A 131,786-nucleotide genomic window follows, 5' to 3' on the forward strand; every position below is an offset into this window, starting at 1 on the left:
GTGTGAAGAAGATAAATGACCTCATTTCTCAACACATTAGTACTTCAGGCCTCAGACACGGATTATTGTAGTGTACTCCCGGTGAATTTACTTAGAGTATCACTGGATTTCAGATATCATTTCACATGAATAGTGGAGCTATTAGTATAGTTGCAGTTCAAATTTTGTAAAAAAAAAAAAAAAAAAAAATCACAATTGAAAAATATTTTACTTTTAGTAGATTCTGTCTAAAAGATCTGTGCAGGAAGAGCAAATAAAGTTAATACAAACTGTAAATCACTGACACGGAATTCATAAGATGGGTTTGTACTGCACATTTACTTAGAGGAAAATCATAATGACTCATTAAAAATAGAGCATGATTATACACATTTCTGTCAAATCCCTAACGGCACTCAACAAAGCTCTTAGCAAGAGCACGAGAGGGAAAGACCACAGGAAAGAGAGAGATGGAGAGTTAGGGAAAGAGAGAGAGAGTGAGAGAGAGTGAGGAAATAGAGCAGAAGGATATGGAACTGACATAAAGGAATCTAGGATAATTCAGCCTCAAGATGAGTGAGGGCTGCAAAACGGCAGACTAGAGAATCCAGGGGTCGTTTCCATGGAAACCTTTGCCCAGGGAGATTGGCGACCCTCATGTCTATTAATGCTAGCAGATTGTAGGTCACATATGGCACCAACAACCCAATCAGGTCTAATCTGTCTTGACTTGTGGGTCATGAACTGAACCATGAAACTGGTTTTTACTCTGGCTCATATCACTAACTTTTATATATATGCATCACTTTTATTAATACAAGACCCTCAAAGACCAAGGTTAAACCAATAGTGGGAATTTTGATTATACTAAACTGCATGCAGGTGTATTTTTAATAAGAGAACAAAAGGTCCTCATTTAAGCTAACAAAGATAAAGAGAGCAGCGACAACATACAGTTGCACTGTATAATTAAAGTCATAATACTGAAAAATAGCTTATTTTTGTCTTGCATGGTGACTAAAATGTTTCATTCTGCTTAATAATTTGAATGATTTAATCTCACTGGGCTTTCTGGAAATGTTCATTTCAATTTTTTTTTTTTTTGTCACTTGGAAACATGCCTACGGTATCTTCTCTTTACTTCCACTCATCTGTGTCAGTGATGACTGGGTTATTTTGGGAAGTGACCATGTGTCTGTCAGACTCCAGTGTTCAGTCGTAGCATGACAGGAGTAGAGATGAGTCAGTTTACTACTAGCTGAACACTTCCATATTTAAATATATTTTAAACTATTCAAAATGCATATAAAATAAAATCTAGAATTTATATAAATTCATATTCATATATATATATATTCTAAAATATATATAACGAAATATATAAAAATAGTTAAAAATACAAATAAAAATACAAATATATATTAATATAATAATATAAGTATGTAACTATATTTTTATTAAATATTCAGTAATGCATGCACACACACATAAATTTAAAGACTTTAATAAAAATATAATATTTAATTAAAAAAATTATAATACCTTTACAAATGTAAAGTTCTGAATAATAATACAATCACATTACTGTTTATATCAGTGATTCAACACTAAAGTCTGAAACTAAACAAGCTTAAAGAAGGTCAGCGACCCTTAAAGAGGGTCAGTGCGTCTTGTTCCAAACTCTCCCATGAGAGCACAGACCCACAAAATACTCTCTTTTGTGAGTGAAGAAACCAACACGACACCCCACTGTGCCATTTTGATGGCTTCTGATTGTAACGCACTGATAGGAGTCTGGCTTTCTAATCCTGCTGCTCTAAATTGGAAAAATTGACCTTGCTCACAGAGGTGACTCAGATTTGCTCTCTTTGACATTTCCAGGACTTAGCAGAGTTTTCTGTTAGAATCTGAACAAGGCCTGGAGGATGAGCAAAGATTTCATGAGTAATTTCATATCTGGATCATGCACATGGTCTTCTGTGAATTAGGCTCTGAAAATAGTCAGAGGGTATCAGTTGAGAGCACCCCAAGTCTTCAGTATTGGTGAAAGTCTTTAAGGAATGGGCTCAAAGAATGGATAAAAGAAAGAAAGAAAAATAAAGACTATGCAAATGGAGTAATGCAAATAATATAATGGTCTGGGTAGCTAACAGGTAGTGCAAAAACTCTTCCCCCATCACGTGCTGCTACATTTTGGTGTAACATAATTGATTTTGTCAGGTGTAATTAGCAGGTTGACATATGTTTATGTTATTAGATATGGGATTGAGTGGGCACAATAAAACCACCATCAAGCAGTCACAGCTTGTGCAGACAGGTTGATGGTATTGATCTCACTATCCGTTTGGACATGGAGCCCAAGGGCAGGGATCTGAAGAGCAGCTCTCTGCCACGCTTCAAAAATAGGAGGACAAGATCATAAAAGTAGTTCAGTCAAGCAAATGGCTACCAGTCAATAATTCTCTTTTTACGACACTGATATCCACTTCATGCCTGAATCATTATTGAACTGGCTCCCAGGCACACAAGCAATGCTTGATATTGTGTCAACAAGACGGTTAAATTACTTTTATAAAGGCATATGCTAATATATATAATAAATATATAATATTTAATTTATTTTGAATTGATATTATGACTGTTGCCGGTCACTCTCTAATGGGGATTTAGGAGAAAACAAAACAGAAATTAAATAATACAATAGAGTTTGCTGCCCTCTTGTGACAACTGTTGAGGAAAAAAGCAAGATTATCTGCATGTTCGACCATTAAATCATTTTGTGGTTCATGAAACAGAATACAGAAATAATGAAATAATGTAAGAAATAATGTAAGAAATAATGTAATGATATATGAAAAATCTAAAACTACTTTTTCTCAAAATAAGATGAATAAGAGTCTTTTCATTAAGACAAATAGATATTGGTCAAATGGTGTTCTGTGTAATTGGCTAACAGCATTTTACATTAAAATGTGAAATATTTATATAACAATATAATATTAAGAAGTGAAAAAAAACCTAAAAGAATTACAACATTATTATTATATTATATTATATCATTCAATTAATCAATAAATAAATAGCAGAAAGGATTTTTAGGAAAAAAAAAAAATTGTTATGCATGTTGAGTAAAGTTAGTAAATATGATTTACAATCTAACATTAATCATCTGATTTAAAAAACTAAACCAAACTAAATAATAAAATAATTCTGAGATTATGTCATACTGAATAAATAAATAAATTTAAGGATTATTGAGAAGTTTAAATTTAGAAAAGTAATGAGTTAAAATTCTAATATATATATATATATATATATATATATATATATATATATATATATATATATATATATATATATATATATATATATATATATATACATATGAACATAAAAGATAACATTTAAACTGAATGAACAGAATGGATGTGTGAAGATCAGGAGTGAGGCTTTAAAGAAGGATCTCTTCAGATTATGACGTGCAGGCCTGTAGTTGGCCGAGAGGATGCTGAGCAGTCGGTGCATGGGTTATCGTTAAGATTAAAGCATGGCTGGTGAGTGATTGGTAAGCTCTGGTTATGTCTCTATGTTATCAGCTCTAATGGAATTACACTTTTAAGGTGTTTTTAAATTTTTTTTATTAAAGCAATCCTCTGCATGGATAGTCATAACAGTTGTGACAGAATCATACAGAACTCTGATTTTGTCATAAAGGAGTAAACCCTGTGGTAAGACATTTTACAATTTATCCTGAGAATATTACACCATTGTTATGATTCTTGTTAAAGATTAAATATACATTAAGTATGTGCAATATACGTGATGTGGCGAGCCTAAATAATATATAACATTCAGAAAGCGGTCTGTGAAATTGTCCTTTCTAATTAAGCCTGCCAGAAAAGGAGTCCACCAGACTGCAGAGATGAAAGTGAAATGGACAAAGTTAGGAATGGTTTTCTTTCTGCTTCTCTCCTTTGTAATGACGGGCTGTTTCATTTGGCAGTACAGCCTTCCCAAAGCAAAACCAGGTAAAATGATACAAATTAAAAGGGCTGCTGTACTGTAGAAAGATTTGGGAAGTGGCCATCAAACCTCAATGAATGGATGGCAAATTTATACTTAGAATAAAAGATGCGCTTTGCTCTCACAAATAGAAAATCTTGTTCTGGGTCTATTCTTTTATTATTTCTTTTTTAAAATGCCTAGATAACACTTACAGCATTAGGGAACATCCTTACATTTGGCTTTTTCGATCTCCTTGTGCTTAATTTCATCGTTTGTAAGAGATGTCTATAGATTACCCAGAGCGTGACATAGTAGCTTGTAGATTACTGTGCGCTGTAAAGCCTGATTATCACTGCGGGGGAAGGAAAAACAACTTAAATAAAATACATGTTTATGTACAGAACCCCATGCTCCATTACATGTCAAATGCACTATGTTATATAATGATAAATGTCATATGAGTGATTCGGGCATTAACATGTTGTTATTATCTTCAGTCACAATGTTTTGTGCCACCTTTAACTCAAAGTAGTTCATATATTTGTTGTTGTTGTGTCACAAGGACAGTATGTGTTTACACATATGAGTCATATCCTATATGATCTTTTTACTTTACAGTGGATATAAAATTAGCAAAAGAAGTAAAAGTGGAGAAGATGTGCCCACGTTTCCCTGAGCCTGTGCCATTGGAGCACCCGATTCCTGTCCTTATGGAAGCTCTGGACAAGGTCAGACCACTGAATTCAAATGATGAGTAGAAAATAGTAATTTACAAGTTCTTTCTGTTTAGATTCCTTAGACAAAAATATGTTTGACAACTATTACGAATATAATTTACTCTAGGTAGATGTGCTTTTGAGGACCAGCATTGATGCCAAAAAACTGCCAGCCATCTCTGCCATTGTAATATTTAATGATTCTGTATTGTGGAACGGGAACTTTGGCAGAAGGAATGGAAGTGACCCCACGTCTCCCCCAACAAATGAGTACACAGTTTACCGGTGGGTTAGAGTGGCTTTTCAAAGTTATGATTTGATGATTACGCTCTACATTCTTGTGCTTCAGGGCTTAGAGGTGATTCACATCTAATTAAAGCTTAAATTGATCCATCACAAAAACTGCTGTTTTGTTTAAAGGTCTAGAACTGGCAAGGTTTTCTCAATGTTTTTGTAACATTGATAGAATGTTCGTTCAAAGATGCACTGTAAAAAATGAATCACGGGTCTTGTAATTTTCACTAATAAAATTAAGGTGATAATTAAAAATAATGTGTAGATTTCATTAAAGAAATTGTGATTCAATGTTATATAGAAAATATTGAGGACCTTTTACTAATAAAACCAAGAGATAGGTTTTCTTCATTTTTTTTAAAGGACACTTAAGCAGTTTTGGTGCTTTAATTGAAGAACTGATAAAACAAAAAGTCAAACATAAACAGACCTTACTCAGAATCACAGACTTTTGAAAATCAACTTAAAATAAAAGAGCACATTTCACTAATTATACTGAATTCATTATGTCATCGGTTCATTAATTTAGGAGATTTCACATGATTTATTCAGGTAGATTCCATTTAAAAAATCAAGCCCGAAAAACGACTAAAAAATATGATGTGTAATATTGTTACCTTCATTTTTTTAAATTAAATAGCTTGTTCCATTTTTTACAGTGTATTAACTGGTCATTTTCAAAACATTAGCAAACATTATTTAAATCAACATTATTTTTAATCTAAATAGTTGAATGCTCATCTAAATTCTTTAAACGTTAAACTTTAGTTTGTTCGGAGAATATTCAAAAGTATCTTTCTCATAATGTTTGTAAAAGGATAAAAGAAACATGAAAAACTAGACAGTTTGAACTTTTGGTTAACATTCAGAAACAATGTTTTCGAAAAATAATGGAAATGTTAGCAAAACTTTCAAATGTATTTGAATGGTTGGCTAACTGTGCTATAATAGTGCAATGCAAAAATTAATTTCATACTAATAACAATACATTTTAATTTAAAAAGTTGATGCTCACCCCCTTAGAAATTCAAATGTAGTTATACATATTTCCATTATAAATATTAAGCATTATACACTTATGGCCCCTATGTGCTTCTTTTTAAGTGTTTTTTTATTTATTTTTGGATTTACCACTAAAGAATTGCAAGCCTGTCTAAAATCTTCCCCACCTTGATGCTGTACAAACTTTGGGAGGATGGAAAAGTGGATTCCTTGGATGACCCTCTGGGGAAGTATGTTAAGAACTTCACCATAAAAAACCCTCTGGGGAAAAGAATGGATCATGAACTCAAGTCCATCTCTGAAGGCATGAGCATTAGAGAGGCTCAAGTCCACGTCTCCTCAGTTACCCTGAGAAGGATGGCCAGTCAGCTGTCAGGTGAGGACCACAGTATCTGTAACTGACCTTGACGTGGTGTTTAGATCAATAAAAGATTATTAGCATGGGTATAATTAGGACTGTAAACATAAAGATCTATCCATCTATCTATCTATCTATCTGCATTATTCAATACTGGACACATCAACCTATATTTAATATTTAATTTAACATGTTTATTTCCCATTTCATTTTACATTACTTTTGCTGTTCACTTAATCTTTTACAACATTAAGAATTTAATGGCACTTTTAAATGTAATCTTTATCAAATATATCAATATTTCATCATGCACATTATTGTACTGGTGCAGCTCTCAAAATGACAGATTTTTAGTTTTCAGTGTTTTCATTTTTTATTTAACTGAGACAAAATAGAACATATTTTTAATATCTTCCATTTTTTGGTTAGCAGCAGCCATAACATGAAAATAATCAGCTTGAAAATGAATATTAATGCCTCTATCACTTTTACTTTTGAATGGCAAACTTCAGAATATTGAAATATCTTTGATAATGATTTTTTGATAAGGCTGATAAGGTAGCACTATATCAAATAAATAAAAATATGAAGGACTGGATATTTCTAATTCATAGTTCATTAATTATAGGTTTACCCAGGCGGCTCAGGGCGACTACTTTACTGTGGAAAGGCAACACTCAGGCTGCTGTGGATTTATTACAAGATGATGTTCTCGTGGCTGACCCTGGAACAAGGTAAGCTAGCACAAGTATATTTTCCTCTTCAAACTTGTATTGAGAGGATGTTTAATGAATGAAAAGAGGTGTAAATAATTGATGACAGCAGATGCAAGGAATGCATTTGTGGGTTCTCCCTGGAGGAAGTAATTCTAGTCCTCTGCTGTCCTCAGGTGCCACTACAGCAACCTGGCCTTCTCCCTGCTGGCCCACGTGATGGCAGAGAAGGTAGCGGGGATGGATTATCAGCGATGGGTGTCTGAAAATATCCTACAGCCGCTTACAATGGAGGACACTGGATTCGAAATCAACTCTCAAATAGAGAACCAAATGGCAATAGGAGTTTACTCAAGCGGGCGTCCCGCACCCCTCTGTGACCTCGGTTGGTATAGACCATCAGGGCAAATGTACTCCACACCTGCTGACATGGCCAAACTGGTGATGATGCTTCTGGGTGCATACCACCGCCCGGTTCTCCAGCCTGACACCCTCAAAACCATGTTAACTCCTCTGTTTCGCTGTGAAAAAAGTTACTTTGCAGATCAAACTGGCACACCTTGGGAGGTAAAAGAACAGTTGGACTATGACGTAATCCGCAAAGATGGAGATCTAGACGGTTATTCGGCCTCACTCTCCCTTGTTCCTCGCTTGAAGCTGGGGTTGGTCCTCCTAATGGCTGGAACCAAACCTGAAGATGAGGATCTTGTGGCTAAAGTCTACAGTTCACTCATTCCTGCCATGGAAAATGCCTTTAGAGATGCACCTCATGTTCTCATCCCTCCTCCGGACCCTGTTCCCTACATAGGTTACTTTAGTTATAGCAACATAACGTTCTATGAGATCAAAGCAGATGCAGATGGAGTGCTGTCTCTGGAGCAGACCGGACCTCAAGTAGACACCATGGTTCCCATGAAGCACAGAAGTTTGAAACTCAGTTATCTCCAGGATAGGGTCTTCAGGGTGGTGTTTGAGAAGGAATATCCCTGTCAGCTGAAAGTTAACGCTGCTTCTGTTTCGCTTGAATCTCAGGATGGACAGCTTTTTAACTTTTACATCTTTAACAAAAAGGGGCTCTCACCAGGTTTTGATGTCCCAGGGTTAAACACTTATAAAGTCACACGAATTCCCCGCAAACCGATTTTCAGCGGATGAAGAAATCAGTAGATTGAGCTTTTGAGTTGTTACGCTAAAAGGTGCTCTCTTTAAAGAAAGTGTCAAATTCTGAGGAACTTCAACCTCTGCATTTTACTAAACATGTGTCTAAGAGCTGAACGTATATGTAGAATACTTTTTTCCTATTGTTTTCATGGCATATCATTCAGGAATATCATGGCATCGACTGTCCTTTATGTGTGTTTCTAAAATGCTTGAACTGCATGTCTTAATTAAAAGTAAAGTGTGTGCCTTTCCTAAGCATTTGCACCTGTGCATCAGTTTCCAAGTACCCAATTTTGTGTGACCTTGATTTAGCTAGAGCATATTCCAATGTTGGTTTATACATACTATTTTACTTAAAATACAAACCATTGTAAAGGCTTGTTCACACCAAAGATGATTATTATAACAATAATTATAAAGTTTTTAAGCATTCTAATTCTATGAGAAAAGGGAAATCCATAAAACACACACACAAAAGATACGGACACAGAGAAACATTATCACTGGAATCACTTTCAAAACTATTTTCCCCAGCTGGTGAACACTGCAATAGACAACCAATCAGAATCCACCTGACATTTACATTTATCTGACGCTTTTATCCAAAGCGACTTACAATTGCTATATATGTCAGATGTCACACACCTCTGGAGCAACAAGGGGTTAAGTGTCTTGCTCAGGCACACACTGGCGTCTCACAGTAGATTCGAACCCAGGTCTCTTCAGACCAAAGGCATATGTCTTATCCACTGCACCAACACCACCCATTTAAAGGGGCAGATGACAAAACTGCAGCGTGTGATTAATAAAATGTTATTGTGAGTTGATGTGGATGCTAATACAGTTATATTTTTTCTTTATAGTTATCGTTCTTGGTGTGAACAGGCCTAATATTAGCACCTTGATTTTATCAATAATGTAAATGTTGCTTTTTTAAATCTATATACTGTACTCTTACACACTACTGTATATGCACTAAACAAACAAATCAAATAACACTCTAACAACCTAACAAATAACAACCTAAACAAATAAAATACATATACTTAACAATATAAGCTAAATGCATAAATGTTAATGTAATGTAAATATACATACATACATACATACATACATACATACATACATACACACATATATATATATATATATATATATATATATATATATATATATATATATATATATATATATATATATATATATATATATATATATATATATATACACACACTCTAATATACAAATGTGGGACGCTACATGTGTTTTGATTGTACCAGTAAATTTGTATTCTATAAGATCTGAGATGTTAATGTAATAATAACCAAATATATTTTCAAATGCACATTTAAACATTAAGAGAACATTTTTGGGGACATTAACAAAACATTATTATAATATAGAATCATTGTTGCACTCTACACTGTTGGAGAACAGGATATACTGTACTTTAGAAATGAATTGTGACTAACCAACTGAAAATGCATTTAGTTGTGCACACAGTCCTTAACATTTGAGCTAACATATGGTCTTGCTGAGATTAACACTAGCTCTAATCCGCTGTCATTGCTGTGTTGTTTCTTTGAAATCAAGTCTTGAGGATACTGAAAATCAAGCTGTACATAACTGTTGACCTACAAATCTCCAAAAATCTATATGTTAGAGTGAAGTTCTCAGGTAACCATAAATTGAGCAACTGAAAAATATGTGACTTGGAATATTGTATTTTGTCTTTCTGTTATCCAGCAAAATAAAATTGTATAAAATTGTAAATAATCTTACATTTTATTATAACAAAGGATGCAGTTTCACTTTTTAAATCTTTCGAATCAGGGTGAAAATAAAATAAACAAACACTTTAGACTGAGCACAGAAGTCCATTCAATGATTAAAATTTATGTAAACACACACAGACACAGACACAGACACAGACACACACACAGACACACACACACACACACACACACGCACACACACACACACAAACATTGTTACCAGCAATTCCATGTACCATGCAAGATTTGGCAAAAGAAAAGAATAGCTTTAACATTAATACAGTTGTACTAATTAATAGGCTAACTGATTGTGATTGAGCTCAATTTATCTATGGAGTCAAACAGACTATTCCTTTTATGGATACAAAAGTGTCGAAAGTGTGTGTGGCTATAAGAAAGCATTTTTAATTTATAAATTATTACTACATTATGATAATTATCCTGCATATAGAGGCTAGTCCAAAAATAGGTCAGTCTGGAGTTTTTCCCATTTCTCATGAGCTGAACTGTGTGACGCGAGATGTCACTGTAACAGCACAAATCGGGGCTAAACCGCTCCACAAACACCGAAAGGTTTGCATATTTTATATACAGCGGTAGCACTTAACCCGCATTTTTATCTAAACCATTCCTTGGCTGTTACAGCGTTTATTACTATATTCTTGGCTGACATCCAAGTAGGTTATGAATTCCGCACAGTGCATTCCGTACACACTCGTTGCAAATTCCACTCGCCGAAGTGACACGAAAACACCCGAAGTAAAACGAATTCTCGGTCCTGTAGGACTGCCGGAGGCGGCCACAGCGCCATGTTGAACGGAATCATCACACTCCGTGGAAATACTCTCGTCAAAGAGCAGTTGTAAACAAAGTGTTCTTCATTTTCCAAAGGGACATTTTTCAAGATCGCCCTGGCAAGAAGAGGCCAACTAGATCCTCGGAAACCCCGGCAGGGGAGGGGGTACAGCCCCCAACCTTCAGCAATGAAGATAAACCACAATAAGCGCGAACGATAGCTGGCTAACTTTATCAATAACCTGTTAGCTAAAGCTTTTCTATCCGCTCAGACACCGGCAACCTTATCTTAAAAGGCCCGGTGTTGACCTAACTCGGCAGCAATATATATATATATTTTTTACATGCACAGTTTAGCCGCTAGATAATTTATTATTGTAAATATATGTAAAGCCCTGCGTTCGTTTTGTTTTTATTTGCGATGAGTTTGCCGCCGAAAGCGGTGCCGAAACCAGCCTCTGCCTCCGCCGCTGGACCTGGAACGGGACCGTCACCCTCGAGTCAGCTGCGGTCCACCCTGACACCAGGACCGCTAACGTTACCGCCGGGGACACAGGTGCTTCAACAGCCGCCGACACAGTATCCTTCTCTGAAAGCATCTTCTTCCAACACAAACCTTTATCTGTTGTTGTGTTTAAAAACCCATTTTTAAACACCATAGGCATTTCGATTAGGTGTGCATGTGATGCCCGAAACTGCTGTCTAGGCTGGGCGGGCCACTAGGTTTTGACAGCGCTGGAGTGTGTTGGACTGTGTGCCGCATAACTTTATGTTTGATTTGGTTTGGCTCTGGCTTAAGTCTGGTTTTGTCTCTTAACAAGCTATTATTGAAGTAACATTGTTTATGTGGCTGTCAAACAGCAGCCGGTTTGCGTGACAGTGCTAAAGCTAGCTCTCTTTTTCTGTCTTGCTTAAGAAATAAGATAGCGCATTTAAATGATATTTAAATAATTATTTCAAGATTTTCTCACTCTTTATGTTGTTATAAACCAGTGATTGAATATCCGCAGCGAAACACGTGAGAAATGTTAGTCAGGATGACAGCCTCTGTCACCATTCACTTTCATTGCATCGGTTTCAACACACTAATAGTGAATGGTGACTGAAACTGTCATTCTGACTAAAAATCTCACAAGGCTTAGTAAATTATGACATATTTATTAATTTATTATTATTATTTTATGAACTATCCCTTTAATCCAAGACACCACGTGTGAATTGGGTAAACTAATATGACCAAACTTACCTTGTTGATTAATTGCAGTGTATTAAGAAGACACAGTACATGTTTGGTTTTACAGGTTTGTATTATGCAGATGAGGCATTTAATGAAAGCCAAGATCATGTTTCATGTTTCATTTTGTTGTCATATTAAAGAGTGTTTGGGGTATGTCTTATCACTCAGAAAATAAATTAGACGGTCCATGTTATATAAAGGCAGATGATATACAAACTCCTCTGTAAAAACCTTCAGAATATAGATTCTGTAAAATTTGGTGTATGTAGGTGCTCCTGAAGTGTAGATTTGTGGTTCAGGACATTATATTATTTATTTATTTAGTTATGGAGAAAACTGCCTTTAAATATTATTATGCATTTAAATGCATGATATTATGCAAATTTAGTGCAATTTAGATGAAGTGTATACTCAAATGTTTATTTTGGAGGGTGCATTAAAAAAAACATTGGCCTGTAGTGTCTTGCCTTAAAGGGGTTCTTTCACCCAAAACATTTAATTCTGTCCCTCAAGTTGTTCAAATACTATGGAATTCAATGGTCACCACCATCAACCGTTTGGTTACCAACATTTTTCAGCGTGTCGTCTTTTGTGTTCAATAGAAGACAGACACTCATAAATGTTTAGAACAACTTGATGCTGAATAAATTATGACATAATTTTAATTTTTGGGTGAACTAAAACATTTTAAGATTATTTCACATCTTGGTAAGCTGTAAGAATGCAATGCTTCCCACATATACCACTTATTTCTCTTCCTGACAGTAAGGTAGGGTGGACTAAACAGTGTTCAGGTTATGTTTTTCCACAGAGATAAACTGTAATACTTTTGCTTGCCCTTATTGTCTTGTTGATATTTCTTAATGGCATTAAAAAGCTTAACGCCCTTCTGTTGTAACTGTCCGTGCCCCTCTGTCAACATCTCGGTTCCAGGAAAAACAAGTTGCTGTTTGACTGTGTGGGTTTATAGGGTAGTTTTTGCCTATCTGACTTCTAGAACTTCCACTTGTCATCACAAGCAAGTAAACAATTTGACGTGTTGGTCTACTATTTGCAGTGGGTCACTTAAATCCATCTAATTGTTTTTGGGAGTTGAATAACAGGGCTAAAGACTAAATTAGACTGTGTACATGGGAAAATAGTGCTAACAATGCATAATAATACAGTCAGAGACAATAATGGCTCTCTCTAGGTCTTTTTTTTTTTTTTTTTTTAGTTATTTTGTGAGATTCCCCAAACGCATTTACAGTTAATGCTTTTGGTTTCTTTCTTCTTTTTTTTTGACTATGTAAAAAAAATGGACTGGTTTCATTTACTTGTTCATTGACAGGAAACCTACTTGCAAATATTTCCTAGCTGAGAACTATCTGCTACAAACTCTTGCATGAGATCAGCCTAAGCATTCTTATATGCTTCTTATAACAACATGTTAGTTTATATTTGGAGTAATTTTTTTCATGTAGCGCTCTGGTGTATATTTAGACCATGATGCGTTGCATAGCTTTTTAGAGTGTTTTAAGCTATTGAGGATCATTTTGAAGCAGAACACAGAGAAAACAACTGTGACACTGCAAATGTAAATCTTAGTAAATGAGACTGTAGCACTAAAAAAATCATCTGTAACCTATAAGCCAGTTGAAACTGTGACTGTAAAAGGTTGACATGGTTTTAAGCCTGAGATTACTGCAAACGTTTCATGGCAGGGCGCCAAAGGAAAGTTAAATTGAGTAACTAGCTCTTGTTTTACAGTAAGCTGTCCATTATCTCTGTTTGAACTCTCTCTGCTTGTATGTGCCTGTGGTGCAGTGGAGGAGGAAGGGTTTCTCTGCCCTCTTAACTGTATTCTGGTTGTAGATACAGAACTGAGGCGGCACGGCTCTGCTGCTGGGGTGGAGATGGAAGATGCATCTCCATCCTCTGTACTCCAGCAGCATGTTAATACACAATCAGCTTCTCGTGTATGACTACCTTGTTGCAACAGATGATGATTTTCACTGTTACTAGAACATCATTTCTTTGAGGAATGGCACAGCATGGCTCCATCATTCAAAAGACACTGTTTATTCAGTAATGTGAAGTATGGTTGATACATGGAGGAATTTTGAGGACAGTTTTGAGCAGAGTTATGTAAAGTTTGCATGTTTTTTTCCGGTGTGGCTGGAGGTTGTTAACGCTGATGGGAGCTGGCATGTCTTGACAGCAACAGGGAAACACTGCAAAATGAGTTATGGGGTAGAGTTTCTTTCAGAGTGGTCACTTCTTTTTGAAGACACGTGTGGAAAGTTTCACAGGGTCAGTTGATGGCTAGATATTGGGCCCAGAACTGGTTGTCATTACTTTTGTTGATTGTTGTTTATGTTTTTTTAAGTGTTGCAAACCTAGGTGTTTGTACTTCTGTGATGTATTGAATATTGTTGTTTAAGATATTTACACATTTTATTGGTCCATGCTTTCCTAGGGAATCAAACCGGTGACCTCGGTGTGGTTAGCAAAAATGTTTACTGTTTGGGCAACAGGAATGTGTCACTTATACTCATTTAAATATCAAAACATATTTAAATCAGCTAAATTAAATCATGATAAAAATGTATATATTTTTTATTGATAGTATGTGTTAATTAAAATTTTATTTTAAAAGCATATAATCTGCATATTTAAATACAATATCCAAAGTGAAGTTATGTGTTTGTATAAATGGTTTGTGATGTCATTTAGAATGGGTTGAAAGTGAAAAAAGTTATCTTTTTGTAAAGTGTAACTGTATATTTCTAGCTGTTTGTGCTTAAAATTGTTTAAAATTTCTGTAACGTTTTTTTTCTGAAATATATATATATATATATATATATATATATATATATATATATATATATATATATATATATATATATACACGTAGCAGTTCAAATGTTTGGGATCTGTAATTTTTTTAAAGAAGTTAATACTTTTATTCAGTAAGGATGCATTAAATTGATTAAAAGTGACAGTAAAAAATGCAACATTGTTACAAAAAATGTATATATTTTAAATAAATGCTGTTCTTTTGAACTTTTTGTTTGTCAGAGAATCCTGAAAAAATTTATAAATGCATCATGGTTTCCACAAAAATATCAACCAGCAAAACTGTTTTAAACAATGATAATAATATGAAATGTTTTGCACCGAATCAGCATATTAGAATGATTTCCGATACTGATGACTGGAGTAATGATGCTAAAAATTCATCTGGAATACATTTTAAAGTTGTAATAATATTTTTACTAGTAGTAATAGTAATAATAGTTGTTTATTTTTCATGTGGATAAATTTCATCTGCTTGATTCTGTCAGCTCTTTTCATTTTAATGTCACTGCGCTTGAACAGTTTCCTTCATGCATCATGTGTGTTTTCCCACCTTGTTGCTGTGTTGGGTCTTAAATAATTTCTGCCTCAGAGTTTTCCTTAATATCCCCTCTAGGAACCCAAGAGTGCCCCCGGAAGAGCGAATCTTCCCCGTCACTGCTTTTTACAGTGTAAGTTGAACGCTCCGTTATCTTCGCTGACTTTCACATCTAGATATGAATCTGTCATCATGGGGGCTCCACCTGAGGGCTGTCCCTTTTGCTTTAGTTATATTAAAGGGGTTATGACATGTCGGGATCCTTTGGCAGTGTATACAAACATGTTGTTTTTCCACAGCCAGAAACAGCACATCATCTGCCTGCGATCTTATTGTAAACCACTAGCCTAGTCCTTCAGACCCACTCGATGCATGTCTGTGGACACCTGTGGCCGTGACAATGATGCAATGATGCAAAAATATTGTATGATTGCTTTGACTCAAACTTGGGATCAGACCACCCTTCTGTCCCTCAGATGTCTTATAACATTGAATTATCTAACTCCTTACCGCAGTGCATTTGAGTCATCAACATGAGGACCACCAAGTGTATGGGTGGAAGCTGTTTACTGCTGTAGCTGAGTAATGATTCAGGAGAGCAGGATTCATTTTTTCTTTTAAAAAAGTTTACTGGTAGTGTATATTCTGTTACTGGAAGTGAGGAAAAATCATGACATTAGTAATAATAAAAAATAAAATAAAAAAATAAAAAAATTTAATAAAAAAATTCCATGATTTTGAGAGCACTAATAATAAAAACCTCAATAATAAAAACTAATAATAAAAAGTGTATTGTTTATATATATATATATATATATATATATATATATATATATATATATATATATATATATATATATATATATATATATATATATATATATATATATATATATATTACAGACCAAAAGTTTGGACACACCTTCTCATTCAAAGAGTTTTCTTTATTTTCATGACTATGAAAATTGTAGATTCACACTAAAGGCATCAAAACTATGAAATTAACACATCTGGAATTATATACATAACAAAAAAGTGTCAAACAACTGAAAATATGTCATATTGTAGGTTCTTCAAAGTAGCCACCTTTTGCTTTGATTACTGCTTTGCACACTCTTGGCTTCAGCTTCAAGAGGTAGTCACCTGAAATGGTCTTCCAACAGTCTTGAAGGAGTTCCCCGAGAGATGCTTAGCACTTGTTGGCCCTTTTGCCTTCTGTCTGCGGTCCAGCTCACCCCTAAACCATCTCCATTGGGTTCAGGTCTGGTGACTGTGGAGGCCAGGTCATCTGGCGCAGCACCCCATCACTCTCCTTCTTGGTCAAATAGCCCTTGATGCCTTCAGTGTGACTCTACATTTTTATAGTCATGAAAATAAAATAAAACTCTTTAAATGAGCAGGTGTGTCCAAACTTTTGGTCTGTACTGTATATAAAACAAAGTACGTTATATATTTTAGAATTATTGTAAAAATACCACAAAAAGTCAGACATGGATACAAATGGCCAAATTGCAGTTTTCTAAAATAAAATTTCTTTATATATTTGTCACAACTAGAGAGCATGCCAAGTGTTTTATATTTGCCCCAGAAGGCAAATAAATAGATTTCTGACAGCAGGCTGGACTGACATGAGGTTGAGTGAGCAGGACTGATGATGTTTGAACATGTAATGTTGTACTGTAATGAGGGAAGTAGAAGGTTGGGGTGATTTTTTTATTTGTATTTTGAGGAGCTGGTCTTTCTCCTGTGTTGGGTCAGAAAGCCCCTCGTTCTGGGAGCCATAGGGCTGCGTGTTTGATCTCACCCACCCTCTTTTAGCACAGAAGCACCCCACCCTGGAAAAGCCCAGGCTGCTGGGTAAGCTGTGTAATCTCTGCAATAAGTGGGTCATTCTCCACCTGCTGATGTTGCCTGGGAAAGCCAGGAAGCCAGTCCTGAAATTTCAGGTGTTTAGTTCAGACTGAATGATTGTCATTGAATACGGATGCTGTACAACCGTGGCAAAGATGTTTGTTTTACTGTAAGCTTCCAGATGAACACGTCTGGCTCATAGATGACCGTTCTTTAGCCCTCACAGTAGGTAAAAACAGGCCACTCTCTGTTTAAAAACCTTTGATCTGCGAGGAAGACGACGGGATTGCAGGTTTCTTGTTTTCTTTAATGAGTTATGGAATGGCTCGGCCTGCAGTCTCTCGCCGTGCAACCACCAAGTTAATCTCATTTTCAGTTTCTGGCCTGCATTTACAATTTATAATTACAGCAGCAACTTTAAAAATCCAGGGAGAACTGACAATGAAACTGCTCTCTCTCATATGCCTGTATAAGCAACGATAACAGACCATAGATGCTGTTGCTGCTGCTGTAATGAGTATTCAGGAGAGTTTATGCAGTGGCTGAATGCTATCTATGTAAGCAGAGCATGTTTGTTGTAATAGAAAGAACCTGTCTACTAGATGTAGTTTAGAGAACACAGGATGAAGGCTAATTTCTATTGTTTAATACTTATTTCGGCTTTGTTCACAGTCTGACCATGAGGAAAGCTGCCTCAAACTATAGTATTTAAATAAATAAAAAATTTTAATTAATGCATTAGGATTTGCTTTCTTAATGCATGTTTCTGGTATTACTGAGCATGATTCATCAGTTTTTGTCTTTCATGGAAATGTAATATAATCTGAAACGAAGTAAAGCCGCATGATGACATCCTTAGTTGTTTGATGACATCAAGGCTGTGGGTGTGGGAATGTGATCTTAACCAATAGCCAAATAGCTATGTATTTGTTTTGCAGGTAATATACACTACTGCTCAAAAGTTTGGGATCTGTAAGAATATATATATATATATATATATATATTTTTAGAAATTAACACATTAATTTCTTAGAAATATGTTTTTCTTATTATATTGATAATAGCATTATTGTTTTTACTGTATTTTTCATCAAATAAATGCAGCCTTGGTGGGCATAAAAGACTTCTTTCAAAAAAACAACAACAAACTTGGACCGTGGTGTAGCTTCTCTTAAAATCAAATTTAATAAATTGTGGTAAACTTTAATGTACAAAAAGTTATGACAATAACAAATAAAGATATAAAAAAACACACAACAACAAAATATCATTCAAATGTTCAGAGCTAGCCCTCTAAACGTACTTTTTGGTTCCTTCTGGTTTTCCTGGTTCGGTCACTTTCTAATGCCCTCTTCCTTTCATGTTGTTACCAAATAAAACATTATTCAGCATCTTGAGTTACAAAAATAAGGGGGATTGTTAATGTAATTTCATGCTGACTTTAAAAACAGTAATTATTGTTTTGTCCAGCTCTTCAGTGTTGACACCGTTTTCCCTTTGTTTTCTTGGGTGCAGAGACCCCCTGGCCCCCTATATACAGCACATGAAATCAACAAGGGACACCCTAACCTAGCGGCCACTCCGTCGGGTCTTGCCTCCTCCCCTGGACTCTCTCAGGTATCAGCTTCAACAATATCCACTGCGCATCTGTATGGTCCCCCTAAAGGCTGGGAGGCAGGAGGAGGGGTGAGTGCACCCGCACAACTGCCTGAGTCTTTCTGTCTGTCTAAATGTGTCGTTTTATGTGTTTGTATGCCTTGTAGCGCAGGGCAATATATTGAATATTTGTAATATTGTTATAGTATAAATAAAAGTAAGCAACATTGTGACCCCTGCAGACATATTATTGCAATTTTAATTTGACAGTTAAGTTTTTAAAGAGATGAAAATTTTGACATCATTTACTCATCCTCATGTCCTCCCATAAGGGTTTCATTCATCTTCGAAAAACACATTTTTAATGAAACCTAAGAGATTACTATACTTCCATCGAAAATCTATTCCACCAAAAATACTACATAAAAAAAGCTAATGCGTAGCTGTTATGATAATGAATATAGTCAAAAGGCTCAAAATACTGAGAAACAAAATATTACGTTTGGCTATATTGGTCAGCCCTAATGCCTGCCACCATTAATCAGCACATCAGTGTTTGGATCTTGTTTCTCACAGGTACATTACACACAGATAGATGGTCTTTAGAGGTCAGATGGAAAGAATTCCACATAATAGGATGCAGATACCAAATATTTCTTTTGACAAACATGATATAAATAATTGATTTCTGTGGTAAATCATTTTTGATCTCTAGTAACACTGATTTCTTAGACAGGATGTAAAGCCTAGTGTGTTTGCTTGAGTTAAGATGGATTTGATTTTGATATTATTTTTGCACTCAGCAAATATTTGTTTGAGACCTGAGCAGATAGGATTGTAAGTTTACATAATCTTTGGAAACCTGCTGTGCTTGCTATCAAACAGAAAGCAGTGCATCTTACTGTGATGGTAAAATAAAGCTAGCAAACTAAGAAGATGCTTGACGTATACCGTATGTTCCGGACTATAAGTCGCACTTTTTTTCATAGTTTGGCTGGTCCTGCGACTTATAGTCAGGTGCGACTTATTTATAAAAATTATTTTGACATGAACCAAGAGAAAACATTACCGTCTCCAGCCGCTAGAGGGCGCCCTCTAGTGGCTGCAGACGTTAATGTATTCTCTTGGTTCTAAATAAATGCGACTTATAGTCCAGTGCAACTTATATATGTTTTTTTCCTCATCATGACGTATTTTTGGACTGATGCGACTTATACTCAGGTGCGACTTATAGTCCGAAAAATATGGTAGTCGTACCTGTTCGCTAGACTCCTCTCTCTGCTGTGAAGTGCTTTGCAATTGTCTGTATTGGTAATACTGTATTTGATACCGACCTGGCATATCTGGGTATGCCGGAAGTTCTCTATCATAATTAGCCTGCAGGGAAGATTTTACGTGTGTCATTGTGTAAGTATGCCCATCACCAGTGTCCGTGGGTGAATAGAGGTCCGCTGAGCTCATGCCTTGTCACGCAAACACACACACAGCCACTCATGCACACTGTGCCTGGCTGACTCTGCCACAGGAATAGAAAGACTGTGAGGGTGACTCAGCTGTTCTCAAGTTTGTTATCTGTCTGAGATCAGGGCTCACATTCCCACTCTACGCCTGCACCACACTGCCAGCACAACCGCCTATTAATAGGCTAAGAGTGCTCCAAAGGCTAAACCTTATTTTATTACGCATCAACCCTTTCCTCTATCAAAGCCTGTGCATGTGAATGCAGAGGAAGAATCAATGAGGTTTGTGGATGTCAGAGGTGGATCAAGATATATCTGCTGCTGTGAAGTGGTTTGAGGTCTGATTACTGTTAACCGGTTTTGTAACTGGGTATTGCAAAATGAACACAGATGAGGTTTTTTCGTGTGGGTGGCACGGACTCCAGAGAACAAGCATGCAACACTCAAAAGGTGAAATAAAAGACTCTTAGCATTAAAACGTATGATGCAATCAGTGAATCATTTAATATAATGATAATTGTTCTGGCTGCATGCAAAAACAAACTGACAGCGTGATCAGTGTAGTCTGATTTATGAATGAATGACTCTTCTGAGCTGGCTCTTTTCATGAATCGGTTAAAACACTCACAGACTCCCGTGTTGTTGGTTGGTAAATCCATTAAATAATTCAGTGTAATTAAATATTCCAATAAGTACAATTAAAGAAACTTCTAGAGTTATGCATATGCAAAATGGTTAAAAACCTTGAAAAAATATCAGAATCAAATCAGAAATCATTCTTATAGGCTGACTTGGTCACTCTGTCAGTGCGGTGCAGCAGTGCATCAACTGATAAAATGTATAGCTTGAATGCAATGTAAGTCACTTTGGAAAAAACGTCTACCTATGCCTTTTGGCCAATCATTTTTTAATCCTTTCAGGAAAACCAGAAGGTTTTAGGTTTCAACCCCACACTGGACAGCTTTCAAGCCATCACCATTCTTCCCCTTGAGCAAGGTCGACTGATGGTGAATTAAATGTGCTGTAAGTTGCTTTGAATGAAAGCAACTGTTCTGTCTTCCTGTATAGTTCAATATATCCCAAACCCAGTGGCACACAAATGCTCCTTTTGCGCCCGCTCCCGTCTGCTCAGGACTACGCCTCTATTGCTCTCTCCCTCTCTCTGCCTTGAAGGCAGTGTTGAGGAGATGGCAGATTTGTCAGTGTCAGCAGACCGCAGTGTTTGCAGCGGCAGGGAGTGGACACACTCACTCTGTCACCCACACTCACATAGCACACTCTCGCTCAGCTGTAGGGATTTTATCAGAGAGGGTAATACTCACATCCATCCTAATTAGCTGTTTCTCTTTTCTGCCGGTGGTCGTTCCTCCTCGACCTCACTGGGACCCCGTGACTCTGTAGTCTCCGTACACACCAGGGCAGAATGCCGGCACGACCCCTCTGGTCTACTCTACACCAACCCAGCCAATGAACGCACAGCCTCAGAGCCGCCCGGTGAGTGCCTGTAATACCATGTCATCTTTTCAGATCAGACTTCTGTTAGAAATGCTTCCTTTCTGCTGAGCGCTGTGCTGTTGTTTATGGTGTGGTTTGTGGTCATTGGTAGGTGCTGTGTATATATGGTACATATAACCTGCCTTGCGACATTGCTTCCTCTCAGGAAGTGCACTACATATGCCACGCACAGTTTGTGGTTTATGTGTTTGTGGGCGATCATTCTTACCTCTCGCTTCTTTCTCTCTCTCTGATTCTTCCCCTCTGCTATGCCACTCTTTGCCTTCAAGTTTGCCCCTGGGCATCGTCCTACCCATCACCAGGTAATGTACGCAATCGCATGGCCTCCTTTCTCACACCTCATAAGCTTCCTTAGACTAACATGACACATTGATCCTGTTCACTGTAATCACTTGGAGAGATTGTTTACAGCTCCAATACATTTAGGAGTGAGAAACGTTGTCTTTCCAACATCCATCCATCATAAAAAGTGCTCCACACGACTCCGGTGTTAATAAATGCCTTCTGAAGCTAATCAATGTGTTTGTGAAAGAAAAATATCCATATTTATAACTTTATAACCCCTAATCTCTCTATATATAGGGCATAAAGGCGATCTGGTCTGTAGTGGTCCATTGTAAGCTTGACTAGCTACTGTAAATTATCTACTACATTCACGGATCACTCTTTCTGGCTCTTTAAGCTGTTTTGACATGCCTATATGACTAACATATGTATAAATATATATTAGTGGTGGGCATAGATTATTTTTTTTAATCTAGATTAATCTCACTGTGATCTTGAAATTAATCTAGATTAATCTAGATTAGAATGGCTCATTCGAATTCTGCCGAAGGCATTCAGAATATGTGTGTTACCCAAATAAAATTGACAAACAGTAAGTCTTTGAGAAGGGGTTTATCAAGCTAGGTGGTGCATTAGAAAAGGGGCTCATCTCCTGTTTCCAAAATGCATCACAAAGTGCTTGAAAAAGCTGTAAACTAATTCCACATTCCACAAGGTGCAAACAACCTTACGCCTGTTTCACACCAATGTTTAAGTTTTTTTCAAGTTTGTAGGTGTCAAGGTACAGAAACCAAATAATTAAATGTAAAATAGCACCGGATAGTCTTCAATGTAAAAATGAAATATACAATCAAACCTACATTTATTCAGACACCTTCAACATTTTTCACATTATTGCAGTTTTGCTATATATATCAAAAATTATATCTGGTGTCTGAATAATTTTGGGTTTGACTGTTAAAACTACAAAGTAATGCAGTCAAGAGGAGTGAGTGATTTTCATTTTCTTGGATGAACATTACAGCAGCCAGTAGCTAAATTAGGCGCGGTCACTTTAAGAGACGATGAATGCATCCAATATAATTTACATCCAATTTTTTTCCTCAGCTGTTTACTTTCACTTTAAGAAATAAATGATAGTTTTTTCGAACATAATTTCCAAGGTGGATATTTTCACATATTTTGTATGTATTTGTCGGTACAAGAGCATAAATAAGCAAAATTCGACACAAAAAGTTTTTTGAGACGCCTTTCTCTGCATTAGCCCTGAACACCAGAACACTGCGAGTACTGAATTGGGCTCTTTCACATCTTTTTGTTTGTTCAAACTGCGATTTGTATTTGTTCGTTCAGGTGCAGGAGGGACTTCGAGGAGAACTTCGCAGAAGAGAGCTCGGTTCAGTGTCACTGTCCGTGATACGTGCCTCTCTCTCTCTCTCTCTCTCTCTCTGATTGCACCGAACACAGCACGCGAATAACAATCTACTGTGTTCAGCTTTTCTGCGTCTTGTGTTTGGATGCTTTAATGTTTAAATCGACAAGCGGTACGGCTTAAAAACACGTGAAAAAGATAAGCTTTTGTGACGATGCGCAGCAGTGGCCCGTCAACTGTCCTGAGCATCTTTTTAGGCTGGCCTCAGCCAGTCGGTTATATAAAATATCAAGGTGAAAGTCATCATAGCTTGATTAGTATAGACCCAGCTCCCAACTCAACTTTGAGAATAGATTAATGGCGATATTTTTGAGTCTTACGTTAACGCAGCACGTTAACGCCGATAACGGCCCACCACAAATATATATATATATATATATATATTATGACCTAAATTATTTATTTGAAGTACCCGCTGTGGTTCTAAAGAGATAGTTCATCCAAAAATGAATATTCATGTCATTCCAATCCTATATGGCTTGCTTTCTTCCATGAATCTCCTAGAGAGAAATTTTGGAGTATATTCACTGTGATTCCTCCATGCCATTTAGATGCAACCAAAGGCTGTCAAACTCCAAAAACAAAACAAAATCATCACTGAAGTAGTTAATACTACTGTAATTCAGGTCATATAGTAACTTTGTGTGAGGAAATGTAAAACACTGACCAAAAATCCTGCCTTGAAAAATTGTATCAAAAAGAGCAGCTTGGACAGTGCTTGAAATATCTTCTTTTATACTCCTTTATAACAGATGAAAGAATTCCATTTTTGTTTGGATTTTTTCTTAAGTAATACTAACCTAACAAAAAACTAGTTTATTAGCAAAATGCTAATAAACTATGAATTATGTAACATATCGTAAAATATACCTATTGAACCCCCATATTTATTATATGGGGAATTTTATCCTGTGATCCGTCCCACCTACAGTAAGCTTTGAACTTCTGTCTCTTTTTAAATATTTTCACAGGAACTCATTTCTGTTCGAGACTTTTTATCTTCCATCTAATTTTATCAGTTCATTGTGAGCATCTGTGAGATTCGGCGGATTTCAGATCCCATTTCTTGTGTGCCGCCACATAAAGATGATGTAATTTGGCTACCTAAAAAGCAGCGCAAAGTGCCCACTTGTTTTGTAAATGGTTTCCCCTGAAGAAAAGGATCTTTGCATGCCCTGTGCTGCAGATCTCTCCTTAAGTATGTGTGCTAGTCTCTCTCTATCCCTCCATACCAATTAGTGCATTATCCCATTAGCTTCTCTCTCTTTCCCGCTTCAATATTCAAGGGAGGATTCAGAACCATTCAGGTAATTTGCAGTTTTGAGGAAAATGCATGGCATGAAGTCCTCTGTTTCTCTTTCAACATCATCTTCCTGCTTCCCTGCCCAGTCAACAGCACTGCAGCTACCCACCCTAAAGACAGCAGAATCCTCCATTTCAGTTTACCTCTCCTCTGTATATGTTCATGTTGGTCTGATTGGTTTAAAGTGCTTGCTGTATTTGTATATTGTTTTTTGAAGGAAGTCTCTTAAGCTAACCAATGCTGCATTTATTTGATCTAAAATACAGCAATACTGTGAAATATTATTGCAACTTAAAAATAAATGATTGAATATATTTCAAAATGTGAAAGTTGAATTTTCAACAGCCATTAAATTAATCTTCAGTCTCTAAAGATCCTTCATGCTGACACAAAAACCATTTCTTATTATCAATGTCAAAAATAGTTTTGTTAGTGCTGCTTAGTATTTTTGTAGCTTTGCTGTGGTTTTCCTTTGGACTCATGGTTCTGTAGATCCTGAATGTGACACTGTGGTGTGTTTAAATAGGTATTTTTTATGAATCATAAACTGCCGTTACAAGCTGTCACTTATGACCCAAGAAGCAAAGTTTCATTAACCATATTAACATAAAAGGAATGAAATATGAATTAATTTAATAATTTGATGAAAGAGTATTGCATTAATATACTGATTGTTGTCTAAAACTGGACAGCATCATTTGATTGAAACAGCTTTTAGTCTTCTCTTTAAAAAGCATCATTGTCTATGTGTATCATAGACTGTCAGAAGAAGATCTGTCCCACTTTGTCCTTACAATTTATGTAAAAAAATAAATAAAAATAAGCCGCTTAGCAGAGTGATATTAAAATAATCTCAAAACGGTAACACTTTAGAATAAGGTTCCATTAGTTAATGTTAGTTAATGTATTAATTAACATGAACAAACAATGAATAATACATTTATTACTGTATTTATTCATCTTTCTTAATGTTAGTTAATGAAAATACAGTTATTCATTGTTAGTTCACGGTAATTCACAGTGCATTAACTAATGTTAACAAGCACAACTTTTGATTTAAATAATGCATTAGTAAATGTTGAAATTAACATGAACTAAGACTTAGAAATGCTGTAGAAGGATTGTTCTTGCTTAGTTCATGTTAATTAATACATTAACTAACATTAACTAATGGAACCTTATTCTAAAGTGTTACCCTCAAAACTTGTAATGTTAACTTAATAATGTGATGTGGCAATGAGCGATGAAGAACTCATTCTTCCGATTAAAATGGATGAACCACAGAATCATGGACTGCACAACTATTATGTTAAAATTTAGTTTCAGGCCAGGGATGGAAATTTTGTTCAAAAGCAGTCAAAAAGAGGCAGATTATTCCATTCAAACATCAGTTCTTAAATTACAGCTTGTTTTGTCATAGACTTTCATACCATGTTTTGTGTTAAGCATTGTGCTTCAGACTTCTGCTGCTGAGATAGATCAGTGAAGCCCCCCCCCCCCACCCCATTTTCATTGGGAGTGTGCCTGTGCTGCCTTAAAATGCAGCCTCTGTATGTAGAGCTGTTGTTAGGGTAATGATGCATCTGCAGATAGTACAGCTACTGTCTGTGTTCAAAGAACTTGCATGCTGACTGTCTTTAAGGGAACTCGGCTCTATTGGCCTCACCCACAGTCTCCAATGAGTGTGTGCTTTAGTTTACAGTCAGTATCAGAGAGTTCAAGACCGTTTACCTGTGACAGGCTCGTCTAAACCGCTTATTAATTAAAATCCTTTTCTCGTCACCTCAGTTCACTGTACTTACGGACATGCTAGTTCAGACATTGTAAACATTTTTTTTTTTAAAGACTTCTCTTATTCTCACCAAGACTGTTTTTATACAGTAAAAATATTTTGAAAATATAACATATAATGTTTATAATGTTTCTGTGATGGTATAGCTACATTTTCAGCATTATTTCTCCAGTCTTCAGTGTCACACGATCCTTCAGAAATCATTCTTATATGCTGATTTGGTGCTCATTAAACTTTTCATGTTGTTGAAAACAGTTGCTTTCTTAATAAACACTTTTTTCATGATTCTTTGACAAACATAAAGTTCAAAAGAGCTGCATTTATTTGAAACCAAAATCTTTACCGTCACTTTTGATCAATTAATACACTGAATAAAGTTTTTTCTTTCTTTTTTTCTTTTTTTTTTATTGACCCAAAATGTTTAAATAGTAATATGTTATTAATTAAAAATAGCTAAACTTACAATATGGAACAAACAAGCATTTTCAGAAACAATTTCTGCTTTCCATATACACCGTGTCAATTGTTTAAATGTGGCTGTCCCTCCTAAAATGTTACAGTGTGACCTTTGTGTACAAAACATAATTAATCACCCAGAATAGGAGTGACATCCGTATTTATCCGCAGTGGGTACATGGCTTTAATGACTCACACATTTCCGCAACAGTTAATACACTGATTCAGTGGGTAGCCAGTTGTATGGATGAAAAACTAAATTGTTGTCTGGAAATTGGTACACAGTCACAAGAGTGAGATGCTTGTGTCAACAGGTTTATTTGAGGGTGTAACGATTCAAATCTCCATATTCATCGGGAAGAAGGAGGCGGGAACCGGCGCACAATCAAAACTCATTTTAATATCCAAAATAAATACAAAACGGCGCACCAGCCCCTCACGGCCGACTGGTGCGCATAAATAAAAAGCACACACATTAAAATAATGTCCCAGGCCTGGTCCTCTCTCGTCCTTCACGGTCGTCACTCCAGTTTTATATCCTTCCATCTCCTACGTGGGACTCGATACTAGCGGTGGGGCTCAGGTGTAGCTCATCTCCAATCACTACACCTGGCCTCACTCCTCGTTCCCACGCCTCTCGGCCCCGCCCCACTCGCCACATACCCCCATCGCCCCTCGCAGGCCGGGGGGTACTCCCGAGACTGCGCTCTACTCCCCCCCCCCCCCCCCCCTTTCCCTCCGGGGGAGACCGCTCACGGGGACCTGCGGGAACCTGGGGGTAGGACAGACGAGGCGAGAGAAAAGGAGATGGAAGGAGGAGCGACAGGGACGAGAGAGGGGAGAGAGGAAAAAAAATAATAAAAAAAATCCGGTTCCCAGACGCACTGCTGCTCGGCCCTCCACCGGCTGGGTGATCTCCTCCGTGGTGCCCGGCGGTGGCACTGGACGGCCCTCGGCGGACGGCACGACACTCCTCCGCCGCCCGGTGGACGGCGACGGCTCCTCCGATTTTGGGCAGCGGCAGGAGTCCCCCGTTCCCTGCCCCTCCGGATTCCGTCACGGAGGCGGCAGGCTCCGGCCCCCTGGCGAACGGCGCCGACTCCTCCGCTCCCTCACGGACGGCAGCCGCCCCTCCTTGTCGTGGGCGGTCGGCAGCGAGCTCGCCCGTCCCCGGCAACTCGCTCCAGCCCACCGCCTCGAGCGTCCATGGCGGCACATACCTCGCCAGCTCGAGGGCACCGCGGATTCACCACAGCGGCGAGGGATCTTCAGCAGCGCGTCCCTCCTTCTCCCGGGCTTCGGCACCACTATAACGATTCAAATCTCCATATTCATCGGGAAGAAGGAGGCGGGAACCGGCGCACAATCAAAACTCATTTTAATATCCAAAATAAATACAAAACGGCGCACCAGCCCCTCACGGCCGACTGGTGCGCATAAATAAAAAGCACACACATTAAAATAATGTCCCAGGCCTGGTCCTCTCTCGTCCTTCACGGTCGTCACTCCAGTTTTATATCCTTCCATCTCCTACGTGGGACTCGATACTAGCGGTGGGGCTCAGGTGTAGCTCATCTCCAATCACTACACCTGGCCTCACTCCTCGTTCCCACGCCTCTCGGCCCCGCCCCACTCGCCACAGAGGGATTTATAAAAATAAATTTCTCTTTATAGTATAGCAAAAGAAGCTGCTTTATTTTACTGGTGGTGTTCGAAGCTGAAACACCCTGATGTGATCTGTTATGAAACCATTGTAACAGAAGTCTTAGTACCTCTGTATTGTTTTAAATGCATGTTACTTAAGACGATGCGTTCTGTGTCTGTTTCTTGCATGCTTTTACATAAAGTTGTACAAATATGTTTACTTCTTTAGTGGATGTCTTCAGATGCTGTCTTAGATACACAACATGGCTGAAATGTTACACTTAATAGTTTGCCAGCATTCCCAATGGTAAGCCACATAACTGTTCTCTCTCTCTCCTCACAGTTTTTCCAGAGGACGCAGATGCAAACGGCGCGGTCCAATATTCCAAGCAACAACCCTCCTATTCGGCCCACATCTCAGACCCCCACAGCAGCGGTTTACCCCCCCAATCAGCCCATCATGATGACCATGACTCCCATGCCCTTCCATTCCCCACAGACAGCGCAGTACTACATCCCTCAGGTAAGACAGCACAAGACTGCAGACAGGAATCACATTACACTTACTATATCTGGACCATGTGTTCACATCAGGATGTTTTAATGTGTTGTTGATGTACAAATTTGATTACAGAGCTTTGTCCAGTTGATGAGTTGTTTGCATATGTGTTGAATTGTCTCTCATTTGTTTGTCATGTGTGACTCTACAGTACCGTCACAGTGCTCCTCAGTATGTGGGACCTCCTCAACAGTACCCAGTCCAGCCCACTGGACACAGTACCTTCTTTGCTGGACCCAGTCCAGGGGACTTCCCAGCGGCTTATGGTGAGTTTAGCAACCTCCTTCCTGACTTGTCGGCCACCTGTGGATTAATGTTGACTTTCTCATGTAGTTTGCTGACTTGCCTTGTTTCGCTGTTTACTGTTTTAATGTTGTGCAGCAAGTCTACATTTTTAGAATGAAAAACAGAAATGGTTTCACAATGTTGGTAGCTGACAATTAAAATAAAATACAATAAATGTGGCATATGATTGTGAGCAGTTTTAATATAGAATTTTTTCAATTTCCCTTTGCTGCACCAATTATATTAAATATAGTTTTAAAATAAAATGTATAAAAAAAATTGATGGTGATGATTGTAGGCAACAGATTTAATTATCGAATTGCAAATGTTTTTTGGTTTTATAAATTTTGTAATGGGAAGTTATATAATAAATAAAAAAAGTGCACAAAATGTATAGCATAGCCTACATGCATGCATTTATATTTGTATTCATAGCCTTTACTTTTATTGAACATTACGCAGAACATTGAAATTGTGTTTTTCAGCATTTACAGAAAATAAAATTAGGATCGTTATCGGATTAATCAATTAATCAGAAATAATCAACAAAATAATTGATTTTGGTTTGAATGAGTATAAAGAACTCGTTGTCTTGTGCGGTTTGTTAGCAACAGGACCTCCTTACTATTCTGTGCCGTCCATCTACACCCAATCTCCATCCATTATAGTGCCTACACCACAACAACCTCCACCTGCTAAGAGGGAAAAGAAAACCGTGAGTGCCATCATTGCATAAACTGATTTTCTTTATAGCAGTATGCAGACTGAAATGATATATATATATATAATGCGTAATGCTTTGAGAAAATTTGTATTGCAAAATAAAAAAATTATGTAATTATCAAGGCTTGAGAAATGCTGAACAAGAAGTAGATGATGCTTCTGAGGTTTTATCATGTAATTCTCTGACTCTTTATTGTCTAAGATTGTTTAAGTATTGTTGTATTGTTTAAGATCCGTATCCGAGACCCCAACCAGGGTGGCAAGGATGTGACTGAAGAGATATTATCAGGGGTGGGCGGAAGTCGGAACCCAACCCCACCGGTGGGACGGCCCTCCTCCACTCCTACACCTCCACAGGTAAGACGGACAACCACAGAGACCAAATCAAACACAGATTATAGTTGGATACAGATTTAGTTGGATATCACTCCATTTCTAATTTCTGCACCTTGGGAATGAGTTCTTTTGACTTGAGCCAGTAAGCAATCACTCAGAACACTTTAGCAACTGCATAGGAACATGGTAAAATCCAATCTGACCACTATAGCAACCACCTTCTGAATTTGTAGCCACACTTCCTTTATAATAAGGAATTTATCTTCTTATCTAAAGCCACAACTTATGTCCGTGGGTAAGCACCTTTACTTAAGTGTTTGATCTTTTACCCACAAGCCACAAATTTTATGCTATGCATTTTTAAACTCTGAATTGTCTTGAAACTTTTACCCGTAGAAGTAAAAGTCTATTATGTTTGTTTTTAGAATTTAAGAAGTTTCAATGTTGCATATTCTGTGTTGTTGCTCTGCCTCATGATTGTTTGTGTCATCCTGATCCCTGTGTGTTCTCTTTACAGTGACTCTTCATCTACACACTCTAGAATATCTCTCATCTTCACATAATCTAAAGCGGGTTTTCGAACTGGGGTCTATGGGCCACAAGGTGTCCGTGTCAAAAGTAAAATGTAAAAGACAAAATGTATTTTAGGTAGAAAAAAAAAATGCAGGTAGTATTGTAAAAATAAAATCTCTTAGAACTAAAATCTAAAATATATGTATTTTTAATTATATTTAAATTTTTAAAAGAAATTAATATTTTGATTCGGCAAGGATGCATTAAAATTGATCAAAAGACCTAATAAAGACATTTACAAAAAAAAACTTTATTCATCAAAGAATCCTGAAAAAAGAAGCATCAAGGTTTTCACAAAAATTTTGCAGCACAGCTGTTTTTAACATGGATAATAGTGAACAATTAGCACCAAATCAGCATATTAAAATGATTTCTGAGGGATCATGTGACACTAATAACTGAAGTAATGAAGTAATATATATTTTAAAATGTTAAACTAAAAAACAGATATTATTAAAAGAGGTTCCAAGAGGTTCCATAAATGCATTTACACAGTAAAATTGCAAATCCATGAATAATGTTATAAGAATAAATGTTTCACTTTTTTAACATATAAATGCAAAATGTTGGAAAAATTAAATAATACTTTTAAATATGAAACCAAACCACCAGTAGGTGGCGGCAAGTCACTATCTTAAAGGGTTAGTTCTCCCAAAAAACTTATACTCACCCTTGAAGCCTCCTATGTGTATGTGACTTTCTTCTTTCAGAATAATCCAATCAGAGTTGTATTAAAAATTGTCCTTGCTCTTCCAAGCTTTTCAGTAGGGATAAGCCGGGTGTTTGTTGTCAACAGTTCAGAAGACGTGAAATAAAGTGTGCACATCTGTAATAAAACATCCCTCACACAGCTCTGGGGGCTGAGTAAAGGCCCCCTGTTGCGAATCCATGCGTTTTTGTAAGATAAATATCCAGATTTCAACCGTAATAAACACTTTTTTTGTAACATCTGCCGACTGTGGGAACCAGAAGATGCATAGGCGGATGATGGAAGACGGAAGACATTTCCGTCGGGCACGCCTCTGGGAAATGTAGGAGCAAAGGAAACAAAGTTCCCTAACTTTAGCAAAGGAAAACCAGTATCCTCCAGTTCTGTAAAGAAAATTTGTAAAGAAAACGTTTTTTTTGTTGACAACAAGCCCCCACTTACCCCCATTGAAGGCTTGGAAGAGCAAGGACAATATTTAATATAACTCCGATTGGATTATTCTGAAAGAAGAAAGTCACTGTCACGGGGTGCGTACTGGACAGAGGACTCAGATGCAGAGTTAGAAAAGGAGAATCTTTATTCTCGCCACAAAACACAAAATAACACAAACAATAATGAAAAGCTCTCCGAGCTGGCCGGCACACTGCGGACCACTCGCGCTGCCGGATCTCCGAATTACGGATCCTTTGGCACAGAACAGAAGGTGAGACTGATACAGAGAAACAGTGCAAAACATGGGCAAAGACAAAACAATCTACTCATGACCACAGACAGAAAAGCAGAGACATATAAAGGCAAACCCCAGAAAGCGCTGGACCGCTCTACGACAATCTGGGGTGGGCCAATCAGCAACTGCCTTTACCTTGGCGAGATCCATTCGGATACCTTCAGGCGAGAGAATAAAACCCAGGAACGGAACCGACTGTGCGTGAAACTCACACTTCTCCAACTTAACAAATAAACGATTCTCCAGCAGCCGCTGGAGCACTCGCCTGACGTGCTGGACATGAATGCGCTCATTCTGGGAAAAAATAAGGATGTCGTCGATATAAACAAAAACAAACCGATCGACCATGTCTCGGAGCACGTCGTTGACGAGTGCCTGAAAGACCGCCGGGGAGTTGGAAAGCCCAAACAGCATAACTAAGTACTCAAAGTGCCCTGTATGGGTGTTAAAGGCGGTCTTCCATTCGTCCCCCTCCCTAATCCGAACCAAGTGATAAGCACTGCGTAGGTCCAACTTCGTAAAGATGGTTGCCCCCTGAAGGAGCTCGAAGGCCGATGACATCAACAGCAAAGGATAATGATTCTTTACCGTGATGTCATTCATCCCCCGATAGTCAATACAGGAGCGCAGCGAACCATCCTTCTTCTCCACGAAGAACCCCTCCCCGGCTGGAGAGGATGAGGGACGGATAATGCCTGCTATCAGAGAATCATGTATATACCTCTCCATGGCCTCCCGCTCCAGACCAGACAGAGAGTAAAGGTGCCCCCTAGGTGGAGAAGTGCCAGGAAGCAGGTCAATCGCACAGTCGTATGGGCGGTGTGGAGGCAGAGATGTAGCTCGTGACCTACTCAAAACCGCTCTCAAATCATGGTAAGCCTCCGGTACATCCACAAAGTAAGTCAGCTCCTCCTGCAACACAGAATGAGACAAGACAGGGGGAAAAGCAGCACCCAAACACTGAGCTAAACAAAAAGGGCTCCAAGCCAAAATAGAACTACGGGCCCAATCAATATGAGGGTTATGTTTAACCAACCAGGTGTGACCCAACAACACTGGAGCGGTGGGCGAGTGAATGAGGTGAAATCTAATCTCCTCAGCATGATTACCCGACAAGGTTAATGTGACAAACTGAGTGGTGTGAGTGATATTAGTGAGATGGGTGCCACAAAGTGTCCTGGCAGAAAAAGGTTCGGGCCAGTGCAACAGCCAAATTCCCCAGACGAGCTGCCAGTCTTGAATCCATGAAGTCGCCCTCCGCTCCAGAGTCAATCAATGCTGAAACCTGGAAAACAGCTCCCCCAAACTGTACTGAAGCTTGGAACTCTGAACGGCCACAAGGTGGCAGTCGAGTTGTAGTGACGCTCACCATGCGCTCTCCTTTGCGTGAAAAGCGTCGCCCTGCCACAGGGCACGCCGCAACCACGTGACCCGCCTCACCGCAGTACAGACAGAGCTGATTATCCAGGCGACGGCGTCGCTCTCCTATTGTCAGCCGTGCTCTCCCAATCTGCATGGGCTCCTCCTCCAGGAGGATGCGGCGTTGAGACATCGTGTCATGCTGCAGCATACGGAACCCCAGTGACGTGTTCATGGGGAATCCCCTCTCTACGGTGCCGAGAACGGAGAGTAATCCGGTCATCGACCCGAATGGCGAGATCGATAAGCCCATCCAAGCCAGGGGGCAGCTCTAGTGAATAGATCTCGTCCTTCACCTGCCCAGCCAGGCCGTGGAGGAAGTGATCCCAGGGAGCCTTCTCATTCCAGCCGCAGGACGCGGCGAGCGTGCGGAACTGAATAGAGTAACCAGACACCGACTGCTCTCTCTGCTGAAGCAGCGACAATGCTCGTGCTGCCTCAATATCGCGTGCCGAGCGGTCAAACACCTTGCGCAGCTCCCTCGAGAATGCCTCAAATGACGCACAACAGTCATGTTTGCTGTCCCAAATAGCCGTTCCCCACTCTCTCGCTTGACCAACCAGGAGAGTGATGACGAACGCCACCCGGGATTGCTCCGTGGGGAAACAGGAAGGCTGGAGAGTGAAAGTCAGCGAACACTGGGACAGAAATGATCGACATGAGTCGGGCTCACCCGAGTATGGAGCAGGTGGATTGAGTCGCGGTTCCGCGTGGCGAGGAGCAGGTGGGACAGACGGGGCATCCGGAACAGACGGGGCAGCTGAGGGGCTGGCCTGCAGCTGGTCAAGCCATTCGGCTAGCCGGTTGAGCTGGAGAGCAATCTCCGAGTAGGCGCGAGAAGCTGCAATTTCCTCCTGCTGTCGACCCAGAAGAGAGCCCTGCTGCTGAAGAGCTCGGCGCAGCTCCGTTTCCTCTGCTGAATCCATCCCTGGTGAGTAGATTCTGTCACGGGGTGCATACTGGACAGAGGACTCAGATGCAGAGTTAGAAAAGGAGAATCTTTATTCTCGCCACAAAACACAAAATAACACAAACAATACGAAAAGCTCTGGAGCACACAGATCTCCGAGCTGGCCGGCACACTGCGGACCACTCGCGCTGCCGGATCTCCGAATTACAGATCCTTTTGCACAAGAACAGAAGGTGAGACCGATACTGAGAAACAGTGCAAAACATGGGCAAAGACAAAACAATCTACTCACGACCACAGACAGAAAAGCAGAGACATATAAAGGGAGTGGGGGAATGAGCGACAGTTGGGGAAGAATCAGCTTGTGATCTGCACAACCCCGCCATTAATTCGCTGATTGCCCAGACCACAAGCTACTGAACAGACAGGACAACACAGACCACAGGGGAAGCTGAGACGGCACCCTGCACCGTGACAGTCACATACACCCTAGGATGCTTCGAGGGTGAGTAGAAGATGGACGAATTTTCATTCTCGGGTGACCTAACCCTTTAATGAGTGAGTCACTGATTTAACCAATTCATTCAAAAGACTCACTGAATCATTGACTCAACAGATTTTGTCAAAATGCTGAATCATTCAGTGATGAAACACCTCTGTGTGTTATTCGGAGATGCGCAACTGTTCTGTTGTAGCTTTGCTTAGGACTATTTTCATTCGTTTTAAAGTTGCGTTTCATTTTGATTTTTTCACATGCACAATAAATTAGTCTATGTACAAGAAAATATTTAGTTCTTATAATTTTGGACAGGGATCATTTTTGGAAGATTTTGGCATAAATTGGTTTAAAAACCCTTAATTTAAGGCACTGTCCCTGTAGATGGAGTGCTCACTATATTTTGACACTTCCTCTGTCTCCTCTCCCTGAAAGTTAACAGTGTTTGTCTCTCCTCTGCTCTCTTTCCTCCATGTTTCGTCATTTCTCTCCCTCTCTTTCTTTTCCATTCTCTGTTTTTCCCTTTTTTCCTGCTCTGTCTGTGTGCTGCATATGTGCTTGTGCCTTGTGTCTCTCTGTTGCTAGTTTTTATGTCCATACCCTCATTATCTACACTTTTTCTACTTCAAATCCCAGCAGCTGAACTGCCAGGCAGCGAGTCACGTGGACAGCACAAAAATCCTTTCTACACCCATCAACTTGAAAGCAGGTCAGGCTTCACAGCAGTTGCCACCTTCTCCCCGCAGGTTCAGAGCAGTGGTCCTCGACTGGTGGGTCCTGACCGGTCTGAGTGTCATAGGCAGCAGGGAATAAACAATCTTAAATGCAAATAATAAAATGCAACTAAATAGGCATATCAATTCTTAGGATGAGAAAGTACTTCCCATATCTTTTGTTGTTGAAGTCTAAGCTTGTATTGTTTCTCTAATGTGTTTTGCATCTATTCATTGGTAGAAATTAAGCAAATGCCAACCTGCACAAATTTTCATGTCATGCCCTTGTTTTTAAATCCATGAAAGTATAGGTTTTGCATTTCATGTCCAATGTTAAATCTGGGTCCTGAAGCAAAACTACTTTAGAACCACTGATCTGTTCTTCAGCCTTTAAGTGTTTCTGAGGGTAAAAGGTCACATTAAAAGCACAAAGTATACTGCACAAATAAATATGTTTTTATTTATTTATTTTGTAGATAATAAAAATAAATAATTATTTTCATGATTTAATAATTTTATATAGCCAACAAAATTACTGCAGATACTTTATATATTACGTTATTTATCCATGCATTCATTTATTCATTGAGGCATGTATGTATTTATTTATATTTTATTTGAGTAAATGATATAAAATATTATTCAATTTGTTAATTTTCTAATAATATTTTATTAAATTATATTTTATTATTTAATTACTGATAAGGATCCCTGCAAATACACTGTTATTTAATTATTTGTTCATTTATTTATAGTTTAGTATTTAATTAACTAATACATTAAAAGTTTGAGATCAACACTTTGTATGTAATTTTTTTTATTTAGAATATTTAGAATTAATTTATTTATTCATATATTTATATGGGTTTTGTGTATAATCTACTATTTAATTTTTAATTACTTTTTTAACAAGAGTTGCACTTTCATTATATTGCTTACATTATATTGGCAATTAAATCAGTGCAGATATATTGTACTGTATATGTTTTTAATGAATTTAGTTTTTAATATTTAGTCTATATTCACAATAATTTTTAATTATTTATCCATCACATAGGAAAGCCTAACATCACTTTATAACTGTTGCATTATTTTATACTGCCAACAAAAACACTGCAAGCACATTGTAAATGTTTGATATATATCGCTTTGATATTCTTTTTTAAATTATTTTTGTCACTAAAACCATGAGCAAACTGGGAGATGAATTTCTATATTCTCACAATATCATTTCTATATATATCAAAGTATGTGTGTTTGTGTGTGTGTGTGTGTGTATATATATATATATATATATATATATATATATATATATATATATATATACACACACACATATATACACACTATATATATATATGTTTTTTTTTTTTTTTTTTATACATGTTTTTGTTTTATTTACCCTACTCTGATGGTTTATATACCTCTAATGCATTTCCTTGTTTACTTTATGGTTATAGATGACAAGCCAAAACTAGAGTTTGCCTCACAAAGGTCTGCATCTCCAGGATTGCAGCAGCCAGAGACTCCATTGGAAAGAAGAGACCCTAGCAGCCCAGTCCAAGCGCCCTCTCCCCCACAGAAAACTGAGCTTCCCCCCTCCGGCCCAGAATCGGCCTCAAGTGTAGCAACAGCCCCAACTCCTTCCATACCTGCCTCAACAGTGGAGTCCGCTGACGCTCCGAGCCCATCAGCTGAGCCCAGCTCCACTAAAGCTATCACACCAGAACTTGAAAGCTCTGAGCCTGAGAAATCCTCCTCAGAGCAGCCCTCACCTCAGAGCCTGTCTACGTCCCTGACCCAGCCTGAAAGGGTCATCAATGGGCTGAAGGACACCGATGCTGCTCCCTTGAGTGAAGACTTGGAATCCCAACCCAGGGAAGTCTTTCCTTTGCTGCCTACTTCCAGCGTGGCCCAGTGCATCAGCTCGGAGCCTAGGCCCATCACACCGGCGCTGGAGGCCGAGTCTGCAGTGGGAACGGCAGATACTCCCTCACCTCCTAGTGAGGACAACGCTGGATGTCCTGTCATCCCGTCCCTCTCCACCTCCACTATTGCTGCTATCTCCCCCACACCTGCTCCTCCTCCAGGCCTCACACACCCAAGTCAGGTTTCTGGAGGATCAGCCAAGAGACCCTCTACAGGAACAGAGCTCAAAGAAACAGTGAAGGAGACCGAGGCCTTGCCGGACGAGAGAGGCGGCGAGCCCTTCTTGCAGTCCAGAAAAAGCTCAAGTCAAGGTGAGCAGTCGAAGTATACCCCTAAGATGAATTACCATAATGTGGGGGTCATTCAAATGACACCCATTTTTTCTTTGTACAGCTACATCTAGTGCACCAAAGACCTGGAAGAAGCCAAAAGAGGACATGCCTGTAGGGCAAGATCAGTCTCCAGACAAAGAGGTAAAATAATTTTGCATATATGCTTTTTGGGTCCATCGTATTAATACATTTAACTTTTAATATATTTATCTATTATAAATTAATTAATTATAATTAATCACAACAAACGGGTATTTTTCATTGAATTTTCATTCTTTGACGCATTTCTGTTGTTTTAATTATTTTATAGTTATAAATGGATAATGTATGTTTATTTTATATTACTTTGTTATATAAAATTGTAATGTTATACTATTTAATATAACAACATTTATATTACTATATCAACATTATTTCAAACTAGCAAAAATTCATCAATCAGACCAACTTTGTGTGTGTGTGTTTGTTAGGAGGACACGGGTCAGTCCTCTATGGAACCTGCTGCAGAGAGCCCCAGTCCACCTCCTGTGGAGCTGGAGAGGAGGCCATCCGCAGGAGCTGTGCTTGAGGAGAACGGAGAACAGGAAGCAGAGCCTCTTAGAAACGGGGCGGAACACACCTCTGAAACTGAAAGCAGTGACAGCATCCACCCGCCTGCAGTCAAAGAGCCGCTGATCGAAGCAGTGCCCCGTAAGACCATCTCTCTACAGCGTTCTCTCGTTTCCCGTGTGTGCGCGTCAGCCAGGTTTTTACCACTGAAAGCCTTTCTGCTCTTTAGCAGAGCCTGCAGAGAAGAATGGAAAGAAGCAGTACGACAGAGACTTCCTTTTGGGCTTCCAGTTCATGCCTGCATGTGTGCAGAAACCAGAGGGGCTTCCTCCCATTTCTGATGTTGTTCTAGATAAGGTTAGCTAATATTACACAAACAGTTCATTAAACAGCCTTTCTACTTATACTATACTGAATAAACAAATTCAGCTGAAAGCCTTTGTTTGAACATTTATATCATGCTTTTCAATGTAACGTCTATTAAAGTTAATAATTGGAAATTCCCATATAAATTTCTCCTGTACCAGAATTACTTTGCTCCGCACCGTTAAATAGACTACTATGGGAATAAAGGGTTATTGTAAACCTGATTATGGCCTTCTGTTAAATCCTTGTGAAACTCATTACTGCTCTTGTACAGAGTTTAAGTTGTTCTTTAGGTGAAGCCTAATGTGTTTCTGCCTCGCTGAACAGATTAACCAAAATAAGCTGCCCATGCGGCCGGTAGACCCACGTGTGATTTCCAGAGGCCCAGACTTCACGCCAGCGTTTGCAGATTTTGGCAGACAGATTCCAGGAGGCAGGGGAGCACCGGTCCGTCCCAACTTATTCTCACACTCACACAAAAAATAATAATATGGGGTTTTGTCTAAATTACTACAGTAAGTCAATTATTATACTCTTTAGATCCTTTAACTTTAATTTAATTAAAATGTATTACTTCACCCACCAATTAAAGCATTTTCAATTTACGTTCCCTTACAAAAATGTACAAATAGTTATTGTACTCGAATCTATATCCAATATTGTGCGAATAAAAGCAGTTGATATGACTTTAGATACGCTCTTAGAAACTCCTATTATTTTGCCTGTACTACATGATCATTTCTGTTCCCTCAGCTGCTGAATGTTAGCCTGCATCGCCCGCCTGGACGCAAGATCATCACAAGCGTGTCGGTGAATGATGATGTGCAGCTGAGGACAACCGAGAATGCCTGGAAACCTGGCATGAAGCGGGAAAATGTCATTGAAGATCCAGAGACTCTGACAACTCAGGTCTTTATTTCAGATGGCCCTATTTTGCTGTACAAAGAAAGCATGCTTGTGGTATCCAGATGTTCAGCTATAATTAAATAATTTATTACATCATTACTTTCTTTAATATAGAGAGGAAATGGTGCTTGGGATTGATTGTTGCCTTGGAAGACATTCAGTAATATGTTCAATGATATTTTCACAGGAGCTTTTCCGAAAAGTGCGTAGTATTCTCAACAAATTAACGCCGCAGATGTTCAACCAGCTGATGAAGCAGGTGGCTGACCTCACCATCAACACTGAGGAGCGGCTCAAGGGTGTCATAGACCTGGTTTTTGAGAAAGCCATTGATGAACCCAGCTTCTCTGTGGCCTATGGTAATATGTGCAGCTGTCTGGCCATGGTGAGTCACACCACCCGTTAAAACTGGGCATTGGAAACCGATGTTTAGCTTGGAAAACAGCACGGTGAGTGCACATCTAAATCAGTCACGTGCTGTGTTTGTAGTTAAAAGTGCCCATGACGGATAAGCCCAGCAGCACTGTGAATTTCCGGAAGCTGCTTCTGAATCGCTGTCAGAAGGAGTTTGAGAAGGACAAAGTGGATGACGACGTCTTCGAGAAGAAACACAGGGAGCTGGAGGCAGCTACCTCGGTTAGTGCTTCAGCACCAAAATTAGCACTAAAACTTCTTAAATGGATCACAGGCCATTCAGATTGCCTGGAAGTAATTGCCTAGATTAACCAATATTATGAGAAGGTTAAAATGGATTGCAAAATATTTTCAGCAGTTATGCATTTTCTTTTATTTTTTATTAATGATACACTATTCAGTTGTGCCAAATAATCATATAAACAAAGACTGAAAGCTCATTTTATGTTAAGTTACTAAAAGGGCTTCTGAAATATAATCTCCCCTTGTAGTATGGATGTTTCTTTTCTTCATAAGCAAAAAATGCTGATTTTACTGCAGCGAACACACCTCGTGATCATTTCTGACACGTCTTCCTCTCTCTCATTCTTACTCTCAGGCTAGCGAACGGGAGAGGCTGCAGGAGGAACTGGAAGAGGCGAAAGATAAGGCTCGCAGACGCTCCATCGGCAATATAAAGTTCATTGGCGAGCTCTTCAAGCTCCGGATGCTGACAGAGGCAATCATGCATGACTGCGTGGTGAAGTTGCTGAAAAACCACGACGAAGAGTCACTGGAGTGCCTGTGCAGGCTGCTCACAACTATTGGCAAGGACCTGGACTTTGAGAAAGCTAAGGTCAGTGGTTTATCCTAATCTGAAGGATGTTAATTGCTGCTGCAGTCCATATAAATGCACAAAGACGGTTCCTCACTTCAATGCAAATATGCATAGAAATAGAAGTGTTGGCCACTCTTTGCACTGCATTGTGGTGGAGCTCTGAATAAACTAGTATTCTTTGGCCTCAAAAAAGCCTAGTTTATGTCCTCTCTGCGGCTGCCATGTGCTGTTTGGAAACAAATCCTGAATGAGCCATTTTAATGTGCTCTGGTTCCAAAATTCACTTTGGATTCAGCTGAGAACATGACTGAGAGTCTGGTGCCTAGTAATACACTTGAATGGATAGTTCATTCCAAAATAACAATTCTGTCATTATTTATTCAGCCTCAGGTCATTAGTTGAACATTTATTTTTTTTTACTTTAATTAAAGACAAATGTCAGTTCATGTCAGGCAAAAATTAATGTTTCCAGGTTTTTTTGAAGCTTGTGAATCTTGCCGTTGGTTCTTCTTGTTCCTTTTTAGCCACGAATGGATCAGTACTTTAATCAGATGGAGAAGATAGTAAAGGAGAGAAAGACTTCTTCACGCATTCGGTTCATGTTGCAGGACGTCATTGACCGGCGATTGGTGAGTTTTCAGCTTTGATTTGAATCTCAAAAAATATGTGTGATTAAGATCTACTTCTATAAGGGAATGATTTAACTACTTCTCAAAAAACTTAACAAACTCGGACAAATATGTACGTTTTTCAAGGTCATCCTTTTTTCCTTGTATCAAAATAGCTAAATATTGGCTTAAACCATTTTTTTTTATATAATTAAGTATTGTTGTTGTAATATTTTTTTGAACCCTACTGTTGTGTAGTGTGAGGATGTTATTTATATATTAGGGCTGTCAAATGATGAAAATTTTTAATCAAATTAATCTGAATTTTCAGTGGATGAATCAGGATTAATCACTATTTGCAATTACACCTGAATCCTAACCATTTTTTTTGCTGAAATGCATACCAAAAGATAAATAACAGGACACAGATACATAATTTTCATGCATTGATTCATCAATATATGGTTCTTTTTTTCTGAATTTCAAAAGTTTAACATTTACTTAGATCAAATTTACCTGAGCACTATATCAAACCATGCCATCAGATAGTGTAAGAGTTTTAGGTGAACCAGTGGTTAAATATAGCCACATATCTATGAAATTATGCATAGAGAAACTCGAAAAGAATGAACTCAGAAACACAAACATGCGCCACCATCACATAAGCAGTACTCTGGGCACTCTTGTTTTTGGGAGGTGTTCATTTGCTCTGCCACAATACTTTAAGATAGATATTTTCACGTTCTGCAGGCTTCAAGTGCCAGTAAAACCAAGTAAAAATGCATATGCTTTTCCAAACAGCTGTAATTTTCGCTGCATTGCATGTAGGCGTTCTGCGCATGTGCAGTGTGAAACACAGGACGCTATAACAGGAAGAAGCTCCAGCGTATCAACTACCAAAGTCGTCTCTGTTTATCGAGCTTGGCATGAATGTATTTGAGAGTAATTTTTTACTATCTTGAGAATTCATTGATCGACGAGACTTTCCTGACCTGAATAATTTGTCACACTGCGCATGCGTGAAATGCGTTAAAAAATTTGACGTAATTAAACAACTAATTAACGTCGTTAACGCGCTATTTTTGACAGCCCTAATATATATATATATATATATATATATATATATATATATATATATATATATATATAGATAGATAGATAGATAGATAGATAGATATGATTTGGCAGTCATGCTGGTATTTTCAGGTCATATTTTGTGTTCTCCCCTCATCTCAGCACAATTGGGTGTCTCGGAGAGCTGACCTAGGCCCCAAGACCATTGAACAGATCCATAAAGAGGCAAAGTTGGAGGAGCAGGAGGAACAGAGGAAGGTCCACCAGCAACTCTTGTCCAAGGACAACAAGAGGAGACCAGGTCAGAAAGAGGCTTCTGCTATAGGCTACTCCTTTTTACAGTTTCCTCAGTCTTGTGGGCCTCCTTTCATTTTTACACTTTCTGATGAAATATCTGTAGTTTCTCTTCATGTTGCAGTGGTGCAGAGAGAGGAGACCCCTTTCGTTTTTACACTTTCTGATGAAGTATCTGTAGTTTCTCTTCATGTTGCAGTGGTGCAGAGAGAGGAGACCCCTTTCGTTTTTACACTTTCTGATGAAGTATCTGTACTTTCTCTTCATGTTGCAGTGGTGCAGAGAGAGGAGACCCCTTTCGTTTTTACACTTTCTGATGAAGTATCTGTACTTTCTCTTCATGTTGCAGTGGTGCAGAGAGAGGAGACCTGGAGCACTGTGCCTATGACTAAGAACAGCCGAACAATAGACCCCGCTAAGATTCCCAAGATCTCGAAGGTAAAGTCCAGAAGTCAAACTAAAAACACATTTTCTGTCTAGTCTAGTCACGTCTAAAGATAGATAGCATAACTGAGTTTTAGAGAAAGAGATTCTATATCTGCAATTCTGTTTCTTTTTTTTCGTACTCCCCTATGATCTGTTTGGAAGTAAAGAAGCTGCATTTTCATGTAAACAATTGATCTTATCAGCTGAGTCACATTTATGGAGGTTGTGCAAACTAAACCTTGCTACTTGTCATCGATTGTGCTTTGTAGTGTGCTGCTTTAAAGCATTTCACCTTAAAAATATATTTATACAAAAATAATATTATATATTTTTACATTTAACATTTAAGGAATGAATGACAAATGAGTGATCAATTTTCCAGTTTATTTATTAAAAAAAAATATATATATATATATATATATATATATATATATATATAAACTGGAAAATGTATCACTCATATTGTATATATATATATATATATATATATATATATATATATATATATATATATATATATATATATATATATATATATATATATATACATTTATTTTATTTTTTTCTGCATCTGAATGTGCTAAAACAATATATTTTCATATGTTTGAATGACTATTCTACTAATTGGTTTTAACTATAACTGCAAACTGTCTGACGGCTGGAGCACAGAATAAGCACAATTAAAACACTACCTAAAAAAACACTACTAAGATCTGGATGAATTCTCTAGCCCTTTTGGCAAATCTCTTGTTGTAAGCTTAAATATAACAGTATATAGTGAGGATCAGTGGTGTTAAAATATTTTTAACAGGAAAAAAATCAAAATATTAAGAATTGTTATATTTTTTGCAGTGTTTGTAAATATGTTAATTAACTGATTGGCTCAACAGCCCTATCTGATGGTTTTTCTGTTTGCTTGTGTATTAGGATCTTAGTATCTCATTGACTCTTGATTGTTAATCTGGGGATCTGCAAGTGTGGTAAATACGGGAGGCATGCAAAGTGTGCATTGCTGCAGGCCTGCAAGACCAGGATTAAGAACTTCCGATCTATATGAATGTGTGAGATGTAATATGATTCTGTGTGTGTTTTCTTCAGCCAACAGTAGATGAGAAGATTCAGCTGGGACCAAGAGCTCAGCTGAACTGGATGAAGGGCAGCAGTGGAGGGGCTGGAGCCAAGGCCAGTGAGTCAGGTAAAGTAAGACTGAAGCAGTCAGACATGGGCTGCTGGCTCTGTCAATTCAAGCTGTTTTATAGTTTATGCAGGATTTTCTGGTTCTAAACTTTGACTAATGTGAAATTTCATCCCTTTTTTTCCTGTCCTTTGTTTTAGATGTCTCTCGTCCCAGCGCCAGTTTGAACCGTTACTCACCCCTGCAACCCTCAGCGCCCCTGGCCTCCTCTCTACCCTCTACATCCCCAGATTCTGATGCCAGGAGAGTTCTCAGCAGGTACTGTACACATGTATAATATAGTCAATGAGAAAAGGAACATACATTTTCATTCTTACATTTTGTCTGAGATGTTTAGCAATATTTTATATACATCTCAGACTTGCTTCTGTTATTATTACAAATTATAAATATTTATATTTATTTATAATTATAATTTTACTTTATTGTTATTTAATTATATAATTCATTGCAATTATATAATTATTATATAATTATTTTTTTCCTTTTTATTTTCAGGCTATTCAATTTATACTTTGCATTTATATAATAAAATTCATGTTCAAATGATAATTATATTCATACGATTATCTTATTATATAGTACATTGAAATAAACAGATAACAGCTTAAAGATTAATAAACTAATTATATATATATATATATATATATATATATATATATATATATAATTTTACATTTTATTATTATTTTTTCATTTGTAATGAATTGAAGGAAACACTTTTACATTTGTAAATTCAGGAATGTCTGTATCTGTGTGTTTGTGAATTTCTCAGTCGAGGAAGCTCAGGTCGAGAACGTAATGAGAAACCATTGAGTGCGGGTCCCGCTCGGACAGGGCCCATCTCATTGGGCAGCAGCAATAAGGAGGCTCCAGAGGAGTCGGTCCAGGAAGTGTCCCGCAGAGACTCGAATGCCTCAGACTCGCCCAAGCTGCCCGCCAGCACTGCAGACAACAGCAGACTGGAGCGTAGCCAATCCAGGGAGTCTGGTGAGCCGCATCCATACCCTCGCACACATTATAGTGTTGCTGGTTGCATTATGGTGAAATACACGAAAAGAAAATCCAACATTAAGGCTGTCTCTCATTGCAGCTGTTAAACTTGAAGTACTGTCAGGACCCTCTCTGGATAAGCCTACATTAACAGAAGAGGACATGGAGAGGCGGTCCAAGTCCATTATTGATGAGTTTTTGCACATTAATGATTACAAGGTTTGTACCCAACCTTAAATCACCCAATTGCTATTTTATGCACTATATAAAAAATAAATAAAAAATATAACTTATAAGGCTGTATCTCCTGGTCCAGAACAGCAGTAGAGGAATTTCTAAGCGTAGTATACTTGTGCTGCAGGAGGCAGTGCAGTGTGTGGAGGAGCTAGAGCAACCTGCCATGCTCTATGTGTTTGTGCGTGTGGGTGTGGAATCCACGCTGGAGAGGAGTCAGATCACGCGAGACCATATGGGTCGGCTGCTCTACCAGCTCCTGCGGGCTGGAATCCTCCACAAACTTCACTTCTTTAAAGGGTGAGATTGCAGTACTTGCAGAAATTCAGAAGAAAGTTATAATTGCTGCATTAATAATATTATGTGTGCTTTAAATGGGTCTGTGATTTTCTATTTTTTTATTATGCTTCAAAATAATATAATCTTACCAAATCAACTAAAAAAAAAAGATGCATCCGATTCTGGGATTTTTTCAATATATTTGTTTCTTCCCCCAGGTTCTCTGAAACTCTTGAATTAGCGGATGATATGTCCATTGATATTCCTCATATATGGCTGTACCTTGCGGAGCTGGTGACCCCTGTGCTTCGAGAGGGGGGAATCTCTATGAGAGAATTATTTAGGTGAGAGTTGGTGTTGGTGAGGTGTTATTAGATTCATAGAGTTCATCTAAATCAGCTTTAGTAATTGCCTTTACACGCATTTTATTTGTCTTCAGTGAATTTAGCAAACCATTACTCCCTGTGGGAAGAGCTGGGATAATATTTTCTGAAATATTGCACATTCTATGCAAACAAATGGTAAGCTGAAACATTTTGTTTGCATTGCCATATTTGTAACGCTTGTTAGTGTGAGAATGGTGGGAAATTATTGCATTGTGTGTTTGCAGAGCCATAGGAAAGTAGGATCATTATGGAGGGACTCTGGGTTGAGCTGGGCAGATTTTATTCCTGAAACAGAGGATGTGCACAGCTTCATCACAGAACATGTGAGCTTTGATTTTCATTCTCTTAGATATCGAATATATGCTAACTATCAAAACATTCACCGATGAATCAGCTGTCCCATTACATTTATGATTTGATCTTCCAACAGAATCTAGACTTCACACTTTCTGATGGCTCAAACCTGACCGAGGCTGTCTCTAAGAGAACACTCTCGCCTGAGGAACTGAGCAAGCAACTTGAAAAACTACTACTTGAGGACATGGCTGGTGATGAACGAATCTTTGACTGGGTTGAGGTACATTAAACTCCAGCTCCTTAGACTTGTTTTATCAAAAAATGTGAATGATCTTGTCATCGATGTCATTACAGGCCAATCTAGATGAATCAGAAATGAGTTCATCGCCTTTCCTCAGAGCTTTAATGACTGCTGTGTGCAAGGCGGCAGTGAAATGTAAGTGAAAAGCTGTTTTGGGTAGTTGAGATTAAAAGTGTATAATATGTGCATGTAATATAATTTAAAATATATGTTATATTAATGTTATTTTTGTATGCACATCAAATTCTGTGTATTTATACAATAAACATTTTTTTTACATTTAATTCTATCAAATGGAGAAGGAATTGCTTATGAGATCATTCACCCAGCGACAATTGTTTGAGTTTGGATAGTGGTGCATATACAGTTATGCAAATTTAAGCACTTTTGCTGTTGCACAGGAAAGTGTTTTTTTTATGAGGTACAGTTTCAAATGTCAGAATGTGAAATCCTCCAGTCTTGTGTCTTCTGTCTGCAGCCGAGGGCTCCTCATACAAAGTGGACTTGTCCATAATCCAGAGGAGATTGCCTGTATTACACAAGTACCTTAACTCAGACACAGAGAGACAGTTGCAAGCACTTTACGCACTTCAAGCATTGATAGTAAAACTGGACCAGCCTGCTAGTGAGTAAAACCTTTCACATTCCCATTTATAAACTCACACCGCATGTGTTATAAACGCTATTCTACAATGAATGCTATTTTTTTATGTTGATATTTCAAGTAAACACCAAGAGATTCAAATACTTTATTTTTGTAATATTTTTGCAGATTTGCTCCGGATGTTCTTTGACTGTTTGTATGATGAGGATGTGATATCTGAAGACGCTTTCTATAAGTGGGAGGTCAGTAAAGACCCCGCTGAACAGCAAGGCAAAGGTGTGGCCCTGAAGTCAGTCACAGCCTTCTTCACGTGGCTGCGCGAGGCAGAGGAGGAGTCCGAGGACAATTGACGAGGGGGCAAACAGACACATTTGCCAACAAGTTCTGAAGAGACAATAGTCGCTGAAACAATAACTGCATCAAATTAAAATGTGACATAACAAGCAACACATTATGCATCAGGATGGATGGAGCACAGCAAGATTTGGAATGGTACGGGTCATGCAGTGACCCTATGATGACTTGCAATTGCTGGAGCACTAAAAAATGTATTATTTATAGAAATGTTTTTTTTTTACTTTTTAAGAGGACTTTAATAATACAAACATGTAACAATGAAACAAAACATACGTTCAGACTCCTTTTTTTTTTTTTTTAAGAACAGCATACACAAAAGGGTATTTAACATTTGCAGTCACAACGAGCGGTTATTGGTGGATGGAGAAATAATGATAATTTTATTATTAATATAATGACGGTAACTAATTAAACAACTAAAAAAAAAGTTTGGTTAAGCACAGCGAAGACCTGGTCTGCGTTTAGTACATCGGTACTGAAGTTTTAGTACATCTTTAAGGTTATTATCTCAATAACCATACCAAATGTCCCTCTGCTTCAGCTTGCTCTTTGTGAAACATTCAATCTGGCAGAAACTTGCAGGTACTATGCATTCAGGGACTGCTGGGACGACATGACGAGAGCTCAGAATGGATGTCAGTGAGCAGATGGTGACAAAACCACTAAGGAGGTGTTGCTGAATCTAAAGTGCTTGTTATTCTTCATACTGATAGAGCAAATATAAAGCTTGTAAATAAATGAAAGACAAAAAAAGTTTCATAAAAGTACAAAACGTGGTGATGGTGTGCATTTCCTAGTGTTGTCAGTGACGCCCACGCTGGTTTTGTTACAGCAGTCAAATGAATCTTATTCAGTCAACAAATATGTTCAAAATTTTGGGGTTGCTAAGATTTTTTTTGTTTTTGAAAGAAGTCTCTTGTTCTCATTGAGGCTGCATTTATTTGATCATACACAGAGTAACTTAATATTGTGATTGAAAACTTATAGTAATTGTATTATTGTTAATCAATACATTTTGAAATGTTACTTATTCATGTGATGGCAAAGCTTAATTTTAGCAGCCATTACTTGGGTCTTCATTGTCACACGATCCTTCAGAAATCATGCTAATATGCTGATCAAGAAACTTTTTTGTTTTTAGTTGAAAATTGTTGTGCTGCTTAATGTTTTAGCAGAAACCATAATACATTTTTTTTTTCAGAATTCCTTGAATAATAGATAAAGTAAAACCTCTTTGTTAATTTAATGCATCCTTGAGGAATATAAGTACTTATTTTAATAGTAAAAGGAACAGTAAGTGTACAAGTAAATTATTGCATTAAAAAAAGTGGGAGTGGTAATGCATCACAATAAGATTTAGGGTGCTTTCACACTTGGTTCGCTTGCCTGGTCCGAGCTTGAGTTTTGTATTTACGTTTTTGAAACTTTCCTTTAGTTTACAAGGCTTCGGTACATAATGGCACTTGGGTCTGTCTTACGAATGCACTGCAAAATCCTCTGAAGATCGCTGAAGGCGAACAGAAATGAGATATGCAGCTCACTGCTTGCAGCGCTTTTCATGAAAGTGAATGAAACGCACACATTTCCATCAAATAATACGTCATTAATAACGGTTCACTTCGTCGATTTGGTACGATTGCGTTCACGTCAGCAGCGAACCGTACCCCAGACCACCTTTTTAAGCGGACTCGGGTACGGTTCGCGGGTGAGCACGTTCGGAAGACAGCGTTCACATCATCCAGTCGAACCTGGGTGCGCACCAAAAGTGCTAGTGTGAAAGCATCCTTAATTTGTTAACCTTAGGAATGAACTAAGAATTATGAACTTAAACTATTTAACAGCATTTATTTGTCTAGGTTAGTTCTTTATAAAAGTACTATTATTCAGTAATTGAGGTTTAATGTATTATGATCAGTGTTCATTCATAGAACCTTAATTAAACATCAAGGTTATGTTGTTCATTGTTAAAGGAGCATTCCGTAGGTTCTGAAATTTCTAACCGTTACTGACACCATTGGCCGTTAGAGGAACGGCAGCCAGTCTCATGCTCGTTCTCAGTGCGCAGATGAGCACGCTCTTTTTTTTTTTTTACTTCGAGGAGTGTCCATGGGTGTCTGAATGGTGCTGGAGGCTGGTCGCTTCTTTCCATCTGCAGAGTCCATTTGAAAACACTATTGCCGCTGCTTACTATAATGGCTGGCCTGCCGTACTGTTGTAAGCATAGACAGTAAAAGAAATGGACACAGCGACCCCATTGAAACTAAACTGAGACAAGTGAAGCCCATTTTTAGCTATTTTTAGCACTTCCGTTTCTGAAGCGCAGACTCAAACGAAGCTTGACGATATCAGCAACCTGTCTGACAGATGTACATCTTCTAGTAGCTGTGCGTGCAAACTGCCATTGTTAATCTTGCAGAGACGGCGAGCTTGAGGGGGGAGTTCTTTGGCGTGAGTGAGCAGGAGTAAGTATTCTGATTAATTATTTTGTAAAGTATTTTAAAAGTAACGCCAGTACGCCATATTAAGTTAATTGCCTGCAAGCTTCTCCTCCTGTCTGTATGGTAATGCGACAGAGAGTCGCGTGGTTATGACGCAATCGTTAGCCTATTTTTTTACAAAAACTGTTTCTATGGGGCCATAATGTAACATAGAAGGTAATGGAGCCCTTTATACATTGTCGTGTATCTTTAGAAATATATAATGGACAAATGGAGTCTTTAAACGCCTCAGATGTAAAGTTATTCGCTGTCAAAGTGACGCCAAAATGAATGGGAGGTCAATGGGATGCTAACGCAAGTGAAGTTCTGCTACTCCAAACAGTCTGTAGACCCAGAGGGAGTCAGATCTATGTATTGTTGATGTATAAAAGAGTTTGTCAATAGGCTGTGATAAGACAAGTGGAATATAGCTGCTGCCATACATTTTAAGCATGTGAAACAACTCAAATGTAAGTGAAAACAGACCACAAGTCACCACGCCTCACCTGCCGAAAAATTGCAATTGAACAACCTTCATCATTTATCACAGCATCTTTAAAAGGGCTACATTTATTAGTTTGTTGCCAGTTTAATATTTTTTACACTGCAGAATACCGAATATTTACGTTATTTTTTATTTTTATTTTTTTGGACTCACCTGATTGTGCATTCATATGATATGATGATTTTATGATAGTTTTCTTCATTTAATAATGTATAGTGTGGGTGGCCCTTCATTGTATTTTGCCATGTTGAAATAATGGGACCCACGGTGCAAACGTCAACAGAATCCGAACGCTCATTGGCCATCACAGAAAATTAGACAATGGAAACAAATTACCTTGCTTTACCAGCTGAGACAGAGGGCTAATCAAAATAAATAAAATAAAATAGAGCGTTAACATCCATGTGGCGCACACAATGTGGCTGTAATTGGTGAAACCTGGGGGCATCGTTTTGTTGCACAGGTAAGGGGATACTTTTTTTTGTTAACTGCTCTCTAAAACTAGCATCAGTGTATTTAACATAAAGTAATAATTTACAGTTTGTAACCTTGGTTCTCTGAAACAGCGAATGGAGTCAGCAATCCTGAGACCTGCTGTTCTCAGCGGGGCCAGGCCTGCCTCAACACACTGACAAAATTCCTTGAGCTTAAAGCAAGGCCAAAGGGGAGGACTGAATTTGTTCCACACACCTTGGTAGGTGAAGCAAAGGAATTTCCTTTGTGGAGGATAAATACTTTCGTGGAAGAAAGCATCTCTCAGATCGATCAATGTGAACCAATTGTTCTGATTTGGTGAATGTAATAATAATAATTCCTTACATTTGTATAGCGCTTTCCTAGGCACTCAAAGCACTTTACATTGTCAGGGGGTATCTCCTCATCCACCACCAGTGTGCAGCATCCACCTGGATGATGCGACATCAGCCATATTGCGCCCACCACACACCAGCTTACTGGTGGAGAGGAGACAGAGTGATGGAGCCAATCAGCAGATATGGGGATTGTTAGGAGGTCATGATGGTCAGAGTCCAATGATTTCAGCAGGAGTCTTTCAGAATGTAAGCAGAGCTCCGTTGAAATGAGAGCCTCTTTTGCCATACAGAAGTCTGGGCCCCTTCATTATTGTGTGAATCACCCATTTGGGAGCTGACACAGACAGCCAGGCTGTTACATGACTCATGAAAGACCCTACACAAACCAGATAACTGCTTTAAGTTACTAATTCATCAGGTTTGCTCATTTGTGGTACAACGTTTTTATGTTTTGGGCAACACATGGGCTGGAGCCTTTATTAACTTAACTTGAGTGAGATGAGCTAGGGGAGCTGTGTGGTGGCACTGCTTGTCTACTTTTTCTTACTATGTTTCCCTCTGAAATGGGGAAATGCACACTGGGCAACCTGGGGAACAGTACAGCCTCTGCCAAATCCGAATGGGTACCCACTGGCAGTGGACCAAGTCGATAGGATACAGTAACCTCCATTTTTTGAATGTAGGAATAAATGTAGTGTACCCAGTAGTGTTTAGCACATGTCAGGAGAACAGGAATAAGCAGCCTTCTGTGGCTGTGAGAGGGTATGAGGAGTTTTCCATTATACATGTCCCTTTCTTGGTCTGATGCCTGAAGTGCTGGACATTCATTATTGAGGTCACAAAACTCAAGGAGGACCAATAGGAGCAGGGCAGCAGGAGAATTACTTTATGGCTACAGTTCTCTATGAAACTGTTGGCTTCTTGAATGTGTTTAAGACCCATGCAAACAATGGAAAAGGGATGGGGATCCCTAGCAGCTATGACAGCACTGTATACGTCTAGGCAGGCTGGCGACTGGTTGTTCACGGGTGCATCCGGATTCCATTAAAAAAAGCCCAGATAGTACAGAGAGTAGATGGAATAAGGAAAAGGTGAGGTAACAGGCGGCAGCCTAGTAAAAAGCGCGAGCGTGGACATCTTGCAGAATAAACAGCTGACCTGGTAAACATGGTAGGATGCTTCTGCAGAGGCAAGGCATGGATGCCCTTCCCATAGGTGGATCTCGAACACGAGATGATGAAAGAGAACTATAATTCTGACCAACATCGTTAGGTGGCAGTGCAGTGTCTATGGTGCATTCAATTCATGTCAGAAAGAGCAAATTTACAAGTTGAACGCACAGAAACACCGCTAAGATGTTGAATTGGAAAAGGTTCCCGAGTTGTGAGCTTGCCAATTTGTTGAAATGAACAATGTGATGAAAATGTACAATACAATAAAATAAATATACATTCATTTTATAAAAAAAACTTAATTGAATAAAACAATTTTAAAAAAGCCTGAAGAAAATAGCTCTGCCATCTTGATCTAACCAAATGACTTGAATGCACCGGCAATGTAATCATGACTTCCCAACTTGTAAATACGAACTTCCCAAGAGGAGTTAAACACACAATAACACTGTTGGTATCCACACTTAAATTACCTATAGCACAGCACTGCTAACGTGGATAGTCACTTAACTTCTGAATGCAGTTAGGAAAACATCCAGTAATCAGTTTTAACCACTAAACAGTACAGTTGAATAAAAACATTCATCCACTTGCTCTGATATGAGGATCTGTGAGGTTTTGACTCATCGGAAAAGCAATCATCTGACAACTTGAATGTTTTCTGAGTTTTATTTTCAAATATAAAACAGAATCAGAGACTTGCTCTCAATAAATACAGAAATTTGATCAAATGATGAATGCAAAACGAGTTCACACATTAATGGTTGGGATAACAGTGATTTATGAAAAATGATCCCAGTTCATCATATCATACCAAGATGGGTTTTGAACTTAAATGTAGTGATATTACTGACAGTCCTTGAACTTGAATACTGGGAAATGGGTTTTGGAAATGCTGCTTTCACTTGAACTAAAAACATGACAATTGTGTAATCTTTGGGCTATTTAGAACATATTAGGCACATCTTGGAAATTAAAGTTTTAACTCCCGTTATCCCCGTGTCAAAAATGCCACATTTGACTACAAAATCTGATGTGAATTGAGGTGCATCCTGCGAGATGAAGAAACCTGAATAGTTCACTACTTACACATGATGGCACACTGCAAGGCTAAAAGGTACAAAATTTTCCTTAGCTAACCAAACATTACACGTTGCTGTGACAATGACAACCGGAACTACGACAGAAAAATCACAAAGTCCGGTTCAAAACAGTAAAGAAACCGTAAACCTGTTTCCATACTACCATATGATGAACATCTGTTTGCACAAATGGAAAAGTACTTGTGCTTGTCTTCCTGACATGATGGATTGTTTCCCCCTCCCAGGCCTGGTACAGCTGAATACACGAGAAATTCTTAATCAGGTCACATCATCATGATTTAGGGATGAAACCATTTGACTCACGAGAACTATACACAAGTTTGTGGTTTTGAGGAGCAGCCATCCCCAGGATCCAAAGCCAAAATGGGATGAGGAAACCAGTGCAGAGATGTTAGGGTGTCCTTTCCAAGCTATATAAGGCTGTAGGAAAGGCTATGGGTCCTTGAGCATACTGATGCGGGCAAAGATTTTCAGTGCTGGGCCCAGTTTGATGTTCATGGTGCTCATGAGATGATCCTCTTTGAGGAGCATCAAGGCCTGGCCATCGATTTCCTGAGAGCGAAACTCTTCAGCAATCTCCTGGCAGTCTGATGCAAAACAGAGATTTTTAGTCACTTTTTAATTATTTGTTACCCCAAAAAAACAATAGGAACATTATGGTAGCTACCAGGCAGAGAGCAGATGAATTCATAGACATCCTCGACATTCCACTTGGTCGGGTCACTGGCAAGGAAGTGCTGCGTTAGGAGAGGGAGCTCTCTACTGTGATCGAATCTTTCCTCGTTCTGAAGCCGTTGGGCTCCAAAACTGCAGTTGGACAGTGGCGAAATGGGCTCTTCGAAGCTGGACATGTCTGAACACTGGCTGGACTCACCGTGACTTGGATGAGAGGGGTGTGGGGATAACAAAGATGCTCCCATGGTTCTTTGAGTGCTTGGATTCTGTGAGAGAACAAGTTAGCACATTTTTCTGCAAAGACAAACCCAATGGGACACTGCAATGGGACAGGAAGAAACAGTGATTACCCGTTTTCTAACATCCATGCTGCTGTTATGATGATTGGTGTTGGAGGCTTTCTGTTTCTTTGGGTTCTCTGTTGTGGATTTTCCTGGGAAAAGTCCCATTCGTTTTGTGCATCCAACATTATACCTAGTAGAGAAGAAAAAAAGAGAGAAACAAACATATAAGCAAGTGATGATAGAAAGACTTAATGTATATGCTACAGAAGAATCCCCATACCTCTTTGCACACACCGTAGAACAAAACCTCTTCGATCTCTTGAAGTTATATGCAAAGTCTACAATCCCACAGAATTCACAAGACAGCACTGGCTCTGCATTCTGATTATTCATCTCTATGAAAGAATTGACATGGCTGATTGGACAACAGTCGGAGCATCAGTGATCCATCAAATGTGTAACTGAAGGCTGGAACACTACACAACACTACACGATCTGAACAGATTACACTAGACATCATATATTTGATAACTTTGTAAATGGTTACATCGAAAGTAGGCATCAGACACTAAAAGACTGAGGATCACAAAATATAAGACTTTCAAGTCAATCCGAACACAAACTCCCACTGAAACATAAGACACATGACGGATGAAAATAATCACACACTACGTAATTTTCTGTGAAACCTGTCAGCTCATCGGCAGACAAACTCTAACTTTGGGCAAATAAGCTGGATCTCATTCAAACTGTAAATTGTGGCAAAAGTCTCAGCCTTAAAGTGACCTTTACCTTGCTGTGAAAGATCCTCCATCTCAGAGTCTGCATTCTGAAGGGTCTGAGACCGCTTCTCTAGGTCTGAATAAGCCTGATGCTGCTTCTGCTTCTTTAAATTCTCGATCAACAAGGATGGACGTTCAACCTGTTAGATGCAGAAGGTGTTGCATAAAAACATTTTTCATCACACAAGGACATATACTGCTCAAATGTACCCATGCACGGGATATGTGCTTGCTCACTACTTGGAAACTTCAACCAAAGTCTGCAGATGTAATTAATGACAGTGCTATATTGTCCACTAGAGGGAAGTGTGCTTCTTTTAATAAACAAGGACTTAAAATTAATTTTATTTTAAAGCAACAGCTTGCCCAAAACTCATGTGACTATTTTTTTCTGTGGAAGACAGAATATATATTTTTAAGAATATTATTATATGGGGACAAGGGTTGTCAAGCTCCAAAATGACAGAAAAAGTGATATAATTATGTCCATAAAACAGTACATTCCAATTATATTTGCAGTATTATTTGACAAAGTGTTGTGTTTTTATTGAAGCTTGACAACTTAAATCCTCGATTCATTTTAATTAAATGCAAGAGAAACTACCCGCACATTATTCAAAACTTTTCCTCATATTCCACATAAGCCAATGTTTATGTTTAAAGACATGTTTAAAAAACCAAAGATGTACTATTGAAACACTAACTGCTGGAACTTTAATATTTAGGCTTTAGCAGCTGTAACGGTTTCTAACACAAATAAGCATAATAATGAAAACAAACTCTTAAATAGTTACAACACTATAGTTTTATTAAATACATTAAAAACAAAACTGAAAAAAATATCATGAGAGAATCTGAAACAGACAATGGCAAACGTAAACAACCAGACGTGATGGAGTGAAATAAACAGCTACTCACGGGAAACGGCTCGGCTCCCTCCTGAATCACGAATCCCTCGATGACATGCGTGAGAATCTGGGGCTTCACTACTGCCTGTGGCGGCGGTTTACTCTCGCCATTCTGCGGAGCGCTGCCGGTCACCGTGGGCGCATTGTTGCCGCTCCCAGAGGTCATGGCTGGAGGTGAGCCCACACCTGCCTTCACATTCACTCTGCCTGCTGAACACGAGCACAACAGCGTCCATCAGAAATCCCATAATACGGACGGCAAGCCCGACTCATTTCTAAGAATCGGTTCTTTAGAACAGCTCGTTTCAAAGAACCGGTTCAGTGATCAGTGTACGTAATTGCGTCATCGTGCGCCCCGTGACATCTCGCCGTTGCATTTTAACACCGCTTCAAAAGCCGTGTGTAGATATATGTCGCTGTTTAGTTTACTACTTTCTTTTAGGTTTCAATGAAAATGGTGTTGATAGTGATTTCGTGTCCAATTCCAGTTCGTTACTGCGATGACCATTTCGAAAGTAAATATGATAAACAATGGTTGGATGAATTTACATTTATGTACGTTTTTTTATATTAAAATTCTGTTTACTGAAACTAACCCCATTTCGAGTGTGTTCAGAAAACTGTTATACAATCGCGTGATAAACATTTTACGATTACCGTTAACGCACACTGTGATACATATATTAGTCATGACACATTTTTTAACTACTCTCGCATTATTTGCTCACATGCAATTGTGTGATACTGAACTATGTGCGTGAATAAAACACATTCACGCTAACGTTACCTGCAACCACTTGCTGATTTCTCCAGCTTTTTACATCTGATCTGTAACGTCTGCACACAGCAAACTGATTTATGAAGAGCTAGGCGACTATTATTGTAAACCATCTATATAAAAAACAGAACTTTCTTAGCATTACCAGTTTTGAAAAACTGCCAATATGACTCTTGAACTGCAGCAGCTCTATTCCCATGCTTCCTGGAGACGGTTCAAAACACTAAAAAACACGCGTTTAAAAAATCATAACGGGAAAAAACCAATCGCACCCCTCCGTCCCAGAACAAGTGGCGAGCAAATCTGTAACTTTGTAACTTAATATCCCTAACATTTGACAGGGTTTCACACTGCAGACAAACGCTCACGCACAGCCGTCCTGGTGATTGTCAACAGCACACGCCTTTGTTCCGCTCACGCACTCTTTACTTACACTTTCAAGCGCCAAAAGAGGAAAACACTGAAGTGAATTTAGCATTCCAACGACTCCGAGTACACTTCCATAATCCACTGGTGTTATATACAAAGAAGTACAGCAAATGATCCGATTCAAACTTTTTGTGTGCTTGGATTTGTTTGTTCTAACCGATTCCCTCAATGTGAGCAGCGGGGCCGCACTCTCTAATCCTCTTTGTATAGGGGAACTGAATAGGAAACATTGCGCAGCTGCGATTGGTCGCACACGCTTGGAATTCTGTCCAATAGCAGGTCACATTCAACACAGAGCCGTTCGGCGATTGGTTAAAACTTGTGAGCGGCTCCATGACAGAGGCTCACGTAGCAGAAAAAGAGCATCTAACGTAATAGTCCGTGGCTATCTTTGCATACTACTCATACTATTTTGGCAGCATGGAATTGCCACATTGCAGTACGTTGGACTTTCTCATGAATAGATTTATGAGTAAACAGAGAGCAATACCTCAGTATAAACTTTATGTTTCTTGAAACATTACTTGATTGGACTGTCAAAGTTGACATTTTTAAAATAATATTGAAAATGGAAAACAATGTTATTTGTTTCTGAGAGAGAGAGAGAGAGAGAGATGTCCCATGACATGGATTATTTTCTCTCTTTTTATTGCTTTATTTTTAATGTTTCCTGAAGTGTACTTATATTGTTAGTATGATCTTTACATTTAAAATTTAGAAATGGAAGACATTTCTATATCCTGATTTTAGCCCTCTGGCTTAAATGCTCTGTTCGAAGGGGCTGTGAGACTCAGAGTAAACGCCTTTTTGTATATCAGAGTATGATATATCAGCTGCACTGAAAAGAATTGGTGTAGAAACAATTTTCACTCAGTACTCGAGACTCCACAAAACCCCCATTATCTATATCCTGGTATTTGAAATTATTCAAAAGTTTGATTTTCAACTGCTAAAGCTGTTTATACAGTATTGTGGCTTTGGTGTACTATATATATATATATATATATATATATATATATATATATATATATATATATATATATATATATATATATATATATATATATATATTCATCCATTATTCATTCTGATTACATTAAAACAGAGGGAGCCAACTTGGCTTATATATGTATTAATCAAAACATGAACAATGCTTGCAGGGATTGTTCAATAAAAAAGAAAAACATGAAACAGTATACAACCCTTACCCTTAACAAACTAAATAAATGGAAGACGAATATGAAGCAGTGTAATAACAAAAATAATCAGTACCTTCTGTGTCTGTTTCTTGACTTTGTTGAGATTGTTTGACGTGGGTTGGCACATCCATTTGTATGGATAGCACCTGCGGTTCGTGAGGAACAGGGGTATCCTTATCGGACACATCCTGTTTGGCTACTCCCAGCTGGAATTAATGTCAGAACAGGACATGGTCAGAATAGGAGCAAATAAGTGAAACTAAGACAATAAGCATACATACATATCAAGAAACGGACAAATACATGATGTTCAATCCACTTACTTGAGTTTGAACTGGCTGGATCTGGACATTAACTGCAGTAAGCCGTAGAGGTGTTGCTTTGCTCTGGCTCATGGGTGGCTGTCCATTCTGGGCAATTGCCTGCTGACTCACAGTAGCAGAATGGAAGATGGTAGCTTGTTGGCAGGTAACAGGCACTTTGGGTACCAGAGGTATAGGGCACTGTTGAGGCTGAACTGGCAGGGCAGGTTGAATGGTTACAGCTTGCACTGTGTGAGGATGAATGGTGGTGGCCTCTAAGAGCTGCGCTTGACCTCTCTGCAGTATCTGAGGCTGCTGCTGCTGTATCACAAACTGCTGCTGGTGCTGCTGGAGCAGCTGATGAGTCTGAATTTGGGTATATGCTAGAATAAATATAACAAAAAACAATTATATTTAATGTTTAAGTTTCAGAGAAACACGCTGTATGGTAAACCAGCTATACTACAGTAGATAGACTCTTAAAAATAAAGGATTCCAAACGAGGGGTTTCATAGCAATGCAACAAGAGCCATTTTGGATTCTCCAAAGAAAATACATTCAGCAAACAATTCTTAAGACTTTTTGTAAAAAATATATTAATAATCTTAATCCTTTTTCCACTATATATAACTTTTTGTGCAGTGTTAATTGTCCAAGGATGCTAAATGTTCTCAATTGAGTTTATGCCAGTAAAGAACCTTTATTTTTAAGTACATAAAAAAATATGTTCTGCATCAAACTATCCACATAATTGTTATGTTTATTCAAGCTTTCACCATCAACTGTTGGTTGGAATTTCCTCTAAACAATTGAATCTAACAACAGAGATTTCACAACTGGGTTCAAATTCTGACCCAACATACACACTGTGTGTTCATTTATATCACCTACGACCCATAGGACAATCGATTATATATATAACATTTTGCTCGGTTGATTTTATATATAAAATTGCCACGATATAAGTCCCATTATATATAATATATATAGAAAAGTCTCCAAATATACATGAATTCACCCCTATATATATATATATATATATATATATATATATATATATATATATATATATATGAAACTTTGACATCTTGTTTGAGCAACAAAACTAAGTTGAACTAACTACATTTAAACAATGATGGATCATTTTAGAAAAAACATTTTACCTACAGAGAACATTCATTAGGTAAAATAATGTCTCTGATTTAAGCCTATAGCAAAACATCCTAAATGTGATGCCTGTGAGATTCCTGCAGGGGTCTTCAGTGTTCGAGCAGGTTTGACTTGCAGACTTGAGGTTAATGGGTTCATTTGGCTGAATTCAGCTTTCTGATCTGGAATGTCAAATGTAAGGTGTATAAAGCATAGCTCTACTCAATCCACTAGAGAAGCGCCATATGACCTGGATGAATCAGATGGCTCCAAGTAACCTTCAGTTAGACATACTCTGACAGCCTGTGCTGTGGTAACTCAGAGGAATGTCAGCCTAATTTGTGCAGGACCTTAAATGTGCTGTGAGTCATCTTAAAATGTTGAATGTTTTAATATTACTCTGTTTGGCTCATCCAATTGTTGAGCCAAAGGGAGGGATGCTGCTAGAGGGCCATGGCAGCTAATTCAAACAATCTAAAAATTATGAATAGATCTTGAGGAAATCAAATTGGGATTTCTTAACTTATTGGAAAATGTTCATCAGTTATAAAATGTTTATCAGTTATAAAATGAATTTGATTCAGTTGAAGCAGCTCTAGAGAAGGCATAGACTCTTTAGTTAACTTCACGCTGCCAAAGTTGCTTGTCGCGACAAAGGGTAACCGTCAAAGACATCAGTCTACAGCAGGGCTCCTGAAACCAGCCCTGGGTTTAGCTCAAACCCTCATCAAACTCACCTACTTGTAAGTTTTCATTGAAGACTTTTATTGGCTTGCTGAGGTGCTTTTGATAGGGTTGAAGCTGAACTCTGCTGGGCAGTGGCCCACCAGGGCTGGATTTGAGGAATCCTGGTTTAGAGCATGACAATGCATAAACTATTTGAAAACAGCTGATTTCTCTCTCTCTCTCTCTCTCTCTCTCTCTCTCTCTCTCTCACTGACTATTGATTTTAGTCCCATGGTGAAGGCAGAGTTCCTCTGTTCATATACGTTATTGGTCTCTAAAGGAGAAGTTCTCCCAACCATTGTTCATTACAGCTGATTAAAGAATCTGTGGGTCCACAATCTCAACCTTGATCAAAATGCTTCATAGAGACCCAACACTTCAATTCTGGAGTCATAACATAGGTTAACATAGGTCTGGTCTTACATAGGTTTCTCTCAAGTCATGGTCTAAATACTTTCCTGCCAGTTTCATGCTCCTGGCTATATGTTTTTCTAGTTTAATGAATTCCTTATGAAGACAACATGGGCAATGGGAGAGTGAGCCATTCAACACACCATTTACATTTAGCAATTGGTTTTTCCATAGACTTTACCTATCTAAATATAGTATTTCCACCAAGATTTACCATAATGACAGGTTTTCTTTTTAGGAGCGACTAGAACTGTGCACATGTTTAACAAATCACAATATTATATTTGTAGGTACATGAAACTCATTTAAGCAACAAGTATGTAAAGGAAAACATACAGATGGCTGGTGTTGCCAGTAAGTACTGAACCTTCTCATGGCTCCAGTGGTTTCTCTGGGTTTGTCAGCATTTCTGTGTGTATACTGGTGCTTTAATCCTCTCTGTCAAGCTTTTAATGACAGGAAATGGTGAGGACCTTACCACATGCACAGAAACCCACACCCGCAAATACGTAACAAATTAACCCGCTTTTGGTTGCCATTTGTATCGGATTGGAGTGGCCTGAAGGCTTGGTTTGTCCTCAGTGTGGCGTGTTGCTGTTAATACGTATGTGACAGATGATGTGTTATGAGATTAATGGACAAGAAATGCAAGAACAAAAAGTGAAATATCTTCAAATATACTAGTATGTGGGGAAAATTGTGTTGCTCACCAAAAAGGCTATGCATCTGTCTCTGATAAAGGATATCCTTTCAGAGAAGCCGTGCATATCAAATAGAGAATCCCACCAGCCACAAATACACACATAGCAGGTGTGTTATCAAGAAACACTGCCGCCCAGTGTGCTCCTCAAGTCCGCTGGCACAGCAACCCGACACCCCGTTTAATGCTCACGGCCAGATGTCCCTTACACTTGAGTGTTCCTTGTTGCTTTCACTCCTCCATTAGGAAGAAAATTGAGACACTATGCTCTCACTAGATCCGCCCCTGCTGCATGAATGTTAAATGGGTTATATGATGTGATTTCAATTTTTCCTTTCTCTTTGGAGTGTTACAAGCTCTTGGTGCATAAAGAAGATCTGTAGCAAAGAGTAAAGTCTCAAATCCAAAGAGATATTCTTTATAAAAGAGTAAACCACGTTTACCTAAAAGCTTGTTCATGCTCATTCTACATATCAACATCACGATGTGGAAAGATTTGCACAACACGGCACAAATGTTCAGGCAAAGAAAGAATGCATAACTTTTATTCTTGCTCTAAGTACGTTTACATATTTAAAGAATATGCCAATGATGATTCAAACGTGAGTTTTGAGCAGTGTAGAGCAGCGCTTGGTGTTTGTAATTTCTCTATCACAAAACCAGACATGGTTTTATGTTTACGCAGCAGGATACACAACGCGATCCGTAAAAAGACAGTATAAGTCATTATAATGCGCAAATCCATGAATGAATGTCAGGATGTAAAGTAATCTTTAAAAGATGTAGGGAGCAATGAACACAGTGCAGGGATCATATCAATCAGAACGCAGTTCATGCACGTAGCTCTCTTTTAACGATCTGGTTATATGAATCAAGTGTGTTAACTAAGAGAGATGTGCAAAATATGCAGAGCAGGGGGGCGTGAGGACTGGAATTGGGAACGCTGTGGTAAGGGGCTTAACATTTCCTCCACACGCTTGAGGCATTCAGCCTATCACAACACACTGGATACCTGGCCAATCAGTGTACACCACGCTTTTCAGAACGATGAGAAAGGCAGGGCATAGAGGAGAAACATTAATGAACATTATGTGGAAACTTATGTTTTTTTTTAACCTTAAACTGCATAAACACATTGCATTACACCAAATACACTTCTTTTTGGCAACGTCATATGACCACTTTAACACAGCAACCAGGCGTTGATGGCTCACCTGTGTTGATGAGAGGATGGCCCGCCACCGAGGTCAGATTGGGACACACGGTAAGTTCCCTTGTTGTGAGGTTACTGGTTTTTTCATTTTTATCCACAGTATCTGAGGGACTACCCTTTGCAGCAGCTCCCTGAGAGTTTAGCTCCACTCCAGGACTCTTCAGTCGGGCCACTGGTTGGCCAGTCACAGAGAGGTACGCTGATCCCCCGGGGGACTGTTTCACACTCAGGCTCTGTAACTGAGACTGAGAGTGGGAGGAAGTCAACGCCCCCTGCTGGCCACGAAGAGCAAGGTTTTGCATCTATGCAGAGAAAGACAGAAGTGACTTTGGTGGGGCATCCGGAAAAAAAGGAAAAAAACGTGCATATGTTGGTATAGATGTAAGTCAGGCTGGTGTATGTCAGCGTTACCTGTCCATTGGTGGGTGGTGGGTTGATTGACGATGCAGAGGTCTCCGGCTGAACTGCAGTGACTGAGGCAGTTGGGGTGAAAATAAGCTGGGGGGACAAAGGAACAGCTCGGCCTAGACTCCTTGCTACTTGTACAAGATTGGTTTGCTGTGCCTGGAAATCACACCAAAAATGGCTGCTTTCTCCCAATATGTGAGTCACATAACAAATACTAGGCTATCAGATTTGACATCAGAGAGAGCACTTGAGCCATTTCAGCTGTTACAGTGCTGAAAGGACTGCATTTACAATTCTGGCAGATCTCAGACAGCTCATTAACTGTTAATCAGTTCCTAGCCAAAACTGTATTTAAAAAAAAAAAAGAGTTGATGTGCCAGTGAAAACATTTTGGTCAGCATCCTTATTAGGTTTTTTGAAAGAGCTGCAGCTGTGCCACGTTTACTCTCCAAGGCCAAATGAAAAAGATGTTGCAAGATGGTACAAAACACACACACACACACACACACAATACAGGAGAAGTAAAAGCAGACCACTGTAAATGCCAATTATTTTTCCATTTTCAAGGAAATTACTATTTATTCATGAGGAAATCTTGAAGAAGACTGTCTAGTAGCAGTGCATTTGACTAGGCAACCAATTTTCTATAACCCACACTACAGTGAGTGCTGCCATTAGGGAACCAAAATGATCCGTTTATATCTAGGATTTAAAATGGGACCACTCCACAATTCCACACAGTGTGCTCGGGTTTACTTGACTATATTTTGCAACCATAAGTTGGAGAAATATATGGCAAAACCTCTTTTGGGCACATTTAGGGACATTGTTGTTTGAAAAATACTTTTTTATTTTATAATTTTACATATATTAGCTGTAGTTTTTTTTTAAGATGATTTCACAATATCACAATTACTTGAATGTAACTTTATCTTTATATCAGGTTTATAAAGGAGGATGTCCCCAAAGGGAGGTTTTTGGAGATTTTGTCAGGTTTAGCTCACTTTTTTGTACAAATTTGAGTCCCAAAATATGATTATGTACACACACAAACACACACAATTAATTAACTAACTAACATGAAAATCTGACCGTTTATTAATATATTACAAGTGTCTTATTTTCTATTTCTCTAATCAACAAAACATTTATTTTATTTATTTTTTAGAAATATTGTTTAAATTAGTACTATAGATATTTGCAATGTTCCCTTAACATCCTTTTACAATATTCTTTTCACTGGTTTGTTAGTGACATTATCCTCCATGACAAGTAAAGTAAAAATAAAATTATGTTTAATAAAATAAAAAGAGTTATGTTTAATCTGTGCTTATTAAAATAAGCATTATGTACAAAACAATAGAAGTCTTTGGTATGGCTCTTTATTTAGCACATGTGGTTGTGTTGTGTGTGTGGAAGAGGATTTACCATCTGAGCTCGTAAATACATGTGTGCTTGGCTGGCGGTGAGTGTGGGTGTGGAGGAGTTTCCAAGCAGCACGGCCTGTTGAGCAATGCAGACTGGAACGGAGCTCCCGCTCTGGGCTCGACTGATCAAATGAGCTGCCGCTGGGGATGTGGCAAGGTTGATCTGTTTCAACAAGGAAAAATCTTAACAACATATGTGTTTTACTTTCTGAAATCCATGTAGTCAAAATAATTCATCATAATCTTGACCAAAACATTACAATTATCTCAATCAGCCAAAAACTAAGGAACCTGCCAGGTAAAAAAAAGGATGGTTGCCTGTAAGTAATACCCACTGACATTATTTGTGTAGCACTGGATACTTGCTGAGTGAGATGTGAATGTCAGGTTTAATAATACTTACAGTGGTTTGGGAGGCCACGGTCTGCTGGGATGTAGTGCCATTCTGACTACAGCTTTGTCTTCCCGCCACTATACTAGCCTATGGGGAATGAATGAATGCCAGAGAAAGAGAGAGAGATGGTAAAAGAAGGAAAGACACAGAGACAGGTCACAAGTCAAACCCAGCACTCATTCTTCAATAACAACAGCACCGAGCAAGAGAGAAGGGAAGAAAGAGAGAGAGGTGTCTCATTTAATGAAATGTGTATAATATTCTGAAAATTTGAAAAGCTTGTTAAAAATATACAAATTGTTGTAGATGTCATTTACTTGCTTAGCAATGGCTTAACTGACTTTAGCATTTTATTTCTGCCTGTTAATTTAGTTCACAGCAATATCCACTGAAAAAACAATACAAACTTGACATGCTGGCCAAAAATAGAAATCAAATCATTCCTTAGGTGTTAAGAAATGCTTGTTCCCCTTGGTTTTCTCAAATGTCCACAGGATGTGGCTCTGCCAGAGCGGATTTTTGTTAAATGTTGCAAAACATGCCTCTGGGCATTGCAAAGAATCCCACATCAATACTTGTCAAAAGAGATGAATGACCCTGTACATGAGTTACTGACTGCACAACTGAGTGATTTTCATTAGACCTTATCTGCTTTTATCATCACACAATATTTGATTTTAACCATTACCTCACTATCTTCACATACAGTGAAGCACTACCTGATTAAGAGCATGCTTGTCCTTGCACGTTTCATTAGCATGTTGAGTGATCACTGAACAAACTATTTCTTTCATCTTTCCGAATGAAACACTTTAAGAAGAGACAAACAAGAAAAATCCTGTCTGAGCTGATCAAATATTAGATCAAGAATCAGTTTGTTAGATCGGAGAATAATTTTGAGTAAATATAAAGCACCATTGCCTGTAAGATGGATATGTTGATTCTAATTTAAATCTGAAAATATGTTTGAAGAAGAAATGTTATAGTAAGTTACATTTACTATTCAGCACTGTTTCTAAATCATTCATCAAATTTGTGACATGAATTTATTGTACAGACAGTAAGATGTTCCTCAATTGAAGCTCAAGATCCTTTGTGCATCATGCTGGAGAACATGATCATCAGCATTTATTTACACAAATGTGAGGAGCTCTTGCAGCTCAAGTGCAGCCTTAAGCAAATCATTTTTGAATGGCTTTTGCATTCTACGGTATATGTGTATGAGGTGTGTGCCCACCTGCTGCACAGCGGCCAGACTCAGGTGCTGTTGCTGTAGTGCTGCTGTCTGTAGCATGAGGTGTTGTTGTTGAGCTGCATACATCTGCTGAAGATACTGAGCTGCCGCTGTGCTGGGCTGCCTGTTCAAGGCCTGCTGGATGACCTGAGTAAGATGAGATGGGATAGGATTATTAAACAAACATGTGAATATTATTCTGCTCCTAGTCTACTAAGTCCTTTAGGGCATATATTATTCATGGTGTATTTCACACCACAGAGGTGTAAAGAAAAACATTTTGTGTTGTATAATCTGTAACCAGCGCATAACATTCCACGCAGAAAGAAGACCAGAGCGGTTCCTTTGTAAACACAGAGGGTTGCTGGGTGCACTGATTTGGCATGTGGGGTCACTGCCATCCATCACAGCAGCCTGACAGCATGACTACATTCCCTTCATAGCTATAGTGTCCCACCTAACATGATCTGTACACACTGTCCTTCAGACCAATCAATGGACTGTCAACCACTGGATATCTGAGAATATACTTGTACTATAAAAAAAAAAAAATCAATAGAACCACTGCTTTTAAAAGCTATCACTCCTGGTTCAATTATTTGCATTTGCTAATCATTTTGATAAAAGCATCCGATAAACTAAACTAACAAATACTTCTGCATTTCTTAATCTTAGCTTTTTTATATTTTAACACTTAATGAAACCCATCTAAAATCAGGTTTTATCTTTTAACATTAGTTAATGCACTGTGAACTAAAATAAAAAAAAAGTTTTTCTATTAACTAAAACAAAGATTAAGAAATGCTGTAAACATATATTGCTCACTGTTAGTTCACGTTAGCTAATGCATTAACTAATGTTAACAAGTGAGACCTTATTTAATAATGTAATAATTATATTACTTTTTTTTACAGTAAAACTATTAATACTAAATAATATATACCAAATTTGATTTCTGCTGTGTAGCCAAAGGGAGGAGTTTAATTTGACAGACCTCGTGCTGAGGAAATAAGCGCTAAAATGGAGAAGGAACTGAATGTCCTTATATCAGATTAGGGATAGATATCCATAAAACAAACCTACAAAAGACAATAATCAAGAAGTTCACAGTCTTATTAAGAAACAGGATTACATGTATCACAGTTTCTTATATAATATCAACATGTTTAACAATGTACATACAGCCAAAAGAAAACCAATTTTACCCTGTGAAGGACCACAAGTTGAGCTCTCTTGAATAAATCCAGCTGGATCCTTACTGACCATGTGCTCAGTATTAAGAATACCACCATTCAAATTCAGCTGACATCAGAGATCCTGTTCTGTGCAGCCAATCACTGGTGGTCAGCTGTTGACTCATTCTGATTCACAGAGAACTTCTGGACTATCATTCAGGATTGTTAAAGATCTATTATATGGCAATAAAACTTATATTTATTTTAAAATACTGTGTTACTAAATGAACAGCACTAAATGCACGTGACTAAGAAAAGCTCACTAAAAGCTGATTAATTTTAGAAGTACTTGCTGAATATGGCCTGTAGATGGCGCCAGAGGATAATGCAAATCCATGTGGCACAGTGAAGGACTTGCGATTGACCGACTGTGGATATTTATTTCTCTACCTGAACGGCCTGTCTGTCTGTGATTCCTCCGTAGACTGATATCTGAGGCACAGCCTGCTGTCTGCTGGAGCAGTTTGTTGAAGTGTTGCTGCCGGTGGAGGCTGAGGTGGTGCTAGGGGTGGTGACACTGGCACTGGAGGCCACGCTGCCCCGCTCCTTCTCCATGGGGGGCCTCCGCCTGCCTCTGCCCGATCCACGGTTACTGTCGATCCTTCACACTCCCCTCCAGCTGAGAAATACAGTGCAGCAACATGTCCATCATTGAAAGTCTTTCTTTACATTGCTGACACTGACTAGTACATATCATTAGGTGGGTCCCAAATCGAATACTTATGCACTATTCTATGACATTTTGTATTATAAACAGTACGAATTCACTTTAATTATGTAGCGGGGGGGGGGGGGGGGGGGGGGGGGTATGGGTTTATCAGACTCCTTATATAATTCATACTCTACATGCCTGAGTATATAGTACATAAGAACACAGTGTATAAGTGCATAGTGTAGTCATTTGGTACTCATTTGTTGTAAGAAGGTTTGGAACATAGCAGCATCTTTCTTTTTGTCACTGCTGCTCATAAAAGTACTTAAATATTTTGTAATAATAAGTACTTTTTTAATGGTGATCTATCGCTTTAATACTAAAAAAAGTGGCCTGCATGTGTTTGTGTACACTTATATAAGTATTCGCACATTACGAGTTTATGCTTCTGTTTTACAAATGTAATAATTTTTTTCATCATCAATTATATCATTAGCATAATAGTTTAATTACACATTTTGAAGGGATGTTAAAATTGTGGCCATACTGACAATTAAGTATTAATTATTTTACAAAATATGGCTGCTAACTTCTATTTTATTTTGTTTAAATGTATAAAAATTTTAACTAAAAACTAAAATCAACTAATAACCGTAGGTGAACTTAGGCACATTGTAATGTTGAGATTTGATAAAGATTGCATTTCACAGTATTATCGAATTGATGGTTTTAACAGATTATCTTTAAGTGAGCATGAGATGAAGACAAAGGTCATATTAATTTAAACATAGGCAAAATGAGCATGATAATAAAAAGCTACAAACAGTTTCATTCAGATTACTTGCAATTAGCCAAGCTTTCTGCTACCCTGAGGGGAGTCCAGGGGGAAAAAAAATCAATCACAGACTTTCACATGATTCCTGTATACTTTAGTGGTTTGCTGTGTTAAACATCATGCATTAAAATCCATGTCACTCTCACATTGAGTTCCATCTGACAGGATCTCGATTTAATCCATGCAGATTTCATTTCTAAATAGAAATAGAAAAAAACACAAAAATCCAGAACCAATGCTGTAAAGGGTGTATCATAGTGATGACACATTTTATCGTGCGTCTGTTTTACCGGGTGCTCTGCAGCTGAGATTGTTCACCAGCTTATGTGAAACAGAACACATAACATTACACATCACATCGTAATATCACATGTCTTTACGGGATCTTTAAGGAAAATCACTGGCAGTGTGAATGAACCACAATCAAACCATCCCGGGACAAATCACAGGACACATTACATTATCTGTGCGAAAGGCTTTTCTCTGACATCCCCTGTCAGGTTGTGAGGCCTGGGGTTACTGGTCTCCTCATTTCTAACAACTGAAAATACTCAACCCACTCTTGCCTATGCAATAATAATAATAACTTTTAATCTCATGTTATTATCGTAACAACTCCTATAAATGTTGTCCATGCTGTAGTAATTTATAGCTTCTGGGCAACTGGAAGCCCTTAATAGATGAGTCTGATGGGCTTCAGTCCTCATTCCCTGAGGATGGCAGTCCACTTGTAGTCTTTGGTGACTTCAAAATCCATCTGGTGAAGCCTTATGCTGCATGCTTCCACTTACTCCAAGCTTCATTTGATTTCAAACGGCTTACCACCACAAGCACTCACAAATCAGACAACCAGCTTGACTTAATTTACACATGCAATTGTACTGCAAACATAATTTCGGTAAAAACCCCTACAAATCTAATTTCTCTATTACATTTAACCTAGATCTTACTACTACTAGACTATATATGTCCTCTCTCGTCCATACCAGCAAGTGCTACTCCTTCTAACCCCTGGCTATCCGATGTTATTCGTGAACATCGATCCAAACTCAAGGCAGCAGAGAGAAAGTGGCACAAATTAATAGAACTGTCAGACCGGAGTATGTATCAGTCTTTGCTTTCATCTTTCTCGCTTCTTGTCTTCTCTGTCTCTCTGACTCTATGTCATGATTTCACCTTCCAGCTAGGTTTATAAACAATTACCCAATCAAATTCGGTCAGAAATCAGCTGACTTTCAAGACCACATTCATGACCACATTCACAAAACCGCTCAATCATGCAGGTTTGCATTGCACAACAACAACATGCTGCTGTTCAGGCCCTTGTCAGTTCTAGGCTGGGCTACTGTAATCCTCTCCTGGCTGGACTTCAATCATACGCAAAGCTTCCACACACAATTCAGATTGCAGCAGCACGACCAGTCTTCAACAAACCCAAAAGGGCCCAGGTCTCTTTATCACCCTGCACTGGTTGCTCCTACTTCCACTCACTCTTATGAATTTACATCATTTACAAGTGAGCAATGCCTTGTGGTACATTTTCGTTCACTGTTCCCGGATAATGGAATGATCTTCCGAACCCTATCTGGAATGCTGAATGCCTGACAACTTTCAAGCAACAGTTGAAAACTCATCTATTTTGTCAACACTTGACTGCACCTTAATATATATAAAAAAAAAAAAAAAATTCATCTCTTTCCTTAATCCTTCCCTGTCTAGTTTGAACTAATCTGAACGATGTCTGAAACTTTGTATTATAAGCACTTCCTGTGTTTATCTGCCTCGTAATGATGAATCACTTGTTGTTTTCCTCAATTGTAAGTTGCTTTGGATAAAAGCATCTGCAATATGAATAGACTGATCGGCTGGAACAACATAATGCAGTCATGACAATAGCACTGGAGGCAACCCCAGGCTTGGATCCATTTGGGGATCTCACAGACCATAAGAGATGCATTAACAGGCATTATAACATGCTGAAAGCGTGATTAATGCTTTGATTTCCACTCAGGTAAAACTGCTTTTGTTTCTTTGGAATGCAGTTGATAATGTCATACTTAAAATGGTGATTTTTCTCATTTACGGTTGCAATCAAAATTACTCAACACCTCAGAGACTGCAAAACTTTACAAATACAAGCTTTTCTGAAGATCCAGGATAAAATAAAAATTGCATCTATAACAGTTCACTGGCATATTAAGAGTGATATAGTCAATATATAATGTGATATTTTTGAGTTTTAAGATTTTTTAATAATACTGCTATGTCATAATTATTCAACCCCTATTCAACATTGCTGTTTTTAAATCACTTATTTGCATGGTGGGGAATAAAACAGTCTCAAAACACAATTAAGCCTTTAGAAACTCGATTAAAAACAGAATTAGCTTGAGCTGTTACACATACAGTTAGCCCATGCATGTGTTGAAGTTTAGTTGCAAAAATGTCAACAGAGATCTCACGAAAGCTAAAGAGAATAAATATTGTATTACTTTAGAAAGGCTAAGGCTATATATATGATGATTTCCAAGACATTGAAAGTTCCTAGAGACACAGCTCTCAGCCTTATTCCTTAGCTTAAAGTGTGTTTTACCAGAAAACCTTTGAGGGTGTTGAAGAAAAAGCACAATATCATATGTTAATTTACCACTTTTACTATGGTAATGCAGTGCCTAGTGTGCATAGTCTTTTGCATTCCTTATAAATATTTCTGCCTTATATGGTTATTATAATCCCCATCAGATCAAGTTATTTCAAATACTTGCTGCTGACTGAAAGTGAGTTTTGAGCTCAACTTATTTAAAAAAGTTTTTAATGCTAGTTTTATAGCTGTTAGCTTTATGAAATGATCTGCAGCTCCGACACTATCCAGATGCAGAGAAACTAGAAATAAGAAATAAATTAGAAATAAGATTAGAAATAAATGTATTTTTATTCATGTTGTGTTAATTTTCACTTGAACTTTTGTTCATTCAAGTTAATTACCCCCTATAATTCTCTCTCTCTCTCTCTCTCTCTCTCTCTCTCTCTCTCTCTCTATATATATATATATATATATATATTATAAATGATAACATTAGAAAATCATATTTTGAATACAATTTTGGAAATAACGTTTTCAAAACACAAATTTATGCACAATGCATTTAAAAATGGAAAGATAAACTTTTGAAAAACAGAACAATATTATTGGTTGATGTTTTTGATAACGTTCATGACATCAGAAAATAATGGTAACTTCTAGGGCAGAGAAGCAGATTAAAGTGTCATTTAAAAAAAAATGTTTTTAGAATGCTGTCATCAGAATCTTTATTTTTCATTATACAAAAAGTATGACGGAATTCTATGAAATCCTATTCAGTGCAAAATCAATCTCAATAACACATTACAACTAATTATCCTATATGCTAAATAAATAAATAAATAAAATCCTATATACTAAATATATACTATATAAATTGATTATACACTGCAAAAAATGGGAGACAAAAACACATAAAAATGTTAGTCGAAAACATTCCACAAATGTTTTAACTGCAGCTAATTCATTAAGTCATGTATGTAGAGCATAAAATTACTAGCAGGGAACTCTCTTAAATCAAACTTTAAAATGTTGTAAAAACAGTTCACAAGCCAAAACCCAGTCAGTAGCACTGTACTCACTCAGATAGTCTGACAGCTTCCACCACAACTCATGACAGGATACAACTAGCAGCAAGGAGAATCCAAACTCTGACTCTCCTGAGACTCCTCCCATCACAGATGACTGGGACCCAATAAAGTCATTAAACAAACACACATCAAAGGCTACTGCCGGGGGAAATGAGCTGAGGTTTTCTTCTTGGGGGCTGGGAGGACACTTGTTGATCAAAATAGACCCGGACCCACTTCCTGTACTCAGCAGAGGAACAGCTAGACCAACAGTGTGGCCACTGAACCAAATGGGAGAGATCCTCTTCTGTAGTGCAATACACCTGCTGTAATCTGTCTAACACATTCAGACGGACCTAAAATGTTGAGTTATTTGCGTTTGTTTGGGTGCACATAAAGAGAAAAAGACAGAAAGAGTCTTCAACCGGTACTACAGTGAGATTTTATAAATAATTCCAGATACTGAATTCAGCAGAATACATTTGTGGAATTTGTTTGATCCCACTTAACCTTCCACTAGATGTGGAATCTTTCAAGGACGTAAAAGCTCAATACAGTCCATTCTCCAGTACCTTGAAAGGGAGGCTTGTCCTCTCTTTGTAGTTCTCTCTCTCCTCTCTTCTCATTATTAAACGGTCTAACACTACACACTACACATTATTCCACTTAATTTGCTCTGTAGTCTGCATTAGAGACCTCCACACCACACAGCTCTGTAGCTAACTGAATGTCCAGTGCCAGCATCATCCGAGTATCCTCTTGCAAAACCCTCTCACAGTCATACAACAAATTGAGTTACACTCATTGAAAACCAAAGTGCTTTTTGTGTAGCTACCAGGATGTAAAGTCTGCACTGAGCGATACAAATAGGATTAGCATGAGCGAGCCGGAGCTGTAAAAGGCAAGGTTCTTTTCAAGGCGCTCAGGTAGAGATGGGTTATCAGCACAATGCAGAGGCCACATCAAACAATCAGGGCTAAACCCTTAGGGTGAATGACTGCAGATGGATGAGACACCCAATCTGTGCCTGTCTGGACAGGCCATAGCCAGGTTAAACCAGTCTGCTAGGATCACAGCAGCCTGGCCACCAAAAGATGTTGAGTAACTGCTAAAACCAGTTGTGTGTATGGTCAGGCATTTGTTATGTCATAAACTGACAGCTTGATTGAAAAGAATGATTAATGGTCAGTCCCTGTTCTGAGTACTGTGTTTTCACGTCTTGCAGTGTACATTCTAAACTTGTATTTTAAACAGTGGTGCATCAAGATGAATCTTCTTGAATTAGAAATAAATGTATTTTTATTCATGCGGTGTTCATTTACATTTGAACTTCTGTTCATTCAAGTTAATTATCCCCTATGATTCAGAAACGGCTGTTTTTCATGTTCATTCACTCTGCTGTTTTTGTTATATATATATATATATATATATATATATATATATATATATATATATATATATATATATTATGGATGCAGCTTTTATGAGCTGATATTGAGAGACTATGACTGTGTGTGTATAGATAGAATAGTGAATAGTGAAGTGACATTCAGCCAAGTATGGTGAGCCATACTCAGAATTTGTGCTCTGCATTTAACCCATCCGAAATGCACACACACAGAGCAGTGAACACACACACACACACACACACACACACACACACACACACACACACACACACACACACACACACACACACACACTGTGAGCACACACCCGGAGCAGTGGGCAGCCATTTATGCTGCGGCGCCCGGGGAGCAGTTGGGGGTTCGATGCCTTGCTCAAGGGCACCTAAGTCATGGTATTGAAGGTGGAGAGAGAACTGTACATGCACTACCCCCACCCACAATTCCGTCCGGCCCGAGACTAGAACTCACAACCTTTCGATTGGGAGTCCAACCCTCTAACCATTAGGCCACAACTTCCCCATAATAAATAGATAATAGATATAATAGATAGATAGATATTAGTGATTCTAATATATTTTATATTAATTAATATAAATTAACCATTAATTAATGCAAAATATAAAATATACTAATTTCTCTTTTTTATATAAGCTAAAACAAAATCAACTTGTTGTTGACATGTTACATATATTGTACATATAGTCTAATATATTGTTACAAATTTTAATTATAATTAACTGACTACTTGTTAATGTAAAATAAAAAAAAAAATTATAAAAATCCAAAATGAGTTAATGCATTATGAATGTACATGAATTAACTATGAAAAAAGTATATTTCTAAATAAACATTACTTAGATTAAGAAATGCTGTGAAAATTATTCATTGTTAGTTCAAGATAGCCAATGTGTTAAATAATGTTATTAATGTATAATGTATTTTTATGTGTGTAATATTGTTTTGTTAGATTGTTTATAATGCAATGAATTGATAAACCACAGTGGTAATATTTATTATTATAATGGTCCATTAAAATGATCTCACATGTATAGTAAACATTTAATCTAAAATTAGATCTGAAATTAGCATTTGATGCTCACCACTCTGCTAGTTAAACCCAGGATATTAGCTTCATCACAGGATGCTTGTTGTCAGTCTTGACACCTTTGGCCAAGTGTGAGTAAACAGTAAGGCAATTAGGAGTTTCTACAGTTAATGGATACGTCAGACGTGGTGTCACCACGAGATCTGACACTTTGGAAACTCATTCTGTCAGATTTAATGGTTCTCAGTAGCACAAGAGCGTACATCACTCAGAAAGATTTCACTGCAGCGAAGGACCTTGACAAAACATGTTCACTTAACAATGTGCCTGTTGAGCATACATCAATGCTTGTCGTAAATCAGAGATGTGGAGAGCTGGAAAAAATAAAGAGCACAGATGGAACCTCTAGCATGCGTGAATCAGTAACATTCTCTTCTTTTATCATCATCTGTCTCAAACACATGCAATGACTCAACACAGCAATTCTTCAGTCCTTCAGGCGAAGTTCTCCTCCTTGATTTGCTCACCAAACTAGTTACCTCAAAAAAGTTCAAAGTGAGAAATTTATCTTAACCTTGACAAGCCATTGTTCTGTCCTGCCAGAACTCTCTCTTCTCTGGTATCCATCATTCTCCACATTAGCACATTCCCCCTATGTGACAACCAGGCAGAGGAGATTTGTGGCCCTCATTTCCTTAAGATCAACCATAAAACCGCCGGCTTTGTCTGTAAGGTCCACATCGTTGTTCAACTGAGAAAGCATGAAATATGACCCCCAGTCGCCTTGGTATCATTATGAAGAACCCAACAGAGGGGTGTTTCTCTGTCTGGCAGCTATCACAAGTGTTTTTAGAGGTACTGTAGATTGCATGACCCATCATTAAAGGAATTTTTTTTTTTAAATGTTATTTTATAAAATGATCACTGAAAAGTTCTTTGGGAGACCCAAAATTGTTGTTCTGTGGCATCGCTGCGAAAACCCCTTGAGATTATGAGATGACACAGTAATGTCAGTCGGGATTTGAACATAGAAGCCAGACAGAATTTTCCACATGCAAATATCCAGGCAGCTGAAAAAAATCAGGGCGCCCACGTTGCATGTAAATGGAAGGGTCTAATTAATATGCAGACTGCGTGTTTGCATATTCAAATAGTCCAGTTTAAATATAGAGGCAGCTTATCATCAGCACCTGAACGGGAATGCCAAGTATGTGGTGCAATTTCACAAAGATTTGGGATTCTGCGCATTCAAAGCTATCATTTAAGATGGAGCCATTAACATATAAATTAGGTGCGCACAGAGCCAGATAAATTGGAACAGTAGCATGGTTTTGGCTATTTTGCTGTTGTTTTATTCAGCCGGGTGCACACAGACTAGATGTGTACTGTATCATGTCTAATTATCACGGAGTCCAAGCATGAAATAACCTGAATTCAACCCCAGTTTCCTCACTATACAACATATAACACAAAAAGTCACTGAAAATGGATAGGGTGATTACACATGAAGGTAATTTGACAACTATTGTCACTGTTCATTCTCACTCTATGGGGAAAAGAAATACAGAATAAAGAAAATCATACAGGAATTTAAAAGACCTTCTGAGAAATTCTGGGATGAACTATCCTTTTAAATGAAACTTGAAATGATTGGTTTGTCCAGCTCAAAGATGCTCTCACACTGGGACTATAAATTAATGTCTTCCTGCTAAAAGAGTAAGAGCTTTTCAGGCTGTATTCTTCCCCTTTGTCTCAGTGTAAAAAGACTGCAGCTAGCAGCACACGTGGCCATCTCTGTGCAAACTCCCAGAGCCATAAAACAACATTACCACAGGGAAGGAATCAGATACACAGATGCCCCAGAGACCACTCAGTTTACACCTCAAAGCCTTCCAGTCTATGAGTTATTACTGACAGAACCTGAAGAACACAGGTGAAAATCAGTTTGCACTTTTTATTTGAGTGACCAAATTTAAAGCGGAATTGTGACATTTATGCTACCAGCTTAACCAGCAGACCAGAAATGACCAGGTTTCTCAAACTCTGCCGAAGTTGGGTTTTGGAAGTAAAAAATACATTTTCCAATTCCATTTCATTTTCTCAATAAGGGAATTCATTTTTAACAATAAACAATTAAAGACAGACCTACTTTGAGATATGAGATTGTTAAAAGTATATTGTTTTGTTGAACCCAGCAGTTTGTGTTATTTCAACTTACTGTTTTAAATAACCATGTTTAACAGCGAGACAATCTGTGAAAATCGACAATACACATTCTGCAAAAAAAACAAAAAAAAAACACAAAGTGCTAAAAGAACGAACCCACTCACATAACTCAAATAACATAACAGAGTCAAATACCCTCTATTTTCCATAAAAGTTACACATTTCAGTTTTAAAGTTGCCATTTTGTAACTTTTTCCCATTTTGAAGCAGCATATAATATATTTTTAAGGGATGTTAGGTTTCGTAGCAAATGGTGACTGGTAGTTTTCCAGTTGCAAACATAGCTAAGACACCTGAGCAAACCATGTTCTTGTGAAACACAAACACCTGTCATAGCCACATGTCATAGCATGAAGCTGTTGGACAGTACTTAGCAAACGGGGAGGAAAAGATGACAGATCCTGTATGTAATTGAAACCCTCAGAGTTAAACTGCCTCTCTGATCTTTGATTTACTTCTGTCCTGAGGTGGAAAGTCTAGAGTGTAACGCAAGAATTGAAAAGTGATTCTAAATATCGAGCCTTAAGAAGCTTTGTAGCTCTAATTTGTCTAACAATGTCTAGAGATGTAACTTGAGTAAAAACCTCCAAATTTGATAAGAACTGACAACATATTTGTTTTGTTTGACAAATGTGCCACTACAGGGTTTTAGCAGCCATAGAAAAATGTATATTATGATATTTCCTATCGAACACAACTTTAAACATTCCTTTGACTTTCTGCACCCGGCCAGCAAATGTTAGTCTTGTAGATTATTTAGCGTTATATTTTGACTGTACATCTTTATATTATTATAATAAACTTACTTTTTAGTATGTTGTTGTATACCTTTATCTTTTTTCCTTTTCTCTCTGGAATGCTTGATTCTGACTGAATCTCTAATTCTGTAAGTCTGTAATGATTTTATATAAAGACCATTATATAAGGACAAAAACAGTATATTTGATCATTGTCCCAAAAAATGTTTAATTTGTGTATTTTTTTATTTTTTGTACTGTACTGACCTACTGACTGTACATTATATCTTATTTTAGATATGCAGAGGGGGAAATGTGACTGTATTTCTGCATTTTTTGGAAATCCCAAAGTCAGGAGTCATGACATCGAAAGCGAAATATTTAAATGTGTATGTTTTATGTATCAATATGAAACAGTAAAGAAAAATTGTTTGGAATATGGGCCAAATATCAGTGGTTGCTGCCCTTGCTGATGAGGAACAAAATCATTAATGCCCTAAGCTTTGCTTCTCCCAAAAAAAAAAAGAAAGAAAGAAAAAAAAGAGATTTATGTCAAGCAGCTGTGTAGCTGTCAGCTGCTGAGCTGTAGAGCTGAGTGAGAGGGAGAGGAGGACAGAGAACACCTGGGTATGGAGCTCAGAGGCAGGCAAGAATCACTTTCATCTGCCCAGGCAGCAGTGGAGGGAGAGAGAGAGTTGTCTGCACTCACGTTATACACTCTCAAACAGTCACTACAGGCTGTCAGCAGCTCTCACACATTCTCATTCAGCCCATAAACGCCTTTACTCTGAGAAAAAAACCTCTGACAGGAAAGTGAGATCTGTGCATTTTGAGAAAACTATTTGATTACATTAGTTAGTTCTGGCTCTCAAATTTTATTGGTCAAGAGATGTAACATGGATGCTGATCACTGAGAGTTTTTGCTGTTTGTATCACTCCGTTTGTCTGTGTTAGTGCCTTCTGATGAACAGTCTGTGTATTAGTGGTGGGCATTTTTGGTGATCTTTATGAGCGAGTCATTGAATCATTCATTCAGTCGTTTTGTTCAAACACATCGATTCATTCAGGAACTAAACAACTGACTGTTGTTATGAGTCCTTGAATTATCCATTGAACTGATTCTTTGAAACAAATTGATTTATTTAGAATTTAAACAAAACTGTTTTGCTTTTAGATTTTTCAGTGACTCTTTCGGAAAGTTTCATCGTTACACCAGTAGGTGGCGACTGTTGTTAGGAGTTAGGCATTTATTCATTTATTTAATTCATTTAACCGATTTGATCAAACACACTAATTCATTCAGGATCTAAACAATTGCCTGCTGTTATGAGTGAGTCATTGAATAAATCGCTCAACTGATTAATTCAAATACACTGATGTATTCCAAACCGGAATATGTAAAAAGGATCCAAAGCTGGACATGTTATACTAAAAATGTAAGTTACTCAATATTCATTTCTTGTTTATTAAACTGTTGTTTGAAATCTATATCACACTCATAATCATGCTGTTGCCAAAGCACTCTTGATGGTATTATATTTCTTATGAAACATAGAATAGAAAGTGTTTTCAAACAAAATCTATTCAATTAAAAGTAACTGAAAATCTTACCTCTCAAGGATAACAAGGTTATAAGGCTTTAGTGGTGAAGAGCTACTGAACTCAATGACTGAGAATTATCAGGTAGTTATTCTGACGCAGCACTCAATTTGATTGATCACTTTCACCGGTTTTGACTCTTGAACCAGGGCATCACAAGCATTTCTCTAAGGGCAAAACTTGTCATTCTCAGGACAGACAGGAGAGAAGAGCGGTGAACATATCTAAATGTCGGATAAGTATCAGAAACTGTCAGAAAATAAAGAGAGAGCCCTGACATACGGTATGTATTGAGTTTTCTGTTAATGGTTGAGTCACACGGGAGCATCATCAGGCATGACAGAAGAATGTCATGGTGAACGCTGAGGTGAACGCGTTCATTTGCTAGGTCTGCATCTCATCTTCACAAAAGCTTGGACAGCGCTGTATGAAAACATCTTGGCTCATCTGTTACTGTTTCTCACCGCTTTCATCGCTGGAGATGGATTTCACCATTAGATTCCACATAGCACATATTGTTGAGTCCTGTATAGCTCATTAGAGATCAAGGGGGTCACTGCATGTGCTCAAAAACAGATCTCTTCCTTCAAAAGAACTATCACCAGCGTGTGATATATGGCCTAAACTGGACTGCTGTCTGTTAAAAGTGAAAGCAATTGTCTACTGGTTCTGGTATTTGGTCTACTGAAGAATATGGAAAAAATATATTGTCAGCTGGACTTAATAAATTTAATCAATCAAAATTTCTCTAAAGCATTCAATTTCTTTAGAAAGAGTATGAGACTCATATTTTGAAGCACACTCTCAATTGACTTGAGTGTTTCCAGATCTCCAGAGAAAAACAATACTGGAAGTTGCAATGAAATGGAAGCATCGACAGATCTTTTCTTCTGTATTGTGACATATATCTGTGTGTAGCAAATTATCAAAAAAGTAAAACATGTAGGCCGGTAACTTGGTACTATGCCTGTTGTTAATTGTATTTTATTTGAGAAAGCTGTAATTTTCACTGGAATTTGAGTTATGACAGTTTGATCAAAAATTTGAAGTTCAAAAAAGAGAGAGAGAGAGAGAGAGAGAGAGAAGGTAAAAATACATGCATGAATTGTTCATAATAACATCTATAACATACATTAATGGAATAGTTCACCTAAAAAAATGAAGCTCTTTTATCATTTACTCACCCTCAAGTTGTTCCAAAGCTGCATGAATTTCTTTCTTCTGTTGAACACAAAAGAAGATATTTTGAAGAATATCTTCTTTTGTGGTCTGCAGAAGTCAGTCATACAGGTTTGGATTACCTTGAGGGTGAGTAAATGATAGAAGACAGACAGGAAAGTAAATGGTTGAAATGGTGAACTATAGTAATGTTGATTTTACATTTTAACATTAAACACTTCTGTAAATATTCTCTAAATACTTCCAAAAAAGCAATTCAATCTGCAATTGCCCACATTTATATGTACATTAAAGAGAAAAAAAATCATTTATATTAATGAACAAGGCAGCACTAATAAACATATACCTATATATATATATTTTTTTTTTCCTAATTGCATTAAAGGCATTTTTTATGAACTTTATGAACTTGAGTGCACTCAAGTATCCAATCACTTAATCCAATATCTGTTTCTTCCACAGAAAATATCAGGCCTTGAGAGAGAATAATAAAGGAAAAACCTTGCATGAGTGCAAATTTCATTCTATCTCTTTCTCTTTTGACTACAGAAGCTTCTTGCACTTCTCAACAAGCCCCTCATTTCCTGGTACTTTAAGGGGGACCGGAGCTGTGTCCCTCCTGTTTGATTAATTATTAGAGTGACCTGAGGGTGAGGGTGAACTACTCCAGCCCATTGTGAGGCCCATGACACAGGAAAGGCAAGTGTAAAACATGAGGGTCTTACCCCAGCTACCGTACAGAAGTGACCTGCCCACTGGCGCTTTGAGAGCAACAACGGTAACACTTTACAATAAGGTTCCATTAGTTAATGTTAGTTAACGTATTAACTAAGATGAACAATGAGCAACACATTGATTACAATATTTATTCATCTTTATTATTTACGTTAGTTCATGCTAATTCACAGTGCTTTAATTAATGATAGTGAATGTTAAAGTTAAAATTATAGCTATGATTAATAAATGCTAGAAGTATTGTTCATGCTTAGTTTGTTAACTAAAGTAGATAACTAATTAACTTTATTGTAAAGTTTTTTTCAACAAGGTTTGCTTGATTCATCTGTGAAAACCTAGAAGTAGGCCACCTTAGTACTTACACAACTCACAACGTGAAATGATGAAATAAACGATTGCTTCCTCCACTCTACAGCACAGTTGCACAATAAACCATAGCATATCATTCTATAAAACACATATCACATATAAAGCTACCACACAACAGTTAACTATTAAAAGTGCCCAGATGTTCAGTGTCAAATTTATAAGATGACACTGGCGAGATTACACGTTGTTTACAGAGCACTGGGTAATAAAAAGATTGCAGATGGTCTTGTTATTTGAGAGCCGATGGGTTGATGAACTGTATCAGCACTAGCTGTCAGTCAGTCAGTCTACTAGTGTAACACTCCCCTGACCGGGAACGCATTGTCTCTATGTAGTCTTACGAGAGGTCTAAAAGCTTCTTGTTTACATGTGTGCTAAGCAAATTCATTGTGCATCCTTAAAACATTGCAAATGATGTGACACATATCCACATAAATCACTCACCTTCAGATTTAGCAGAAATACTACAGTCAAAAAAGTGTCTTATTGATAATATTGAGTAATCAGCTTGACACATAAAAGGGATAATTCACCCAAATATGTGCTCGCACTCAAGACATTCTGAAGAATGTTTCAACATCAAAGTCTGTGGGGTCCAAAACAACACTGGACCCCACTGACTTGAATTGTATGGACAAATCAACATGATTATGAAAGAAACTCATACAGGAGGGTGGGTAGATAATGACAGAATGTTATTTTTGGGTGAAGTATGATTTGAAAGGAGGGTCTCGAGTTCCTCAAGCCCACCTAGATAATATCTATCAGCCTGTGCCGCTTTCTCTGATGTTGTGAACCGTAATGAAAGCAGTGCAGACATGTGGTGGAATTCTCCAAAGTAAACAGCTTTCATTGTGCCGAGACGGACATGCACAGGCATACGCTCATTGATGCACTCTATTTAACATGCAGACCACACATACTGTTGATATAAGACACTAAGCTTAAAGAGACATATATAAATATATATAGGGCTTCCTGAACAAGTGGCATTTACAGTCACATATGAAGCCAGAAACAACAGCACATCTTAATAAAGCTTTACGTACCCTCAACACAGGCCTCGTCTCAACTTCAGTCGCTTGTTCCCTTCCTGATATCCTACACCATGTCTGAGGTCTGCTCTGTCCGACAGGCACAGACTACACCAAGCACAGAGGAGGAGAAAAAAATACAGCATGAATTAGCATTCCTAAAGCAATCATGTGACTTCAAAAGACCAATAGGCTGCACTGGATTCAGTATGATCCACCTCTAGCTCCTCCCTTCTCACTTCTCATTCCGCTCTCTTATAGAAACCCTTTGACAGGATTGTGATACATGTGGTCTGTTGATGCACCTATTTTTGCTATCAAACCCTGAAAATCAGATGCTCACTATGCATAATGCTACAAACGTACAATATATAGAATAGTATAGAATAATAGTATATTTAAAAGACCACATTTTGGGTTGTAAATACTGTAATATGTGAACGAAATGATGTCACAAAGAGGGTTTAAATGCAAAACGTGTGAATAAACTTTCTTTTTGCTATGGAAATTCTAATATTGAGAATCAGACCCTCAGTTTGCATATTGAAAGTAAATATATGCAATCTAGAGAAGAGTACATTGTAATAACATCAAACATTTATTGTGTTCTTTGTGAATGAAAATGCAAAAACTGATTCACAAAGAGGGTGGAAATGCAAATAGTGTGAAGCAGAAATGCATGTCTCTAGTCAGAGATGCTGTGAGAAAGCGGTTCAGCCTCTGTGGGGAGAAGAGGGAGGAATTGTAGTCTAACAACAGCGTGTTAATGTCCTGTCTGCAGGTGTGCACTTTTTTCTTCCATCTTATCAAGTCTCTGTGTCTCATTAGAGCCGATGGGGGGTGGAAGCCTACAACACACCTCTGTTGCTTGACCATGACTTTTACGAGCCCACCTCCACAAAGAGCATTAAACAGCAATCGTGGTTGGATGCTGAACACCCCAAGTACGTGATTGCACTGGTCTCGCTCAAGGGGGATTCAAACAGTAGGTTTTTTCGGTTGTGGCGTGAGGCAATAAAGTGAGTGGATGTGGAACAGGATGCTGCGATACTAAAAGCCATTTAGTGATGGGAGGTGTAATAGTGTGGGACACACAGGTGCATAAGCAGCATTGGCATAATTAAACAGGTCAGAGGACAGCCAGGAGAATGAAGGGGGTGATTGTGCTATTTTCTGCTCTGATAATAAGTTCCTTATGCTTCTGTTATGTCTGTATGTGTGTGTGTGTGTGTGTGTGTGTGTGTGTGTGTGTGTGTGTGTGAGTGTGTGTGTGTGTGTGTGAGAGAGAGAGAGAGAGAGAGAGCGAGAGAGGATCGTTATCCCGTAATGAGCCTGCAGTGTTTTATGTTTTAGAAGAGGTGAGAGCAATTTAAACCAGGGAAATATATCAGTGTTTTTAACTTGGATAACATAAATTACCTGTTTTATTTGTCATTGTAGCAAAATAAACAACTGGGATATTGAAAAATATTTGCTCACCTTAATTTTATTTCTAGGTTTACCCTGTCATATATAAATATTACATTTTTCCACCCAGTATTTGAATTTGAATAACATTTTTAATTCAAATGTATTTGCATAGTAATTTGAACAACATATGGTTTCAAAGCAGCTATAATATAAGAGAAACCAGAAAATAGAGTTGTTCAGTGTGCAAACTACAGGTGACAGCTGCAATAAAACGTAAATGAAACGTACTGTATATGTATACTTAATTTTTGCTAAAATTTTAGAATTGCATTCTCTTGCCCTAGAGCCCAGTTTGAAAACCTTAGATTTAGTCCACTTGCAGTTAAAGGGAGTGTACAGTATACAGTAAACTACACTCTAAGACTTAGGGCCCTATTTTAACGATCTGAAACGCAAGTGTCAAAGCGCGAAGCGCAAGTAAGTTTGTGGGTGGGTCTCGGCGCTGTTGCTATTTTCCCGGCGGGATAAATGGCTCTTGCGCCCGGCGCAAATCTAAAGTGGGTTGGTCTGAAGTAGCTTCATTATTCATAGGTGTGTTTTGGGCGTAACGTGAAATAAACCAATCAGAGCGTCATCCAACATTCCCTTTAAAAGCAGGTGCGCAAGTTCCATTATGGATTGCTATTATTATGGCGTATTTACCAGGCGCACGCCAGGAGCGGTTCACAGCAGAGGAGACTGATGTTCTTGTAAGAGCAGTGAAAGACAGAGAAGTTGTGTTGTATGGGGATGGGAGAAACCCACCCAAAATACACCACAATGATTTCTGTCATCTCATGTGTTAATATTTTTTTGTGTAACAATTTATGATTTGCAAAAATAACTGTTGCATCTGTGTAGATTACATGAGCAAAGTGTATGCGCGTTGTGCACGCTATACATTATGGTCAAGCATGCGCCCTTAAAATAGCATAATGAACAACGCGCAACGCGCCACTGACTTTAGACTAGGTTTTTTCTGGTCAGTGGCGCAATTGTTTAATGGAACAGCAAAATAGCACCAGGGATTGTTTGCGCCGGAACACGCCTCCTTTTTTGCGCTGAACCGCCCAGGGAGCGCAAGTTCATTCACTAGTTTAGCGACGTGCGTCTGTGGAGGCAAAAAGCGCGCTTTGCGCGGGTGCAAAATAGGAATGACACATGCGTCGGTGTACAAAGTCAATTGCGCTGGGTGCAAGATAGGGCCCTTATTGTTATGATTCTTGGTATGAGGTCTGGCCTTTGTACTTGATCTGAATTAGCAACTAGCTAATAACTAGTGCGGCCATGTGAGCATCCACTTCGGTAGGAAAACATCTGCCAACAACATAAGACAAATGGAAATCCAAGATATTTTGGAGTGTATTGAAGGGGAATACAGGAAGCTGATCCAGATATTTTAGCTCCTAACTTACATGTAAATCAGACAAGAGTTCAATACATTGACTGAGGTTTTCTGAGACATTTTACTCAGGCAAATAAGTCTGCATGACCAAACCATCCAGGCAGACGTTTATCAGGTGTGGTCACAGTTGTGTATTGTGTCGGTTTTATTCATATTTTAGGCAATAGTTTTATTTTTTGAACTTTTGTTTTGATCATGAGATGATTATAGTGAAACTCTTTGGAAACTAAGGGACAGCTATGTTTTAAATGTGAAAATCAAGTTTACAAAAAGCAAATTCAGTTGTTGAAGTTGTAAAAATAAAAAATAAAAATAAAATATAAATATATAATTTGTTTAGATACAATGATCAATCATCTCTAAGTCCATCTAAGATTTTTCTTTTAAATTAGCATTTTTATCAAGCTTCTGTGTTTAGGTTCAATAATTTAAATTTAATGGCAAAGAAAAGGTTATTAGTCTGTTATACAATGCCTTATTTTCAAAAATGTCCAATGTTATTTTCATAGGAGCCTGATAAAAATGCTCCTTTAAAAGAAAAAAAAAATCATACAGACAGGTTTTTGCTGTTTTGCGTTTTATTGTGGGAGACAAAACATATAAATGTTTTTCAAAGGCCTAAAGTATCAAATTTTGATATGCATATCTCATGGTTTTTCAGAAAATGTATGTATGGATAATTAAGAAAACCTATCTATCTATCTATCTATCTATCTATCTATCTATCTATCGCTCTATCTATCTATAGATGGCACAGATACTCAGAAGACTCAGAAATTTAGTTGTGCTGATTACCAATAGCATAAGCTCACTCAAATTAAAGTGGTACCGTTTTGTATCATTTTATTCTAATAGATGTCACTGATGCTATAGGCTATATTAAAGAGCGTAAGCCAATGCAGTAGCCTGAATCCACTTTATACGGCTGATATGAAGCAACATGAAAGGCGCTGACATCACTGCTGTCACCACACAGGCACATTCCTTCTCAAAATTACAGACAAAGGCACTGATAGATGATTGGTAATTTTCACCGGAATTCACCCAACCAGCCAAGACAGTGAAGTTTCACAATGTTGAAAGATTCCTTCAAGATAACAGTGAAGGAAGCATTAACTTGAGATGCGGTTGAGTCACACATCTGTGTATCCGATTAATGAGAACATCCCATTTCAGTTCCCAGAAAAGGAAAGACTGACACTAGATTAGCAGGATCCATCACACTTATGACAAAGCTGTTGTTGAGGTGAAAAAGAGCTCACCCCCATTCAGCGCTGTTCCTTATCAGCAGTAGCCTAAATGCCCCAGCATCACTGTAATTGCCCCCATATACACAAGACATCCACCCCTTTCCCATCCATCTCCCTTGTGTTGAGCTGTAAATCACTCACCTCCTCTGAATGGGGGCAGACTGCTGCCTGTCCATCCACACACAGGCAATGAACAACCTACTGCCATTTCTCATCCCTAGAGACAGACATTCACATTTGTAATAGTAGGACTTATATTTTATTTATTTATTTTATCAACTAATATCGTTCATGGTTTAATATGGTGCAGTGTCTTTTACAATTTATCTGTGGTTAGTGCTGTCAGTTTGGCATGCACTGGCGAAAAAAGAAAATACCTTTTCATCTCCTGCAGTGAACACCACAAAGGTTCAGAGTTCATGATTAATGTTTACATGACATCACACACAATTACCGCCACCATGATCCATTATTCAAGGCTTTCCCTCTGAAATATTAATGATAAGTACAGAAATGTCCCTGAGGTATTTGCTCTACTTCTTTAGAATCATTTTTTTGAATAATGCAAATATACACTGTATATAAAGTAATAAGTGAGTAGAATTCACATTTTGAAAGCCGTCCAACAGACACAGTATATACTGTAAATACAGAAAATAGACCTTCAACCTTAGTATTTTACTGCTGCCATCCTCTGGCGAGTTGGTGAAAGTTCACGTCAATGTACAGGATGTTAGACGCATGTCTGCTCATATTACTGTATTTAGCCTTTATGGATATTTAGATGTGTATTTAGAATGAAGGAATATTTCACAAATGACTCTTTACATACCCCTTTTAAAAATAAAAGTTTATTTCAGAGTAGGGATGGCCTGCCATTATATTTGGTTTATATTTAGTTTCTTTACACTCAGTCAGGTTTTCACTCAGAAGTTTAATTTTATTTATGTGACAGACCCCCAAAGTATTCTGCCAATAGAATATAATAATCTTTTGATTTTAGAAAATAAATTGCAGCATTAATGTCATTAAGTATAATTCTAGGTTATTTTATTTCATTATAATTTTATATAACAATTATATATATTTTTTAATCATCTATTTATTTTAGTGAAAAGTATTTGTGTTTGTTAGTTTTCTTTATTTTTTAATTTGCCATTAAAAAGTTAAGTGTCTGAGCTTTTTTTTTAAAACAAAAACAAATGAACACTATTATTCATCAAGGATGCATTTAATCGATCAAAAGTGAAAGTAAAGACATTTATAATGTTAAAACTTTCCTATAATATTTCTATACAAATAAATGTTGTTCTTTTGAACTTTCTGTTATTTAAAGAATTCTGAAAAATATATCACAGTTGCCCCAAAATATTAAGCAGCACAATCATTTCCAAAGTTTATAATAAAAAATACTTATTTATTAATGTATGAAATCATCATATTGAATGATTTCTGAAGGATCATGTGACATTCAAGTATTTGAGTACTTCACTAATGGTAGTAGTAGTAGTGCTGAAAATTCTGCTATGCCAATACAGTAATAAATTACATTTTAAAGTAAATTAAAATTCATTATTATTCGTATTATTATTATAGTCATGTCCAAACTGTTGAATGGTACCGTATTTTGACATATGCATTACATTATGTAGTGTTTTTGTCATGAATCTGGTCTAGGAACTTCCGTTCATTTGTCAATAGGTCACCCGCTCACCACATGGACTCTTGCACCACACCCACTGTTGTACTTCCACCCGGACTACAGTTCCCATCATCCATTGCACTGATTACACGCACACAGCCAAATGCACTGATTACACACAGCAGCTGAAAGCAATCACACATTCACTATATAAGGCCGAACATACACTGTGCATTTAGCTAATTTGATTCCAATTGTGTCCCATCAGTCTCTGTCTTTAAAAAGTGTTCTTGGTTCGATGTCCACTGTCCACCATGTGCATTTGATTAAATATTCTACTACCACATTCTCCTGTATCTTTTCATTCCTTCTTCGAGCAAAGTGTGACATCTACATTTTTTTCTTCCAGTGTAGTGTACTTAATGTCTTTGTTGTCATGGTAAACGGTGATCAGGGGTGTAACTAAGTTAGCAACTTTGTTGGATGCAATGCAATTTCCCATTGCCAACCAACATTGCTAACAGGTTAGTTACCATGGTTTTGGGAAACGCACCCCAGAACACAAGGTTCAGAAACTTCCAGTAGCTTGATTGAATTAGACAGTACTGTATGTGTATAGGAATAATGTGTAATGTAAGTCTGAACAATGAGTAAGCCTTTCCGTTTGATTTGTTCAAATGGTGGTCAAAAGCTGATGCCATGGATATGTTAGTTGCTGAATGAGGCATCAGGTGAGAAGCATGTAATGGGGGTGTTTTTATGTATGTGTTGAATGAGATGTGGGTTGTGGTTTGTGTTTTCCTTTGTGCTGGAGAAGCAGACAGCTGCTTCTCATTCTGCGTTCTGGTCTCTCTTTTTCTCTCTCATCAGCATGACCACCACAGACAAGACCAAACTTAACCAAACCACCAGCCTGATTAGGCCAAGGGATGACAGCAAACAGGTAAGTCTCATTTTCAGCATCTCGGTATTTTGATGAAAAGCTAATTTAATTATGAACATTTTGATTCCGAACTGTTTGCATAAAACATGAATAATAATTATGTGCTAATGGTTTATATAAACATTTATTTATTTAGATATATTTTCGTTGTATACTGGATTATACAGAGGCCTCAAAAAGTAAGACAGATAAAAATGAACAAAGTTAATTTTCAATTCCAGATACTGTACACAACAAAATCCCTAGTGTTAGTTAATGAGATAATTAAGTGATTAATTAAGTGATGATTGAACATTATTGAAGATGCCTGATGTTAACAAGCAGAATCACCAAAGGAGAAAAAAAAAATCTAATTCAACATTTAAGATTTTTTTTGGTTATTGTAATTGTGTTATAACAGCCAGACAACCCTGAGGAAAAGTGATAATGTGGTGTTGATTATGCTTTGAAATAATCATCATGTAGAGACTGGAATTACTGAGTTTTTTTTAATTATTATTATTAATTATGCCAACACCGTGAACAATATCAGATCTGGCATTTTTAAAACCTACTTAGATCAAAAACTAAAAAAAAAATCTTTATAACTTAGACACAGATATCAAGTATCAGCGTGAGAATCACAACAACGGTGACCATCAAAAATGGTCCAAAATGATATATAAAAGCATAAACAGATTATTCCCACAGATGCTTTTGAACATTTGTAATGTGTTTAACTCTGCAGAGAAGCTGATTTGGGCAGGGTTTCCCCTTCCATTTGTGTTGAGTGTGCTGAAGTGGTCAGGATGGAAGTGGTGCTTGAGGTCAGATTATTAGATGGGACTGCATGTGCCTCGTAGCTCTCAAATGATACTCCCAGCCCAGCCAGTTATCATAATATTTCCATGCAGTTCTCAATTCTGTGGTCTTTGGTTGAAACATGATCAAGTGCTTGGCATCACACATCGATTAATGTTCACATTTCTATTCCAGATGATATCAAATCACACGATCTAAACCCTTTCATACATATTCTTTTATGTGCAAGAGTAGTGACACTGCAGTTAATGGAACTAATTTGACTTGCTTCAGTCACACAGTTCTAGCTAATAAGATCTAATTTCCCTATTTTACAAATATCCACATCAAAGTACTAAAACAAATTTTAAGAAAGACAGTCAACATGAATCTCACTTATGTAACATAAAATGACAATAAACTAACATATAATAAATTAATAACCAAAATACAATAATTTATAAATATAAAGTTTATCATATAAATACCATGTTTATTTATAGGAGTTTTATACTGCAAGCCTTTACGGGGACAGTGAAAAAAATATAATATTTAGAAAATAATATATTATTTTAAAATAAAATGTACAATTATATTACAAATATGCATTTCTTTTCCAAATTACACGCTTCAATATGAAACACATAAGAACTACTATTAGTGTAAGCACTGCGATAAGTCCTGCAATAAAACCAATGTGCAAAGAAGTTTTATCAGTCATACCTGAGGAAGCATCTGTTGGGAAAGCAAGAAACAGCAAGTCATACTGATGTCAATCATGTCATAAGCAAGCTGCATGCTTATTATATATATATATATATATATATATATATATATATATATATATATATATATATATATATATAGGAATTTTTGTGATCTATTCTTACCCCATGTAAGGACCATTGGTTCTTGAAGACTGCTGTGCTTTATTTGACAGGAGTAGTTGTGTGTAGGATCAGATAACAGAATAATCACCTGAATTTGGTATGTTTGGTCATGATTTGGCAGGGAGCCTGTTGATATCCCATCTAAGACTGGCTGTCCATTAACCATCCACTCTACAGTGATATCTTTAGGGTAAAATCCCGTCACCACACAGTTTAGAGCTCCAGCGCGCTTTTGACTGATCACAGCTTCAGGGCGAACTGTAAGCGCAGGTGAAACAAGCAATAAAAAAGATTACAAAAATATATTAAGCTGAATACAATGTTTTTTTTTTTATCAAGCCGAATATAACCTGGTTGGATGCATGAATAACTATAAACAACACTAGATACATTTAAAGATACACAAACACACTTGCCTTTCTGATCAAGTGTTGTTCTACTGTGTTCATAGAACTTCTTGAGTCGAGGAACACAATCACGATGAATGTATATGAGATTATTGTGATTCCAGAGCTCAAACCTGTCTAGAATGTTCTTAATGTCCAGATCCTGTGGCAAATATGAGTACCATTGAGGGCTGTCCATATCCATCGAGAGACTATACTCTCCATCGGCTGAAAAATGATACAGTCCACTTGACGTTCCATTATGGCTCAGCTGACAGCCATACATTAACTGCAAGAGAGGACCTAATAATACAAAATCATCGTTTAATTAGAACTGGAACCATTTTTAGGACTCTTCTTCATTCCTAAAATAATTTGAAGGAATAATTTGCTAATTTGCGGTTGCTGTAGTGTTGCGGAATATTGGGCTTTATTAAAAATGCAGACAACAGCTATTGTGATTCTGAGCATGGTGACTCTCCCATTACACAGTCCTAGATTAATGTAATATTTGCAGTTATTAAATCAGAAGCTGATAAATTAGATGACACTGGGTTTCCAGCTTTATAACTGTGAGCCTAAACAGTTATTTTATTTCTGCAATCAAACCCAACTAAAAGTTTAAAATTTACCATTGAATATTTGGAAGGTTATACAAGTTAAAGCTCTTTTTCCTTTCTTATAATAGATAAACAAGTGACTTTGACTTTTTTTGTATAATCATAGTTGTGAGAAACTTTCTTCAACATAAATTTCTGTCCACATTTTCCTCACATAATCATTTTGTCATTTTATTAATATTAAAAAGTATTTCAAGAAATTAAATGAGTAAAATTGCTTATTAAATCCCAAAAGCTGTCAGATCAGATTGGTGCGGTCTCAAAAGGCAACGACACCACCTATTTAGTCTATCAAGTATTCATGTATTTATTTAACACTGGTTGAAAGTTTTAGACAAGTTGTAGTACTAGAAAGAGACTCCCAGACCTACCATTCAACCCCAAGGTTAAATTTGCATATCTTGAAAACAGGTTGAAATATCCCGTTTTAAAGTTTGTGCAATCCCTGAGATCTCTCCAGACAGTGGACAGAGATTCCAGTTGGCCGAAGGGATGTGAAAATGCATCAGAGGTGCTGTCATAAGTAAACACTCTGTAATCATCAAGCATGCCATATGAGGAGTATTTAGGTAGATATTGATGACTGGGAGCAAATGTCACATATATGATCAAACTGTGATGTCCTGTGGGGAAAAAACAGACAAGAAAAATATTATACATTGCTCATGTGAGAAGTATTTTATAAATACTTTGCAGTGCTTATGAACTTTTGTGAAGCTTTGAATAGTGCTGATTATCTCTCACTGATTGCTTAATCAGAAATGTAACATGGACACTTGCAATTAGTGAAAAGGAAAGGACATATGGCAACCCACCGGAGTATTCAGCATGCAAAGCCACCAGGGAGGACAGCAACAAGAACTGTAATAATATTCAGGAAAATGTTTAAACAGAATGAATAGAATGTAAATATATTCATTCTACTCAGACACCTACAGTAGATCTATCACCAGCACCTTAGTTCTTATTAACAATTAGCCACTAGAAAATTATATTGAAAATTAATATAGTACTGTTGAAGTGTTCATCTTGTTGGCAGGCTGATTGTTCGTACATTATAATCATTTATTTTTTCTTCTAAGATGAAGCTAATAATATACAGCCTAACATTAAAACAGGCTAAATTTAAGCTCAAATCAATGTCATTATGTCCATGTATTTATTTAATTGGTAAGTAGCCAAAGAGAAACAAACCATCAAGATTAAACATTTAAGAATAAACTTCAAAAGATCTAAATCTATAATAACGGAAAGGTGACAAATTTTTTTTTTGGAAAAAAATTGATAATATAAAATAAGATCTAAAAGTTAGACCCCATCATTATTTACGGCAGGTAGGTTTGCACAGATGCTGTCAGTGTCATTTGATCTGTTGTTCAGATATGGGAATAAGCTAGCAAGTTCCACACAGCACAGTAGCTTATAAATCTGATGACATTTTGTCATTCTATAGTCTGCTATATGCCTTCTTATATATGCTAATACAAAACAATACATTTTATCCGGTGTTTTAGTGGATTTGCAAAAAGGCTACATGATATTACATTATTTAGGTAAGTTAAGTTGCCAAACCTGTTTTGCTTGTGTTGACATCATGTCAGAACATCCAGTGATACTGCAATACAGATACTTTTGTTTTCGACGCCCCAGTTTACGATTTTATTTGGTAAATAACGTGAGAGACTGTAGACTGTATAATCAGCATATACACTATAACAAGTCTATCCTGAGATGTTGCATTGGTACAAAGTGTTATTAGCAAGCAACCAGTGTCAACTTTTGCTAAAATCGTATTGGTCAAACGCTCTGGTTTTCATGACATCATGGCTTTACTGTCAACAACAATACTCAAGATACTTTGATAATTGACGATTTATGTTCCTTTTGTAAAAATGAAAGAGATTTGTTCTTTGAATGTTAAATTGTCCAAAACTTTTGAATGGAATTGGTAACATTTCTTTTTATTTAGGATAGGGTAACTACATTTTTACATTAAGGATATTATTGTGTACTATGAAAACAAAACGAGCAAAGGGTCTTGAATACATTGTTAATTTATTTATACTGCTGTCATAAGCAAACATTTTTTTTATTCATCCCCTTTGTTTATGTTGTTTATTGTTGAATTTAATCGTTTTATGTCTTCTTTGAAATTGTAAACAAACAAAACAATTTATTAAGTATTATGATAGTATTTTCAGATCCCCATTACCACTTAGACTATTATTTCTATGCTTTGTTCAGTATTTGTTTCTCCCTTCAATTAAATAAAACAAAGACTACTGTGTTGAATTCATATTTTTCCATTAGTGTTTTTTTATTTACATTTACATTTAGTCATTTAGCAGATGCTTTTATCCAAAGCGACTTACAGATGAGGACAACGGTATCAAAAGCAACAAAAGAGCAATGATATGTGCTATGACAAGCAGTTAGCTTAATGCAGTACACTAAGCAAGGTTTTTTAAATCATATAATAAATAAAAAGAAAATGAAAAAAAGATTGATTAGGAAAAGAATACAGCAAGAAAGTGTTAGAGGCCTTTTTTATTTTATTTTTTATTGTATAATAAATTAAAAGAAAACAAAGAGATAGAATACAAAAAGATTAGAGAAGCTATTTAATAATTAATTTAGCTGCATCAAGTGACAGTTCCATGGGCTCATATTAAAAGGTCAATTTAAGTAATAAGAAAATAAAATAATAAAAGGTTTGACATTTAAGCTCTCAAATATTTGAAAAACAGCTTTGCCAAAAATCATTTTATGTAACATTTTGATTATATGTATGTACAGGAGTCTGTGCCACATGCAATCTTGTCTTTAATGTTTAACTGGAATCTGCAAATAAAATAATAATAATAATAATAATGCTTCTCACCGTACTTTCAAACAAAACCTACAAAACCGATATTATCTTGTTTGGTGTTACTGACTATACGTATTTCATGTGGCTTTGGTTACACAAGAAATGATGACAAATTCGGCTGTATAAATAAGGCAAAATTACTTTGCATCATTGCGCAAAAAAGGAAGTTCTGTTCTAGGACATTTCAAAGTAATCATGTGATTAACCTACTGCTCAAGTGAAAATAGAGAAATCCGCTCTGATGACACAATACTTGATTACTATTAATAATCTCTGTTACAACTATTTAAGGTATTTAGTACCGGAGAATTGTGTGAGAATTGTTTCTTCATTTAAAAGCAGCGTTTTATTTTACCATGAAAAAAAGAAAAAACCTAGACTTTGATTCTGTAGACTACTAACTACCCACTCCAACAAATTCTTAGCAGTACACATTCCAGTTCACCAGAGGGCAGAATTACACAGTGCTAAGTAAGTACAGTCACCTAACATTACCTACTTAGTCTACTGTCTTTTATGTGACTGAGTTAGTCAAAGGAAGACTTAAGTATATTATGATGTGAGTTTAATTTAGCCTTTGTGCTTACCAAGAGGAAGTTATTCACCAGGATCGTGGGGAGTCCTGACATCTCTGAGTCCAGTTTTTGTTGTCGTTTTGTTCTCTATTCACTCTATACAAATATTATTCTTTGTGAATAAGAGGCTGAAGCTCAGTGGATAGACTGGAGAGACACTCCATGTACCAATAAATGGGGAGACGTAATCTGTCCATTGCAGCATACTTCCTCTGTCAAACGTTCCCTCCCACCGAGGAAAAAGAAAAACGGTTGGTGGAACTTTTACTTAACATCTTTTAAATGCAATGAAAATGCACTTATTCATTTTATGCATAATTTGCTTTAAATGCTTTTATGTAATCCTAGCATATATGTATGGAAGCCTGTTTCCGCCACAGTTGAGAAAAGTATGATTCTGTAGGCTAAGTCATAGTACTGAGAAACTTTCTCATAATTATCACTTAGTATCTCATTATTAGACGTTATTAGATGTCAATGCTGCTGACGTGTTTTCTGGTGCGCCCAATAGCAAAGATAACATGTCAGCAGCCAGGTACGTCAGCAGCGTCGTGAACGCGCTCACAACAGACCCGGAAGAGAAGACAATGCTGAATAAAGTTGTAACTTTTGTTACTTTTGGACCAAAATGTATTTTTAATGCTACAACAAATTCTAACTGACCCTCTGATGTCACATGGACTACTTTGAAGATGTCTTTATTACCTTTCTGGACATGGACAGTATATATACATTTTCAGTAGAGGGACTGAAAGCTCTCGGACTAAACCTAAATCTTAAACTGTGTTCTGAAGATGAACGGAGGTCTTACGGGTTGGGAACGACACGAGGGTGAGTTATTAATGACATAATTTTCATTTTTGGGTGAACTAACCCTTTAAGGAATGCTGAAGAAAGCCTGTTCTCTGCATTTCCAAGAGACAAGGCTATTCTTCAACAGCCTAATGTTGTATTTGTACTGGTTAAAAAGCCAGTGCAGCCCTAAATGAATGGCCAGAATGATCCTGCTCATATTCAAACCACTCTCTCTCTCTCTCTCTCTCTCTCTCTCCCCCCAGAACAATTTTTATTAGAATATAATTTTATATAATTACCTTATTAAATCTTTCTGTTGTTTTTGTCAAATATTTGGAGGTGGGTGCTTCACACTGGTGGTGGTTGAGGAGATTCCCCCTTCTATGTTAAGTGCTTTGAGTGACCAGAACAGCGCTATATACTAAATGAAATGAATTATTAATAGGAATAGAAATTATTATAGAGAGCATTTAAAATTATTTATATAGGCTTTTTAATGCTGATCGTGGACTGTATGTGTCTTTACACAAAAAGTAGCTACATAATGTAAATAGCCTAGAAATGAAAACACAGGAACTCATTAGTGAATCAAGCTGCAATATCATGACAAAATCATTGTTTACTATTGCTCTGGATGTTGTAATAATGATTATCAATTTTGATTAATAGAATGTTTTTTTTTCAGGGGAGCAGCTTTGACATTTTGTTGTACAACATAAACTGCTCTCACTCACACCCCAAACATTCATATGTATTAACGAAAAATAAACAACTGTTTCAAATTTTGTGTTTTCTGCATGGGTTTGTCTCCCATACTGACCAGAATACAAGACAACCCCCACTTTTCTTAGATAGGCTACCCTTTGAAAAAAGGCTTAAAACCAAATCTAGTTTTTTTTCCTCTCTTTCTCCTCAAAACACATAATTTTTTTCTTAAATTATTTTCATATTGCATATTGCATCTCTTTCCTGTTGCATCTCTTTCCTGTTTTAATTTTTGTTTTGAAAGTATGGTAAATGCTGGTAACATTTACCAACAATAATCACATTTAAAAATATACACTTTTTGATATACACTGTAAAAAATAAGTGTAATTTTAACTGTAAAATTTTGTAAAAACGCTACGGAAAAAAACTGATAATAGGTTAACAGTAAGTTCCCGTACTATATACAGGGAAAAACTGTAAAAGATCTAACAAAGCATTTAATGTAAATTTACAGTAAAATTCTGTTAATTATACAGCTTTTAGAAGTAAAAAAAGAACAAATCAATGTATAATTTACAGTCTAAAACTGTAAACTGATATTCCCAGAATTCCCTGCGTGACACTCCACGTTTGAAAGTATTTTGTTTAAATAATCATGTTTTTAAATAGTTCTTGTTATCAGTTATGTACATTTGAGCTTTATGTTACATCTTCTGTTGCTTAATGAAAGTTTTTTGCATTATTTAAGTATCACGTGTGTTACCATGATGGTGTTTTGTGTTTCCATAAATGTGCACCTTCTATATGTTAATATATACTTCTGCTTGTGGTGAAGCTACTTGTGATGAGCTTTGATACTTCATGTGACTTTCTCTTATACAGTACCATCTTTATTATTATGGTGGTTGTCAGTATTTTCAAGGTACAAAACAGATTTAATTTTGTGTGTTGTTGAATTTACTGGTTTATATTCACATTTTCTTGTTTGTAAATTACAGCTTTATATTGTAAAATTAACAGTTTTTGACGTAAATGTGTTTACAGTTTTCTGTATTTTTACAAAATTATTCTGGCAACCACAGCTGCCAAAAAGTTTTTGTAAAAACAACAAGAAATTTTTTACAGTGTACCATATATACCAAATAACAGGTAGCCCATTTAAATTATATCACATTTAGTCCATCCATCTCATAGTATCCTATACCAGAATTTTATTAACAGTAGAAGTGAAATCTTATTGTAGTCTTCAAATGTGGGTCCTTTCATATGTTTCAAAATCACTTACAGAGAAAGTTTGGTCCCATCAGGCTAATGACAGTCACAACTCATGCCGCTGTAAGCGTTTTCTTTTTTTTTTTTTTTTCACTCAATCTTTACAACACACATTAAATTAAGTATTTCATTCACAATCGGTTTACGCGTTTTTTGCGCCACCTTATTGCTGTGGTTGTATTATTGACTTATAGATATGTCAAAGTCTGGACCCTGAATATAAGACGACCGCGTTTTTTCAGATGTAGGCCTACTAGGCTATTTCCAAGAAAAAAAGACATCATCTTATATTCGGAACAAAACAGTAATTTTTTACTGTAGAACAAAATGTGAAGCATTGTCAAGTTTTTCACATTATTTTACTCATTTATTGAATAAAATATAGGAAAATCTTGAGGGAAGCGGTCCAGAATTAGTCTTTATTAGATTTTGTCATCACAACTAAACCACTCTATTTACATCAAATGAAATCAACAAGTGAGACAATAAGTGTGAGCGTTCACAATTTCTTAATCACTAAATAACTTGAAGACCAGTTATTTTTAACTGCACGTAGATCACAAAAGCTCTGAAATAGGTTGATAAATGTGAACGTTATCGTGTTTTTATAAAAAAAAAAAAAAAAAAAAAAAATCCGCAGCTGGCATTTCTTGCCCTCACAAACATGGCGGACGCGTTGACGTATCGCAGCAACGGCTCAAAGCGGCCAGTGAGTTTATAATAAGCTCTTTACTCCACTGATAACAGTTCTCTGACTAACAGAAGACATGAAGGCGTCTTTCAATATGACAAGTTGGATGATACATTGTGGATTTTAAATTGTAATATATTCGCGCTTTGGGGTTTTAGGACTGCAGCTTTACACCACAACGAAAAGAAGAAAATTATTCTTCTATACTTTATTTTTTTATCTGCCACCATGGAGTCTAATAAAAAGGTAAAGTTAAATATTGCCTTCCTTATAACACTAGTGTAGTGATGTTTTTCCAATATAGTAGGCTATCCAAGGAAAATAATTAGATGAAAAGCAAATCCTATTTTTGTCTCCAGCAATAAAGATGTCATCAGATTTAATCCCTTAAGTAATGGAAATGCGTAGGAAAGCCTTCTAATAAGATCTCTCAAACCACAGCCTAGGAGAAACAGACCCTTTCTGACATTGATATAAGACTCATTCATCTGGCTTTCCAGGAAAAGTGATGAAAGTACTTTGAACTAGATTAATGTTTATGCATATGCATTATAATGAACGATTTTTATTTTTATTTTTTTTTGTAGAACAATGACATTTGCTTATTATAGCCTAACTGTGCTAAAGGGAATTAGAAGAGCAGTGCTTTTAAATGGTTTTTATTAAGATTTAAAGAAAAAGAGCTGCTGTATCGCCTTTGAAGTCTAAACACCTTTGATTCAGTGGCTTGGTTGGCCTTGCATTGGTTATTTTCTATATGTTTATTTTAACAGGAATGTTAAGCTTCTAAGGTCTTGATGATAATTGTACTCCGTGAACATTGGTAAATGCACATCCATTTATTTATTTTTTATTTTTATGCATGCATTTTTATTGCAACTGCAATTTATTTCATGTATTAATCTATGGTTACATAATATTTAACAAGCTTCAAGTGTTACTTGTAAACACGAGTGCTGCAGTCTGTGGTCGAGTCAGAACTGTACCGAGCCTGACAGCCAGGGGACGCAATTGTCCAACAGTAAACCTGCCATAACCGTTATTTTCTAATACAAGGAATATTTGTTAAAACTCAGCGTTTCTGCAGTAGGCAGGGGACAGATAAAAAAACACTACAAGGCTACTTGATGTAAACCTTCTTACGCTTGAGAATAACTATTGTTTTCTATGTATGACAGGTAGAAGGTTGGATTCCCAGAAAAATATTCAGCCCTATGTTCATTTTAAAGTGTTATTTAGAATGCTTAGGGGCACATATAAAATCACATGCCGAATTGTATATTGTTAATCCGACCCTTCGTGCTGGAGCTCACGATGAAGTCGTTTTCTTTGAGCATTGTTATATAAAGTCCTGTGGTTGGAGGGTTTCCCTCATTCAGCATCTTACATGTTGCTGCTTTTTGGGTCTTCAATTCTGTGGAATAAACCATTGTTTTTATGTAGGTTAGAAATTTTTTTTTTAAATAATTTGAATTTTTTTTTTTTTTTTAAACAAACAGCAAAGCTGTGAAAGGAATGGAAGGGCCATATTGAATTGACTATTGTTGTACACCGACTGAGTGAAAAATTACACAATTATGAATATCTATATATCAAGTCTATATGGAAGCCTAAATAAATAAATAATAAAGCTAATAAAAGACTTTTTTTTCTTGACTTTTTTTTTCTCACAGTTCTGAATACATATTGCAAATCTAAATTTATATCTTACAAATCTGACTTTTTTTCTCCAGAATTCCAAGTTTACATTTCACAATCTGTATTTTGTTTCTGCCACAGAATATATATATATATATTCATCATCCATCTTCACTGGTCCTCTAACTCAGTAGGTGGCATTGTCACTAAAAACCTAGGGTCCTAGAAATGCAGTCCTAGGATTGCAGTCCTGAAAATGCAGCCTCCAGTTTTGCAGGCAGATGCTTCTCTGAGTTGTTTGTTGATCTCAAAGTACAAATATATATATATATATTGTTCCATATAATTCAGAAGGATAAAATTGTTAATTTGCGAACCAAATTAAAATATTTCTTTATAGTTGAACTGAAATGCTCTTCTTCTTTTACAGCAGTTGACTCTTCAGCTGCTGATGGCTGCTGGGACTGCTGTGATCGGCTCCCTGCAGTTTGGCTACAACACAGGAGTCATCAATGCCCCTCAGAAGGTGAACAATTTTAAACGTGTAACTACAGACATGGCACATCATTTGTCATAAGCACTTAAGTATCAGCATATGGATATTTGGGTATTTTCACCCATATTAACTTTTACAGTATTGTTGCTGTTTGTATGTTAGTGTTATTATTTAATACATTTAATTTTAGACTAGCTGTATACTGTATGCTCTATTAAGCTTCCTTCCACCATAGCCTATTAAGATATGCTGATTTAACACGTGCAGAGCATTCTAATAATAGACCAGCACTACTTCAGTAGTAGGCAAATAGATTTCTCTTTTACATTTATGTTTATGTGCAAGTAATAAAACATCATTAGATTTGCCTATTTTTTTTTTCCGCCATGAACAATGAATGACTAAATGACTTTGACCTCTCAATACACATCAAGTAAGGGTTGTGGGTAAATCCCACATACACTTGAATGAACTCTATATAGAGTGGAAATCATGTGGCATGGTTTGGCTAGTCATTTAATGGGATAAATAGAAAAAATCTAAAGTCTAGGACAGATAATGACATCATTACTGTGAAGTAATACAGTGATATTAAGATTATTAGTACACTGTAAAAAAAAATTCTGACCTCTCCAACTCAAATGTTTGTATTGACTGATCACATCTAAATTTTTCAATTTGTCAAATTGAATTAGTTATTGAAATTTATAAATTCAAACTTTTGAATGGTATTTAGTTCACATATTCAGTGTAATAGCATGCAGGACATTTAAGGAGTGAAGAGGTTTAAATATTCTTTTGTCTGCTTTATTTTTACTTGTTTCATTTTTCTTGTGGAAGAAAGTTTTAAGTCTCAACAATAAGCCTGTTTAATCTAGATCATAAGCCTGTTTTTGCAGTTTTGTATGTTTGATGATTAACTTAATCAAGCAGCTTCTTATGAAGTCCATTCTGACGCTCCTCTGCTGAATTTAATGTAGAACTGCTGGAGCAAATGACTGTTGACTGAAGTCTGAAGTTGCTATGTCAAATAAAAAATCTGAATTTATTTAATAATGGAAATAGAATGATTTTTTCATGCATAGATCATCGAGACTTTCTACAATGAGACGTGGCATAAGAGGTATTCAGAGTACATGCTGTCAAGCACACTAACTACACTCTGGTCTGTATCGGTGGCCATCTTCTCAGTAGGTGGCATTTTCGGCTCCTTCTCAGTTGGGCTGTTTGTAAACCGCTTTGGCAGGTAACTTGACTATTCAGCCAGAACTTTACAAATACTTTACCTTTATCCTGAATTCACGTGTCTTTAAACATTCTCTTTCTGATCATTTAACAGGAGGAACTCAATGCTCATTGTTAATGTTCTGGCCTTCATAGCTGCTGCATTAATGGGCTTTTCCAAGCTGGCTGAATCCTGGGAGTTGCTTATTATTGGACGCTTCATAGTGGGCCTTTACTCTGGCCTGTCCACAGGCTTTGTACCAATGTATGTTGGAGAAATTGCCCCAACTTCATTACGTGGGGCACTGGGCACACTTCATCAGCTTGGCATTGTCATTGGCATCCTCATAGCACAGGTTAGTTAAATAGTTTCTTTTATTTTAAGAACACTTTTAGCAATCATCGAAACTTTTACATTTTATAGATAGATAGGACCTTTGTGGTTTTTTGTGTACTTCATTTGGAAACACTCCTGCTTTGTTCTGTAGATTTTTGGTATGAAAGAAATCATGGGAAACCCTACAATGTGGCCCTTCCTACTTGGCTTTACTTTCATCCCAGCCTTATTCCAGTGTGCCCTGCTCCCCTTCTGCCCTGAGAGCCCACGCTACCTCCTCATCAACCAGAACGAAGAGGACAAAGCCAAGACTGGTCAGTTTTTAATACTCAACTTAAGATGTTTCCTAGGTTTTCTCCAGCCAGCCTAACTAACTGATTTCCACAGTGCTGAAGAAGCTCCGTGGCACTGATGACGTGGCTGCAGACATGCAGGAGATGAGGGATGAGAGCATGCAGATGATGAGGGAGAAGAAGGTCACCATCCCTGAGCTGTTTCGCTCATCACTCTATCGCCCGCCCATCTTCATTGCCATCATGCTGCAACTCTCCCAGCAGCTCTCTGGTATCAATGCTGTACGTTTTCTTGTCTATTTATTTATCTAGGATTTATCAGTAGTTCCATCTACAGTATCTACCTTTTCAACCAAATTCTATTGCTTGTTGTATTAGAAATACCAGCTACTGAAAAATGATTAATCAGAGTTTACCAATGTGCCAGTTAATGCAAAAAAAAAAAAAAAAAAAAAATATATATATATATATATATATATATATATATATATATATATATATATATATATATATATAATATGTAATATGTCACAATTTTACTGTTTTTACTGTATTTTTTCATAAAACAATTACAGTAAGACACTTTGGATTACATCGTAATCCAAATTTTTGACCAACAGCATTTATAAGTAATCCTATACTACTACAAAAAATTATGTTTTAAATTATGCTTTATGGTTTTATAAAAAAAAAAAAAAAAAATTCAAGGATACATGCATACTTGCATCCATAAGAAAGCATTTGTTTTATCTTCAGAAATAGATCAAATAGCTGTAGAGGCAAGAGTGATCGGATGGAAAATTACATGAAGCTGTTCATGAGATGTTTGTTTGTCCATGTACAACTAATTTGTCCCAGCTAATATAAATAAATGATATTATAGCGAATTACAATTCTAGTTAGTTGGCCATTGGTGCACCTATTAACGTTCATCTATAGCTGTCAAGTCTCTACATTTACAGTGATTTGCATGATAAGTGCTTGATATTGTGTTTTTCAGGTTTTTTATTTCTCCACTGGTATATTTGAGAAAGCAGGGGTGTCTGAGCCGGTCTATGCCACCATTGGTGCTGGAGTTGTTAACACAGCATTCACAGTTGTGTCTGTAAGTCAGTAAAAACTTGTTTCCTTGTGATTTTGGCCTTTGTTGAGTCTCATGACAGTTATATGGTTGAAAATCATTATATGCCTCTCTAATTTAGCTGTTCATAGTGGAGCGAGCTGGTCGAAGATCATTACATCTCATAGGGCTGATGGGAATGGCTGTGTCTTCTGTTCTCATGACCATAGCTATGGCACTACTAGTATGTATATGCTTACATTGATGTACTATATTTCTGATAATGTGTACACTGGTGTTAATAGTGTTTATTCGCTAACTGTTCTTTGCAGGATCAAGTGCAATGGATGTCGTATGTCAGCATCGTAGCCATCTTCAGTTTTGTGGCATTTTTCGAGATCGGACCAGGCCCAATCCCATGGTTCATTGTGGCAGAACTCTTCAGTCAAGGTCCCCGGCCTTCTGCCATCGCTGTCGCTGGTTTCTCCAACTGGTTTGCTAACTTTTTGGTGGGAATGTGTTTCCAGTATGTTGAGGTACGGAAACATGAACACAGTTAAAGTCTTTCTTTTCTTATTGCTCTCAATTTTTTTAAAATACTCTAGTTTCTCTGTTGATAGGAACTGACAGGCCCGTACGTTTTCATCATCTTCACTATCTTCCTGCTGATATTCTTCGTCTTCACCTACTTCAAAGTTCCTGAGACTAAAGGCCGGACATTTGAAGAGATCTCTGCAAGCTTCCGCTCAGGGGCAGAGAAATATTCCCAAGATGATCTGAACACACTGGGGGCAGATTCCCAGTTCTGAGAGCACTACGTCACGTTTATACAGTAATGTAATAAACGAATCAACTGAGTGTCCTCAGCTATAGCATGGTGGATATGTTCAAAATTGCAAACTACTATATTACTTCTAATAGGAATCCAGTAGGTTATGCAATGTTTACTATGCACTTGTGTTGTCACGATACTGGATTTTCTAACTTTATGATACCTTGAAAAATATCAATATTCAAAAACATTTTTTGATACCATGGGGAAAAACTGCATAAGATTTTAGATTTTAAGATAAATATGACAACCCTAGAACATGACAATTAGGTATATTCTTGCATTAATGAAAACTTCCTTAGGTGGTAAAACACTGGAGACAAGCTAATGGATTTGCAAATGTTCACTTCTTTTTTGTCATGAGAAGTATTATTTTTGGCATTTTACAGTATTACCCAGAATAGGGTGGTGTGAGCATTATGGAGTGCTATAAACACGTCAAGTCAAGTCAGTTTTATTTATATAGCGCTTTAAACAAAACAGATTGTGTCAAAGCCGGCAAGGACTCCATCAGTGACACAATGTAGAAACAACCTGAGAAACCGAGACGTTTCCTATACATTGAGGTTTCATATCCAATCATATTTTGACCTCCAGTAAATTAACTCAACTAATAAATTTGTTATCCTATGCAATATATATATATATTTTTATTTCAGATTTGTGCATAATGTTTAATGTGTGTGTGATGAGGAGAATTTAGTATTGTTCATTTGTCAGAACTGCAATAATTGTTGACATCCTGTCTATTTATTTCACATATTGCTAAGAATTATGAATGAAACAGGCTTCTAATATTTCTTATGTAAAGATATATTTATATTTGTTTTAGTGTTTTCAATTAACATGGCATAGATTGACACAGAGCCATTCATCCAAAGGATGTAAATATGTTCAGGTTTACTAAAGCAAATTGTTTTAATAGATGTGCTTATTGTTTAGAATTTTTTTTAAAAATCTTTCTAAAAGATGAGATATGGTTTTGTTCGGTATGTCAAAGAAATTGTATTAGAAATCCAAGAAAAAATGTGCCAAGACATGTCCTTGCTGGGTATGCTACTTTTTTCTAAATATTAAATTTTTAGTTGGAAATAAATCATATAAACAAAACTGCAACAGAGTGTCATTCTTGTTAATTTTCTGTTTTGATCAGTGCTTAGCAGAAATGTCACAAAAAGGTGTTTAAAATGCATATAGACACAATTATGCCCGACCAAAAGATGGCAGCATTTCTCACTGCAATAGTACTGGCTTTCGATTGTGGAATGTGCAAGAAACATTTGGTTCTTCAAAGGAACTGATTTGGAGAATTTTAACATTACATCACTTACACCAATGGATCTTCTGCACTCAATGGGATGCCATCAGAATGAGAGTTCAAACAGCTGATTAAAACATCACAGAATAAATTGTGAGTGCATTTTGCAGCAAATTTACATTTTTGGGTGAACCATTCCTTAAATGTACAACCCATAATGCAGGAAAGCATCTCAACAGAGATACTCTATCTTGTGATGGAAGAAAACGTGTATTTGGACCTTCTGTACAGTTTAGGGGCCAGTCTGCCGATTGCCAGCAAAATCCTATTAATGTAATGGACAGAGACAAAACCATCGGGTGTCTTGTGATTTTGTCATAAAGCGACAGATTGCAGCATCCTGCCAGAATAATGATGGGATGTCAACAATTTTATTGGGAACTAAATATTACATTATAAAATCCAACAGTTATGAACGTACTGTGAATTTCCTCAGGGATGAAAAAATCATTTAAAAACAGAAAAACTACTGTCCATTCTATGCCATATTAAAGACAAAACAAAGCATAAAAATGCAGACACTACAGATGGAATGCTGACATAGTGTACATAACCTGAATGGATTTTTCCAAATAAAATAAAAAAAACATGAAGAAGAAATCCATTAGTTTGCATGCTGTGCAGTCATGCAGACACAGTCTCCTGAAGAGATTATTAATTGCTTTTTCTCTCCAGCTCCTGTTCTCATTTTCAGCTCCACTCCATTTAAAATCAGAGCATCGTAGCCAAACTCCCACCACATTACAGTTTCATAGCACCGGAAAATATTTTCTCAACCCTTTTTAAGATTATAGAGGAACAAGCAAACAAAATCCACTAATTTACTTTAAGTAAAGGCTATGCCTTGAGGCAGAACTAGGCCACAGAATGTATTGCATTGTGTATAATGAATCTAGTGAGAGAGTTGCAGTATGACTTCGATTCACAGTCCGCTAATTAAATTTACTCCTCAGTTGGATGTACAGCTCAAGACATGGTCCTACTTTTAATGAGAGCCTGATCTTTTCACACGGATCTATCCTATAACAAACAGACAGACAGACAGACAGACAGACTATAGTACCTAAGAGAGAACTGTGAATTGCATTTTGCTTTATATTACAGCATTCTCTCAATTTCAACTTTTGCTTCAATGTATAAGTTTTATGTATTTTTTATTTATGATTTTCTGAATTAACTATTCATAGTTCAATGTATTCTGTCTAAACATGTACAGACATCTTCAGTACATACACTGAAATATTTATTTGGTTTAAAATGACATTCTTTTACATCTTTTATTTAGCCTTTTATATCATAATTAATATTCACATGCATATTTTAATCATTTTAGCTGAAATTATTTACAGAACCTTTCATATTTTTGTTTGTTATACCACTCCCTTAATTGAGAATTAGGAGAATATATATACATACCTGGCATCTGTCAATGTGGAAAAATAAAGTGTGAAAAATAAAAGTAAATACAAATATTTTTATTAATATTAGTATGCTGCTGTGTACTTTATTAATATGAATTAACCAATTTAACTTTGTTACTGACTGGCATAATGAGAGATGTAATGCTGGATTAAGTGCTAGTGATCTGAATGATAGACATTACAGGGCTTTTTTGTTTAAGTGCTTTTCTACAAATATCCTTCAGCCATGTGAAATTCCCAGAAGCCACTGCAGATCACACTTCATGTAATGCCAGAATGAGATCGCTTCTTGATTCAGATAAATAATATCACATGACATCTACTGATCTTCATGTGATCTTCAAGGTGAATTTATTGAAATGAAATGAAAAATGTCTTTTAAGGGTGTTGAATTCATATTTTTTTAGTCTGAAGATTGGAGTGGTTTGATACATTGGTGCTTATAGCATTATTCAAATTTGAATACAAATCTCAAGTGCAAATACTAAACTGTGAGTCAAACAAGATTAAAATTGCTTTGTATAGGCACCATGGCTGACTTGAATCAGATCAATGGTGTTTTTATAGATACTTATTCAATCTCTCAGAAAGAATATAAATGTAAATTATTCGGATAAGTTGTTAAAATCAGATTGCAGCCATGACTTAAATATAAACAGCTATCTTTTTGATCATTTTTCTCTAGAGCTATATTTGCATATGAGGGTGGCTCGTTGCATCTTCACAGAGCTGGTGGGGCACATGGATGATGCACTTTCTCTTGACCAGATGCCTTTTTAGTTGTTCTTTATAAAGAGACCAATGCCAGATTCCAGAGATATGTTTTTGGGTGAGCATGCACGTATGTGGTTGAGCATTTAAATATTTCATGGTGTTTTCAATATTTATGAAACCGCAAGAACAGTGTGTGCTTCCCGCTCTCAATTTCAGCTAAAGGAATTCATGCCTATTTGCTTTTATGCAATCGTTGTCTCTATTCACTGTGTGAATTTATTCTCTATATGATTTCACCCTATAACACCAAAGGCATATTGAACATTACAGGAATCCAAAAACGTTGTAGTGTGGACAATTTAAAACATGCTTAAATAACTGATATGACACAAAGTGGGCAGTGGAAAAAACACTATATATTATATGCTATATATTGAATTAATACATATATTTATTTATTTTGCTTTTGTACAGTATATTCAAATTAACTGTTTTATATAATTATTTATAAATATTTTTGGCTCTATAGCCAGGCACAGTTGGATGGAAAAATGGATGGAAATTATCTAAAAGGACAACAACAGTCAAAATAGACAAAATATAAATATATACCTAATCACAAATACATTATACATCAGCACCAAAAGTTGTTTAACGACTAATGTGCTTGTAAGCATTTTGCCAACAGTTATGGTGCAAATGAACTCACTCTTTTCTTCTCCAGCATCAACAATTCATAGTGCAAGTGCCTTTTCCATCAAATATTCATTCAAATAGGCCAGTCTGTCTTGGATTGCTTCCTCCCAGGGAGATCTGGTTTGAGGATGAATGATGTCCAATGTTGGTAGAATAGGAATGCTTAAAACAACCTACAATACAGATACATGCAGAAAAATAATATAGATAATATAATACATAAAAAACTACTCAGTTCTTTATTCATGTATCAGTAGCCAAATAAAGTCAGATATGTTGCCTCCGCACAATTGCACTTGTTCAGAAAGGCACTCTTGATACTGACAGTCCTGTTATTATTTCCTGATAATTACAGGGCACAGTTAAAAAAATAAAATAAATATATATATATATAAGTGATTTTTCAACTCTCTGGATGGCAACCATTATAAGAGCAATTTGTATCATGTCCTCCAGTCCCCGCCATGCAACAAAGAGCTTTGACATTATTGTCTGGTACTCCTCCGCTTCTCTGGGACTCTAACAAGGAAACAAGCTGAATTTCATTAAGGCCAAGATAATGACTATGTATAAGACATAGGTTCAGGGCATGAGATGTGTGATTAGCTTTCTCTCTCCAAATACTGAGCTGTAGGGCTGGGCTGAAGGAACTGGGGGAGGGCACAGAGGGATTGGTTGTTCTCTGTTATGGGCTGAAAAGCGCTCCTGAGGGGCCGTCTTTGATGTGTGTTGTGGACGTCAGAGAGTCAGCCAGGGATGATGTGAAGGGATTAGCATTGAGATAAACAGATGAAAAAAATCCTTGACTTTCACTGTACAAGCCCATCTACTGCTGTGGGTGGAGTGGAACTGTTAGATTGCTTCAATGCAGAAGCATGTCCCCCACATGTCCCCTCAGATTTCAGTTCAGTGATGCATCTTATGATTACAAATAGTGAAAAAATGCATTTATTCACCTTCATGTTGTTTCACAACTGTATGGCTTTCTTCTGTGGAACACAAAAGAAAATACGGTCTCAGTTTTTTTTGTCCATACAATGTTGCTTTAACATTTTACCCCCAAAAATCTTCAAAATATCTTCGAGTTCTGCAAAATAAGTCTTACAGGTTTGAAATGACATCAGGGTTAAATGAACCCTTTTACCCTTATATTATATTCTAGGTCAATTTCATTCATTTTTCAATCGTCAGAAATACTAGTTAACCCAGATTTTTCTTTTTTCTTTTTTAAATCATGGTTTCATTTGATGTGTGAGAAGTATTCATGTTAAAGGTTCACTGTTTTTTCTTCTTCTTCAGTAGTATGATTATTAGAGAATTGTATTAGGGTCAATTTAACCTTTACCATAATGATCATACCCAGAATTTTTACATAATACAGGAAAGACATAAATGAAAACTATGCTTAAAAAGCTCCCACACTCACCTCAGTCCAGTGGGATGTCTCGTGCCTAAAGGCAAGGTCTGTGAACTGTGTGTCTATGGATACAGCTGTGCATTTCTAAAGGACAATGAACCTTTTATTTTCAATTGTGATAAGCTGCACATGAATGGACAGTTGAGAGTGCCGCAGGCGAAATACTGCATAGCTTATCAACTTAAATAACAGAAAAGAAAATGTAAAAAACATGATAAAGAATGCATGTGTAGTCATATTGCACATGTGCACATGTACATCTGGTTGGCGGCAATAGAGTGAATACGTCATGTTATTGAGCAGCTAACTCATCATAATGCAATAAATAATGATTATCCAATGATGATCAACCAATTAAAAAATATATATTCTAATAAGATACACTGTCCATTTTTACCGTTAAGACAAAAACATACTCTACACAATACTTGAACACAGTTAAATCTTGCTATACAAGATCATTTTTGAGTGCAAAATGTGTCAGAGGCCAAATTAGTTTGTATCCAAAATTGCATCTCTCTGAGTAGGTTCTTATTTTATGATTAAGTAAAAAAAGTAGGTTTATATAGTATGATTGTGTGTTATATGAATGTAATCTGGACATACTACGTTCACAATATTGTCATTCTCATGTGACCTACCAATTACAGTTGTGTCCACATATACTTAACAAAAAGCAACAAACATGTCAGATGTAGTATTGGATTGGAAGTATTTCATTCATACTATCCATATTTCTACTATATAGAACATACTTTTTTTAAAAGGTGTGAAGTAGGTTTCAAAACAATTGTAGTATCTACAGTACTAGACAGCATAAGTGGCATATTTTTTTCAGGTCACCTACCGCCACGGAACACCAATAGTTTGAAGAGAATCTTGCAATGCAAATTCGTTTTGTTTAAGCAACTTACAGGTTCAAAACAACAGTGATCATTCAGTGGTTGCTGCATGATTCAGATTTGGTGTCTGCTGAAGACAATTATGTGATAAACTGAACCATCCACAACTCTGATGGTAAATATGTGGAAAAATATGAAGTGACTGCATTAGCCAATGACTTCTGTTTCCCACTTTTGACTAAGATTTTTCCCTGTACAGTTTATGTATCTTTTGTTACATTACTTTTTCTCAACCCCTTGTCAAGAGCATAGACTTTCCTGTGTGACTTCAAAATCCAAAAACGTATAAATGAAACAAAGAATTAGCTGCTTCTTTTTACATTTGAAGAATTGTCAGAGACAGTGGAGACAGTTACTGCCATTTCAGAGAATGATGCCATTTTCCTGGAAAAGTAAATCATATCTAATGTCTCCACCTTAACCGCAAGTCATAAAGCATGGAGAATTAACTCTTCACCTTGTTTTTATTGGTACCACTGATCATTAAATCAAATGTCAGAGTTACTTAGAGGTTTAGGGGGTTCATTTCTCCAGCTCAGCACTCACCTCAAAACTGCAAAAGATGCAACCCCTTGACATTTGAAATGTCAGCGGCAGTGGTGATGTCATGTGGTTGCAGCTTGGGTCAATCATTTTTTTTAGTAACATACCTAAGGATTTTTAAAAGTAGAGAGCAATCAAGGATGCATTATTTCACTCATGGATACAAATGGAGTACATTTGATAGGTTAGATTTTAATAACTTAAAAAAAAAAATGATTTAGAAATCTGAAATTCAGAGCCAAACGCACTTTGTAGTGCAAGTGTATGTCCCATTTATATGACTAAACTGTAGTACTTAAACCCATGGAAAATAGCTATGTTTCAATAAACAACACATTGACACAGGTATGTGACCCTGGTCTTAAGTCGCTGGTGTATATTTTTAGCAATAGCCAAAAAAACTCATTGGGATATTAAGTAAAGATCATGTTCCATTAAGATATTTTGTACATTTCCTCCTCTAAATACCGTATTTTTTCGGATCTGACTATAAGTCGCACCAAAGTATAAGTCGCATCAGTCCAAAAATACGTCATGAATTATCAAAACCTAATTCTTGGTTGGTAATATGCATTGCAAATAACTTAATTTGCACAACTTCATATGCGACTTTCTTAGTATTTAGATTTTTTTACACCCTCAGATTCCAAATATTCAAATATTTGTATCTCGCCAAATATTGTCCTATCCTAATATACCATACACCAATGGAAAGCTTATTTATTAAGCTTTCAGATGATGTATAAATCTCAATTTTGAGAAATTGACACTTAAGACTGGTTTTGTGGTCTAGATAGATAGATATCCTAAGATATCCTTTCTTTGTGCCTTTATTGTTGTAGTTGTGGTGTGGACTCAGTCGTTATCTTTATATTTATCATCCTTGGTGTGAACAGGCCTTAAGTGATGTGCCAGTAAAAAAACAAGAAAGAGTTTATTTGTGAGGAGAGCAATAACATTTATTTTCTATAATCCAGATAAAACTCAACACCTCAATGTTCAAATCAATGTCAACACTCCCTCTAAACATCTATTCATCAAGTCTTGGTGAAGCATAAGTGCTTAAAAAGGGCTAAAGTTAACCAATATCCTTCAAAAATGTCTTTTCATTATGACAGATAAATAAAATAATGATAAGTAAAATTAAAAAATCAAAGGCTTCTTGCACTAGATGTGCTTGTTTCGGCCTCATTGCTGGCTGCAGTAATGTCCTCATCTCGTACAAAACACCAGCGATTAACAGCTACCTGCTAATGCACTCGCATTCAAGAAGCCTCGTTGACAAGTTTGTGGTGAGTAAGAGCAAAATACACAAGATATAGTACCTTTAATGCCGTGTAGGCAATATTGCTTATTTTGCAGCAGAAATAAACTGCTGCATTAAAAGCTGGGTGCAATACAAAATGAGAATTGCATGACTCATTACAAATGTAGTGGAGTAAAGAGTACATAGCTTACCTATTAAAAAAAGAGAAAAGTTGCTAATTTTGGTACTCTGTAAAACTACAAAGAAGCCGATAAGATACTCAAGTATATGCAACATATGCATCCTGATGTTTACATCCAATGGCTTCATAAAACACATTTTAGGTTGAATCCCAACATCCAAAATCACATTTTGTTTTGGTTTGCAGAGACCCTGCACATCAAAGCCGATCAGACAATATGTCTGTGAGTATAATTTGTTTTGAACAAGTTTCTGATCTTTTCCACTAAACGCAATTTTGCAGAATGCTCTTACTTCATGGAAAATTTTAAATGGGTTCTTAAAATGGATGTGGGCTTTCAGATGGAGGACTGTAAGGAGTTAAATTATTAATGGATATTAAGTCATATAGATGCAATTGTCACCTGGACTCTGGCTTTTCTTTTAGTTAGTTATATATTCTTATTAAACACACACACACACACCGTATATATAATGTATATTATAAAATAAACCGTGTATAATAAAATTGAAGGGATTGGATGGCTCGGTGCATTATTCTGACAGCAGGATAATCTATGTATATGTCTCAGACTCTACGGTGTCAATCTGAGGAGAAGTAGCCTACAGTTGTATGAGAGGAGGAGGAGAGCTCTGTATAATTCAGTAGCTACATCGCTGAATCTTCCTGCTACACTGTCAGACTAGCAGAGCATAAATGGAGCTTCCCGTTGCTTGTGTTCTTACAGATGGTCTAGTTTAAGCGCACGGTGAAGTCACTAGACTTCAACAACAACAAGAGAAGTAATCAAAGAAGACAGAACAAGGTAAGCCGACATACTTTTTATGCTTTACTGTAATGTGAAGTGAGGTATGGGAAAAAATAAGGCAGAGAAATACAGCTTTCGCGAGAGCATTGGCTTCATTTTAAGCTTCATCTGTAATAATACAAAAAAAAATTCTTCCGGTTTGATAGCCTATCGGCGTTATATAGTTTTATTCGCATGACTGTCTTTTAAATATAACAAGCTGCTTACTCAGACCGTGTATTTTTTTTTTATATATATATTTTCTGATATTCGTGCGCTTACTGATTTAGAAAAATTTGGAAATAGCCCGTTTCAAGCGCCCAAACATGCTGTCTTAGTTTTGAGAGACCATAAATTCGAGTGCGTAGACAGGATTATCATGGATGTTTCTAATAATGACAGCATGTCAGATGAATTTGAGTTATGAGGGTAGACTCTACCTGAGGCTGGTTTAATTTGATTATTGTCTCATTTTGACTTACAGGGTTAAGGCATGACATAAACACTGAGTTTCAGATGCTTAAGCCGTTTGTTGACTCACGCAGTGCACTACACTACACAATTATACTTTCTGTGTATACGCTGTTGTGTGGATTGTCTCAAACAATTTACTATATTTTTGAGTGGTCTACCATTAACTGCCATCTTAATTTAGGATGAATTTATGTTTTTTTCCTAAAAGGACCCACTTTATTTTATGTGTGATATTTAAATATCACACATAAAATAAAGTGGGTCCTTGTATGCATATATCGGACAAAATGCACTTATTGTGTACATACATGGTTTTATGTTATACTTAAAAATATACGTGCATGTAATTACATCTAATTAATTACACTGTTGACCCTACACCTTAACCCACCCATTAAACTAACCTAAACTGTATCACATCTCAATAGAAACTAAAGTGTTTTTTTTTCCAATCGGGACAAACTCAGGAAGTATATTCTATGATGACTTGTATATGCAAGTACACCGAATATAAAGTGGGACCATTTACTAATACAATATTAATCTATGAATCATCCTGACTGTTGGGTTGCATACTTTTTAAGGAATGGTTTGTCATTATTACTCATCTTTGCCTTTTCAAAAACATCTGACTTTTTATGCAGAATGCAACAGGTTATTTTTCTGAAAAACACCCTGGTTGCTATTTTTAGTATAGAGAAACTGAGTGAGGACTGGAGCTGTCATGCTCCAAAGATAAATAAATAAATAAATAATTAATTGTAGTGCATCCAAAAAGTAGTTCATATGACTCCTGTGCTGTATTTCAAGTCTCCTAAAGGAACAGCAGACATTGTGTGAGGAACAGGGTGAAATGTTAGTCGATTACTGATAATCTTCACCTCCAGAGAGAAACGCTGTGGCTGGAGCATCTCCAGAACCTGATCAGTCACAATGGAGAATGAATCATTTAGCCTGTATAATGGTATACACTTTGCCTGTTTCTATGAAACTATTAAATGACTTCAGAAGAAGTTTTTTTTTGGGCATACTTTTTCAAGCTTGGTACGCTTCAGGGTATGGAATGACATGAAGGTGAGTAAATGATGACAGAGTATTTCTATTTTTGAGTAACATAATTCTTTCAACTCTGTTCAGGTAGCAGTGTGTAATAGCTTTTTACACTCTTTTTCCTATGCAAGTGCTAAGGAGATTGTTGTAGCTGTCAGTCCACAAACACAGTACTTTTGTTGAACTAAGTTTGCTCCTTTTTAAAGATTTTTGAATTCCTGTGCTTTCATGAAGAGACTGAGTTTCTATTGAGTGTTCTGGTCCTTTCTGAGCCTTTCGGTTTGATGCTGGATTCATCTCATCTCAGTCACTACACAGAGTGCAGAGCTGCCTTTTGCTCGCACTGCCAGTGGTTTTTCATTAGGGAAAAGGCACACACTTATATCTGTCTTTTTCCATTCCCAAAACCATCTCAACTGAAAGGATGAAGGAAAATTAGAAGGTCTGTGGGTTGCTTTCCATTTGCCTGAATATCAAAATGTAGCCTACTGTATGGAGAATGTCCTCTATTTGTTGTTGTTGTTGAATAGTGTTCCTTTAATAAGTATGAATGGATTTAATTCAGTCAAGTAGTGGTTGGTAGCAAGGACAGAAACTTTCTCTTTGATTGAAATAAAGCTAGCAAGAATGAATTCTTTCAAGATGTGAAATATTGACATTCAAACTCCCTTGAGCGATGTTGCTTTGTGGGTACTGAATCTACAGTGCATTTTATCTATATGCAAATGCTGTTAAGACAAAGATACACACATCGAGCTGTAGCGTGGAGCAGAGAATTGTGAGACTGTTTGATTGGAGACTGTGGATTGAGGGGAGTGTACTTTTCTCTTGCTCTGATGCTCAAGCTTTAGCCTTGAGCTTTGCCGGTTTTCCAGAAGTAAAAAGATAAAATTTGATTAGTCAAAGATAAAATTTTAAATATACAATTTATAAATAAAATATTGTTTATCAAATGTGTAAAGTATATATGTAATTATATATAAATTATTAATAAATAAATTAATATTAATAATATAATAAATATAATTAATGTTATATAATAATAATAATAATAATATAATTGATTGTTAATAATAATAATAATAATAACCCTTAAATTAATTTTGTTAAATTAAAAGAAAAGCTTTCAAATTTTCAAAGATAATATTTTTCATGTATTTGAAATTTCACTGAATGTAATTATGTAATTCTTATATTTATTAATATTATTATTATTATAGATATTTGAAGGAATAAGATTACTATAGAATAGCACATTATTTCAATAGACACATCACCCCCCCCCCCCCCCCCAATGTTTCACAGTCCAGAAATAATCGTCTATTTAATTAAAAAAAACCTTTGTAGACTCCCTAATTAACTCTTTTTATTCCAAGTATCCATTATTTTGGCGATGACAGAATTCAATTTCACTTAGGGTCAGTGTAGATTACATCCCTCTGCTCTTCTGTTTGATTAACATTTAGAAATTAATCTCTGGCATATTCAGCATAATGGTTGTCCCCCGGATATTCACAGGCTGCAGAATGTAGTAGAATCAATAGGGTCTGTGTTGTAAAGATGGCTGAATTTGGACAACTGAACTAGCTGTAACTTAATGTGAATCACTGGAATAGACTGTCAGGCACATATCTAAGATATCCACACTCTTTGTACATAAGATGGAGGCTGCATCTTTAGTTACTATTTCAAGTGGATATCACATGGTGTAGGACATCTGCTTCATTGCCTTTTGTGCTCAGCTGTAGATAGTCTGATATTCTACCTCATGTGTACTTGTGTTTTCCAATGACCAAATAATTCAAATATTATTTCTTGAACTGCTTGCTACTCCTTTTGTCTCGTTGGTTATGAAAGTGCAGCTTTCATCTAATATACAGTACAAACCCGATTCCCAAAAAATTGTGAATTAAAAAGGAATGGAATAATTTACAAATCTCATAAACTTTTTATTTTATTCACAATAGAATATAGATAACATATGAAATGTTGAAAGTGAGACATTTTGAAATGGCATGCCAAATACTGGCTCATTGGCTCCTCCTTCAGAAGTCAAGATGGGCAGAGGATCACCAATTCCCCCAATGCTGCGGCGAAAAATAGTGGAGCAATATCATAAAGGAGTTTCTCAGAGAAAAACTGCAAAGAGTTTGAAGTTATCATCATCTACAGTGCATAATATAATTCAAAGATTCAGAGAATCTGGAACAATCTCTGTGCATAACGGTCAAGGCTAGAAAACCATACTGGATGCCTGTGATCTTTGGGCCCTGCATCACATACAGGAATGCTACTTTAATGGAAATCACAACATGGGCTCAGGAATATTTCCAGAAAACATTGTCGGTGAACACAATCCACCGTGCCATTCACTGTTGCTGGCTAAAACTCTATACAATGGACTGTGGCAAAGTGGAAAACTGTTCTGTGGTCAGACAAATCAAAATTTGAAGTTATTTTTGTAAAACTGGGACACCATATCATCAGGACTAAAGAGGACAAGGAAAATCCAAGTTGTTATCAGCACTCAGTTCAGAAGTCTGCATCTGTGATGGTATGGGGTTGCATGAGTGCATGTGGCATTGGCAGCTTCGCATCTGGAAAGGCACCATCAATGCTGAAAGGTATATCCAAGTTCTAGAACAACATATGCTCCCATCCAGACGTCTCTTTTAGGGAAGACCTTACATTTTCCAACATGACAATGCCAGACCACATATAGCATCAATTACAACATCATGGCTGCATAGAAGAGACCATAGAAAACATTTGAACATTTCATAATGAGGAAGAGGCGACAAAGAAGACCTAAGAAAGTTGAGCAACTACAAGCCTGTATTAGACAAGAATGGGACAACATTCCTATTCCTAAACTTGAGCAACTTGTCTCCTCAGTCCGCAGACGTTTGCAGACTGTTATAAAAAGAAGAGGGGATGCCACACAGTGGTAAACATGGCCTTGTCCCAACTTTTTATTTTTTATTGGTTGGTATATTTTAGATATAACCCCAAATAATGCATTCATATATACACATATGCATATATACTAGGGGTTTAACGGTACGTGTATTCGTACTGGACCATTTCGGTACAGGGCTTTCAGTACGGTGCACGTGTGTACTGAATGACCGAATGCAATAGTTTGTGTGTCTCCGCGTTCAGCGCGAATCCCTCCCTGCAGCTGATTCTAAGGCCGGTGAGACACTGGCTGCGTGGTGTGAGCATGGTGTTATGGCAATATGCCAGTGTGTCACCGGCCTAAGGTTTTCAAAAGGCATCACGCGAGTGTGAACATCACTACTACTAGGAAAAAAATGATTGTAATTCAAATGCAGCTCCTGTCAAGGCATTTAAACAGACCTTTGCTCTTAATTCCAATCGGTCCAACGCAATAACGAAATCTGAGCAGGTCTAAAAACTCAAACTGTTCATGCTGCACTTATATATTTTTAAAATGAGCTGGCCTACAAGCTGGGATTGGTAATGCTGCATCATAGTTATTTTTCATTATATTTTATTATATGATATTGGTTTGAGACTGAGAGTATTTTATTTAGTGGAGAACATTGCAGCAGTATTTTATTTCCTATTCTTTTATTATTTTATATATATTTTATTAAAAAGTATTTTAAAAAAGTGCAGTTTAATGTTTGCATTTCTTTCCCTTACTGTACCGAAAATGAACCGAATCGTGACTTTAAAACTGAGGTATGTACCGAACAGTGATTTTTGCGTACCGTTACACCCCTAATATATACACACTGAAATATATTTACAAGAGAAGAGAACTTGTTTTGTCCCTTTTGACTGCCCAGCATGTCATCAGATAAAATGCTTGTCTGCCAAACAGTGCACCATGTTTATACGCTCATCTAAGAGACAAGACCTCCGATTCCTTGGATTCGCAGGCTCTGTTAGGACAACTGGATGAATAGTGCTGCTGTAGGTGGTGTATGAGTTTGCAGTAGCTTGCTTTTCATCAGAGCTGAACTTTATGCACGAACAGATCTGTCACCCTGGATCCTATCTGAGATGCATCAAGCTGCCTTAGGGCTTCAACTAATTGGCTGCTGGATCCCTCCAGAGAGACCTGAAGTGGTACGCTGGAACCTTAAGGAAACGCTTCTGAATGAAAGAACAGCACACTCATACTGTAGCCTTAACTGACTCTTATCTACTATTCAGTTGGTCCCAGAGTTATTACAAAATAATGTCTCTTGCGATTATGTAGTGTATAAATCTCAGCCATTAACACCTTAAATTTTAAAAATGGACGTACTAACATCCTTATCGTTTTTTTAAGGCCATACATCTGTTTCTCTGTATTGCAGTGATTTATTGCGCTTTCTGCTCCCTCTTTGATAAATGTTGTCTTTGTGTTCATGGCACCTTGCCAGTTTCTTCTAGATGCTTAACATCTGGAATGAGCTCTATAAATCAGTGTCTGATAAGAAAACGGCTGTAGAGGTTATTAGTTGAAATATTGTAGCTGTTGTAATAAAATGAGATTTAAACACTTTCACAGTTACTTATTACTTATTAGTTACTTACTAATTGCTTATTCAGATTTTAAGAATATCGTAAATGGCTTTTAATTTGAATATTTAGAAGTATTTTTGTTCCTTTGTTTTTTAATTCTCCCTTTTAGAGAACAGAAAAAAAAATTTCCCTTAATATTTTGCCTCAACAAAATGCACTATGAAAATGTAAAACATCCTGTAAGCTTCTAAACTCAAAATTGTTTTGTAAGTTTAAAAACAGCTTTTATTGAAACTAAGCTCAGAAATTGACTTGTTTTGCAATGTGCCACTTTATGATGTAACAGTGTGGCTGAACCCTGCCTCTGCAGGAGAAGATCAGTGCCTGCTTCTACATCACTGCCTCTTTAGCCCCGCCCACTGATTTTAGGAAAGAATAGAGGAGCAAACACAGGATTGCTCCATCAACAGAGCCATACAGATGACATTAGAAGATTGCAAGACACTGAGTAGCGCAAGTTGTGAAAAATAGTATTTGAATTGCCTTTTTTGTTCATAGTTGGGTAAACTTCTATAGCAGTGAATGGGAGACTACCACTAATTTTTTTGCATCCCCATTTAATCAGTTAGCAAAAAATTCATAAATAATGTTTTCATGACTTTCAAAAAAAGGAAAAACATTGAGAGAGACTGATAACGGCAGTCAGTAGAGAGAACGAAGTCAAATCTACTGTCACTCCCATAGACGCTGTATTAGAAACACCCTTGCATTAGCGTTAACTAGTTTTTTGTAATTTGATACAAATGTAATATACCGTAGTTCAAAATAAAGTGTTATAAATGTACATACATTTAAAAAAAAATTAAGATATAAAAAACTGTGGAGGATTTATGATGCTGATGACCATTGAAATGCATCATCACAGTCTTGTGAAAAGGGTCCATTTCCAACACCATAAAAGTGAATGTTGTGAAGTGCCTATTTTCCTCAGATAAATAAATGTAATAAATTTTCCTTTTTATATTTTTTTTTCTAAAATCTACCCTAGTCTTAATTTGGATGATAAGCCCTTAAAATCAGCCGAAGTCATTTACTGTTTTGATTTGCATACTAACACAATCTATTAGAGTATTTTTATTATGTTCTTGATTATGAAGTATGCAGTTCAGAAGCTTGTTCATCTGTATTCATGAATTCTAGCAGTGATGTGCTGCCAATTTCAATAAGCAGCTTGGCTCATTGCGGATCCCCACTGTAATGTCACTAGTGTAAGCTATGCCATTTGCACTTCATTTCTTCAGCTCTTTGCAACTGCAGAGAAAAATTAAGTCAGCATTCATGTCATCTCTGTCTGCTGCATGAGTAAAGTGAGCAGATGGGATTGGAATCTAATATTATTGAAAGTATTTAATTTTCAATATTTAGTTTGCAGTTCTCATCATGTTTTAAGTAAGATTTCATCCTGTTGCTTAGATTTTAAATGAGACAAAGTCTTTGAAGAAGAGCAAGGGAGGTCTGGGGGTGTGAAGATCTTTCTCCTTCACCCTGAGAGATTTTGAGTTCTCTTTAAGTGGAATATTTCATTCAGCATTTTTATTTCTGCAGGCTGGCAAGCAAACAGGGTGCTTTATGTAACTTTGGCATTTTAAGAAATTAAATTGCCTGTCTAATTGCCAGCAAAGCACTTTGTTTGCGATGTGATGTTTTCCTGGTTAAAAATGCCAAATGCTTCATTAATAGAATGAGTTTGTTGGCTGTAGAATGTCTGTTGACGTATGCTCTGTGCAAAAGCTTATTCTGTGGCCATTGGAGCCATTTATTCAGCATTGATGTCAACTTAATTCTTTAGAAAAATAAAACAATCTGACATTCTGTTGTGATTGCTTGGAGGCGGGGCCAATTTTTATATAATATATGATTATGTATAATAATTTTTTTAATTCTTGCACTGATCTGCTGCACTTCATTAAGCAGCACTCTTGTTGTTAGGATGACAAAAGCTTTAAAAGTTACATTTTTAACCTGGTCTGTCCCAGTGGCCTAACAGCAATCAACAAAATCTAAATGACTGAAATGGTCAATTAAAGAGCCACACAGATGGGAAATCAAAAATTACCTGTATTACAGTGTATGATGTAGCTGTCCATCAGTGTAAACAATGTGCAAAGTAATTAAACCAAAAAGTACACGATTTATAAAGTTATTGGCTTCTAAAGTAAGGTGTCGACTCTGAATCGCTGAAACGAGTCGTTATAGATTTCAAATCTTTTGCCCATCTCTATGTACGTCACTAGGAACACTTTGCATAATAATCTCCGCCTACCGTCTTGACCTGCCCCACCCCCCACACAGACGTTCTGGTTGGTGTGATAGCATCATGTCGAGGAGACAGTGTGTTTTTAATTGTAAAGTTTGTTTTATTTTCACTGCCAAAGAATGAAGATCAGAAGAACCAATGGCTAAAATTGATTTTTACCACCATACAAGAGCAGTACAACAAATCCTTGTTGTGTTCACAACATTTCACTGATGATTGCTTTTCTAATCTCGGTGAGTACAGGGGGATTTTCAAAGCGTTTGGCCATAAAAGAGAGTTCATTACCAACTTTATTTATATCAATGAGCATCTCCGAATAACAACGCGAAGTATGATTATGAAGTTATGTGTCTGTTTTCTCCCGAGCGTCTTATCAGTATGTGTGCTGTCTGCAGCCTGTCTGCGTTGATCGTCATGTACAAACACGTCATTAAAATGAAGTGTAACTCCGTGAATACTCAACGAAGAGACATGAGAGAGATATCTATAGAAAGCTTGACATGTCTACTTTAAAACTAAACAAGTGCTGCCGAAAGAGATATTCTGTGATAAAGTAATCCATATGAAAACAACGCGATGTCTGTTTTTCATGTCTCCCTTTGTGACCACGCCCCCGCGCTGAACGCACTATTCAGATTCAAACTGAAGCGCGCGGTTTGAATACACCCACACAGAAGAAAAAGCAGCGAGACTGTTCACGTTTTTTATTTTACTGTTTGCTTCGCGATGAGAGGAATAAGACATAATTCACCCCAAACAGATGCTAACGCATAGTTTACCGTGGAGGTGTGTGCAGAACAACCAATCAAACCTGACTATGTTAGTTGACCAATCAGAACACAGTATGCTACCGAAAGGTGGGGTTTAAGGAAACTGAATCTTTTGAACAGCTTCGCGCGAATCGTTTGGGGATCTCTGAGAATTGAGGTAATTTAAATGACAATGTTTTTTAACCTTGGATGGATTTAAACCTAGTGTACATGCCTTATAAACAGTCATAGGAAACTTAGAATTTTCATCTAACTGGCTCTTTAAATCAAAGTAGGCGGTGTATACTGTTCACAGCAGCAGAGCACAAATTACAGCACATCAGTTTAATGTTGAAAGAGAGAGAGGTAAGATGGAATTTAGAAATCATTAACATTAATTAAACATTTTACAATAGAAATGTTAAATAAATTAACTGAGAGCTATATCCAGTGATGCAAACTACTCAACCTTTTTCTCAAATATGGCCTTTTGAGAGAGAGAGAGAGATAAAAGTTGTGTGTGTGAATTCCCTGTGTCTGCTCGTCTCTCTCTGCAAACAGTGAATCTGTCAGTTTAGTTACTTCAGAAACACTGACTTTATCCCCTTGTTGCTGTGAAATATAATGTAGTGATTCAGTATCAAAGCTATGTTATTAATGAAAGTTGTGGGGCAGCTTTGACAACAAATCGCTGTGCTCCTGGATTTGTCTGTGTTTGCACAGCATGTTCACCAATCTCTGTGTGCAAGTGTGCAAGTGTGATGTGTGTTTGTGTCAATGAAAGCAGCACATTATCATAGAACGCTACTGTTTTGTCACCAGAAAACAGTATCGCAAACCATTTTACTTGTATTATTTGATGTTTTACTTGGTGGACAAGATGTTATGAAGAGATGAAAAGACTTTGATGTTCTTTTGTAATATTGTGCACCAATAAACCATTCACAGTAAGAGGAATAATTAGCTTTTATTGCCATTTGATTCCCTGATAATATAATTGATCCAAATTTTGTGAAGTTTCCATAAGAGACAAATATGTGTCCTTTAAATTCATAAGATGAATAGGAAGTATGAGTGTGTGCTTTCTTCTTCATGAAGTTATCAGAATACAATAGAAGAACAGTACTCCAAGCCTTCAGAGCTCTTGAGAAAAATTTTGTCATTTTATTTTGGAAAACTTCCCAGCCAGAAAAGCAACAGTAGGTGAGGAGAAAGCTGGGTTAACTGAAAATCGGATAGCTTCTACATAATGCCCTGCCCTCTTGCTGAGCTGAAGAGCCTGCTTTTACTGAATGATTCATTAAGATGACACTTACACAGGAGCCAAAACCTACTGGCAGGCTTCACTGATGGACAGTCCAGCGATGTGTCTTCCCTGCATATTCACTTTCTTTGGCTTTTAATACTTGGCTGTGTCCTGACTTAGACTCTCCTGAACCCCACATAATTATTTCCTGAAGACCGATCTGTGTTTGACCTCAGAGTACCGCAAGAGCGATTCGAAAGCATGCAGAGCAGTTTGCTTTCTATAGCTCTCGTACAAAAATGCCCTTTATGAGTTTTTGTCTCATATAGCTCTATCATTCGGTAGAGTTAAGCAATATAACACGAGTGCTGTTTTTGTCCCAAATAGCATGAGTGCAAATTTGATATTGATTTAAAGCTAAAGCAGAACTGTGCGTCTCTGAGCAACACACACCCTGCATCCAAAATCACCCCCAAACACTTTAATAGAGCACTATTTGAAGGGACAGGCATTTTTAGTGGTGTTAAAAACCTTAGTGGACATTATCGAGTGCACTCATTCACTCCTACAATGCAATGCAAAACCGAGTGTATAGCTAATGAATGCTCAAGACTAGAGAATAACCATAATTGGATGAAAACCATAATCATACTTGGATTGCCCTAAAAAACAACAACAACAGCAACAACAAAAAAAACAGTGGCCCATTCAACTTACATATGCACTTTATTTAAAGACTTTCAAAACCAGACCGAATTTACTGTAAACAATGACTTAAAATCATTTATTCATTTGTAATATTATTGTAATTTATCACTAAAAGTTGCATTTATTTTCCACATGCTCTCAGAACTGAATGTTCTTCTGTTAAAATCCACATACTCTGTGATCATGCACAAACAGCATAGCACTTAGCAGTCATTGCAGTTTGAGTCTGTGAGTCAGAGACTACAATTTAGTGCACATGCATTCTCGCGCATCACTTTTCCTTGTAGTTTTTTAATGGTCTGCCAGTAGGTGCCAGTGTTGCCCTGAACAGACTGTACTGACACTTCTTCAAATGTGTGTACAAATGTAAATGTATTGATAAAGGAGTTGTACATCTGTGTGAAAGAGAAGGACTGAGTTGTCATCCTCCAAAGAGAGAGAGAGAGATGAACTCTGGTTGTGCTTTAGCCTTTGGGTGTAGGTCTGTTCTAGCTGGCATATGAGTATCGATGCACCAATCATCCTTTATTACTATAGTAGAGCTTCTCTTCAAAACACTGAAATTGATGGGCATCGGAGATGTGATGAATTCTGAATCTGTTTTAGAGAATGCCTTTTCTTAGCATTCTAACAATACAAATGACAGAAATTGTGTAACGTGTGTCTGTAATGTCTGTGTACTTTATATAGGAGAGGATCATCAAGGTGCATTTTGGCAAAATTCAGATGAGCCTTTATGTTCTTCTTGGTTGACAGTGGTTTTTGCTTCACCTCTCTTTCATGGATGCCATTTTTGGTGTCTTTTGACTAGTGGAGACATGAACAGTGACCTCTACTGATGCAAGAGAGGCCTGCAGTTCCTTCAATGTTGTCCTTTGGTCTATTGTGAATTCTTGGATGATTTGTCGCTGTGGATTCTAGGAAGAATTTTGGAAGGTCAGCCACTTCTGGGAGGGTTTGTTGAGCTTTATCCATTTGGAGATAATGGCTCTCACTGTGGTTTTTTGAAACCCAGGAGCCTTTGAAATACTGTAGCTTTGTAACCCTTCCCAAACTGGTGTATTTCAGTAACCTTCCTCATCATTTCTGGAATTGGCACAGTTTGTTAGTATGTAAGATTTGTTTAATAAGTTATATTTAAATGTTGATTTAATTGAAAAGGGTTGGCAGTAACCAGACCAGCTGAACCTGATTATGAATGCAGTTTCAGAGGCTGTGTCCAAAAGCTGCTAAAAAAGTTTCTAGGTAAGCTTATGGTGTGCTTGAACAACCGTTTCTTTCTCAGTGTGTCTGCAGTAGTACACAGAGCTCAAGTGAAGGGGCGCAGTGTGCAGGAGGCCATGTCTGCTTCCCTTGCTGGGACGTGGGGTCATGTGGCCACTTCTAAACATCTAGTACATCTACGGCCTCTTTAAACATCACAAGCCCATGACTGCCTGTGAAAAGTATTTCTGTTGAATTTTTTCCATCTGAAACAAGCTCCAGACACAAATCAAATAGTTTTATGAGTAAAGTTTTACAGAAAGTCGTCTTGTTTTAGCACGGGTGACGTGCAGTGTGAAAGTCTGCTAAAAAAGTCTGATAAAAATATTTTTTAAAACAATTACCTTTTAAACCTGCCCCCAATAAATCATCTCTTCTCCATTTGCAAAATAGTCTTAGGCTCGGGCGAACCTCTTTCATATGCTTTGGCCATAAGCAAGGTGTTTATAATGAGACAAAGTAAATGTTATGGTGTAATTAAAACTCCCGTCTGAAGGGAAGCAAGCTGAACCTTTTCATGCCGCAGGGTCAACAGCTCATAAACAACTGCACCACTGTCTACACTTTTTCATTTGAGCTGAAAGCAGATCTTTGACGGGGCTGTACTTTTCAGAGCCTCTTTGTTATTACAGGAGATTTCAGACTACACCCTATGAGTTTTCACCTCCTTTCACATTTTGGTCTTGTAAGTTCAAACCTTATATTAATGCCTTGGTCTCACTGTTGAAAATCCCATTTGCTCAGGTGCTGTAAAGGACATGAGGGTTTATTGGCTTTTAAATGGGACCTGCCACGTTCATTTGTTTGAGATGTGACTGATATGGCCTCTGTTTGCCCCTCAAACAATAAGCATTCTCTGTGGAGCATCTGGGTCTGTCTCAAGCCTTGAAATGATGAACAGCGGTGATCCAAAGAAAAACATAAGAGCTGCGTAAACAGTATTGTCGTTTGATCAATGTCTACCTGGCAGTTTATTCCCTAAGAGCAAAAGTCTTTCGGTTGAGAGCAGCCATCTGAGTCAATGAGGACAGCCTGTCCACTCTGCAGATGGATTGACAATATATCATGGCACATGTCAGGGCTTTCATTTAAAGGAAACTTTCTTCAGGTGGATAAATCCATCTCATTTGGTTGGCCAGTCAGTCACCAAGTTAACTTTGAATTGAGGACTTTGCCCTGTTTCACACTGTATGTACAGTATTAGCAGCACATAAGCAGCTGCAAGTATATGTACAGGTTCAGGTCATATAATTAGAATATCATCAAAAAGTTGATTTATTTCACTAATTCCATTCAAAAAGTGAAACTTGTATATTATATTCTAGGAAAAATCTAAATATTATAAACTAGGGAAAATCCCAAATTCAGTATCTCAGAAAATTTGAATATTACTTAAGACCAATACAAAAACAGGGTTTTTAGAAATCTTGGCCAACTGAAAATTATGCACATGAAAAGTATAAGCATGTACAGCACTCAATACTTAGTTGGGCTCCTTTTGTCTGAATTACTGCAACAATGCGGCGTGGCATGGAGTCGATCAGTCTGTGGCACTGCTCAGGTGTTATGAGAGCCCAGGTTGCTCTGATAGTGGCCTTCAGCTCTTCTGCATTCTTGGGTCTAGCATATCGCATCTTCCTGTTCACAATACCCCACAGATTTTCTATGGTGTTAAGGTCGGGCAAGTTTGCCGGCCAATAAAGAACAGGGATACCAAAGTCCTTAAACCAGGTACTGGTATCTTTGGCACTGTGTGCAGGGGCCAAGTCATGTTGGAAAATGAAATCTGCATCACCATAAAGTTGGTCAGCAGCAGAAAGCATGAAGTGCTCTAAAACTTCCTGGTGTACAGCTGCGTTGACCTTGGACCTCAGAAAACACAGTGGACCAACACCAGTAGATGACATGACACCCCAAACCATCACTGACTGTGGAAACTTTACACTGGACCTCAAGCAACGTGGATTGTGTGCCTCTCCTCTCTTCCACCAGACTCTGGGACCCTGATTTCCAAAGGAAATGCAAATTTTACTTTCATCACAGCTGAAACCCATGTCCTGCATACGTCTGTGTGTAGTGATTCTTGAAGCACTGACTCCAGCTGCAGTCCACTCTTTGTGAATCTCCCCCACATTTTTGAATGGGTTTTGTTTCACAATCATCTCCAGGGTGCAGTTATCCATAATGCTTGTAAACTTTTTTCTACCACATATTTTCCTTCCCTTCGCCTCTCTATTAATGTGCTTGGACACAGAGCTCTGGGAACAGCCAGCCTCTTTTGCAATTACCTTTTGTGTCTTGCCGTCCTTGTGCAAGGTGTCAATGGTCATCTTTTGGACAACTGTCAATTCGGCAGGCTTCCTCATGATTGCATACAGCATACAGAACTAGACTGAACCTTTTCACAATATTCACATTTTCTGAGATTTTGAATGGAATTAGTTAAATAAATCAACTTTTTGATGATATTCTAATTATATGACCAGCACCTGTATATGTGTGTGATATAAACATGTAAAATATTATATATAAGAATAATTTAAAATGTCACTGAAAATACTATGTAATATATAAAATGTAGAACGGTATAGAATTGTATAAATATAATTATATAATATATACTAAAATATAATGATTAAATATTTAAAAACATTAAGAATATATAAATATGAGCTGTTTACATGTGCAGTGTGAAACAGGCCCTTTACTGGATGTCTTTGTGTGAATGAGTTTCATCTTACAGATCTTTGAGTCAGTGGAAAGTGCCAAGTCTTCATTTTATCAAACTTGCTGTCATAAACCTGTGTTTTACCCATAAATCAGCAGTTTTACACTTTTGCCAGTGTGATTTCAGCCGCTGACTAGATGTGTCTTGGTTTGAGAGCAGCACGTCAGGGTCGGGGACTATCTCTGAGGCTTTTGTGTTCTTTTAATTTCAGAAGTCATCCACTCCTGATTAAGTACAAAACCATGTACCAGCTAGAGTACAATAAGACTCGAAACTGTTTAAAACCAGATAAGTCATGATGAGCAACTGTGTTTCTCTCAGTAATCAGAGAGACATTACTGCCAGACTCAGACTTTACTGTGCCACAAGACCTTTCGTGCAAAGTCTCTTAATGACTGACTTATAGATAGATACACTTCTCCTTTGACTCTGTCCAAAGCTCATTTATTAAAAATGCTCACAACAGAGAAAGTAGGTATGTGCAGTTAGGTAAATAGTTAAGTGGCTTTGAAAAAGAACACAAGTCTGTGTCAACAGTTGGCACTACGCTTTTGTTTGTGCAGCTGTTACTACGATCCCTGGTGTTTTTTCTCCACTAGCATCACCAATAATTTTAGGGATGCATGGATACATGATATATTGGTACATATTAACTATCATTTGATATTAGATATTTATTTTATTTATTGTAACAGCCTTTCAGAGATGACTATGTTTGATATATGTTTCCCCCGTTTATTTTATTTTTTCACGTCTCCATATATTCAAAAAATAATATATATTAAAATTGCTTATTGATAGACTGATAAATAGCCAGTTTAAATTGTTTACTCAATTCATGTTTAAAAATTAAAATGTAGTTCCAAGTAATTGTAAAATAATGGCTTTTCATATTGACAGATGAATAGAATGTGAACGTGAATAGACCGTGGGGGTCAGCTAAGGATGGCCCTGTATATATTTGTTAATATATAAAATGTGTGTGTGTATGAAAATAAAATGTATATTTTGTATACATACA

The 131,786-nt window shown here is 37.1% G+C and overlaps 5 protein-coding genes across 16 annotated transcripts; 3 read left to right on the forward strand and 2 right to left on the reverse strand.

The window, feature by feature from the left end:
- Positions 1 to 3,537: 3,537 nt before the first annotated feature.
- LOC127945190 (putative beta-lactamase-like 1) lies at positions 3,538 to 9,363 on the forward strand. Of its 2 annotated transcripts, XM_052541806.1 has the most exons (7): positions 3,538 to 3,707; positions 3,869 to 4,007; positions 4,603 to 4,712; positions 4,828 to 4,985; positions 6,134 to 6,372; positions 6,983 to 7,088; positions 7,244 to 9,363. In XM_052541806.1, exons 2-7 carry the CDS (start codon positions 3,902 to 3,904, stop codon positions 8,220 to 8,222), a joined length of 1,698 nt encoding a protein of 565 aa, XP_052397766.1. In that variant the 5' UTR covers positions 3,538 to 3,707; positions 3,869 to 3,901; the 3' UTR covers positions 8,223 to 9,363. The 2 variants fall into 2 exon arrangements, with proteins under 2 accessions (XP_052397766.1, XP_052397767.1); XM_052541807.1 differs by lacking the exon at positions 3,538 to 3,707 and having other exon boundaries at positions 3,745 to 4,007.
- Positions 9,364 to 10,756: 1,393 nt separating this feature from the next.
- LOC127944899 (eukaryotic translation initiation factor 4 gamma 3) lies at positions 10,757 to 49,328 on the forward strand. 5 transcript variants are annotated; one of them, XM_052541309.1, is made up of 35 exons: positions 10,758 to 11,377; positions 15,490 to 15,544; positions 18,778 to 18,948; positions 21,720 to 21,812; positions 22,103 to 22,135; positions 24,837 to 24,857; positions 29,089 to 29,268; positions 29,456 to 29,570; positions 30,198 to 30,304; positions 30,544 to 30,669; positions 36,119 to 36,191; positions 37,656 to 38,435; positions 38,518 to 38,597; positions 38,927 to 39,146; positions 39,235 to 39,362; positions 39,699 to 39,818; positions 40,125 to 40,280; positions 40,465 to 40,662; positions 40,767 to 40,913; positions 41,290 to 41,526; positions 42,033 to 42,137; positions 43,353 to 43,491; positions 43,759 to 43,922; positions 45,009 to 45,105; positions 45,246 to 45,363; positions 45,881 to 46,095; positions 46,199 to 46,317; positions 46,415 to 46,632; positions 46,830 to 46,955; positions 47,051 to 47,132; positions 47,222 to 47,320; positions 47,428 to 47,574; positions 47,649 to 47,730; positions 48,074 to 48,220; positions 48,368 to 49,328. In XM_052541309.1, exons 1-35 carry the CDS (start codon positions 11,220 to 11,222, stop codon positions 48,547 to 48,549), a joined length of 5,238 nt encoding a protein of 1,745 aa, XP_052397269.1. In that variant the 5' UTR covers positions 10,758 to 11,219; the 3' UTR covers positions 48,550 to 49,328. The 5 variants fall into 5 exon arrangements, with proteins under 5 accessions (XP_052397270.1, XP_052397269.1, XP_052397271.1 ...); XM_052541311.1 differs by having other exon boundaries at positions 10,759 to 11,377; positions 46,460 to 46,632; XM_052541312.1 differs by having other exon boundaries at positions 10,763 to 11,377; positions 39,238 to 39,362; positions 43,834 to 43,922; positions 46,460 to 46,632.
- A 4,849-nt stretch (positions 49,329 to 54,177) lies between these two features.
- On the reverse strand, positions 54,178 to 84,504 carry LOC127944979 (polyhomeotic-like protein 2). 7 transcript variants are annotated; one of them, XM_052541433.1, is made up of 15 exons: positions 84,366 to 84,504; positions 69,270 to 69,498; positions 67,648 to 67,791; positions 66,420 to 66,497; positions 66,018 to 66,179; positions 64,593 to 64,679; positions 64,183 to 64,483; positions 60,004 to 60,365; positions 59,754 to 59,886; positions 57,285 to 57,484; positions 56,377 to 56,506; positions 55,865 to 55,979; positions 55,651 to 55,774; positions 55,293 to 55,566; positions 54,178 to 55,212 (listed from the first exon to the last, which is right to left on the reverse strand). In XM_052541433.1, the coding sequence occupies exons 2-15, from the start codon at positions 69,432 to 69,434 to the stop codon at positions 55,058 to 55,060; spliced, it is 2,430 nt and encodes an 809-aa protein (XP_052397393.1). In that variant the 5' UTR covers positions 69,435 to 69,498; positions 84,366 to 84,504; the 3' UTR covers positions 54,178 to 55,057. The 7 variants fall into 7 exon arrangements, with proteins under 7 accessions (XP_052397393.1, XP_052397392.1, XP_052397389.1 ...); XM_052541432.1 differs by having other exon boundaries at positions 57,285 to 57,481; positions 64,593 to 64,745; XM_052541429.1 differs by having other exon boundaries at positions 64,593 to 64,745.
- Positions 84,505 to 90,849: 6,345 nt separating this feature from the next.
- LOC127945118 (zinc-alpha-2-glycoprotein) lies at positions 90,850 to 97,976 on the reverse strand. The gene is made up of 6 exons (XM_052541698.1): positions 97,172 to 97,976; positions 94,531 to 94,576; positions 94,087 to 94,338; positions 93,126 to 93,398; positions 92,710 to 92,967; positions 90,850 to 92,554 (listed from the first exon to the last, which is right to left on the reverse strand). Exons 1-6 carry the CDS (start codon positions 97,211 to 97,213, stop codon positions 92,415 to 92,417), a joined length of 1,011 nt encoding a protein of 336 aa, XP_052397658.1. The 5' UTR covers positions 97,214 to 97,976; the 3' UTR covers positions 90,850 to 92,414.
- Positions 97,977 to 100,427: 2,451 nt separating this feature from the next.
- Positions 100,428 to 107,621, forward strand: LOC127945117 (solute carrier family 2, facilitated glucose transporter member 1-like). The gene is made up of 10 exons (XM_052541697.1): positions 100,428 to 100,871; positions 102,694 to 102,789; positions 103,845 to 104,005; positions 104,099 to 104,339; positions 104,472 to 104,634; positions 104,708 to 104,895; positions 105,614 to 105,718; positions 105,816 to 105,917; positions 106,006 to 106,209; positions 106,294 to 107,621. The coding sequence occupies exons 1-10, from the start codon at positions 100,854 to 100,856 to the stop codon at positions 106,480 to 106,482; spliced, it is 1,467 nt and encodes a 488-aa protein (XP_052397657.1). The 5' UTR covers positions 100,428 to 100,853; the 3' UTR covers positions 106,483 to 107,621.
- The last annotated feature ends 24,165 nt before the right edge of the window (positions 107,622 to 131,786 follow it).

Source organism: Carassius gibelio, chromosome A23 (assembly GCF_023724105.1).
Source record: "Carassius gibelio isolate Cgi1373 ecotype wild population from Czech Republic chromosome A23, carGib1.2-hapl.c, whole genome shotgun sequence".
Classification (NCBI taxonomy): domain Eukaryota; kingdom Metazoa; phylum Chordata; class Actinopteri; order Cypriniformes; family Cyprinidae; genus Carassius; species Carassius gibelio.

Bases quoted from the DNA above. Each gene is read 5' to 3' on its own strand.
- LOC127944899 (XM_052541309.1), top strand. From the start codon at position 11,220: ATGAGTTTGCCGCCGAAAGCGGTGCCGAAACCAGCCTCTGCCTCCGCC. The intron at 39,363-39,698 runs GTTAGCTAATAT...CTCGCTGAACAG, and splicing joins CTGATGTTGTTCTAGATAAG to ATTAACCAAAATAAGCTGCC. The intron at 45,364-45,880 runs GTACTGTACACA...TGAATTTCTCAG, and splicing joins GCCAGGAGAGTTCTCAGCAG to TCGAGGAAGCTCAGGTCGAG.
- LOC127945117 (XM_052541697.1), top strand. The intron at 104,006-104,098 runs GTAACTTGACTA...ATCATTTAACAG, and splicing joins TTTGTAAACCGCTTTGGCAG to GAGGAACTCAATGCTCATTG. The intron at 105,719-105,815 runs GTAAGTCAGTAA...TCTCTAATTTAG, and splicing joins CAGCATTCACAGTTGTGTCT to CTGTTCATAGTGGAGCGAGC.
- LOC127945118 (XM_052541698.1), bottom strand. From the start codon at position 97,213: ATGTCAGGACTCCCCACGATCCTGGTGAATAACTTCCTCTTG. The intron at 93,399-94,086 runs GTAGGTCTGGGA...TTGTATTATTAG, and splicing joins TTTAACCTTGGGGTTGAATG to GTCCTCTCTTGCAGTTAATG. The intron at 92,555-92,709 runs GTAAGAATAGAT...CTTTCCCAACAG, and splicing joins ACCAATGGTCCTTACATGGG to ATGCTTCCTCAGGTATGACT.
- LOC127945190 (XM_052541806.1), top strand. From the start codon at position 3,902: ATGAAAGTGAAATGGACAAAGTTAGGAATGGTTTTCTTTCTGCTTCTC. The intron at 4,713-4,827 runs GTCAGACCACTG...AATTTACTCTAG, and splicing joins TTATGGAAGCTCTGGACAAG to GTAGATGTGCTTTTGAGGAC. The intron at 6,373-6,982 runs GTGAGGACCACA...CATTAATTATAG, and splicing joins GATGGCCAGTCAGCTGTCAG to GTTTACCCAGGCGGCTCAGG.
- LOC127944979 (XM_052541429.1), bottom strand. From the start codon at position 69,434: ATGGAGAAGGAGCGGGGCAGCGTGGCCTCCAGTGCCAGTGTCACCACC. The intron at 64,746-66,017 runs GTAAATCCTCTT...TGTGATTTCCAG, and splicing joins TGTATTTACGAGCTCAGATG to GCACAGCAAACCAATCTTGT. The intron at 64,484-64,592 runs GTAACGCTGACA...TTCTCTGCATAG, and splicing joins CACCACCCACCAATGGACAG to ATGCAAAACCTTGCTCTTCG.